The 101,088-nt window shown below is 55.7% G+C and overlaps 2 protein-coding genes and 1 pseudogene across 16 annotated transcripts; 2 read left to right on the top strand and 1 right to left on the bottom strand.

The window, feature by feature from the left end:
* The first annotated feature begins 720 nt into the window (after positions 1-720).
* LOC135891528 (potassium channel subfamily T member 2-like) lies at positions 721-50,410 on the top strand. Its single transcript, XM_065419078.1, has 30 exons — positions 721-809; positions 13,135-13,214; positions 13,736-13,838; positions 14,255-14,308; positions 14,392-14,440; positions 15,424-15,483; positions 16,514-16,588; positions 17,068-17,151; positions 17,493-17,590; positions 18,839-19,019; positions 22,138-22,302; positions 24,144-24,280; positions 24,615-24,678; positions 26,197-26,305; positions 26,887-26,995; positions 27,389-27,445; positions 27,836-27,985; positions 28,678-28,913; positions 29,737-29,959; positions 31,492-31,630; positions 32,366-32,538; positions 33,027-33,098; positions 33,602-33,736; positions 34,009-34,120; positions 34,392-34,493; positions 34,970-35,053; positions 47,421-47,549; positions 48,083-48,386; positions 48,805-48,889; positions 50,311-50,410. The coding sequence occupies exons 1-30, from the start codon at positions 721-723 to the stop codon at positions 50,408-50,410; spliced, it is 3,558 nt and encodes a 1,185-aa protein (XP_065275150.1).
* A 7,150-nt stretch (positions 50,411-57,560) lies between these two features.
* LOC135891537 (beta-1,3-galactosyltransferase 2-like) lies at positions 57,561-62,855 on the top strand (annotated as a pseudogene).
* A 10,846-nt stretch (positions 62,856-73,701) lies between these two features.
* ILF3 (interleukin enhancer binding factor 3) lies at positions 73,702-94,337 on the bottom strand. Of its 15 annotated transcripts, none has more exons than XM_065419079.1 (20): positions 94,249-94,337; positions 88,888-88,979; positions 88,578-88,804; positions 88,066-88,246; positions 87,543-87,690; positions 86,131-86,222; positions 85,658-85,753; positions 85,169-85,280; positions 84,349-84,446; positions 83,826-83,937; positions 83,596-83,724; positions 83,114-83,313; positions 82,442-82,612; positions 81,810-81,947; positions 81,404-81,580; positions 80,986-81,142; positions 80,685-80,738; positions 76,592-76,960; positions 74,564-74,701; positions 73,702-74,355 (listed from the first exon to the last, which is right to left on the bottom strand). In XM_065419079.1, exons 2-20 carry the CDS (start codon positions 88,888-88,890, stop codon positions 74,222-74,224), a joined length of 2,736 nt encoding a protein of 911 aa, XP_065275151.1. In that variant the 5' UTR covers positions 88,891-88,979; positions 94,249-94,337; the 3' UTR covers positions 73,702-74,221. The 15 variants fall into 15 exon arrangements, with proteins under 15 accessions (XP_065275151.1, XP_065275155.1, XP_065275154.1 ...); XM_065419083.1 differs by having other exon boundaries at positions 74,573-74,701; XM_065419082.1 differs by having other exon boundaries at positions 80,986-81,139.
* Between the last annotated feature and the right edge of the window lie 6,751 nt (positions 94,338-101,088).

Below are 101,088 nucleotides of genomic sequence, written 5' to 3'. Positions count from 1 at the left end.
GAGCAGGGCACTTGGGAGCCAGGATCCCTGGGTTCTCTCTAGTTCTGGGAGGGGAGTGGGGGCTGGGGGGTCAGAGCAGGGGGGGCTGGGAGCCAGGACGCCTGGGTTCTCTCCCGGCTCTAGGAGGGGAGTGCGGGCTGGTGGATCAGAGCAGAGGGGCTGGGAGCCAGCTGGCGGGGGGAGCCGGGGGCATCTTGTCCCCCCCTCCCGGAGCCCTAGGGGTCAAGGAAGCGCCGCGGCCGCAGGTGGCCCAGGGAGGGGACAGGACAGCAGCCCCCAGGCGAGGGGCGGATCGGGGCGGCCCCTCCTGCTGGAAACCGCCCCCCACATCCCTGCCGGAGACCGAGGCGCGCTCAGCGGCTGCCTCCCCTCGCTCCGCCGCCTCCGGAGCCCCGAGCCCGCCTGGCAGGGGCCGCTCGCCCCCCGGCCTGCCAGCCCCCCGGGGGCCGGGCCATGGGCTAGCGGGGGAGCCAAGGCGGGGGCCCCTCCCGGGCTGCTGCAAGCGCCGGGCACCAGTCCCTGGCAAGGCGAGGCTGATGGCACCAGCCGCTCGCTTCCTTCCACAGCCCTGGCAGCGGGGGGCAGAGAGCTGCTCCCGGATGCCCGCGCCGCCCCGCCATGCCCGTGGGCTCCGGCCGTAGCGGGCCGCCCTGGCTAGCGGCTCCCAGCACCCGCAAGCCGCCGGGGCGCAGCTGAGCGACGGCGGCGTCGAGAGCCAACATGGTGGAGCTGGAGAAGGAGGTGCTGCCCCTGCCCCCTCGCTACCGCTTCCGGGACCTGCTGCTGGGGGACTGGCAGGCCGACGAGAGGTGAGGGGAGCCCGGCGCTGGGGCCTGGGCATGGGGGGCACTGGCGCCCTGGGGGGGCTGGCGCGGCCCCGGAGCGCCGGAGATGCTGGTCCCCGCTCCAGCTTTGCCAGCCCAGCTCTGGGGCGAGCTGTGCCCGGGCGGCGCTGGGGGTGTCGGGCTCTCTGGGGCGTGGCCCCCGGTCGTGGTCCCTGGGCTGCCCGCTGCAGCTCTCGGCCTGGGCGGTGGGCGGTGGGTCTGCGCCCGCCTGCCCGAAGCACTTTGCCCTGGGAGCCGGGCGCGTGCGTCTTCCCCTCCGCCCCATCCCCCCTTTGAGGCGGGGCGGGGGGGGGCAGGCTTCAGCTTTGGACTTGCAGGGGGCTCAGTCCCCCTCCCTGATCAGTGCCACCACCCCAGAGCCTCCCCAAAGTCCCTGCTGCTGTCTGTGTCCTGCCACGTCTGGGCCCCCGCGTGAGGGATGGGGGCAAATGGGGAGGCGCTGCCTCGGGGCGTGGAGAGGGAAGGGAGCGGCAGCGTGGTCTGGTGTTTGGTACCAGGACTCCTGGGTTCTCCCCAGCTCTGGGAGGGGAGTGGGGTCGAGTGGTCAGAGCAGGAGGCGCTGGGAGCCAGGACTCCTGGGTTCTCTCCCCGGCTCCGGGTCAGAACGGCTGGCGCCGTCCCTGAGGACCCCCGGGAAGCCAGGGCTGTTTCCCAGACCATGTTGGGTGGTTCGGGGCGGCGACAGGGGACACCGGCTGGCTTTCGGTGGCTCTCCGTAGCGCCCTGGGGTGTCGCCTGGCGCCCCGGGGTCCTTTGTGGCTCTGACGGCTGCTGCCTGGGCTCTCCATGGGGGGTCTCCGGGGGCCTGCCCCCCCCCCCGGCGCGGCTGGGCGCAGCAGGAGCCCCCCTGGCTGAGCATGGGGGCAGGCCGCGCGCTGTGTGGAGCTGGGCGGTTTCCCCGTGGCATGGCGGGGGGCGGGGGGGGTTCCATGGCACTGCGTGGGGCACTGTGCGTGGGGCTCTGTCTGGTGTCCCCGGGGGTCTCCCTGGCTCTGACTGGCATGCACAGCGCACGGCCCGGTGCTGCAATGTCCCCCGCCCCCGCTGCAACACGTGGGGGCAGGGGTTCAGGCAATGGCAATGTGCCCCTGCCCTGCCCTGAGGGATCCCCCAATGGGACACTCCGTCTCCATGGCTCATGCAGTCCCCAGCCTCTCTGCTGAGCCGGCCCGTCCCCCTGGAGATCCCGCCCCTGGGGTCAGATTGGAGCCGGAATCCCATTCCCCACCCCCCTGGGCCAGCCAGTCCCTGCTGCTCTGGGACTGGATGGTGAGAGGCAGATGGGGGGGGGGGGGCGCTCAGGTCAGGAGTGAGGGGCACCGCAGAGCTGGGGGGCAGGGCTGGGATAGAGGGGGCTCCATGTCGGGCTTGAGGGGCACCAGCGAAGCTGGGGGGCTGGGGGAGCCCAGGGCTGGGGGAGCCCAGGGCTGGGTTAGCGGCAGGGCTCTGCAGGTCAGGAGTGAGGGGCACTAGCAGAGCTTGGGTGGGGGGAGCCCAGTGTGGGGCTGGTCTGGGTCTGTTCTTCCAGTGACCCGAGTCTCGGTGGCCTGGGGCTGCTGGGATCTAGCAGCTCCCAAGGGGTTAATGAAGCTGTGAGCCCAGATTGGTGAAGGGGGGGTGTTTTCAGAGCTTCCCTGGAGCCCATTTCCCCCCCCCCCATCCACCCACACCCCTCCTGTTCCTAGCCTGCTTCCTGCGACAGTCACCGGCTGCTGCCTGCTCATTGGAGCGGGGGATATGGGGGTAGCTTCGGTGTGCCCTGGTTCATGCAGGGAGATGTGTGGGTGGGGGGTGGATACGGGGCAGAGACGGGAAGGAGCAGGAGCCGGGCTGGGATACCCTCTTCAACCTCAGCTCATTTCCCCCTGTTGCCCCAGCTCCTCCCCCTTGGGCGGAGGCCTCCTGGAGCCAGCTCCCTGCAGCCTGAGCGGGTACCCGGGGCTGTCGGCTGGTGCCAGCGAGGGGAACCTTCTGGGGCTTTAAGTGCCAGCCTGGATCTGGCCCAGCGGGCAGAGGCTGGGTGGAGGAGATCTGTTGTGGTTAACTAGGTGTATCCCACTATGGTGTGCACAGACCACAACCCAGCTCCGGGGGCGCCCCCGTCGTCCCGCGCGCTGCAGAGACCGCGTGAGAGCCCGTCCCTCCCCCAGAGAGCTCCTCAAGGATCATTCTCACCCGCTTACAAAGGGAGAACTGAGGCCCAAGACAGACAAAGATTTGGAGGGGAAACCGAGGCACGGAGCAGGCAAGTGACTCGCCCTGCTCACTGGGTGGCAGAGCTGGGCATAGAACCCAGGAGTCCTGCATGCCAGGGCCGTGCCCGCCTCGCAAGCCCACGCCCCCCATGGGATTTTGCCTCCCCCTGAATGTTGCATACAGAGCGTCTCAGCAGAAGGTGCCATCTCGGTGTCTGTTCCCTGACGGACGGGCAGCCCCCCCAGCGCAGCCTGTGTCCCTCCCCCCCCCCGACTGCTGAGCCATCCCTGCCTGGCTTAGGAGCAACCGGAGTGATTAACACTCGCTTGACTCGCTGAGGAAGGGAGATTGATAGACCCGCACCCACGCTGGTGTCTCAATGTGGTGGTTGCTGGTCGCAAGGCCCGTTCCCCCTCCCTGTCTTTGTGTCCCCCCCACATCCCCGGCTTCACCCCAGCTCGGCATCCCCTGGCCTGCCTCTCCCCACCCCAACCCGCTCCCCAGGGGGCAAGGCCTGGACCAACGCGCTCCCCACCCAGGTCCCAATTTCTAACACCAAGGTGCAGCCTGCTGAGACTACAGCTCCCAGCATGCATTGCTCCCCCCCACTGTTTATGCTTGGCTAGCGACAGAGCGGTGCATGCTGGGCATTGTAGTTTCCCAGGGCCGCAGCACCAAGAGTAGAGAACAGGGCAGCTGCAGCAGCGGGATCCTGGCCTTTTGCCAATGAGGCATCGCTCAGCTGGGCTGGAACCCTAGCGGGGGGGGGGGGCTGGAGTGGGGACTCCTGGGTTCTAAGCCTGGATCTGTGACCTTTCCCTGCTCTGTGACTCAGTTTCCCCCTCTGCACAATGCTGGTAGCTCCCCATCCTCTCCCACGGTGAGGGCTGTGTGGCTGCACCTCGTTGTGGGCATGGAGGGGGTCGGGTGCCCATCTGGAGCTGGCTGGGGCCCTGGGCAGAAGGAGCGGACCAAGCTTGGCCCGGGCTGGCGTAGGGCCTCTCGGGATTCGCCGCTGGCCTCCAGCTCCCCAGGGAGCTGAAGTCTTGATGGCTCCAGGCAAATGGGTTCCCGCCAGTGGCTTATGGCCCTTCCTGGGCCTCCACTGGCCGAGGCATCAGCGGGCTGGAAGAGAGCGGGGGGGGGGCACTGCCTTTCCATCCCTTGGCTCTCCCTGCGGGAGCTTGGGCACATCCATGCATCTCTGCAGGCCTCAGTTTCCCCATCTGTAAAAGAGGGACAATAATCCCTCCTGTGGATAGTAGACTGGGAGTTTTTCAGGGTAGGGGCTGTCTCTCGCCATGTGTGTGCAGCCGATCTCCCCCAGTGGTGCCCGGTGCAACGGGGCCCGTGTTCTCAGTGTGCACGACCCTCATCCGATTAACGATAATCACAAGATCCGGGGCTTGAAAGCTGAATATTTTATTCCTCTGGTCTGGCCGTCTCCTCCCTTTCTCCGAGTAAGAACCAGAGCCCTGTAATGGGAGCCGGAAATAAAACACCGGCCCATTTATCCTTCCCCGCGACAAGTGGGGAGATTGGAAGTAAGGGGGTGAAGGGGGGGAAATTGGCCCCCGGCGTTATAATTAGCTGTGACGTGGGGGTGGGAGCATTTAGCCAGGGTCTGCTCTAGGAATGATCTGCGGGGGCCATGCAGCAGGTCAGACGAGCTGATCACAACGTCCCTTCCGGCCTTGGAATCTCCCACTGCATCTGCTCCCGGGGCCGGCGCGTCTCAGCCGGTTCGACATTTCGCACCTGGCGGAGCCCTGCAGGGCAGGAGGCCTTGCTCCGGCAGCAGCCGCAGGGCGTTTTGGGGGGGGCAGGGATCTGCCGGCGGCTGAGTGCCCCGGGGGCCGGGCGGGGCTCTGGAGTAGCAAAGGGAGGCAGGGTGCGGGGGCTGTGCCCAGCGGCATGCTGGGAGCAGCGGAAGGTGGGAATGAGCAGCTTCGTTCCTCGTGCGTCTCCTGCAATTGATACAGGGCACCCCAAGAGGGGCTGAGCCGGCCCCTTGCCCCCTGGGTCCTGCTATGCTGGGTGGCTCAGCCCCCAAAGCACCTAGAGACCCTACAATAACAAACCAGCACATGGAGCCCCTGCGTGACCCTCTATTAACATACGGGTGAATGCAGCTGCCGTGTTCATAATCGATCCTATGCTAACGAAACATTATAGGGGTCCGCGCACCCTACAATAAACCAGAGCCCAGCTCCATGCACCCTACAATAACCAACCAGCTCCGCGCACCCTACAATAACCAACCAGCGCCCGGCTCCGCGCACCCTACAATAACCAACCAGCTCCGCGCACCCTACAATAACCAACCAGCGCCTGGCTCCGCGCACCCTACAATAACAAACCAGCTCCGCGCACCCTACAATAAACCAGAGCCCAGCTCCATGCACCCTACAATAACCAACCAGCTCCGCGCACCCTACAATAACAAACCAGCGCTCAGCTCCGCGCACCCTACAATAACCAACCAGCGCCCGGCTCCGCGCACCCTACAATCACAAACCATGCTCCCCGTGGACCTCTGCCTGGCCCCAGCGGTTCTCAGCCTCGGCCGGAGCAGAGGGAAAATCTGGGAGCTGCTCTTGGCTCGTTATTGGTTCCTTTCATTGCCAGTCTCGGCTGCCCAGGAAGGCTCTGGCCCAGCAACTGCAGCCTAAATTCGGCCTTAGCCTGCCAACCAGGCCCTTCCTCTCCTCCCCCTCCCAGCCTGCAGGGAAAGGGGCTTTGGATTCTTCCCTGTTACTGGGGGCGGGGGGACAAGAAAAGGAAAAGGTTCCGTCAGCTGCACAGAGCTGGAGTGTCAGAGACAGACGGGAGCGTGGGCAAGAAACAGGAGAGAGTTTCTCTAGCTCTGCTGGTGCCCCTCTGTCCTGACCTGCAGCCCAGCTCTCTACGCCGGGGGTACGCAGCCTCCTGCCCCTTGCCTAGATGTGTCAGCAAATTGCTCTCACCTGACGGGAGGTGGAAGCTGGAACCCGTGTCAATTTCCCTCCCACGTCCGCTTGTTTGTCAGCGGAGCGAGTCCCCCGGGGGGGTCCCAGCCTGTCTGCTCAGCCCCAGCCCCCCGAGCCCAGCTCCGGCCCCGCTCCCAGAGACTCCCAGTGCTGATCTGTTAGCTCTCGTTGAAAGGGCCTCGTGCCTGCCGCCTTCAAAGGGCAGTAGCTTCCCCGCTCAGCCCCTTGGGGAAGGCTCAGCTTGTCCCTCTTTGCACCATCCGCCTCGCTTGTCGAGTGGCTTTCTTGACGCCTCCGTTGTGTGGGAGCCGAGCGGCTGCACCCCATCGTCCCCGGGAGAGACGCTGCGTCTGGCCGGGCTGCGAGTCCCCTTTCTGCCTAGGTAGCCAGCGCTGGGGGGTGGAGAGAGGCCGCAGCCTCGAGCAAACCTCGTCTCCCTGCAGAGCACAGTGCCTGCCTGGGAGATCCGTGTCCCGCAGGTGGGTCCCTGCTCTGGCCATGCCTTGCTGGCAACCAGCCCACAGCCCCCTGGATTGCCCAGCTCTCCCCAGCTGTGGCACTCATGCACCACAGGTCCTCGTGCAGCCACTGGCACTGGTGCAAGGTGGGCGTGAAACGCTCCCAGCCAGCCTCTCCCTGTCCTGGGGGTGGCGGTGGGGGCGTGTCACAGGTGCACGGCTGCGCTGGGTGTTGGACAGGGGAAGGCTGGGCCACGTGAGAGTTGCAGCTTTTAGAGGGCACCACACCGGACATCTCTGTCAGCCAATCCGTGCCTGGGCGTAGCCCTGCCAAAAACCAACCAGAATGTGGGTGTGGCAGGCTCTCTGACAGCCAATCAGAGCAGGGGTGTGGCACTGTTGACAGCCAATCAGAAGTGGGGTGACCCAGACACCAAGTGTGAAAAATTGGGACGGGGGTGGGGGGTAATAGGAGCCAATATAAGAAAAAGACCCAAAAACGGGACTGTCCCTATAAAATCGGAACATCTGGTCGCTCTCATCAGAAGATGGGTGTGGTATTCTCCCTGACCGCCAATCAGAGTACGGGTGTGACATGAGCATCAGCCAATGAGAAAGTGCCTGTGGGTTATCCCGCAACATAAGAGCCCGGGGGCTGGTGCTCTGTGCTGAGAGAGCCCCCAGAGCTGGGGTGCTGCTCCCCCTCCCCCCAGACCCTGATGCTGTGCACCTCTCTCGTCCAGCACCCCCTGACATTTGGTGCAGGGGGCGGCCAGGGTCTAGCAGGATCAGCTGGTTCGGCTCCCGGCTGGGCGAGTGACCTCTGACCTTCCGAGAACATTTCCCTGTGGGTTGTTAAAAAGCGGTTGGGGGGGGGGGCAGGGATGCCCCAGCCCTAGCCCTATTTTGAAGGTCTTCCAACAAGCTAAGAGGGGAACAGCGTCAGCGCTTGGGGGTCCCCTAAGCCCAGGGGGGGCCTGGCTGGAATCCACCACCCCAGGCCTGCAGCGGCCGGGCACAGGCGGGAGCTGCCATCACCCCCCGAAAGGCTCCCACCCCGCAGCCCGGGGGAGCCGTTCGCCAGCGAGCTGCAGACGTAGCTCCCACCTGGCTCTGGTCCGGCTGACCCCTCTGCAGCCAGAGCCCTAGGGTGGGCGTTCCCCTCCCAGTGCCCGGGGGGAAGGGCATGGCATGCACCCAGGGGAGCAGCGAGGGGAGAATGAAGCCAAGGGGGCAGGGTCTCGTTAGTACCCCATGCAGGCCAGCTGTGGGGCCGGCCTGGGACGCTCCCCCCCCACATCCCAGCGCACTCCTGGGGGGATCCTCAGCAGGGCCAAAGGGGCAGAACCCCACTGGTATCACTAGGGCTTGTGCAATGTGCGTCACAGGCACAGCTCCCCCCCCCCCCCCCCGTGCCATCCCCCCATTGCCTGGCCACTCAGATCATTTCCCCGCCCGCCCTGGGCACGCCGGGCGGGCAGATTCCCCGTCCAGCCTCCCATTGCCTGGGGGCAGTTGCCTGTGTCGATCCTACCTCCGCTGCGCCCGGCGTGGCTGCCTGACAGACCTCACCCCTGCCACTGCAGACACCCTGCCCAGCCCCACTGGGACAAAAAGAAGGGGTGACCGGGACCCCCCCACAAAGAAACCCTACAGGCCTAATGCAGCCCCCATCAGCCGGCACCTGTTACCCATGTCCTAAATAGCACCATGCAAGCTGGGGTGGGGGCGGGTATCCCCAGCAATGGCCCCTTTGCTCCCAAGGGGTCTGCTGAGGACAAAGCCCTGTTGCTCTAATGATTGAACCCCCCCAGGATGGGTGGGGGAGCTGAGAGCAGCCCCCACGCGTCTGGGCGGCGGCAGCGCCTGGCACCAGCTGCTTCCCAGACTCAGCTCCAACGAGGTTTTGTTATTTCTCCTCGCGCCGGATCCGCGGGGCTGCCTCACCGTCCCCTGGCCCCGCACTGGGATTCGATATCGCCCCGTGTGTGTGTGTGTGTGGGGGGGAATTGTGGAACGGAGCCGCACCAGGCTGCCCCACACTCTCACGTCAACCGTGGACCCCTTCTGAGCCGCCCAAAGATGGGATAGGGCAGGGAATGGGGCACGGGGTCTTTCCCCTCTAGGAATGTCAGCTCCAATCTGACCCCAGAGCAGGGGGCTGGCTGGCTGGCTTGGGGGGGCACAGGGCCTTTCCCCTCTTGGGAACTCCAGCTCCGGCTCCAGGGTGGGGGACTGGCTGGCTCGGGGGAGCAGGGAATAGGCCCCAGGGCCTCTCCCCAGTAGGAGACCAGCTTGATGACTACTCCCACCAGCTCAGTGGCTTCTTGGTGAAATAGTCCCGGGGAACCGGTGCCCCGGGGTCTGCAATTGCCCTGGGGCCCGGTGCCCCGGGATCTGCGATCGCCCTGGGGCCCGGTGCCCCGGGGTCTGCGATCACCCTGGGGACCGGTGCCCCGGGGTCTACGATCGCCCTGGGGACCGGTGCCCCGGGGTCTGCGATCGCCCTGGGGACCGGTGCCCCGGGATCTGCGATCACCCTGGGAACCGGTGCCCCGGGGTCTACGATCGCCCTGGGGACCGGTGCCCCGGGGTCTGCGATCGCCCTGGGGACCGGTGTCCCGGGGTCTGCGATCACCCTGGGAACCGGTGCCCCGGGGTCTACGATCGCCCTGGGGACCGGTGCCCCGGGGTCTGCGATCGCCCTGGGAACCGGTGCCCCGGGGTCTGCGATCGCCCTGGGGACCGGTGCCCCGGGGTCTGCGATCGCCCTGGGAACCGGTGACCCGGGGTCTACGATCGCCCTGGGGACCGGTGCCCCGGGATCTGCGATCGCCCTGGGGACCGGTGCCCCGGGGTCTGCGATCGCCCTGGGGACCGGTGCCCCGGGGTCTGCGATCGCCCTGGGGCCCGGTGCCCCGGGGTCTGCGATCACCCTGGGAACCGGTGCCCCGGGGTCTACGATCGCCCTGGGGACCGGTGCCCCGGGGTCTGCGATCGCCCTGGGGACCGGTGTCCCGGGGTGTGCGATCGCCCTGGGAACCGGTGCCCCGGGGTCTACGATCGCCCTGGGGACCGATGCCCCGGGGTCTGCGATCGCCCTGGGAACCGGTGCCCCGGGGTCTGCGATCGCCCTGGGGACCGGTGACCCGGGGTCTACGATCGCCCTGGGGACCGGTGCCCCGGGGTCTGCGATCGCCCTGGGGACCGGTGCCCCGGGGTCTGCGATCGCCCTGGGGCCCGGTGCCCCGGGGTCTGCGATCGCCCTGGGGACCGGTGCCCCGGGGTCTGCGATCGCCCTGGGGACCGGTGACCCGGGGTCTGCGATCGCCCTGGGGACCGGTGCCCCGGGGTCTGCGATCGCCCTGGGAACCAGTGACCCGGGGTCTGCGATCGCCCTGGGGACCGGTGCCCCGGGGTCTGCGATCGCCCTGGGGACCGGTGCCCCGGGGTCTGCGATCGCCCTGGGGACCGGTGCCCCGGGGTCTGCGATCGCCCTGGGGACCGGTGCCCCGGGGTCTGCGATCGCCCTGGGAACCGGTGCCCCGGGGTCTGCGATCGCCCTGGGGACCGGTGCCCCGGGGTCTGCGATCGCCCTGGGGACCGGTGCCCCGGGGTCTGCGATCGCCCTGGGAACCGGTGCCCCGGGGTCTGCGATCACCCTGGGGCCCGGTGCCCCGGGGTCTGCGATCACCCTGGGAACCGGTGCCCCGGGGTCTGCGATCACCCTGGGAACCGGTGCCCCGGGGTCTACGATCGCCCTGGGGACCGGTGCCCCGGGGTCTGCGATCGCCCTGGGAACCAGTGACCCGGGGTCTGCGATCGCCCTGGGAACCGGTGTCCCGGGGTCTGCGATCGCCCTGGGAACCAGTGACCCGGGGTCTGCGATCGCCCTGGGGACTGGTGCCCCGGGGTCTGCGATCGCCCTGGGGACCGGTGCCCCGGGGTCTCTGATGGCCCCGGCAACTGGCACCCCAAGCTGCAGAGTTTTCTTCCTCCATCCCAGAGGCCGCCTGTCCTCCCGGCGTGGGTGTCACTCCAGCCGTGGCTACTGTGAGAGGGGTGGTCTGGCCCCGCCCTGACTCTGGTCTGGCCCTGCCCTGGCTTTTAGCGCCTGGTGCCAAGGCTCTGTACGGTCGGCTGGATTGTCTGGGGGGCAGGGGAGAGCCGGCCCCTGGATTAACTCCCACAGGGCTGTGGCTCTGGCACGGCACCTTCCTTCCTAGGTGAGTCCCGAACGGTGTGTGTGGGGGGGTCAGGGACATGTCCCTCCTGTCCCTGCCCCGGCATCACTGCGACAGTCACACTCAGGGCAGCTCCCCATCTCGCAGCGATGGGCTCAGGTTCCCTGCAGACCCAGGCAGATACATGCCCACACATCCTCTGGGCAACCAAATGGCAGATGAAATTCAATGTTGATAAATGCAAAGTAATGCACATTGGAAACCATCATCCCAACTCTACCTATGAAATGATGGGGTCTAAATTAGCGGTTACCACTCAAGAAAGAGATCTTGGAGTCACTGTGGAGAGTTCTCTGAAAACATCCACTCCATGTGCAGCGGCAGTAAAAAAAAAAAGCGAACAGGATGTTGGGACTCATTAAGAAAGGGATAGAAAATAAGACAGAAAATATCATTTTGCCTCTATATAAATCCATGGTATAAATCCAGTATTCATCCTTGACTACTGCGTGCAGACGCGGTTGCTCCATCTTAAAAAACATATATTGGATTTGGAAGAGGTTCAGAAAAGGGCAACAGAAATGATTTGGGGGATGGAACGGCTGCCGTATGAGGAGAGATTAATAAGACTGGGACTTTTCAGCTTGGAAAAGTGACGACTAAGGGGGGATATGCTAGAAGCCTATAAAGTCATGGCTGGTGTGGAGACAGTGACTAAGGAAGTGTTATTTACTCCGTCTCATAACACAAGAACTAGGGGTCACCCAATGGAATTAATAGGCAGCAGGTTTAAAATAAACACAAGGAAGTATTTCTTCACACAACGCACAGTCAACCCATGGAACTCCTTGCCAGAGGATGTTGTGAAGGCCAAGACTATCACAGGGTTCAAAAAAGAACTAGATAAGTTCATGGAGGATAGGTCCATCAATGGCTATTAGCCTGGACGGGCAGGGCTGGTGTCCCTAGTCTCTGTTTGCCAGAAGCTGGGAATGGGCGACAGGGGATGTATCACCTGATGATTCCCTGTTCTGTTCATTCCCTCTGGGGCACCTGGCACTGGCCACTGTCAGGAGACAGGACACTGGGCTAGATGGGTCTTTGGTCTGACCCAGGCTGGCCGTTCTGATGTTCTTTAAAGTTTTCCTTTGCAAACCACAAGGGCTAGAAACGTAATTCTGTACGTTTGGTGGATGAACGTCACGAGGCTGCTCTCACCCGCTGATGCCAGGCGCTGGGCCCAGGTCCCAGTGCAGGGCCGTAACCCAGCCCTGCCCCCCATGCCCACTGGTTCCCGGGGCGAATGACATGGGCAAAGCCAAGTCCTGGGTTTCAAGCAGGCGGAGGCGCCTGAAATTACTGCGGCTGCCTCCCTCCTCCCGGCGCATTGTCCGATGATCGGGGTGATGGATGCAGGATCCCTGACGAATGCAAACGAGGCAGGTGCTATGGGGAGGGGTGGGGAGAAACCAGCAGCTGAGTATCCCTGCAGCAGGCCTCACACAGCCGCTCACTGGCGGTGGGGAGGCGGCCGCGTGCCATGGCTGGTGCAGCAGGTCAGGACGCCTGGGTTCTCTTCCCAGCTCTGGCATGGGGGACGGTCCTTGCCCTGAGGATGTTCCAGTTGAACGTGAAGCCACACGGGGAGCCCGCATGCGATAGCGTCTGCTCCTGCCTAGGGCCGAGGTTGCCGGAGCTGGTGGCTCATCAGGAGCGAGAACATGCCAGTGGGGGGAGCTGGGAGCCGCTCAGCCAGGCTTGTGGCTGGACACACAGCTGGGGGTGAACCAGCAATTCTGCCAATGGGCCTGGAGCGGAGCCGGGGGGTAGGGTCCGATCGCCACTGCTCTTCTGGGGGCAGACGGTGGCACAACCACAAGGGGCTTTGGAATCCAAATGTCTGGCTGCTCCCTGCATCCTGGCACATCACTGATGCCAGCGTCCCTCCCCGCACCCTCCCAGGCCTGGTACCACCCCGGGCTCCCTCTCCGGCTCAGTGATCACAGCTAACGAGATGCCGATCGGTGTAGGCCAAGCGAAGCGAGTCCAGCTTAGGGTCCTGCCAGCCAATTAGCGCCCAGCAGTAAGTGATGCGCTAGAGTGAGGGCCTGGAGCAGCCGGGCTCTGCCAGCCCCAGACACAAGGCAAAGGGGGACCCCAGCCCGATAGGACCTAGGGGGGAGAGGCTGGGCGTGGGATGCAGGCGTTGGGCCAGGACTCAGAGATCTGGGGTGGCCACCCAGCTCTGCCACCGACTCCCTGGGGTGACTGTGGGCAAGTCACTGATCCTGCCCTGCCTCCCTGGGGCCCTGTGGGGTTAAAAGCCCCTGGACTGTGTCCGGGAAGGTGGCACCCTGGGGAGCTGTCTCTGGTGCTGACCCAGGCCTGGCAGAGGCTGCCTGGATATGCCCGGAGCCCCGTTCCAAGCACGCAGGTCCCTGCAGCCTCAGCTCATCCCCCACTGACCCCGTCTCTCTCGCAGGGTCCAAGTGGAGTTTTACGTCAACGAAAACACCTTCAAGGAGCGGCTGAAACTCTTCTTCATCAAGAACCAGCGCTCCAGTGAGTCGCTCCGGCCGCCCCCAGTCCTGGGGGGGGGGCCGGCGCAGAGTCTGGGACGGCTAGAGCAGGGCGCGGCCTCCCCACGGCCCAGGCACCACAGCCCGCGGCGATGGATGGTTCTGTGGGTCTGCAGCTGCCGGGGCCCCGAACTGGGTCTGCCTGGGCCACAGGGGATGGGACCGAATCACAGCTCGGAGCGCCCGGGAACCTCCCGTTTCTCCCCTCCAGCCCCATCTCCCTCGCCTCGTGGGCGTTACTCTGTCTGTCTTGGGGCCCCGCTAGCTCTAGCTCGACCATCAGATGTGGGCTTGAGGCAGGAATCCTGTGTCCCACGACTCCTGGGTTTCTCCCCAACTCTGGGAGGGGCAGTAGAGTCTAGCGGTTAGAGCAGGGAGGCCTGGGCGTCAGGAGTCCTGGGTTCCCTTGTAGGCAGTGGGGTGGGGGCTTTGCCCTCGCAGTCTGTGCTCGCCCCAGCGCGGCGCACGGGGCACTGCCCGTCTCACCCGCCGTGTGTGTTTCAGGTTTGCGGGTGCGTCTGTTTAACTTCTCCCTCAAGCTGCTCAGCTGCCTCCTGTACATCATCCGGGTGCTGCTGGACGACCCCCAGGAGGGCCGAGGGGGCTGGTGAGTGAGGCCCCCCCTGCCCCGGCCGTGACTAGCTCAGAGCCCCCCAGCTGCGGGCGGCCAGGAGACACAGCCCTACGGTGACCGGCAGCGCCGTGCTGGGAGCCGCACAGAAAGGGCGGGGTGGGCATGGGCGCCCCATGGGCAGCCCCCACGTTACCCAGAATGCTCTCTGCCGCGGGCACCGCTGGGTTTGCTGGCTCGGCCCGGGGCTCCAATCACCCCACCCTGCCCAGGGACGTGCCAGCTGCATGTGCCGGGCAGGAGAGGCTGTCTGAGCACCCTTGGCACGGAGATCACAGCGGGCACCCCAGGGTGGGGATGTGGGGGCAGAAACCAGGGCCGGCCCGGTGAATGGAGACGATGGCCAGGGGCTCAGAAGTCTGTCTGTCTCCTGTCTCCTTCTGCTTTTCCAGCTGGGGCTGCCCCAGGCAGAACCACTCCGCTCACCACCTGAATAAATTTGACTGGTAAGTGTCCGGAGGCGCCGAGCCGGCGGGGCCAGGGCTGGGGAGCACTGGAGCCTGCCCTCAATGTGGCTTTTCTCTTCCAGGACCCCGATTATCTGGGTGAATAGGCCTCTGCCCCTCTGGGGGCTGCAGGTGAGTGTGGGGGGGTCCTGCAGGGGGAGCAGGGGGGGACTGGAGCGCATGGGGGTTAGTGACTTGTGGGGGCCTAGGAGTCTGTGTCCTAGTATTGGGGGGGTTGCCTTGGGGGTGTGATGGACACATGGAGGGACCCCCCCACTGGGAGGGGACTGAGCTGGTCACACGGGTTATCGAGGGAGGTGGCGTGTCGGCAGTTTCACCAGCCTCTTTCCTCCCAAAGGATCCCAGAGGTTGCTTCTCTGGGCGCTGACATGCAGCCACCTCTGGGGTGGGGCGTGGTCACCCGGCAATGTTTAACAGCGGCTGGGCAATGCTGCACACACAAGGGGCAAGGGAACAGAGCTGATCCCAGGCAGCGAAGAGCAGAAGCCAGGAAGGCCCAGGACTCGGAAGCCCCAGCCAGCCTGGGGTTGGGGTCGGGGTTGGGGTCAGGGTGGAGAATGACTCACTTTAAATATCTACCCTCTGGCCAAGGGCCCCGGGGATCATTCCGGCTGCGGATGGAATCCGTGACTTCCAAAGACCTCCGTGACTTCAGCACCAGAGGCTGGGAGCCGCAGGGTCTTGCCTGAGGCAGCGGGGCCCCCAAACTCCCAGCCGCCATGTGCATCAGGGGGATCCCCGCAGCTCCCCACCGCCCTGGGTGGTAGGGGGACCCTGGAGCTCTGAGCCCCCACAGGTGCTGCCGAAGATTTGGCCATGGGTATTTTTAGTAAAAGTCAGGGACAGGTCGCGGGCAATAAAGAAAAATTCACTGAGCCCGCGACCTGTCCCTGACTTTTACTAAAATACCCCTGGCCAAATCTTCGCCGTCATCCCCGGGCTGCTGGGCCGCCGGCTGCTCGGCAGGAGCTGGGGTCCTCTCCCAGTCCCCTGGGACGCCCAAGGCCGTGCACTGGTGGGGAAAGCTCCGGGCTCCATGTGGGGCTGGCAGCGTCATTCCCCTACTGACCCCTCCCTCTGTTCCCCACCCCCAGGTGCTGGTGGCTTTGATCAGTTTCCTGGAGACGATGCTGCTGGTGTATCTTGGCTACAAGGTACAACTGGGGGGGGGGGCTGCTCTGTGCAGGAGAAAGCGGGTTCCCCCTCTGCCCCCCCATGCCCTCCTCCCGGGATCTCTGCCTTTCCGCTGCTATCTCCTGCTACAGTGGGGGGGTCCCTCTGAGCGAGCCAGGGGAGGGGGCCAGACTCGGCACGGGTGTAAATCGATGGAACCACCCTGGTTTACCCCAGCTCAGGATCTGGCCCTCGGGGTTCCAGCCCCGTCCCCAATCCCCCAATACATGGCAACCCGGCCCCCTCCTGAGGCAGCTAGCGGATGCCCCTGGAGTGATGAGCAATTTTGGGGGGATGGGCAGAGAGGGGGCAGGGAGGGACCCCCCTGTCCTGGGATCATCCCATTCCCCGATGATGGGGGGAGCGGGTCTGGGACTGGAGGGGAGAGAGGCTGTAGCCGGGGGGGGCAGGGTAGATGGATTTAATGCCCCCCCCCAACTCTTGATATTGACAAGGCCAGTTCTCCCCAATCAGCCGTCTGGCACCCAAGTGGCTGGGGGTTCCCAGATCTTTCCCCTTCGTTTCTTTTAATGACCCCCCCCTTGAGCAGAATCATTAAAGCTGTGGGACCAGGGGGGAGACAAGCACCCGCAGAGCCTCCCCCTCCCCCCCGGCTTTACAACAGGCTGCGGTAGTTTGGTGAAAGACGGATAGAGCCGCGTGGACAGGACCAATGGAAACTGCTCCCCCCACACACCCCCAGCTCGGCTGGTTCCCCTCAGTCCGGACCCCCAGCCCCGCATTAGCCCAGCCCTGGGCTGCCCCCCAGCTCGGCCGGTGCCCCTCGCTCCCGACCCGCAGCCCCTGCCAGCCCAGCCCTGGGCTCCCTTGCCAGGTCAGCTGATGCCCCTCAATCCTGAGTGAACTGGGGAAGGGGGGGCCAGGGCTGGGGGGCCGGGGCCGGGGCTGGGACTGGGGACGAGGGGGCAGGGGCTGGGGGGCAGGGGGATCCGTTATTGTTTATTCCTGGCGGGAGGCCTTGGGCTCTGATTTCCTCTCTCCCGTCGCCAGGGGAACTTGTGGGAGCAGGTTCTGCGGGTTCCCTTCATGCTGGAGATGATGAACACAGCACCTTTCCTCATCACCGTGAGTCGGAGCCAGGGACCGCCTCCCCATCCCCCCTTCCCCCACTACATCCCCTGCCCCACTAACCCCCTTCCACCACCAGCCCCCCATCCCCTGCCCCACTAGATCCCATCACTCCCGCTAACCTCTCCATCCCACTTCCCCCACCAACCGCCCCAGCCCAGCCCCAACTAAATCCCTCCCTGATCTCACTGCTTCCCTCAATAACCCTCCCCCCCAGATCCATCACCCCCACACCCTTAAGCTGACTGGCCCTTGTCATGTTCCTGTCCTAGGCCAGGGGCCCATGGTGGCAGAAGTGGGATCCGTACAAGACACCATCCCCACCCCCGCCCTGACTGGGCCTCAGCCTCCCACATCCAGCAAATCACAGTGCAGGGCAGATTCCTGCTGCTGGGAGGTCTGTCCTGTGCCGGGGGCGGGGCTCTGTGGGGCTCTGTGCCCCCCCCCACTGCTAATCTCCCCCCCCCCATGCTCAGGTGTTCTGGCCCCCGCTGCGCAATCTCTTCATCCCGGTGTTCCTGAACTGCTGGCTGGCCAAGCACGCCCTGGAGAACATGATTGTGAGTCTCAAGGCTGGGGAAGGGGGGGCTCGCCCAGGGGTGGGGGCCACGGCTCTGCCTCCCCCCTCTCTCGCCTCTGCTGGCCCTTCTCAGCAGCAGCAAATGGCTCCCTGGCCCCGTCTGGCAGGGGGTGGGGATGGGGCACACACCGTGCCAACGAGCAGCACCCACAGTCCCAGCTGGGTCTGGGGTTTCTGCTGAATGTCCCAGATGTGCCGGGCTCGGTGTGTGTGTCGTGTGTCCCAGCTGTGCAGGGCCGTCCGTGTTGCCTGCCCGGTGGGGGAGGGGACGGCAGCACCCGGCCCCTCAACGCCCCCCCCCCCCCCCGCCTCTCGTCCCAGCAGAATGATCTCCACCGCGCCATCCAGCGGACGCACTCCGCCATGTTCAACCAGGTCCTGATTCTGGTCTGCACCCTGGTCTGCCTGATGTTCACCTGGTGAGTGGGGCCCGGTGCCAGGCTCCTGCCCCTCCCCAGCTGCAGGGACAAGGCTCAGACTGGCCCCGGGCCCTGGCCTTCGAAGGAGCAGAGGGGCTGGGCTCAGCGGCGCCTCCCTGGGGCTGGAGCTGTGCTGCCGGGGGCAGCGGAGTGGCAGCACCATGGACAGCAGCCTGGCTGGGCCTTGGCCGCCTGCCACTTGGGCCCGGAGCCTTGAACCCCCAGAGCCGGCCAGGCGGAGCGCGTGGCATGCTGTACCCCCGCCCGCCTGCAGGGGTCAGCGTGGGGTTGCCCCCCCCCCCCCATGCTGCATTGCTGCAGCCAGCTCTGGGGCGAGGCACGTCACTCACCAGGCAGCGCGTCGCCAGGGTATTTACCGTTGTCACAGATGCACAGATTGTGCCCACTCCTGGCCCCGTGCGGTCCGTGGGGGGTGCCCCTTTCAGTGAGACAGCCCTTCTCGGGGGTCCACTCTCTCTCGGGGTCAGGCCCCTCCACCTCCTGGAGCCGCACCTCTCGGAGCCTTAGCACGTCTCTCTCTCGCCGTGGGCCCCCTCAGGGAGTCCCCTCGCTCTGGACCCCCCAGGGCCTCCACCCCCCGAAAGGAATAATGCCCCCCCCCCGCCCTGTTCTCTAGACCAGAGTGACTCTCAGCCAGCGTAACACAGGAGGGTTTATTGAGCATTGAACCCAGCACAGGAAACTCTCCGGCCTCAGGCCTGGCCTCCCTCAGCACAGCACCCAGTCTCTCTGCTCCCCCTCTCCAGCCCCGAGCCCCCCTGCTTCCCAGCTGGGCATCTGATACCCCCGGCCCCAAGCCCCGCCTCTGTCCATTGTCTTCTCTTCAGGGAAACTGGGTCGTAAACCAGGGCCTCCTCTCCTCGCTTCTGTCCTCTGGCTGGTTAGGTCACTGGGTCCTCACTCTGCAGCCCATTGTCCTCCCACTAGCCAGAACCGGCTGCAACTCCTGAGCTGGGTCTCAGGTCACCGGTCGCTGGGGTGTCCATTCTCCAGGCCATCGGCTGGGGTCCCAAGTTCCCTCTCCGGTCCTCTGTAACAACAAACTCCCTCTCCCCTCACCTCGTTAAACCAGTAACACCCAGGGAAACTGAGTCCCACCCCCTCTGCATGCAAACCATTGGAAAAACATGAAAAAAAACCCCAGAAAATCCCCCACTTTGTCACAACCATCCCAATGATCCTGGCTGTGACGCTGACCGGTGGCTGGCCCTTCCCCCGCCCCCCCAGCATCTGCGGGATCCAGCACCTCGAGCGCGCGGGCAACAACCTGACCCTCTTCGACTCGCTCTACTTCTGCATCGTCACCTTCTCCACCGTGGGCTTCGGGGATGTCACCCCCAAGATCTGGCCCTCCCAGCTGCTGGTCGTCATCATGATCTGCGTGGCGCTCATTGTCCTGCCCATCCAGGTGAGCTGGGGGTGGCTGCCCAGACCGGGGGGGCGGTGGGACCTGGGGGGCGGGTCACTGACTCCAAGTGAGCCAGGTGCACTCCGGGGCTTGGTCCTGTTAGCGTAACCCGGGAGGACCTGGCCTCCCTGGGGAGCAGCCGTTTGCTGACGGGCTCCTCAGTCCAGCAGCCAAGCTCGAACCAGCTCCAGCGGCTGGAAGGTGAAGCTGGCCGAGGTCCAGCTGGCCACACGGCGCCGATGTTTGCCAGGGAGGGGAATGAACCCGGGGGTGCGGTGGGTTCTCTGTCCCTGGCTGCTCTGAGCTCCGGGCCGGCCCACGGCCTGCACTGGGCAGGGGGTCGTACCAGGCATCTCGGGAAGAAACAATCACTCTGGCTGGGGGGGGGGGGGGCTGGATTCCCCAGGAGCAGGGTCCAGCCACTTGGGGTGACCGTGGGGCAGGTCCGTGCTGGGGGGGGGGGAGTCCAGAGGGGGAAAGCTGGAGCCAGGGAGGAGCTGAGCTCTCTCTGCAGGCCAGGAGGGGGCGTCCTGCCTCTCCGCTGCCTTTTCGCAGCTCCAGCCCAGCAGCCCAGCCAGGGCCAGTCCACGGGGCGCTGCTGCCTAGGCCCCACTGCATATGAGGCTCACTGAACTCCCTTGCCCTGGTGTAGACAGCACGCCGCTCCAGCGGGGTCACCCCAGATCAACCCCGCAGGGGAACCGCTCCCAGCACCATTGCATTTGGGCCCAGAGACAGGAGGCAAATTCCTGGATCCACCGAGCCAGATCCCCAGCTGGCATCAGTGGCCTTTGCTCCATTGGCTGCGTGTGCATTGCATGTGGCTGTATGTGCACTGCGTGTGGCTGCGTGTGCGCTGCGTGTGGCTGTATGTGTGTGGTGTGTCCACCATCCTGGCCAGGTCTGGAGGGTGCCGGGTACTTGCCACTCAGATCTGGCATGTGGGAAGCCCTGCCTGGTGGCTTGGCAGCAGCAGGCCCCACATGGTGACGGGGGCGGGCGAGGACACGAAGTGCTGGCTCCTGCCGTCTGTCGGCTCTGGGGGTGGTGGATTAGAGCCTCCAGGGCCGGGAACAGCCGGTTTTTGGGGAGCCCCGGAGCCTGGGGAGAGCCGCAGAGCCCCCTGCCCCTCCCCACAGGCTAGGGACCTGGGGAGGCCCAAGTGCAAGGCAGGAGACAGGGCCCCCCAGACAGGCTGTTGGCTTTTCCTGGTGCTGAAGGTCTGGGTGGGATAAAGATGGAGTTGGGGGATTGCGCCTCTAGCAGGAGGGCGGGAACACCCCCCCCCCCGCCCCAGGGAACAGCCCCCACCCCCAGGGAACAGCCCCCCAACCCGAGAAGTGGCCCGCCAGCTCCTCTGCCTCCCCATTACCCCCCATGCTCGCTCCCAGCCCCGGAGGCACCGCCCCAGCCCCTCGCTGCCAGGCCTGGGGACTCTCCGGCAGGTGCTCCCCACCAGGAAGGAGTGGGATCCCAGCCCGAGGGAGCTAACCCAGCTGGCAGCGCCCACGGGCCCAGCCCTCCCCCTGGTTGTCAGGACAGCGGCTTGTGAGCTGGCGCCAGCGGAGGCCTTCGGAGCGCAGGCACCTCACTGCCTGGCGCTGGCACGACCGGGCCCAGAGCAGAATGGGGGGGCGGGGGGGGCCCGAACAAATTCATGCCACGGGGCCTGCTTCCAGCCCGTCCACCATGCATGAGGACCCCTCGCCCGGCACCGAGATGCAGCCACCTCTGGGGTGGGGTGTGGGGGCTGTTTATACAGAGATCCCTCGCCCGGTGCTGAGGTACCCCCACATTGCTCCTAGCTGCATACCACCTGCTGAGCCCCGCTCCCCGCAGCCCGGCGCCCCCCACTGAGCCCCCGACCCCTCCCCGCAGCCCGGCGCCCCCCGCCGAGCCCCCCCCTCTCCCCGCAGCCCGGCGCCCCCCGCCGAGCCCCCCCCTCTCCCCGCAGCCCGGCGCCCCCCGCCGAGCCCCCCCCACCGAGCCCCCGACCCCTCCCCGCGGCCCAGCGCCCCCCGCCAAGCCCCCCCGCTCCCAGCGGCCCAGCGCCCCCCGCCAAGCCCCCGCCCCGCTCCCCGCAGCCCGGCGCCCCCCGCCGAGCCCCCAACCCCTCCCCGCAGCCCGGCGCCCCCCACTGAGCCCCCGACCCCTCCCCACGGCCCAGCGCCCCCCGCCGAGCCCCCCCGCTCCCCGCAGCCCAGCGTCCCCCGCCTAGCCCCCGCCCCGCTCCCCGCAGCCCGGCGCCCCCCGCCGAGCCCCTGACCCCTCCCCGCAGCCCGGCGCCCCCCGCCGAGCCCCCCCCCTCCCCGCAGCCCGGCGCCCCCCGCCGAGCCCCCCCCACCGAGCCCCCGACCCCTCCCCGCGGCCCAGCGGCCCCCGCCAAGCCCCCCCGCTCCCAGCGGCCCAGCGCCCCCCGCCAAGCCCCCGCCCCGCTCCCCGCAGCCCGGCGCCCCCCGCCGAGCCCCCGACCCCTCCCCGCAGCCCAGCGCCCACCACCGAGCCCCCGCTCCGCTCCCCGCAGCCCGGCACCCCCCCGCCGAGGTCCCGCCCTGCTCCCCGCAGCCCAGCGCCCCCCGCCTAGCCCCTGCCCCGCTCCCCGTAGCCCGGTGCCCCCTGCCGAGCCCCCCCTTCCCGCAGCCCAGCGCCCCCCGCCAAGCCCCCCCCGCTCCCAGCGGCCCAGCGCCCCCCGCCAAGCCCCCGCCCCGCTTTCTGCAGCCCGGCACCCCCCGCCGAGCCCCCCCCGCTCCCCACGGCCCAGTGCTCCCCGACGAGCCCCCGCCCTGCTCCCTGCAGCCCAGCGCCCCCCGCTGAACTCCCCCGCTCCCCGCAGCCCGGCGCCCCCCGACGAGCCCCCTGCCCCGCTCCCCAGTGCCCCCCGACGAGCCCCCGCCCCTCTCCCCGCAGCCCCGTGCCCCCCGCCGAGCCCGCCACAGCCCGGCGCCCCCCGCCATGCCCCCACCCAGCTCCCCGTGGCCCAGCGCCCCCCGCCAAGCCCCCCCCCCGTTCCCCGCAGCCAGGCGCCCCCTGCTGAGCCCCCGCCCCATTCTGGGTGGCACTGCGCCCCCTAGCGCTGCGCTGGGGCCCCCTAAGGCCGGCTCCCCGCCCTCTCCCGCAGTTCGAGCAGCTGGTCTTCCTGTGGATGGAGCGCCAGAAGTCGGGGGGCAACTACAGCCGGTACCGGGCTCAGACGGAGAAGCACGTGGTGCTGTGCGTGAGCTCCCTCAAGATCGACCTGCTCATGGACTTCCTCAACGAGTTCTACGCCCACCCCCGCCTGCAGGTGAGGGGGGGCCGGGGGCGAAGGAGCTCACCCCAAACACCCACAGAGCCAGCTGCTCCCAGCTCTGCACAGGCATTGTCTCCGGCCAGGGTTCGGGGGGTCAGCGTGGGGTTTGGGGGGCAGGACAGGGTTCGGGGGGATCAGTGTGGAGCTTGGGGGGCAGGACAGGGTTCGGGGGTCAGCATGGGACTTGGGGGGCAGGATAGGGTTGGGGGGATCAGCGTGGGGCTTGGGGGTCAGTGTGGGGTTTGGGGGGTCAGTGTGGGGGTTGGGGGGTCAGGACAGGGTTTGGGGGGTCAGTGTGGGGTTTGGGGGCAGAACATGGTTGGGGGGGTCAATGTGGAGGTGGGGGCAGGGCCGGGTTTTGAGGGGTCAGCATGGGGCTTGGGGTAAGATTTGGACAGGAAAGTCTGGGGGTCCAGTTCAGGTTTTGGGGGGTTAATGCACCGTTCGCTCCCACACTCGCTGCACACCATGGTCTGCCCCTTCCCGACCCCCCACCGCCTGCCAGCACATTCCCTCCTTGTCAAATCAGGAGCAACGCCCTCAACTAGCAGAAGGGGTGATTTGCATATTTATATATGCAAATGAGACACCCCCACAGACTGCTGCACCGTGTCTTGCATGGCCTTCATGCCTGGCACAGCCCAGGTGGGAGGAGGGTGCAGGGAACAGAGCGACCCATTTTATCTCCCTTGCCCAGGAATCGAACCAGCAGCTGGGCTGTGGGGGGACATAGATGGGGCAGCTGACTCAATGCCCCCCTCCCCACTCCGGGAAAAACATGCTTTGAAAGCTCTCAGGGCCCAATCCTGGGTTCTCAGGATAAATTGAGGGTAACCACTGTAAGTAGACAAAGGGGAAACCGAGGCACGGAGAGGGTGGAGCCAGGACTAGAACCCAGGATGGCAGCATCCCTTGGGGGGAGGGATAGCTCAGTGGTTTGAGCATTGGCCTGCTAAACCCAGGGTTGTGAGTTCAATCCTTGAGGGGGCCACATAGGGATCTGGGGCAAAATCAGTACTTGGTCCTGCTAGTGAAGGCAGGGGGCTGGACTCTATGACCTTTCAAGGTCCCTTCCAGTTCTAGGAGATAGGATATCTCCAATAATTTTAGCATCATGCCCTGGATGGAGCGCTGTTGGCTCTGTGCTGCATTATGGCCAGGTAAGGGGGCAGACCCCGGGTACCCCCGGCAGAGGGGCCGGTGCCCTACCGGATAAGAGGTTACTATTGCTGCCTGCTAGGGGGGTGCTCCTCCACTGCAGGGCTGGAGGTTGGGAGCACAGACCCAGCCCGGGGCGGGTGTGGGGCAGGGGGCATTGACCCCTGTAGAGCGAAGCTCTGGACCCCCACCCTGTACCGCAGCAGGCAGAGCTGGGCACCGTGGGCACGAGGGGGCGCTGAGCCCTGATTCCAGCTGGGGAGGTGCAGGGGAACAGCACTGGGGGGGGGGCTGCTCCAGGGGGCCCCAATGGGCTGGTGTCTTGGCACCGCTCTGCGGCCGTGGGGGGGGGGTCTGGGCTAGCAATGCGCATTGCCCCCGCCCTGGATGCAGGGGGCTGCCCATTGCGGTGCAGGGCGCAGAGCGTCTCAGCGGGCAGGCGAAGGGCTGGCATCGCCCGAGGCTGGAGCTCTGTGCTTCCTGAACCCTCAGAACCCCATGGAAGGGTGGGGGGAGGGTGGGGGATGGAAAGGGGGTGGCTGGCCTGGGGGACTGGCATGGGGGGGGCTGGCCCAGGGGGCTGGCTGTGCTGGGATATGGGGCTGGCCTGGGGGGCTGGCCTGGGGAGGCGTAGAGGGCTGGCCGTGCCCTGACCATGCCCCGCGTCTCCCCGGCAGGACTACTATGTGGTGATCCTGTGCCCCACGGAGATGGACGTGGCGGTGAGGCGGGTGCTGCAGATCCCGCTCTGGTCCCAGCGTGTCATCTTCCTGCAGGGCTCGGCCCTCAAGGACCAGGACCTCATGCGGGCCAAGTGAGTGCCAGCCGAGCGGGGCTGCCCCAGGCCTGGGGGGCCCTTCCTCCCATCCCCCTCAGCCAATGGACAGAAGAAATCGATGGAACTGGCCAATAGGGTCGGAACACCTTGGCTGCCCCCCAGCCAGCTGGCAGACCCACATGGGGGGCCCTGCCCCACACTGTCTGTGAGGGGAGGGGTGCCAGGGCAGGGGGCTGGACCTGTCTGTGAGGGGGGACAAGGGGTCCAGTCCCATCCTATCTCCAGCCACTTTGCTCCCCCCAGCTGGTCCAAGCTGCCCCGCTGGGGTCTGGTTTCCTGCTAACCCCCGTCTCTTCTCCCCCCGCCGAAGGATGGATGACGCAGAGGCCTGCTTTATCCTCAGCAACCGCTTCGAGGGAGACCGGATTGCTGCGGTAGGTGCCACGCACTGATATCCCACCCTGCGGGCAACCCAGCCGGCCCCAGCACAGGGTTAAAGATGGTACCGGGGGGGAGGGTATTTATTACAGGGTAGCACCCAGATACCCCGTGACAGGTTCAGTCACAGAGACCCCCTTGGGACTGCCACCTGATGTGCTGACTCTACCTCTGAGCCCGTTTTCCCTGGCAGCTTGGGACTTCAGTACCCTGCCGTGTTGAGCCAGACACGCCAGCCTGCTGCAAACACAGACCCGGGTCTGAACCACGTCCCCCACAAGCTGCAGACTTAACTGAAAACAGCTTAGAAAGTGCTCCTGTCTCCAGCACCCAGACACCCAGCTCCCAATGGGATCCAAACCCCAAATAAATCCGTTGTACTCGGTATAAAGCTTATACAGGGTAAACTCATGAACTGTTCGCCCTCTATAACACTGATAGAGAGAGATGCACAGCTGTTTGCTCCCTCAGGTATTAATCACTTACTCTGGGTTAATTAATAAGCAAAAAGTGATTTTATTAAGTATAAAAAGTAGGATTTAAGTGGTTTCAAGTAATAACAGACAGAACAAAGTAAGTCACCAAGCAAAATAAAACAAAACACGCAAGTCTAAGCCTAATACAGTAGGAAACTGAATACAGATGAAATCTCACTCTCAGAGATGTTCCAATAAGCTTCTTTCACAGACTAGACGCCTTCCTAGTCAGGGCCCAAACCTTTCCCCTGGTACAGACCTTGTTAGTTCCAGCTCAGGTGGTAACTAGGGGATTTCTCATGACTGCAGCCCCCTTTGTTCTGTTCCACCCCCTTTTATAGCTTTGGCACAAGTCAGGATTCTTTTGTGTCTCTGGGTCCCCACCCCTCCTTCTAAATGGAAAAGCACCAGGTTTAAGATGGATTCCAGTACCAGGTGACATGGTCACATGTCCTGGGAGACCCCAAGCCTTCATTCTTCCCGGCCTGACTCACAGGAAGGCTTGCAAGTAAACAGAGCCATCTACAGTCAATTGTCCTGGTTAACGGGAGCCATCAAGATTCCAGACCACCATTAATGGCCCACACTTCGCATAATCACAATAGGACTTCAGAGTTATATTTCATATTTCTAGTTTCAGATACAAGAACGGTACATTTATGCAAATAGGATGACCACCCTCAGTAGATTATAAGCTTTGTATGATACCTTACAAGAGACCTTTTGCATGAAGCATATTCCAGTTACATTATAGTCACACTCATCAGGATACTGTCATAAAATCACAGAGTGCAACATCACAACCCTGACCAAGATCAGGGCCCCGTTGTGCTGTGTGCTGGGCCGCACAGCTCTCCTGCACTGGCTTCTTTTGATATGCGCTGGCAGGGGCCGTGTTGTCCGGTTCTCCGTCCTCCGCGGGGCGCTGGGGGCTGCGGGAGGGCAGTGGGGGGAAGCGTGATCCCTCCTGGTGCCTGGGGGAAATGTGGGGGGCCTGGCCTGGCTGTGATGCTCTGCCCCATCTCGCCCGCCCCCCAGGATCATCAGACCATCCTCAGGGCCTGGGCGGTCAAGGACTTTGCCCCCAACTGCCCCCTGTATGTGCAGATCCTCAAACCCGAGAACAAATTCCACATCAAATTCGCAGGTGAGCTGTCCGCCCTGCCCGCTGCACCTCCCCACCCTGGCCCCCGGTGGGCCCTCTCTGCCCCCTGCCCTGCCTCTGCCATGCACCTGCCTCCACTGTGCCCCTGGCACCCTCTCCTGCCCCCGCTCCTGCAGTGGTCGGCAGTGGGGGAGAGGGGAGAGAGAGGGGGGTGTCTATGGGGCTGGAGGGATGGATGATGGGTTTGTAGGAGGATGGAGGGTTGGCTGGATAGAGGGTTATGAATGAGGGTGGATAAATAGGAAGATGGGGATGTACATGGGGATGGAGGGATGGATAAGACAGAGAGTAGATGAATAGAGCAGACAGAGGAGAGGACGGGGATTGAAGGATGGATCAGATAGAGGAGTGGACGGGGATGGACGGATAGCTATAGAAGGAGGGAAGGTGGTCGGGTGGCTGGTGGACGGATAGCTGACAGAGCTAGCAGAGGCAGGATGATAGGCGGAGGGAGGGAAGAAGGAAGGGACGGATGAAGGAAGCAAGCGGCTGGGGGAGCGGGCCCAGCTCCTCCTGGATAGCCCCGGCCCTGGCTCCCAGCCCATGTGCATCTCTCTCTCCAGATCACGTGGTCTGCGAAGAAGAATTCAAGTACGCCATGTTGGCTCTGAACTGTGTGTGTCCAGCCACTTCCACCCTCATCACACTGCTGATCCACACCTCGCGGGGACAGTGAGTAGCTGTGCCCGTCGCCGGCTGACTGCCCCCAGCTGGGGCCAGACTAGACCCAGCCGCACTGCCTGAGTCTGCACAGAGCCTGAGCCAATCACTTTCGGGGCTGGGGATCCCACTCAGCGCATCCCAGTGGGGTGTTGACTCTCAGCCCCACTGCTCTGGGGGTCCTGCCAATCACGCCCCAGCAGCACTGAGAAAGAAGGGGGGCAGGAGCCAGTGCCAGGGCGGGGGAGGAAACAGCATCGGGGGCACTGGGGGAGGCAGGAGTCAGCAGCAGGGTGGGGGAGCCTAGCCCGAGCAGCAACTGCCTGAGTGTGCAGAGAGCCTGAGCCGATTGCCAGGGTGGGGGATGGGGTTGGTTCTCATTTGCCCCTTGGTGCCTTTGGACAGAACTGCCCCCATGGAGCCCTTCAAGCCGCGGCCGAGCGCCTGGCAGCCCCTGTCCAGGTGAGTCCGGGCTGGGCCTGGGGGGTGACGGGCTGCAGGGGGAGGGTACGCGCTTGCCCCTGGGTCACGGGCCAGGAGGAGACGCTGGGGCCCCTTGTCCTGGGGCCGACCCTGCGGTCGGAGCCCCCGCATCCAGAGCTGGGCGAGCAGCAGAGGGAGGGGCCCCAACCCTACCCAGCTCTGGGAGATCCCCCCCTGCGTTCTGTGCATGGCTGGAGCCCCGTGGACTTTCCCTGCCGTGACCCAGGCGCCAGCGACACTGGCCTGGAGTCCTCTCGCCGGGGTGAGTCCACAGGCCAGGGCTCCCCTCCCTCCTGGGCGGGGGTCAGGAGACCCCCCCCCCCGACCCCAGGGCTGTGATGCACGTGGGGGGCATCTCTCCCCCCTCAGAGACAGCCCCGCCTCGCCGGAGCAATGGCAGAGGATGTACAGCCGCTGCTCGGCCAACGAGGTCTACCACGTCCGGCTGGGGGACAGCAAGTTCCTGGGTCAATACCAGGGCAAAAGCTTCACCTACGCCTCCTTCCACGCCCACAAGAGGTAAGCGGGGCCAGGGGAGGGCGGCTCCACACGCCATGTGTGCACCTCCGTGTGCTGGCACACTGGCATACCCTTGCACATGGACGCACACGTGTATGCTCGTGCCCACGCTCACACACGTGCTCATACACTTATGCACACGCTTACACACATTGATGCACACCCTTCCATCTGCTTGCACGCGCATGGGCATGCTTATATCCTGGTGTGCATGCTTACACACATTGATGCACACCCTTGCACATGCACGCACATGTGCATGGTTGTGCACATGCTCACACACGTATGCACACGTTTACACACATCGGTGCACACCCTTGCACATGCACGCACACGTGCACAGTTGTGCACATGGTCACACACTTGTGCACACACTTACACACATTGGCACACTCTTCTATCTCCTTGCACACACTTACACACATGCACACTCATGCCACGCATGCAGACACACACTTACATGCCCTTGCACATGCACAGACATCCTCACCCACATGCACCCCTGTGCATGCGCATGATCCAGTTTGCACATGCTTCTCTGCTCAGGAGCACACGTACCCCCAGCCAGGCCTACACGCATATTGCACCCCCACGCACTCCGAGCTGGCTTGCACACATGCCTCCCTCCCCCAGCTCCCCAGGGCTGAGCCCCCTCCCGGGGGTCCCAGGCGCTGACCCCGGCTGCCCGGCAGGTACGGGGTGTGCCTGATCGGCGTGTGCCGGGAGGACAAGAACAACATCCTGCTGAACCCAGGGCCCTGCCACATCCTGGCCTCCTCCGACACCTGCTTCTACATCAACATCTCCAAGGAGGAGAACTCGGCCTTCATCTTCCGCCAGCAGGAGCATCTGCACCAGAGCCGCCTGGCCACCCCAGCTTACCACGGCCTGACGCGTCTGCCCGTGCACAGCATCATCGCCAGCATGGGTGAGCCCCCAGCCTCCCCGCCCATCACCCCGCCCCAGCCAATCCGCACGGGGCTCCTGGTCCCCAGTCGGCCCTTCACACTTCTCCAGCCAATCGCCATCCGGCACGGAGCCCGCCAATTCTCCACCAATCCCCTGCTGGCTCTTCACCCTGCCTCAGCCAATCAGAACTCAGCACCAAGCCCCAGCCTTCTCCACCACCCCCCCACTGGCCCGTCAGGTCTCAGCCAATCACTGCCCAGCATGGGACCCCCCACCCCACCCCGGAGTCCCCCACCAATCCCCAGCCAGCCCTTCACTCCTCCTCAGCCAATCATCATTGAGCATGGGGCCTGCCAAACTCCCACCAAACTCCATCTGGCTTGTCATACTACCCCAGCCAATCATCATCCAGCACTGGGCCCCACCCTCCCTTATTAATTCCCACCCGCCCCTTCACACTTCCCCAGCCAATCATCACTCAGCATGGGGCCCACCAATCCCCAGCCAGCCCTTCGCCCCTCCCCAGCCAATCCCCACCCAGCACAGGCCCAGCTGCCCCCTCTCCGAACCAGGGGGGCAGGGCACCAGGTGGCTGATGGGGCAGGGCCCAGCTGGGGGCCGGGGTCAAGTCCAGTCCAGCCCAGCTGGGTGGCACCATGTGGTACGAGTTTGCTGGAGCTCAGCCTGCCCCCCCTCGGGGGGCGTGTCACTGAATCGGCCCCTGGCTGCCCCAGATGCTCCCCTGCGGGCCGGGGGAGGCGTGTGGGGGCAGCCGGGACGGCTGGGCTCAGGGTCCTGCCCCCCCAAGAGTGCCCTGACCCGCCTGCCCCCCGGCCATGCAGGGACGGTGGCCATGGACCTGCCGGACTCTGGCAGCAGCCCGGACAGCGCGGACGGGACCACGCTGGGCCTGCCGGCCGACCCGGTGGGCACCGAGAAACGCCACAGCATCGCCCCCGTGCTGGAGGTGGTGGACGCCATCCCCAGCCCCACCTTCGACCTCCTGAGCGACCAGTCGGAGGACGAGGCCACCCACTCTGACGACGACGCGGCCGCCTCCGGCACGTAAGGACCCGCCCGCCCCGGGGTCCTGTGTGATGCGGCTCGAGCTGGGGGGGTCTCAGCATCCTGACTGGCCCCGTCCACAGAGGGGCCATGGGGACGGAGGGGATCGGGGCACGTAGGGACCTGCCTCTGGGGTACGCCCATGCTGCCCCCCCAAATTCAGGCCTGGATCTGCAGCGCCCCCTGCAGGGTCCCAACGGGAAATGTTTATAGCAGTGGGGCAGGGGGTGGCTTTCCGTGGGTCGGGAGCCGCGATCCCCCAATGCCCACATGCTCCCCCCTGGCATGGGAGACCCCATGGGGGCTTTGCCAACGACAGCATGTGCGTGTGTCTCCATGCACGTGGGCGTGCGGCGTTGGGGGGCACACGGGGGACCCCCGAGAGTTGAGGGCTGCCCAGGGCACAGACAGACGCCCATGCCCCGTGGCACTAACCCAGATGGAAGGAGCTGCTCGGCTTGGCGGGATGCCCGCGTCTTCTGCCCAGCTCCAATGCGCTCGGCCTGGCGCTTTGGGGCTATGCGCCTGGGGCCGGTTTTGTTCAATATCTTCATTAATGATCTGGAGGATGGCGTGGGCTGCACCCTCAGCAAGTTTGCAGATGACATTAAGCTGGGAGGAGTGGTAGATACGCTGGAGGGTAGGGATCGGATACAGAGTGACCCAGACAAATTAGAGGATTGGGCCAAAAGAAACCTGATGAGGTTCAACAAGGACAAGTGCAGAGTCCTGCACTTAGGACGGAAGAATCCCATGCACTGCTACAGACTAGGGACCGAATGGCTAGAAAGCAGTTCTGCAGAAAAGGACCTAGGGGTCACAGTAGACGAGAAGCTGGATATGAGTCAACAGTGTGCCCTTGTTGCCAAGAAGGCTAACGGCATTTTGGGCTGTATAAGTAGGGGCATTGCCAGCAGATCGAGGGACGTGATCATTCCCCTCTATTCGGCATTGGTGAGGCCTCATCTGGAGTACTGTGTCCAGTTTTGGGCCCCACACTACAAGAAGGATGTGGAAAAATTGGAAAGAATCCAGCGGAGGGCAACAAATGATTAGGGGGCTGGAGCACATGACTTATGAGGAGAGGCTAAGGGAACTTGGATTGTTTAGTCTCCAGAAGAGAAGAGTGAGGGGGGATTTGATAGCTGCTTTCAACTACCTGAGGGGGGGTTCCAGGGAGGATGGAGCTCGGCTGTTCTCAGTGGTGGCAGATGACAGAACAAGGAGCAATGGTCTCAAGTTGCAGTGGGGGAGGTCTAGGTTGGATATTAGGACAAACTTTTTCACTAGGAGGGTGGTGAAGCACTGGACTGGGTTCCCTAGGGAGGTGGTGGAATCTCCTTTCTTAGATGTTTTTAAGGTCAGGCTTGACAAAGCCCTGGCTGGGATGATTTAGTTGGGTTTGGTCCTGTTTTGAGCAGGGGGTTGGACTAGATACCTCCCGAGGTCCCTGCCAACCCTGATATTCTATGATTCTATGAGGCATGAGGCCCCCCAAAGGGTGCCAGCCTCCCCCTCTCCCTGCCCCCCAGCTCCTCCTTCCCCCCTCTCTCTTGGTCTTCCAGCTGGGTGAAGGGTTACCCCACCAACTCCCCCTACATCGGCAGCTCCCCCACTCTCTGCCACCTGGTCCAGGAGAAGATCCCCTTCTGCTGCCTGCGGCTGGACAAGGTACTGCCAGGGCTGGGCAAGACGCCCGTGGGGGGGGGGATGCCAAGGGGCCCTGAGCTGGGCCCCCAGCACCATCCCAGGGGCCCCTGCCCTGCCCCTGGGGCCACCCCAGGGACACATGGCCGGTCCCCCTGGGAGGCTGCAGGTGAGGGGCTGGGGGGCAGGCACGGCAGAGGGTGGGAGAGGATGGGGGGTAGTGCACCTACCCATGGCCTGTCTGGGGCACAAGTGAGCAAAGGATGATACAACCACCCCCCCCAACGTATAGGTCCAGGAAGGAATGGGGAGGGGGTCACCCCCCCACCCCAGTCCCAGGTCTCCAGCTGGGGATCAGAGGGAAATGGGGGATGGATCACGCCCCCTCCCAGCGGGGGATCGGTGGGGTTTAACCCCGCTTTGCTGGTGGGAAATGGGGATGGGTCATGCCCCCTCCCAGCGGGGGATCGGTGGGGTTTAACCCCGCTTTGCTGGTGGGAAATGGGGGATGGGTCACGCCCCCTCCCAGCCAGGGGATTGGTGGGGTTTAACCCCCACTTTACTGGTGGGAAATGGGGGATGGGTCATGCCCCCTCCCAGCTGGGGGATCGGTGGGGTTTAACCCCCGCAGTGCTGCCACCCCAGAAGCCAGCTGTACCCCCAGCCCACTCAGATCCCTGGGCGGCCACAGGCGCCAGTCTCAGCACTGGCAGGGAATGGGGGGGTTGTGCCCCCGGTGAACCCCGCTTGCCCCCGCAGAGCTGCCACCACTACCCATACGAGGACGCCCGCGCCTACCACTTCCAGAACAAGCTCATCATCGTCTCGGCTGAGAGAGCCGCCAACGGGCTGTACAACTTCATCGTGCCGCTGCGGGCCTACTACCGGCCCCGCAAGGAGCTCAACCCCATTGTGCTGCTGCTGGAGAACACGTACGGGGCCTGCCTCGGGCAAAGGGGATGGGGGCGGCCACCAGGGCACAGGCATGGGCTGGGGGCGGGGGCAGAGGCCGGGGGGTGTGGGGTTGGGGGGCAGGAGGCAGCGGGGCATGGCCAGGAGCATTGGGGTGGGGTCGGAGGCAGTGGGGTGTGGGCAGAGGCTGTGGGGTTGGGGGCAGGAGCAGTGGGGCGAGGGGCAGAAGCTGGGGGGCGTGGGGTTGGGGGGCAGAGGCAGTGGGGTGTGGGCAGGAGCAGTGGGACAGGGGCAGAGGCCAGGGGGTGTGGGGTTGGGGGCAGGAGGCAGTGGGGCGGGGGCAGAAGCTGAGGGGCGCGGGGTTGGGGGGCAGAGGCTGGGGGGCAGAGTTGTGGGGCAGGGGCAGAGTAATGCAGACTGGGTGGGGGCAGGGATACGCCCCTCCCACGGTCTGCGAGTCCGTGCTGCCCGGGGCTGCCCCCCCACTGCCACCCCCCTTCCCTTGCAGGCCGGAGACCCATTTCCTGGAGGCTATCTGTTGGTTCCCGCTGGTCTATTACATGGTGGGCTCCATCGATAAGTGAGTAGGTGCCGCATGGGGCGGACCGGGGGGAGGGTTGGGGGGGGCTCCTGGGCTCGTCCAGCACCGAACAGCGTGAGCCGGGGTTGGGGGGTGGAGACCGTAGCCGGGGTCCCGGGAGGGGCTGGGGGGGGGCAGCCTCGTGGTTCCGCCTGCGGGCCCGGGAGGGAGGGAGGTTGAATCGCTCGTCTCCTCTGGATCTCCTGCCACCCCCGCTTTGGCCCTGGGCTCTCGGGCACCGTCCCGGGCTGAACTGGGAGGCCGGTGGCACGGGCCAGCTCTGGCCGCCCCCCCTGGCCGCCCCCCGCCTGCCCCCATCCCGTCGGCGTCACCATTTGGGTGGTTTTGGAGGCCCTCGGGGTGGAAGCCAGTGGGGGCCGGGCACGGGAAGGGCCCGCGGTATTGCCGGGGGGGGGGGGGGGGAGGCTGGGCACACGTGGGGCGGGAGGGGTGTGCAGCAGGGTGGCGCTGCCTGGCACGACCGCTGACCCCCCGGCCCCCAGCCTGGACGACCTGCTGCGCTGCGGCGTGACCTTTGCTGCCAACATGGTGGTCGTGGACAAGGAGAGCTCCATGATCGCGGACGAGGACTACATGGCCGACGCCAAAACCATTGTCAACGTCCAGACGCTGTTCAGGTACAGGGGAGGGGGGGGAGCCAGGACTCCTGGGTTCCCTGCCTGGCTGTGGGATCCAGTGGGTTAGAGCCGGGGGGCTGGGAGCCCGGACTCCTGGGTTCTCTCCCCAGCTCTGGGAGGGGAGTGGGGGCTGGTGGGTTAGAGCCGGGGGGCTGGGAGCCCGGACTCCTGGGTTCTCTCCCCAGCTCTGGGAGGGGAGTGGGGTCTAGTGGTTAGAGCAGGGGGGGCTGGGCCCAGGAGCCCATCTGACCCCATCTCTGTGCCCGGCGCAGGCTGTTCCCAGGCCTGAACATCATCACGGAGCTGACGCACCCGGCCAACATGCGCTTCATGCAGTTCAAGGCCAAGGATCGCTACGCGCTGGCCCTGTCCAAGCTGGAGAAGGTACGGCCTGGCCGGCCCCCCTCCCCCCTTGTGCTGACCCAGTCCCCTGCTCCCGTCCGCCCGCTGCGCCCCGGTCTCCTGCCCCCTCCCCCCGCTGCGCCCGGCCCCCGCCCCCTCGCGCTGCCCTGTACCCCGCCCCTCCCCCTGCTGCGCCCCGGCCCCCTGTCCCGTGCTGCACCCCCAGCACCCCTCCGTCCCCTGCTGCGCCCCGGCCCGTTGCACCCCGCACCCTGCAACACGCTGTGCCCCAGTCACTCGCTCTGTCCCGCAGAAGGAACGGGAGAACGGCTCCAACCTGGTGTTCATGTTCCGCCTGCCTTTCGCTGCGGGGAAGGTCTTCAGCGTCAGCATGCTGGACACGCTGCTCTACCAGGTACCCCGGGGACCCTCCTCCCTGGGGACCCCCCTTCCTGCCCTTGGGGACCCTCCCTGGGGACCCACCCCACCCTCAGGGACCTCCCCTCCCTGTCCCTGGGGACCCGCCCTGGGGATACCCTCTATTCCCTGCTCCTGGGAACCCCCTCCCCCACTCCCAGCCCTGCATCCCCTTGCCTCCTTCTCTACCAGGTAACCCCCCTGCTCCGGAAAAGTCCCACTCCTGGGTAACCAGCCATCCAGGTAACCCCCCACTCCTGCCCCCCCCCCCCCGTGGGACGTTCCAGCCCCCATCACCCCCGCATAGGACGTGCCAGCCCAGAGCCGGCTGTGCTTGGTCCAGGGGCCAGGCTGCCCACACCGAGCTGCACTGTGCGATCCGCCCCCACCCCCTCCTTGCCAGCAGGGGGAGATGGGGAGTCGGGTGGGGGGTGGCCCAGAAAGCTCCCCATTGACCCTCCCCCCGTCCTGCAGTCGTTCGTGAAGGATTACATGATCTCCATCACCCGCCTGCTCCTGGGACTTGACTCCATGCCAGGCTCCGGCTTCCTGTGTGCGGTGAGTACCCGGCCGGGCGCTGCCTGGCACCTGCCCCTCACCCCGGCCTCTGGGCATGTGTGTCTGCGTCCCTCTGCCTGCCTCTCACCTGTCCTATCCATCCCTCTGCTTTACACATCTATCTGGCCGGTGATGCGTCCCCACACACAGCCTTCTGTCTGTCCGGCCCTACACATAGCCCTCTGTCCATCCGTCCATCCATCCCCTCACACGGCCCTCTGGCCAGCTGTCTGTCCGTCCCCTCACACAGCCCTCCGTCCATCCGTCTATCCGTCCCCTCACACAACCCTCCGTCCATCCGTCTGTCCGTCCCCACACACGGCCCTCTGTCTGTCCGTCCCCTCACACGGCCCTCCGTCCATCCGTCCCCTCACACGGCCCTCCGTCCATCCGTCTATCCGTCCCCTCACACGGCCTTCTGTCTGTCCGTCTCCTCATACGGCCCTCCGTCCATCCGTCTGTCCGTCCCCTCACATGGCCTTCTGTCTGTCCGTCCCCTCACACGGCCCTCTGGCCAGCTGTCTGTCTGGCCCCACACACGGCCCTCTGTCTGTCCATCCCCTCACATGGCTCTCCGGCCAGCTGTCTGTCCATCCCCTCACACAGCCCTCTGTCCATCCGTCTATCCGTCCCCTCACACAGCCCTCAGTCCATCCGTCTATCCGTCCCCACACACGGCCGTCTGTCTGTCCATCCCCACACACGGCCCTCCGTCCATCCGTCTATCCGTCCCCTCACACGGCCTTCTGTCTGTCCGTCTCCTCATACGGCCCTCCGTCCATCCGTCTATCCGTCCCCTCACACGGCCTTCTGTCTGTCCGTCTCCTCACACGGCCCTCCGTCCATCCGTCTGTCCGTCCCCACACACGGCCCTCTGTCTGTCCGTCCCTACACACGGCCCTCCGTCCATCCGTCTGTCCGTCCCCTCACATGGCCTTCTGTCTGTCCATCCCCTCACATGGCCCTCTGGCCAGCTGTCTGTCCATCCCCTCACACAGCCCTCCGTCCATCCGTCTATCCGTCCCCTCACACAGCCCTCAGTCCATCCGTCTATCCGTCCCCACACACGGTCGTCTGTCTGTCCGTCCCTACACACAGCCCTCCGTCCATCCGTCCCCTCACACGGGCCCTCTGTCCATCCGTCTATCCGTCCCCTCACACGGCCTTCTGTCTGTCCGTCTCCTCACACGGCCCTCTGTCTGTCCGTCCCTACACACGGCCCTCCGTCCATCCGTCTGTCCGTCCCCTCACATGGCCCTCTGGCCAGCTGTCTGTCCATCCCCTCACACAGCCCTCCGTCCATCCGTCTATCCGTCCCCTCACACAGCCCTCAGTCCATCCGTCTATCCATCCCCACACACGGCCCTCTGTCTGTCCATCCCCACACACAGCCCTCCGTCCATCTGTCCATCCATCCCCACACACGGCCCTCCGTCTGTCCGTCCCTACACACAGCCCTCCGTCCATCCATCCCCTCACACGGGCCCTCCGTCCAGCTGTCTGTCCGTCCCCTCACACAGCACTCCGTCCATCCGTCTGTCCATCCCCTCACACGGCCCTCTGGCCAGCTGTCTGTCTGGCCCCACACACGGCCCTCTGTCTGTCCATCCCTACACACAGCCCTCCGTCCATCCGTCTATCCGTCCCCTCACACGGCCCTCTGGCCAGCTGTCTGTCCGGCCCCACACACGGCCTTCTGTCTGTCCATCCCCTCACACGGCCCTCTGGCTAGCTGGCTGGCTGGCCCCACACACGGCCCTCTGTCTGTCCATCCCCACATGCAGCCCTCTGTCTGTCCAAGGGGCGCCATTTAGAAGGGGCAGGGGGTCGACTTTTGTACTCTGCTCACAGCACATGCCCTAACTCCAGACAGAGCTCTTAACTGTACATAGTTAACTGCACACAAAGTAGGGAAATACAACCTAGATGGAGCTACTATAAGGGGGTTGGAAAATCGTTCCCAGAGAGTAGTTATCAGTGGTTCAGTCATGCTGGAAGGGCATAACAAGTGGTGTCCTGCAGGGATCGGTTCTGGGTCCAGTTCTGGTCAATATCTTCATCGATGATTTAGCTAATGGCATAGAGAGCACACTTATAAAGTTTGCAGACGATACCAAGCTGGGAGGGGTTGCAAGTGGTTTGGAGGATAGGATTAAAATTCAAACTGGAGAAATGGTCTGAAGTAAATAGGATGAAATTCAATAAGGACAAATGTAAAGTACTCCACGTAGGAAGGAACAATCGGTTGCACATACACAATGGGAAATGACGGCCTAGGGAGGAGTACTGTGGAAAGGGATCTGGGGCTCATAGAGGATCACAAGCTAAATATGAGTCAACAGTGTGACGCTGTTGCAAAAAAAGCAAACATCATTCTGGGATGTATTGGCAGGGGTGTTGTAAGCAAGACACGAGAAGTGATTCTTCCACTGATTAGGCCTCAACCGGAGTATTGTGTCCAGTTCTGAGCGCCACATTTCAGGAAAGATGTGGACAAATTGGAGAGAGTCCAGAGAAGAGCAACAAAAATGATGAAAGGTCTAGAAAACATGAGCTATGAGGGAAGATTGAAAAATTGGCTTTGTTAGTCTGGAGAGGAGAAGACTGAGAGGGGACATGAGAACAGTTTTCGAGTACATAAAAGGTTGTTACCAGGAGGAGGGAGGTAAATTGTTCTTGTTAACCTCTGAGGACAGGACAAGAAGCAATGGGCTTAAATTGCAGCAAGGGCGGTTCAGGTTGGACATTAGGAAAAACTTCCTACCTGTCAGTGGTTAAGCACTGGGATAAATTGCCTGGGGAGGCTGTGGAATCTCCATCGTTGGGGATTTATAAGAGCAGGTTGGACAAACCCCTGTCAGGGATGGTCTAGACAATACTTAGTCCTGCCAGGAGTGCCGGGGACTGGACTAGATGCCTCTCGAGGTCCCTTCTAGTTCTGTGATTCTATGTGAGGAGTTCTGTGCTGCTCTCAGCGGGAGTGTGTTTATAACCAGGGGCAGGTGATTAAGATAACAAAAGACTTGTCATTAAAGTAGATTAAGGCTGATTAGATGATCCTGAAAGCCGTGCCAGGCACTCCAGTGAAAAGACAGGAAACAAAGGGTAGGAATAAATGGTCAGTTTTCAGACTGGAGAGAGGTAAATAGTGGTGTCCCCCAGGGGTCTGTATTGGGCCCAGTCCTATTCAACATATTCATAAATGATCTGGAAAAAGGGGTAAACAGTGAGGTGGCAAAATTTTCAGCTGATACAAAACTACTCAAGCTAGTTAAGTCCCAGGCAGACTGCGAAGAGCTACAAAGGGATCTCTCAAAACTGGGTGATTGGGCAACACAATGGCAGATGAAATTCAATGTTGATAAATGCAAAGTAATGCACATTGAAAAACATAATCCCAACTATACATATGAAATGATAGAGTCTAAATTAGCTGTTACCACCCGAGAGAGAGATCTCGGAGTCATTGTGGAGAGTTCTCTGAAAACATCCACTCCATGTGCAGCGCAGTCAAAAAAAGCAAACAGGATGTTGGGAATCATTAAGGGATAGAAAATAAGACAGAAAATATCATGTTGCCTCTATATAAATCCATGGTATGTCCACAGCTTGAATACTGTGCGCAGATGTGACTGCCCCATCTCAAAACAGATCTATTAGAGCTGGAAAAGGTGCCAATAAGGGCAACAGAAATGATGAGGGGGATGGAGCAGCTTCTGTATGAGGAGCTGTCAAGGCTGTACCCCACTTTGAACTTTAGGGTACAAATGTAGGGGCCTGCATGAGGACTTCTAAGCTAACTACCAGCTTAGTTCTGGTCCGCTGCCACCATTCCCTACCCTGGGAAGCTTTTAGAAACCTCTCACCAATTCCCTGGTGAATACAGATCCAAACTCCTTGGATCTTAAACAAGGAGAAATTGACCCTTCCCCCCTCCTTCCTTTCACCAACTCCTGGTGAATACAGATCCAAACCCCCTTGGATCTTAAAACAAGGAGAAATCAATCAGGTTCTTAAAAAGAAGGCTTTTAATTAAAGAAAAAGGTAAAAATCATCTCTGTAAAATCAGGATGGAAAATAACTTTACAGGGTAATCAAACTTAAAGAGCTCAAAGGATCCCCCTCTGTCTTAGGTTCAAAGTATAGCAAACAAAGATAAACACTCTAGTAAAAGGTACATTTACAAGTTGAGAAAACAAAGTAAATCTAAGACGCCTTGCCTGGCTTTTACTTACAATTTTGAAATAAGAGAGACTTGTTTAGAAAGATGGGGAGAACCTGGATTGATGTCTGGTCCCTCTCAGTCCCAAGAGCGAACAACCCCTTAAAACAAAGAGCACACACCAAAGCCTTTCCCCCCCCTCAAGATTTGAAAGTATCTTGTCCCCTTATTGGTCCTTTGGGTCAGGTGTCAGCCAGGTTACCCGAGCTTCTTAACCCTTTACAGGTAAAAGGATTTTGGAGTCTCTGGCCAGGAGGGATTTTAGTACTGTACACAGGAGAGCTGTTACCCTTCCCTTTATAGTTATGACACGCCCCCCAAATCACAGATAGTGTTGGACGTTCGGTTCCACACTGGCTGTGATTTCTTCCTGGAGTTCTAGGAGAAAACAGAGTTAACAAGACACATGTACCTTTAGACATACTACTGATTATATAAAAACTAACAATATGTTTTATTCCAAGAACAATTGTTAACCAGTTAACTCTGGGAAACTTTCCCGGGAGAGTGCATCAGCCACTTTGTTAGAAGCTCCCGAAATGTGTTGTATTTCAAAATCAAAATCTTGGAGAGCTAAACTCCACCGAAGAAGTTTTTTGTTATTTCCCTTGGCGGTATGAAGCCACTGTAGCGCAGCATGGTCTGTTTGTAGTTGGAAACGCCGTCCCCAAACATATGGGCGTAGCTTTTCCAGCGCGTACACAATGGCGTAGCATTCCTTTTCGCTGATTGACCAGTGGCTTTCCCTCTCAGACAGTTTCTTGCTGAGAAACACGACAGGATGGAATTCTTGATCCGGTCCTTCCTGCATTAAAACTGCTCCCACGCCTCGCTCGGACGCATCTGTGGTTACTAGGAACGGTTTGTCAAAGTCTGGGGCCCTTAGCACAGGGTCAGACATGAGTGTTGCCTTAAGCTGGTTAAAGGCCTTTTGACACTCATCAGTCCACTGAACTGCATTTGGCTGTTTCTTTCTGGTTAGGTCTGTCAGCGGGGCGGCGATTTGGCTGTAGTGTGGTACAAATCGCCTATAATATCCGGCCAAGCCTAAGAAGGATTGGACCTGTTTCTTTGACTTTGGAACCGGCCACTTTTGGATAGCATCCACTTTGGCCTGTAGGGGATTTATAGTTCCTTGACCCACCTGGTGCCCCAGGTACGTCACTCTGTTTTGGCCTATTTGACACTTTTTAGCCTTAACAGTTAGTCCTGCCTGCCGGATGCGCTCGAAGACTTTTTCCAGGTGCTCCAGGTGTTCTGTCCATGAATCAGAAAAAATGGCCACATCATCGAGGTAGGCAACTGCAGATTCTCCCAATCCTGCTAGGAGACCATCTACAAGTCTTTGGAAGGTGGTGGGTGCATTTCGCAACCCGAAAGGGAGTACATTGAATTCATACACCCCTGCCTGGGTGACGAAGGCGGACCTTTCCTTAGCAGGTTCATCTAGTGGTACTTGCCAGTACCCTTTGGTTAAGTCTAAAGTAGAGATGAATTGGGCATGTCCCAATTTTTCCAATAGCTCATCTGTGCGTGGCATTGGATAGTTGTCAGGACGAGTTACAGCATTTAGCTTACGGTAGTCCACGCAAAAGCGTATTTCCCCATCTGGTTTGGGAACTAGAACCACTGGAGATGCCCATGCACTGGTAGAGGGGCGGATTATACCCATCTGTAGCATGTCCTGGATCTCCCTTTGTATAGCAGTTTGGGCATGAGGTGACTCCCGGTAGGGTGGGGTTCTAATTGGGTGAGCATTACCTGTGTTAATGGAGTGGTATGCCCGTTCGGTCCGTCCTGGAGTGGCTGAGAAAATCGGTGCAAAGCTTGTGCACAGCTCCTTGATCTGCTGTCGCTGCAGACGTCCCAGGGTCGTGGAGAGGTTTACCTCTTCCACGCCACCATTCCTTTTTCCTTCGTAGTAGACACCTGCAGGCCACTCCGCGTCATCTGTTTCCTGGGCTGTAAACTGGCAAACGTTTAGTTCTCTGGAATAAAAGGGCTTAAGAGAATTAACATGGTATACCTTAGGCTTTATGTTGGAGGTGGGGGAGGCGATGAGATAGTTAACAGCTCCTAGGCGCTCCTGGACCGTGAATGGTCCTTCCCACGACGCTTCCATTTTATGGGCCTGGAGCGCCTTTAAGACCATGACTTGGTCTCCTACTTTGAAGGACCGTTCTCTGGAATGTTTATCATACCAGGCCTTTTGGTCTTCCTGAGCATCCTTTAGGTTTTCTTTAGCAAGGGCTAAAGAGTGTCGGAGGGTGCTTTGTAGGTTGCTTACAAAGTCTAGAATGTTAGTTCCTGGAGAAGGCGTAAACCCCTCCCATTGCTGCTTCACCAACTGTAATGGCCCCTTGACCTCGCGGCCATACACAAGTTCAAATGGTGAAAACCCTAAACTGGGATGTGGTACAGCCCTGTAGGCAAAAAGCAACTGCTGCAACACTAGGTCCCAATTATTGGAGTGTTCATTTACAAATTTACGTATCATGGCCCCCAAAGTTCCATTAAACCTCTCCACCAGACCATTGGTTTGATGGTGATGAGGGGTGGCAACCAAGTGATTCACCCCATGAGCTTCCCACAGGTTTTTCATGTTCCCTGCCAGGAAATTAGTTCCCGAATCTGTAAGTATGGCGGAGGGCCACCCTACCCTGGCAAAAATGTCTGCTAATGCCTGGCACACACTGTTAGCCCTGGTGTTGCTTAAGGGTACAGCTTCCGGCCATCGGGTAGCAAAATCCATGAAAGTCAGTATGTACTGCTTTCCTCTGGGTGTTTTCTTTGGGAAAGGACCCAGAATATCCACAGCTACTCGCTGAAATGGGACCTCAATTATGGGTAGTGGCTGGAGAGGGGCTTTAACCTGGTCTTGGGGCTTTCCCACTCGTTGGCACACCTCACAAGACCGGACATAATTAGCAACGTCCTTGCCCATTCCCTCCCAGTGGAAGGACTTCCCCAACCGGTCTTTGGTTCTGTTCACCCCAGAATGGCCACTGGGATGATCATGGGCTAAGCTCAAGAGCTTTACCCGATACTTAGTGGGAACTACCAACTGTCTTTGAGGATGCCAGTCTTCCTGGTGCCCACCAGAAAGAGTCTCCTTGTATAAAAGTCCTTTTTCTACAACAAACCGGGATCGGTTAGAAGAGCTGAGAGGCGGTGGGGTGCTCCGTGCCGCCGCCCAAGCTTTCTGAAGGCTGTCATCTGCTTCCTGCTCAGCCTGGAACTGTTCCCTTGATGCTGGAGACATCAGTTCCTCCTTGGACTGTGGACTGGGGCTTGGTCCCTCTGGAAGCGATGCAGGTGCTGGGGCTGTTTCCATTGACTGTGAACCGCTGTCCGCATGTGCACTATGTGGTATTTCAGGCTCTGGCTGAGCCTCTTGGGTAGGGTTATCTGCTGCTTCCACCAGTTCAGGCTCGCTGGTGCCCTCTGGCATTGGAGCTGTAGACGGGTTTGCAAGCGCTGGACTCAGTGCTGACAATGGTTCTGGTGCTGGTTGCGTTGCCAGTTCCGGTTCTGGGACTGGCTTTGGCTGGGTCTCTGGGATTGGATCCACTACGGCTGTTGCAGTCGTTGGCAGGGGATCCGGTTCCACCACCTTTGTTTGGGTCTCTGGTAACACAGACGGGGCCCTGGTGGACGGCTCAGGAACAGGGATGGGGGTGGAAGCTTGCTTAGCCTGGCTGCGGGTGACTATTCCCACCCTCTTGGCTAGCTTCACATGGTTGGCCAAGTCTTCCCCCAGCAGCATGGGGATGGGATAATTGTCATAGACTGCAAAAGTCCACATTCCTGACCAGCCCTTGTACTGGACATGCAACTGGGCTGTAGGCAAGGTTACAGACTGTGACACGAAAGGTTGAATTGTTACTGTAGCCTCCGGGTTGATGAGTTTGGGGTCCACTAGGGATTGGTGGATAGTTGACACTTGTGCCCCAGTGTCCCTCCAAGCGATAACCTTCTTTCCGCCCACTCTCAAGGTTTCCCTTCGCTCCGAGGGTATGAGAGAGGCATCTGGGTCTGGGGATCTTTGGTGTGATTGTGGTGTAATGAACTGTAATCGGTTGGGGTTCTTGGGGCAGTGAGCCTTTATATGTCCCAGTTCATTACATTTAAAACATCGCCCTGCTAAGGTATCACCGGGGCGATGTTGGTTGATGGAGACTGGTGTGGTGGGGTGAGAAGGCGTCTGGGGTTTCCCTTGGGATGTGGGTGGGGTCTTGGGTTGTCCCCGGTGATAAGGTTTTGTTTCGGCTTGCCCCTTCTGATATTCGCTCCAACTGCTACTAGCTTTTTTCTTTTCTGTCACCTCCACCCACTTGGCTCCAATCTCCCCCGCCTCGGTTACAGTTTTGGGCTTCCCATCTAGGATGTACCTTTCTATTTCCTCAGGAACACCCTCTAAAAACTGCTCCATTTGCAATAGGAAGGGCAACTCTTCCGTAGATTTAACATTTGCTCCTGATATCCAGGCATCCCAATTTTTCCCAATGTGGTAGGCATGTCGGGTAAATGACACATCGGGTTTCCACCTTAGGGCTCTGAACCGCCGACGGGCATGCTCAGGTGTTAGCCCCATTCTGATTCTGGCCTTGTTTTTAAAAAGTTCATAACTGTTTATGTGTTCCTTAGGCATTTCAGCCGCCACCTCTGCTAAGGGTCCACTGAGCTGCGGCCTCAGCTCTACCATGTACTGGGTTGGAGGGATGTCGTATCCAAGGCAAGCCCTTTCAAAATTTTCTAAGAAGGCCTCAGTATCATCGCCTGCCTTGTAGGTGGGGAATTTCCTGGGATGGGAAGTGGTACCTGGAGAGGAGTTGCTAGGATGGTCTGATGCATCCTGCCTAGCACTTGCTGCTTCCAGTTCATGCTTCCTTTCTTTTTCTCTCGCCTCCTCTTTGGCTTTTTCCAGCTCCATCTCTCTCTTGTGGGCCTCCTCTTTGGCTTTCTCTTCTCTTTTATGGGCCTCCTCTTTGGCCTCCTCTTTGGCTTTTTCCAGCTCCATCTCTCTCTTGTGAGCCTCCTCTTTGGCTTTTTCTTCTCTTTCATGGGCCTCTGTTTCAAGTTTTTTAATTTGAAGCAGTCTCTGATGTTTTCTTTCATTTTCTTCTGCTTCTAGTTTGGCCAGTTCTATTTTGTTAGCTACTTCTTTGGTAGTCATTTTCCTGTTTTCTTGTGCTGGGTCACACCCCTCTGCAGTTGACTGAAACTGGGATGTACTTAGCTCTGGCTGCTGCTGAGTTAACAGAGACTTTCTAACAAGCTACTCCAGAGGATATAAAAAGAAAAAAAAAAAAACAATTCAGCTTGTAAATTGCCTTTACCAGTCAAAGTTTGTTTGCTTATTTGAACACTTCTCTTAACAAAGGACCTTGTTAAAAAAACTTAACACCTCTGCCTTCAGGCAAGGAGAGATAAGATATGCATCTACCTTCAGCTCTGCTTTCCAAGCAGCTAGAAGGAAAAAAAAAATCTCTTACTAGCTTTTGGGTTTAAAACGATCTCCACCGCTGTGCCACCATGTCAAGGCTGTATCCCCACTTTGAACTTTAGGGTACAAATGTAGGGGCCTGCATGAGGACTTCTAAGCTTAACTACCAGCTTAGTTCTGGTCCGCTGCCACCATTCCCTACCCTGGGAAACTTTTAGAAAACCTCTCACCAATTCCCTGGTGAATACAGATCCAAACTCCTTGGATCTTAAACAAGGAGAAATTGACCCTTCCCCCCTCCTTCCTTTCACCAACTCCTGGTGAATACAGATCCAAACCCCCTTGGATCTTAAAACAAGGAGAAATCAATCAGGTTCTTAAAAAGAAGGCTTTTAATTAAAGAAAAAGGTAAAAATCATCTCTGTAAAATCAGTATGGAAAATAACTTTACAGGGTAATCAAACTTAAAGAGCTCAAAGGACCCCCCTCTGTCTTAGGTTCAAAGTATAGCAAACAAAGATAAACACTCTAGTAAAAGGTACATTTACAAGTTGAGAAAACAAAGTAAATCTAAGATGCCTTGCCTGGCTTTTACTTACAATTTTGAAATAAGAGAGACTTGTTTAGAAAGATGGGGAGAACCTGGATTGATGTCTGGTCCCTCTCAGTCCCAAGAGCGAACAACCCCTTAAAACAAAGGACACACACCAAAGCCTTTCCCCCCCCCAAGATTTGAAAGTATCTTGTCCCCTTATTGGTCCTTTGGGTCAGGTGTCAGCCAGGTTACCCGAGCTTCTTAACCCTTTACAGGTAAAAGGATTTTGGAGTCTCTGGCCAGGAGGGATTTTAGTACTGTACACAGGAGAGCTGTTACCCTTCCCTTTATAGTTATGACAGGAGCGATTAATAAGACTGGGACTTTTCAGCTTGGAAAAGAGATGACTAAGGGGGGATAGGATAGAGGTCTACAAAATCATGACTGGTTTGGAAAAAATGAATAAGGAAGTTGTCACGGAGTTCCCGGGCGATGCTCTGGAACTGCTCCCCACAAAGCCAGGCAGGATTCTGGGGAAGTCTCCTCTCTGTGAGCAGACTGTCTTCAGGGCAAGAAGCTCACACGGCTTCACCTCCTGGGTCTGACCTTGGAGCATTCAGCATATGCCCCTCCGTGCGCTTCCCACAGCGAGTCCGCCCAGGCGGGGTCCTGGGGAAGCCAGAGGGTCCTGCACCCCCACTTCGCAGTCAGACGTGACTCTTAGCCAGCCAGTAAAACAGAGGTTTATTAGATGACAGGAACATGGTCTAAAACAGAGCTTGTAGGTACAGAGAACTGGACCCCTCAGCCGGGTCCATCCTGGGGGGCAGCGAGCCAGACACCCACATCTGCCCTCACTCCTAGTCTCCAGCCAGCTCCAAACTGAAACTCTCCAGCCCCTCCTTCTCTGGCCTTTGTCTCTCTTCCGGGCCAGGAGGTCACCTGATCTCTTTGTTCTCCAACACCTTCAGTTGGCACCTTTGCAGAGGAGGGACCCTGGCCATTAGTTGCCAGGAGACAGAGTGTCGGCCATTCTCTGTGCAGACACTATCACAGGGGCCTTCTTGGGCTCTGCAACAATTACACCCTGATCCCCCCACCTAGATACCTAAGAAATGCATAGGGGAAACCGAGGCACCCACACAGTATTCAGAGAAAACATTAAGAACATTCCCACTTCGTCACAGAAGTGTTACTTACTCCTTCACTTAAAACACAAGAACTAGGGGTCACCCAATGGAATTAATAGGCAACAGGTTTAAAACAAACAAAAGGAAGTTCTTCATCACACAGCGCACAGTCAACCTGTGGAACTCCTAGCCAAGGGATGTTGTGAAGGCCAAGAGTATAACAGGGTTCAAAAAAGAACTAGATAAGTTCACGGAGGATAGGTCCATCAGTAGCTATTAGCCAGGATGGGCAGGGATGGTGTCCCTAGCCTCTGTTTGCCAGAAGCTGGGAATGGGCGACAGGGGATGGATCACTTGGTGATTCCCTGTTCTGTTCATTCCCTCTGGGGCACCTGGCACTGGCCACTGTCAGAGGACAGGACACTGGGCTAGATGGACCTTTGGTCTGACCCAGGTCGTTCTGATGTTCTTATATAGAACCCAGATGTATCTGCCCCCAACTGTAACCCACTAGACCCCACTCCCCTCCCAGGGCTGAGATAGAACCCAGGAGTCCTGACGGGGTCTCCCTCTCTGCAGAATTAGTACCAAAGTAAGAATATACTTTACATTTTTAAACCTAACCAGGGTCCCTTAAGTGACTTGCCACAAGCTGTCAGAACATGTTAGTATTAGGGCTGAGTGGATCTAATATTAATTGAATTTTCTTTCTTTTCTATAGGAATTCGATCCAGGGCTCCTGTCAGCTAATTACTAAGTTCTCTGCCAAACCACTAGAGTTTTCAGGTCCCTAAGTAGCCCCTGGCCTGGCATCACGGTTAAAGTTGCCCCCACCAAATCTGAAATGGCACCCCTGGTCGGTCCCCACACACAGCCTTCTGTCCGTCGGTCCCCACACGCCCCCCCCCCGTCACCCCCCCTTTCCCTTCTGTTCTCAGTGTGGGTCTCGCTCCTCGTCCCCCTGCAGGGGCCGGTGGGGGGTGGGCAGGGGAACATCCCCTCCCCCGCAGGGTAACCCCGTCTCTCCCCTGCAGCTGAAGGTGACCGAGGACGACCTGTGGATCCGCTCGTACGGGCGCCTCTACCAGAAGCTCTGCTCCAGCACGGGGGACATCCCGATCGGCATCTACCGCACCGAGAGCCACCTGTTCTCCGCCGCCGAGGTGCGGACCGGGCAGCCGGGGCCTTCCCCAGGGAGCGGGGCTGGGCTGGGCCCCCATTCCCCCCCCCGGGAACTGGGCTCGGCCCATCCACCCCCCTCTGGGAGCAGAGCTGGGCCCCCATCCCCCCCTGGGAACAGGGCTCGGCCCATCCACCCCCTGCCACGGGATCAGGGCTGGGCCCCACCCCCCTCTGGGAACTGGGCTCGGCCCATCCACCCCCCTCTGGGATCAGAGCTGGGCCCCCATCCCCCCCTGGGAACAGGGCTGGGCCCATCACCATCCGCCCCCCACCCCCCCGGAGCAGGGCTGGGTCCCCATTCAGCCCCCCAGGGAGCAGGGCTCGCCCCCCTCTCCATCCCCCCCTGGAAGCAGGGCTGCCCCCCACATCCACCCCTAGTTCACGCTCACGCCCCCCCCCTTCAGGAGCGGGATCATCCCCTCCAGCGTGTTCAGGGGTCAGGGGCTGGTCTCCAGGGCGGGCTGTGGGGTGCAGGGAGCAGACGGCCCCCCCGCGCTAACCCCTGCCCCCCCAGCCGCAGGGCTCCGTCAGCGTGGAGGACTACGAGGACACGCGGGAGCCGCGCGACGCCCTGATCTGCCGCCTGGGGCCCCGCGACTCCATGGGCAGCGACCAGGCCGAGCAGCCGTTGCTGCGCCGCAAGAGCATGCAATGGGCCCGGCGGCTGAGCCGCAAGGGCGGGCGCCACCCCAGCAAGACGGCGGCCGAGCGCATCAGCCAGCAGCGCCTGACGCTCTACCGCCGCTCCGAGCGCCAGGAGCTCAGCGCCCTGGTCAAGACCCGCATGAAACACCTGGGGCTCTCGGCCACCGGATACAGTACGGGGGGGCCCGGGCAGGCAGGGCTGGGGGGGTCCAGGCGGGCTGGGCCCGGGGCTGAGCTGGGGTGGGCGTGGGGGTCCCAGGGGGGCTGGTCCCAGGGGCTGAGCTGGGGCGGGGTCTGGGCCCAAAGGGCTGAGCTGGGGGAGATCTGGGGGGGCTGGTCCCAGGGGCTGAGCTGGGGGGTGTCCTGGGCTGGCTGGTCCCGGGGGCTGAGCTGGGGGGGATCCGGGCGGGCTGGTCCCAGGGGCTGAGCTGGGGGGTGTCCCAGGCGGGCTGGGGCCGTGGGGGTCCCGTGAGGGCTGGGCCCGTGGGGCTGAGCGGCGGTTGGGGCTGGTACTGGGCCAGCTGATTCCGCCCAGGGATGGGTTGGGGGCCGGGCAGGGGTCTCACCCTCCCCCTCTCCCCCCCCCCACAGTGGACATGATGGACCACGGCAACACGCTGTCCTACATCCTGCTCAACCCCTCGCCCGACACGCGGCTGGAAATCAACGACGTGGTGTGAGTGCCGGGCGCCGGGGCACGGCCAGCAGGGGGCGGGGGGCTCTCTGGGGGGGCACGCACACCCTTTGCCCAGCTCCTGTACCCGTCCCCCTCGATCCCCATCCCCGGGCTTAGCCTCCCTCACAGCCCCCAGCCCCATCCGGCTCCCCCGGCCCTCCCCTGGTGAGGGAGCACCCCCCAGCCATGGGCCTGGGAGGGGGGAGGGCCGGGCTCAGCAGCCCCCCGGGAGGGGGGTGTGAGGTGCTGCCCGTGGGAGCCAGCTGAGGTCACTCAATCAGGGTGAACTGCAAACAGAACGGGGCAGACAAACCCCCAACGCTGGTGGATCTTCCAGTGCTGAGATTTACCAACCAGCCCAAAACAGCCTCTGTAGTACCTCCCTGGTTACTCAGAGTCCAACCAACGCAGTTCCCTTAAAGTGCCCAGCCTCAGGCCTCCATCCAGACACACCTGTCAGATACGATGATGATTACTGAAAATCTTATCTCATCATATAAAAGAAAAGGTTCTTCCAATCCCAAAGGATCAGCCACACACCCAGGTCCAATGATAACTTAGATCTTACCCAAAATACACACTTAGAGCCAATCCTTATTAACTAAGCTAAAATTTATTAAAAAAGAAAAGAGAGAGAGTGTTGGTTAAAAGATCAATATACAGACAGACTTGAATTCAATTCTTGAGGTTCAGATACATAGCAGAGATGAGCTTGTAGTTGCCAAAAGTCCCTTTAGAAATAGTCCATAGGTTATAGTCCAATGTCCATATTCAGGGTGGCTCCAGTCAGTGACTGGGGATCTCAATCCTTGTGGCTTAAGGTTTCCCCCTCTTGAAACCCAAAGCAGATCTGAGATGAAGCAGGATCATGTCCCAGGGTTTTTATACATTTCCAGCAGCCTTTCGGCCTGAGAAAACAATAGGCTTAATTCTCCGTCTCTCAAACATCCTGGTAATTAGCACAGGGTAATTTATCCATTAACAGTTCAGATCCAGGTTACCACAACCTTCAAAGAGACACAGAGACAATAATACTATTTCCCTCAAGTATCATCACAAATGTTAATATTCCTTTTTTGATCTTTGAATCAACACTATAGCACTAGACCAGACTTGTTTGCTGACATCACAAGCCCTGAGCAAACATCTACCCTTGAGATCTCTAACACTGAAGATTTGCATTTCACAGCCCTATTCATTTACAGCTCTTCCTAACCAGTCCTTAAGGTTCACCCATGGGTCAGGTCAGTCTGGGAGGTAATTAACTCTTTCTGGCCCTGTCACCTTTCAATGAGATATTATATCACACTCATAACGTCACAGGGGGAGGGCCGGGGCAGAGCCAGCCTGCTCATTTGGGGGGGAGGGGAATGAACTGCCTGGCCCCCGGCCCCCCCAACATCTCCTTTGTCTCCTCACAGGTATCTCATCCGGCCCGACCCCCTGACCCTGGTCTCCAGCCCCAGCCGGAAAGCCAGCGTCAGCCGCTCCGAGGACCTCAAGGACAGCACCCACCTGTGACCCCAGCCAGGAGACACGTGCCAACACTGTGACCCCCCATCCCCCCTTCTCGGCAATGGACTCTGCCAGCCCCCGAGCCCAGATCTGCCCCCAGGGCACCGGGCACCTGCCGGGATGGGCTTGGTCCTGCCGCCACCAGACCCGGTCCTGCCCCCAGTCTATACGGCTCCTGGAGCCATGGGGGTGCCGCCCAGAGAAGACTTGGGGCCATGCCCGTTGCGGGTCCAGTGCTTTTCCATCGGCTGTGGAAAGAGCAGCCCTGTCCCCAGTGCAGGCAGACAGGCCTGTCCCGCTGTGCCCGTGCCCACTGCCCCAGGCCTCCTGGAGCTCCGGCTGGCTGAGATGGGCCCCGCGCCCTGCCCTATGCTTTCCAGCCCCAGAGATGGGAATCCGGCCCCCGAGGCTGGGGGCGCCCCCTGGCATGCCAAGGCCCTTAGGGCATTTCTCCTTGGCATCAGCCCATGCCCAGTCTCTCTTCCAGCTTGGATTGGGTTGTGTGCCCCTCCGCTCCCCCCAGGCAGCTCCCCATCCCCACGCTGGGACCAGGTTGGGACCAGGGAGCCGAGCTGTCTGCGCCGGGCACCCCTCCTGTTTAAGGATCGAGGCCGGGCATGGTGGGAAATGCACTGCCCCCCCCCCCCCCGAGCCACTGGTGGAATGTAGAGCCCCCCCCCCCGGGCCCGGGATACGGGCCAAGGGACTTCTTAATGCCAGAGATTCCTCCGGCTCTGGTCTCACTGTGAACATGGGCTCTTAGATGTACAGATACAATAAAACTCAAGAGGATCTCTAGCTGCCTTGGAGAGGCTCCATCAATGTGTGTATGGGGGGGGTCTGCCTCTCCCCCCGTGAATCTCGCCATATTTCCTAGGATCCCCCATAAATCTCCAGCTCCCAGAGTGCTGTGATCACAGGAGACTTTTGGCTTTTGTTTACCCAACAATGAGCAAACCTGTGCAGCCGTCCGGTGCCAGAAGAGCCGGGCTGGGACAGAAGATGCAGCACTCGGAGAGCTGAGCCGCCGGGCTGGGGTTGTTTAAGCCCTTGTGATTTTTCACTCCGTTGGCTGCCGGCCAGCCTGGGGAGTTGGAAATCTGTGATTCAGTCTAAGCACCGCTCCCGACTTGTCACCTTCGCAGGATTTTAACCCTGGCTGCCTGGTTCTTTCAGCTTATGGCGCTGGTGTGTGGGGTGCAGCTCGGTTTGGGCTCCCCCCCGGGCCGGGCACCTCTGCTGCCCTCAGCATCACAGAGCACCAGTTCCCGGGGCACCTCAGGCCAGGCAGCTCTCTTCCGGGGCCCGTTTACCCCTCCCTGTGCCCCTGGGGTGCGGGTGCTGGCGGGATGGAGGGGGAGCTCGGAGCCGGACATGGGCTGGGCCCAGCAGGACAGCCGGCCTGGAGGCTGCTGCAGGCACAGCTCAGGGGGACAAGGGAGGTTCACGCACTCCCAGTCTGGGACAGGTCCCTCCACTCCCAGTGGGGTCCTGAGCACCGCCCCCCTCACACTGCTCTGCATTAGCCCCCCCCAGGTTTAGGGGGCTCAGGCCCCGGGGGGGGGGGGGGAGATTGTGAGCAGCACTAAAGCGCTCTCAGAGCAGCCGGCCCCGGAGTGTGGGCCCCGCAGTGGGGCATGGTGGGTGGGGAAGGCTGCTGTCCACCTGGCCAGGCTGGTGCTGCCCTGGACTCTGGGTGCAGGCGAGACGGGGCCACCCGGGGGTGGGAAAGGCAGCGGGTGGGGCCTGGGCCATTCACTGCTCTGGCTTGGAGCAGTGCTGGGGGGTTGGTTCCTGCCTGGCTTGTTCTCTGCCACGGGCCAGACTGGGCTCCTCACCCCGGAGCAGCCGCGGGGCCTGAACCCCGGCTGACAACCCTGCCCCCAGCAACACCCCGGGCGAGGGCCTCTTCACGCCGCTCCCTCGAACGAGGAGCCCCGGCGGGGAGAGGCCGCGGCACTGGGCTGGGCAGGGATGGCTGCGGGGCCGCAAGAACTGTGGGGCCTGGCTCGGCTGTCAGCAACTCGGCTCCAACCAGGCTGGAACCCAGGAGCTAGGGGGCGCCGGGGAGGGGGGTGGGGGCTCGGCGGGGGGTGCCGGGCTGTGGGGAGGGGGGAGGGGGCTCGGTGGGGGGTGCCGGGCTGCGGGGAGGGGGGCAGGGGCTTGGTGGGGGGTGCCGGGCTGCGGGGAGGGGAGCGGGGGCTCGGCGGGGGGTGCCGGGCTGCGGGGAGCGGGGCTGGGAGCGTGGCAGGTTCCCCGCTGGAGCAGAGATGGGTCGAAAGGGTGGAGACTCAGGACAAGGAGGTAGCGATGCCTGGTGGTTAGAGCGGGGGTAGGTGGGAGCCAGGACTCCTGGGTTCTCTCCCTGCTCTGGGAGGGGAGTGGGGTCTATGGCTTAGAGCAGAGGGAGGCTGGGAGCCAGGACTCCTGGGTTCTCTCCCTGCTCTGGGAGGGAGTGTCCGGGGACTGCTACCTCCAGGTCCGTATTGTAGCCCCTGGCCTGGGGTGGGGTTGGGGGAGTCAGATTCCAGACTGAAAGGAGCAAGGGGCAGCCTGCCAGGCTCACATACCCAGCGCTGAAATGCAGCTGCCTCTGGGATGGAGCCCAGCTCCCACGTCGCCGTCCCTGACCTAGCCAAGGCCATGCCCTCCACCTGAGGCCCAAATGCAAATCTCCCCGGGAAAGAGCCCCCCCGCTCCCTGAGCCCTGCACTGGCTCCGACCTCCGACACTGCGGCCCTTGTCGGAGCCGGTCACGACCCAGGGAGCGGAGAGCAGCCCCAATGCTGCCTGGAGACCCCACTGGGAAGCTGAAGGGATGCTGGGCAATCCAAGGGGTTACGACAAGAACAGACAGGGCAGTATGGGGGGAGGATCAGGCCCAGGGCTGGTGGGGGAAGGGGGAAGGATCAGGCTCAGTGGGGGGAGGATCAGGCCCCAGGGCTGCAAGGGGGGGTGGCCCAGAGACCGAAAGGTGCTTGATCCTCAGCCCTGATCACCAACCCCCAGCACCTGGCCATGACCGGGAGGGGGGGAGGGCCCCTGGGGCAGACAAGGCCCAGACCCCACATCCGGGAGGGTCCCAGATCCTGGTACCCGGGGCCAGGTGGCAGCAGGGCCTTGACGTCAGGGAAAGCGGCTGGCCCATCCCACCCTGTGGCAATATGTACTAAAGTACAAGTGCGGTGCCCAGCCCAGCCAGCCACCCCATCCCCTGTCCCCAAGCAGCAGGACAAGGGAGGGAAGCAGGAAGTTTGTGGGGAGGGTGCGTGCTGGGCACTGTCGTCAGCCACCTCGTGCACTCCTCCCCCCGCACCCAGAGCGCGTGGAATAAACTGGGCCGGGAGGGGGCCGGCGCAGGAGAGAGAGAAGCGAGCAGGGCTCAGACAGGTGGCACCGCACGGCTCACAGGTGAGCGGGAGATGCTGGGAGAACGGTGAAGGAAAGAGGTGGGGAGAGAGAGAAACGGCTAGACTGAACGGAAAGAGGCAAGGAAACGGGCCACGGATGAGTGTGAAAGCAAGAAGCGAGCTGTATGAAAGGAAGGAGGAACAATTCGAAAGAAAGCCGCGTAGAATGACAACTAAGAAGGGAGGCTGTAGAGAGAGCGAAAGGTAGATAAGGAAAGTGGCCGCGGGAACCAGCTAGAGAGTGATGAATAAGAAAGATGATAGTAACAGAAATTAGAAGCAAATCTCTCTCTCACTCTCACTCTCACGGGGTAGGAAGAAAAGCCGTCCCGTCCCCCCGTCCCCCCGGGGCTCTTGGGTTCGGTCCATGCTCTCTGTGCTGTGTTGTGCTGGCTGGTTTTAACCCTGTCCCGCCCACGCTGCTGGCGGCCCCACAAGCACCGGCGGGTCAGGGCCTTGTTGCTGCAGGGGAGGGAGGGAGCCCATGTGGATCCCCCCAAGGTGAGTCCCCCGGGCTCTGCAATTCTGAATGGGGAGGTGCTTAGAGGGAGAGTCCCGCTGTGGGGGGTCTGCAGAGACCAGGCAAGGGCTGGGGGGGTCTCAGGGAGGGGGAGGGGCTGGGGGCAGGACTCCCCAGTGGGGTTCCAGTGGCTCCTGGGGCGGGGCAGGCTGGGGTGAATTGCCGACTGGCTGGTTTTTGGTACTGCTTGTGATTCCTTCCCTGCAAACGGCTCACGGCCCCGGCCAGCTTCAAACAGGGGCTTAGTATTGCGTCTGTTACTGTAGTCACCAGCTGAAATCAGGGCCCCGTCGTGCCAGGCGCTGCCCAGATGCAGAGCGAGAGACCAGCCCGGCCCCAAAGATCTGGCAGTCTAACTGCACTGGGGTGTGGGGAAACCGAGGCACAGAGCATGGCAGTGACTCAACACAGGGAGCCTGGGGTAGGAACTGAACTCTGGTCTCCTGAGTCCCAGCCCAGCCCTTCCACCCCACAGCCCCAGCTGGTACATTGGTGAAATGACTCCGCGTTCAGGGGACTTGCACGGAAAACTGGAAAATCCTGTTGCCGAGGCTGAAGCCTGGCTGGGAGCTTTAGCTGCCGGCCACATTCCTGCTCCCCCGATGGCCCGAGCTGGGGCTGACTCATGGGCGTAACACTCGGGGTGACCCGATAACCAGGGTGCACAATCAGGACACTTTTTCTGGGGGGAGGGAGGGAGGGAATAGTTGCGTATAGAAGCCAAAGCCCCTAATACTGGCTGGTCCCAATCATAGCGGGACAGCCGGTCACCCTACTAACGCTGCACTCGCCTGTCAGGGCGTCCAGGATCGGGCCCGGTCTCTATCCCGCTCCCTGCGGCTGGGTGTGATGGGGCTGAATGTAACTGACACGACCCCCCCGTCCTGTCCTAGCAGGACTTTAACTAGCCCCAGAGATGGGGCTCCTGACCCTTCCGGGGGACGGTTCCCCAGCCAGCAGGGAGAAGCGGGGTCCCCGGCCCTTCCGGGGGACGGTTCCCCAGCCAGCAGGGAGAAGCGGGGTCCCCGGCCCTTCCGGGGGACGGTTCCCCAGCCAGCAGGGAGAAGCGGGGTCCCTGGCCCTTCCCGGGGGTGTTGGGGAAATCACATTTTCAGGTGATTCGTCAGCCGAAATGTGCTCTAACCAGATTCCCCCATCCCTGCATTCTTTGTCCCACGCCCTTTCACTCACCTCAGAGCACCTGGCTTCCGCTGTCACCTTTGTTCCCATCATCCCGGAGTAGGTGAGGGGGCAGAGAGGCACAGTGTTTAGAGCGCTGGGCTGGCCCTGGGTTCAAGTCCCTGTCGGACTGTGGGCGAGCCATGGAGCCACTTTGGGGCCCCAGTGTGCAATGGGGATGCCCAGATACCAGAGTGGGGGCCTGGTAAGTATCTGCCATTAGCGACTGTATAGTATAGAGCCCACCACTGGTGATACGAGCCACTGGTGCTTTCCATCCATGGAGTTCAAAGCACTTCACGGAGGCAGGACAATCCCCCCATCCCTTTTACAGAGAGGGGAAACTGAGGCATGGAGCGGGGGAGGAATTGGCACAAGGTAATAGAAACCCTGACTGTGCTCTGACCACTAGGTCCCATTCACCTCCCAGAGCTAGGGATAGAACCCAGGAGTCCTGGCTCCCAACCCCCCCCCTGCTCTAACCACTAGACCCGACTCCCCTCCCAGAACTGGGGGTAGCCCGCTGCTCTCAGCAGTCTGCCATAGCTGCCTTCCTGTAGGGTGATCAGCTGTCCTGATTTTATAGGGACAGTCCCGATTTTGGGTCTTTTTCTTATATAGGCTCCTATTCCCCCCCACCCCATCCCAATTTGTCACACTTGCTGTCTGGTCACCCTACCTTCCAGGCAGTAACACAACTGTCGACTCCTGTCTATTACCCCTAAACTCTGACCCCTCTGCTGCTAATGGCCCCCCTGGTGAACAGATCTCACCCCCCTGCAATCCTGCTGTCCCGCCCCTGCTTCCCAGCCGGAAAGGGAAACAGCTGCCCGGGGAAGCTGGCGTGTGGGACTGGGCACTCCCGAGCGCTAGAAAGGTTTTTACTGCTCTGGTTCCTGGGTGTGGAACAGCTGCTGAGCAACCAACACCCCGGGCAATCAGAGCAGCCTGTTACCAGGCAAGTCCCTTTATCGCAAGTGTAACACCTGTGAGCGCAGCACCGTTATCCCGGGTTTATCGCTGCGGAAGTGACACACCAAGGACAAGCTTGGCCCGTGTAGCTGGCCCAGGACTAGAACCAGCATCTTGCTGGGGCTCTGTGACAGGGAGTGACGGGGGCCGTGCATCTGTGCGATGCAAGCGGGGCCTTGAGCACAGCCTGGGCCTCACGCTGCCCTCAGGGGCCGTCTCCCCTCACTGTCTTTTAGCACCATCTCCCCATCCGAGCACCAGGGCCACTTCCTCCCAGCAGTTCTCCCCCCCACCCCCCTGCTCCTGCATAGCCCAGGCCTGACAATCTCACCCCGAGATCCCTGTGTCCAGCCTGTAGCTTGTGGTGGAGCTACAGCAAAGATCTGAAGTCGAAGTACAGCGCCTGAGTGAGGGAGCAAACGCCCCGGTCCTGGCCCTGGCTAATCACCGTTCCTGATCAAAACCTGCCCCTTAGTCCAGTCCCAATGGGTGGGGTCCAGGGCTGGGGGATTAACTGGGCTGGAATAAATGGACCCTAAGAGCCAGAGGTGTTCCCAGCGCTGGGGGGTGCAGCTCCCATACGTCTCGTGGCCCCTTTCCCCCATTGTTTGGTTCTGCGACTGCTTTTCTTGCAAATTATCCTGGGTTATTTTATTAGTGGTATTTATTAGGTGTATTACGGTAGCACCTGGGAGCCCAGCCATGGGCCGGGACCCACACCAAGAACAGAGCAAGGGTCCCTGCCCCACAGAGCCTCCAATCGAAGTCAATGTTACCTAGCTGAGCTCTCCCCCCCCCCTCCCCCCAGTGTCTCGGCGTCAGGCCAGGGCGTCAGTGGTGGGGGATGAGCAGTTTGCAAAAAAGCAGAAGCGGATGCTGGGTTGTGGCGAGGTCTCATGGGAAGGGTGATGTCAGGGAAGCAGACGTGGGCTCAGCGCACAGATCAGTGGAGGGGGCCGCGCAGGGATGGGGACGGTTCTGGTTCCACCTGACCGTTAAGAGCAGGTTTTGACAGGGAGCTGGCGGCCAGGACCCACCTCACCTGGGACAACTGGCCTTAAAAACTTCCAGGGAAATGCTGCACTGAGAAATACCATGGGGTAAGCGGGGGGAGAGGAAATTGGGGGTGGGGCAGAGCTAAAGGGGCGAAAGTGTTTCCCCTCCTCCCCAGCTCGGCCAGGGAATCAGGCTTTGGTTCCGCTCAGGTCGTGATGCGGGGCAGGCAGGGCTGGGCAGAGACTTTTGACACAGGTTCCGAAGGCCTGGCTCTCGGGCGACTGGTCTAGAGAGGCTGTGGGATCTAGTGGTTACAGGACACCTGCACCCTGGGCTTAGCTCCGGGAGGGAGTCGGCTTAGAACAGGATGGGGCCTGAGAGCCAGGACTCCTGGGTTCTATGCCCAGCCCTGAAAGGAGATGGGGCAGGGTGTGGGGTGGTTGTGGAGGAGGGTGGGAGCCAGGACTCCTGGGTTCTATGCCCAGCCCTGAGAGGAGATGGGGCAGGGTGTGAGGTGGTTGTGGAGGAGGGGTGGGAGCCAGGACTCCTGGGTTCTGTGCCCAGAACAGAGAGGAGATGAGGCGGGGTGTGGGGTGGTTGTGGAGGAGGGGTGGGAGCCAGGACTCCTGGGTTCTGTGCCCAGAACAGAGAGCTCTCAGCGCTGTCACTAGAACTAGGGTGACCAGACAGCAAGTGTTAAAAATCGGGACGGGGGTGGGGGGTAATAGGAGCCTATATAAGAAAAAGACCCAAAAATCGGGACTGTCCCTATAAAATCAGGACATCTGGTCACCCTAACTAGAACCCATGTGTGCTTGGTTCCCGCTCTCGCCAGCAGCGCCCCCCAGGCAGTGGCACAGGCCCCGCTATTCCCCAGAGGATCGGGGCCCTCGGACACACCTGCCCCTCCCCTGCAGAGCAGCTCTTCCTGTCCCCTTTGCGGCGCCTGCTCGGGAGTGCCAGGGTCTCCTGGTCCCTCCGGGGCCTGGGCTGAGCCACGGGGAGGGCAGGCGCTGGGCCTGATCCTGCAGGCGCGTTCCCCCCTGCCTGTGCCCAGGTACTGCCCCCGCTGGGCTCAGCCAGAAGGAAGAAAAGCTTGTGAGCGTCACTAGACCCGGAAACCCACAGACCCACCTACGACGCCTCCCCCTCCCCACAGGAGGTGCCAGGCACCTGGGCATGAGCCCGCTCAGCCATCCCCTCCAGTGGCTGGCGGCCCCGGCTCACTAGAGGCCCAGCAGCCAACGCCAGCTATGGGGAGAGCGGGGAATGAGCCAACCAACAGCCAGCGGGGACCCAGCCCCCAACCTGGCCAGGCCTGGCCCTTTCCTGTCACCCCCTTTTCCCAGCTCCTGACCCCCAAATTCCTTGTTCCCTGGCAAGTCTGACCGGAGGCCCCCTCTTTGCTGGGAGGGAAATCGATTTCCTCCTATGCACCTGCTTGGTAGGAAGGGGGCCTAGTTGGTGGGGCACTGGAGGGGGAGCCAGGACTCCTGGGTTCTCTCCCTGGCTCTGGGAGGGGAGTGGGGTCCAATCAGGGCCAGCTCTGGCTTTTTGGCTGCCCCAAGCAAAACAAAAAACAAAACAAAAAACAGGGCGGCCAGAACGGCAAAGCAAAAAAAAACCTGCGGCGCGGCCGGAGCGCGGGTGCAGGGGGACCGGCTGGGGGGGGGGGGGAGGGGGAGGGAGCAGGCGGGAGAGAGAGAGAAGGGGGCGGCCAGGGCTACAGCGGGGGCGCTGCCACGCAGCCCCTCCCGCTGCGCCGCCTCCTGCCGCCTGCCGCGAGGGCTCCGCTCCGGTCAGTGGGGAGGGAAGGAAGAGGACTGCCCTGCAGGGCGCTCTGGTTCTCCGCGCCGCCGCCCCCTACAGGCGGGGCCTTGATCTCGACTGGGGTCTGGGTGGTGCCCGGCGCGACGGGGCCCTGATCTCGGCTGGGGTCTGGGCGGCGCCCGGCGTGACGGGGCCCTGATCTTGGCCGGGGTCTGGGCGGCGCCCGGTGCGAGGGGGCCCTGATCTCGGCTGGGGTCTGGGCGGCATCCGGCGCGAGGGGGCCCTGATCTCGGTTGCGGCCTTTCAGTGCTACCATCCTAGTGACATGATAACCCTAATAATTTCCAGGGAGGGTTGAGCGCTGTAACCTCACGTCCACAGCACAAGCCTCTCCGGATTGCGCTAAAGCAGCAGCTCCGTTAGCGAGCGGCAGTAGTGGGCTGTTATCCTGTATGCAGAGCAGCCACTAGAGAGGAAATCTCTCTGTCCACCCCCCATCAGCTTAGTAGCGGAGTCAAATCTGCAGTGCCTTGATCCTCACACGCACCCCCCCGTGGGGGGAAGGGCATCACACACAGGTGGAAACTGAGTCATGGCATCACTCAGGAACGCCACGGCAGAGCAGGGCCTTGCCGCCGGTCTCCCAAGTGCTAAGCTAGAGCCCCAGCCACAGGCCCATCCTTCCTCTGTCCACACAGCACTTGACACCCAACGCACACTGGGGCCTTGCAGGGGACAGGTTCGGGGGCTGCGAACTGCTGGGCAGGGGCTCCCGGATCTGGCAGTTCCCCTTGGCACCAGCTCTTACAGCCAGTTTTCTCTGGAACCGCACTGCTGCCAAAGGCATCGATTGCCCAATACCGCAAGGCCCCAGGAATGCTGCCCAGCAGCCGGCGGGAGGCCCCAGTGGGAGAGGCAGAGACTCTTCCTTGTTTGCCTGTCCCTGCCCTGTGAAGATCTCTACTTCCAGGCTGTCTTGGGCAGGCTAGCCAGCTGCCACTCCGCATACCAGAGCCATCCCCACTGGGCTGCTAGCCAAACAGACACAGCCAAGGGAAGGGCCTTCACCCTGCTCACCTAGGGAGTGAACCCAGGAGTCCTGGCTCCCAGCCCCTCCTGCTCTAACCGCTAGACCCCACTCCCCTCCTGGAGCTGGGGAGAGAACCAGGCGTCCTGGCTCCCAGCCCCTCCTGCTCTAACCGCTAGACCCCACTCCCCTCCCGGAGCTGGGGAGAGAACCCAGGAGTCCTGGCTCCCAGCCCCTCCTGCTCTAACCACCAGACCCCACTGCCCTCCCGGAGCTCGGGAGAGAACCCAGGCAGCCTGGATCCCAGCTCCCCACTTCTCCTCCCCACTGCCTTGATCCTGTTGCATTCCCAAGCAACTCTGGGGAGGCAGAAGATTAAATACATCAGCCAACGGGCTTCAGCCGCAAAGCGGCAGGCAAGCACTCCCCACTCCCCACCGCACCAAGCTGTTTACACTTGGCCGAGGTGTCCTGGTGCTAATCTCTGCTCCAGACTTCCCCCCACCCCCCTGTTTGCTCTGGACACAGGCCCAAACGCTGCTGGACTCGGTTTCCTTCTCACCAGGCCAAGGGGTGCCCCTGCCACTCCCGGACCTCTTGCAATCTGAGAATCAAAGTTCCAGGATGCTGGGGCCGGCTGGAGGAGCGGGTTCCGTGGTGTGACTCATGGAGCTGCCGTAGGAGGGGGCTGGCTGGTTTGGTCTCACAAGATCCCGGCTTGGTCTCTCCTAGCGCCTGCGTCCCAGAGACCAGGAGCCTCCCCACCCTACTGGGTGTTTTCCAACCCCTGGTGTGTGTGGAGTACGGGGTGGTGGGGGTCACTGTGAGAGAGACAGGAAACGCTGCTCACCGGCCACTGAGATGCAGCTGCCTCTGCGGTGGAGCAGCCCGTGTGCGCAACAGCCAGACGGCAACACGGCACAATGTTTATGGGGGGTGCTGGGGGACATAACGGATGGACGGTGTCTCCTGCTGCAGTTGCGAGGGGGCTTTAGGGAAGGGAAATGGAATGAGGCAGGTGTATCCAGGGCAGCAGCGTTAGCAGCGTAAGCCAGGTAGACGGGCCAGAGGACCTTGTTTTTAATGTCTCACCCACTTAGAATTAAGCTGCCAATTCAGAGGGGAGAGCGCCCCCTACTGAACCCCCACCCCACTCCCTGCAGCACAGCGCCCCCTAGTGCCAGGCTGGGGCATTGGGGTCAGTACTGACTGCCAGGGGACAGCGCCCCCTACTGAGCCCCCTGGTCCCTGCAGCACAGCGCCCCCTAGTGGCATGCACCCCTTCCCCTGCAGCACACAGTGCTCTCCCATCTAAGAGCAGACCCAGCCCCCCCGGGAGATGGGGGTCACAGCCCCAGGAGGCCGGGCTTGCTCCCCATGGCTCCTGGCCGCTCTCGTGCTAATGCAGACGGGGCCTCCCTCTCTCTAGGTCTGTGCTGGAACGACACAGGAGAGGCCCGTGACTCTAAGAACTCTGCCAGCATGAGGGCCGGCTTCCCACGCAAGCTGCTCTTCCTCTGCTTCTCCTCCTTCCTCTTCCTGCTGCTTGTCATCGTCCACCAGGACGCCCCCAGGACCCTGCAGCTGGGGCTCTTGGCCGCACCCCGGCGTGAGCCTGTCTCTGCGGAGCCACTCCAGGGCAGCCCCGTCTTCCAGTGGCGAGGCACTGAGGAGGAGAAAGCCAGGCACTCCATGCCTGTGCCCGTGCCCAGCCGCCCGCCAGCGTCCACCAGGCACCCGCTGCAGGTCGTCTACCCCTACAGCTACCGCTTCCTCCTGAACGAGCCGGACAAGTGCCGGGAGCGGGCGCCCTTCCTGGTGCTGCTGGTGGTGACGGAGCCCAAGGACATCGAGGCGAGGAACGCCATCCGCCAGACCTGGGGCAACGAGAGTGCCGTGCCCGGCGTCTCCATGGCGCGGCTCTTCCTGACCGGGGTCCACCCACACTACAGCGCCCCGCTGCAGCGGCTGCTGGAGGAGGAGAGCGCCCTGCATCGCGACATCATCCAGCAGGACTTCCTGGACACCTACAACAACCTGACCCTGAAGACGCTGATGGGCATGGAGTGGGTGAGCAGGCACTGCCCCAATGCCAGCTACGTGGTGAAGGCCGACAGCGACGTCTTCCTCAATGTGGGCTTCCTCGTCCGGGAGCTGCTGCAACCTCAGCTGCCCCCCAAGAAGGACTTCATGACGGGGTACATCTACAGGAACACTGGGCCGCTGCGGAGCAAGGCGTACAAGTGGTACGTGCCCCGGGAGGTGTACCCCAACGACACCTACCCCCCGTACTGCGGCGGCCCCGGCTATGTGCTCTCTGGAGACCTCGCCAAGAAGGTGTATGGGGTGGCCCAGACCCTCCGGGTCATCAACATGGAGGACGTGTTCATGGGGATCTGTTTGTACGAGCTGGGCGTCAGCGTGACCGACAGCCCCTGGGGCCTCTTCAACATCGTCTGGCTGGAGTATGAGAAGTGCCGGTTCTCCAAGCTGGTGTTGGTGCATCACTTCGGGCCCACGGACCTGCTGAGGGTCTGGCCGGACTTCCTGGGCGGGAACAAGACGTGCCCCAGCTAGAGGGGTGGGGAAGGAGCTGGGACGTGTGCAGGACGCACGGGCAGGGACGCAGGCTGGGCATGGAGCCTTGCCCAGACTGACACCCCAGTGTGTACACACACCTGCTGCTGTGTACACCCCCAATGTACACACACACACACGCCTGCCGCTGTGTACACCCCCATGTACACACACACACACGCGCCTGCCACTGTGTACACACACACCTGCCACTGTGTACACCCCCATGTACACACACACACACACAGACTCATAGACTTTAAGGTCAGAAGGGACCAATATGGTCATCTAGTCTGACCTCCCGCATGATGCAGGCCACAAAAGCTGACCCACCCACAACAGAATATTCCAGCCTGCGACCCCTGCCCTATGCTGCGGAGGAAGGCGAAAAACCTCCAGGGCCTCTGCCAATCTACCCTGGAGGAAAATTCCTTCCCAACCCCAAATATGGCGATCAGTAGAACCCCGAGCATACAGGCAAGATTCTACAGCCGGACCCTCATTTTACCCGCGATGGCACGTTAATGCCTAATTGACTAAAATCACGTTATCCCATCAAACCATTCCCTCCATAAACTTATCAAGCCTAATCTTGAAGCCAGAGAGGTCTTTTGCCCCCACCGTTTCCCTCGGAAGGCTGTTCCAAAATTTCACCCCTCTGACGGTCAGAAACCTTCGTCTAATTTCAAGCCTAAACTTCCCCACGGCCAGTTTATATCCATTCGTTCTCGTGTCCACATTACTACTTAGCTGAAATAATTCCTCTCCCTCCTTAGTATTAATCCCTTTGATATATTTAAAGAGAGCAATCATATCCCCCCTCAGCCTTCTTTTGGTTAGGCTAAACAAACCGAGCTCCTCGAGTCTCCTTTCATAGGAAAGGTTTTCCATTCCTCGGATCATCCTAGTGGCCCTTCTCTGTACCCGTTCCAGTTTGAGTTCATCCTGTTTAAACATAGGAGACCAGAACTGCACACAGTACTCCAAATGAGGTCTCACCAGCGCCTTGTATAACGGAAGCAGCACCTCCCTGTCCCTACTAGAAATACCTCGCCTAACGCATCCCAAGATCGCATTAGCTTTTTTCACAGCCACGTCACATTGCCGACTCATAGTCATCCTGCGATCAACCAGGACTCCGAGGTCCTTCTCCTCCTCCGTCACTTCCAACCTATGCGTCCCTAATTTATAACTAAAATTCTTGTTAGTCATCCCTAAATGCATCACCTTACACTTCTCACTATTAAATCTCATCCTATTATTGTTACTCCAATTTACAAGGTCATCCAAGTCTCCCTGCAGAATATCCCGATCCTTCTCCGAATTGGCAATACCTCCCAACTTTGTGTCATCCGCAAACTTTATCAGCCCACTCCTACATTCGGTTCCGAGGTCAGTAATGAATAGATTAAATAAAATAGGACCCAAAACCGAACCTTGAGGAACCCCACTGGTGACCTCCCTCCAACCCGACAGTTCACCTTTCAGTACTACCCGCTGCAGTCTCCCCTTTAACCAGTTCTTTATCCACCTCTGGATTTTCATATCGATCCCCATCTTTTCTAATTTAACCAATAATTCCTCGTGCGGCACAGTATCAAACGCTTTACTAAAATCGAGGTAAATTAGATCCACCGCATTTCCTTTATCTAGAAGGTCTGTTACTTTCTCAAAGAAGGAGATCAAGTTGGTTTGGCACGATCTTCCTTTCGTAAACCCATGTTGTAATTTGTCCCAATTGCCATTCACCTCAAGGTCCTCAACTACTTTCTCCTTCAAAATTTTTTCCAAGACCTTGCATACTACAGAAGTTAAACTAACAGGCCTGTAGTTACCCGGGTCACTTTTTTTCCCCTTCTTGAAAATAGGAACCACATTAGCTATTTTCCAGTCCAACGGTACCACCCCCGAGTTTACAGATTTATTAAAAATTATCGCCAAGGGGCTTGCAATTTCTCGCGCCAGTTCCTTCAATATTCTAGGATGAAGATCATCCGGTCCGCCCGATTTAGTCCCATTTAGCTGGTCAAGTTTGGCTTCCACCTCTGATACTGTAATGTCAATCGCCCCTCCTTTATTCCCCTCTGTCCCGCTCCCTCTATTCCTAAGCCCTTCATTAGCCTTATTAAAGACCGACGCAAAATATTCATTTAGATATTGTGCCATGCCTAGATTATCCTTAATCTCCACTCCATCTACATGCTTCAGCGGTCCCACTTCCTCTTTCTTTGTTTTCTTCCTATTTATATGGCTATAAAACCTCTTACTATTGGATTTAATTCCCCTCGCGAGGTCCAACTCTACACGGCTTTTGGCCTTTCTCACCGCATCCCTGCATGCTCTGACCTCGATAAGGTAGGTTTCCTTGCCGATCTCTCCTCTCTTCCATTCTTTGTACGCTTTCTGTTTTTTCTTAATCGCCCCTTTGAGACGCCCGCTCATCCAGCTAGGTCTAATTCTGCTGCCTACTAACCGTTTCCCCTTTCTCGGGATACAGGCCTCGGACAGCTCGTGCAACTTCAGCTTGAAATAATCCCAGGCCTCATCTGCCTTTAGCTCTCTAAGTATGTTAGCCCAATCCACTTCCCTAAGTAGTTGCCTTAATTTATTAAAAGTTGGCCTTTTTGAAATTGTAAACCTTAGTCACAGTTTTATTTCTGTTAATCCTTCCATTTAGTTTAAACCGAATTAGCTCATGGTCACTCGAGCCAAGGTTGTCCCCTACAACCATTTCCTCAACGAGGTCCTCACTACTCACCAGCACCAAATCTAAAATGGCATCCCCCCTCGTCGGTTCAGCTACTACTTGATGAAGGAATTCATCTGCTAGCACGTCTAGGAACGTCTGAGCCCTATTATTGTTACTAGCATTTGTTCCCCAATCTATGTCTGGGAAGTTAAAGTCCCCCATGATTACACAGCTCTTATTAGTTTTTACTTCCTTAAAAACATTGAATAGTTCTCTGTCCACATCCAGGCTAGATCCCGGCGGACTATAGCACACCCCAAGCAGTATCTCAGGGGAGGCTCTAGTAGTTCTTTTACCCAGTGTAATAATTGCCCATACAGACTCCGTCTTATCCATTCCATCACTTATTATTTCTTTACATTTTAGCTCATTATTGACATACAATGCCACACCCCCACCTTTACCTTTTTTCCGGTCATTCCTAAACAGCACATACCCTTCCATACCTGTACTCCAGTCATGACTACCGTTCCACCACGTTTCGGTTATTCCTACGATATCAGGTTTCATTTCTTGGACCAGGAGCTCCAATTCCTCCATTTTGTTACCTAGGCTTCTCGCATTGGTGTATAAACATCTTACCGTATGCTGTCTATCCTTTCTCCCATTAGTTATGCACTTTGGTACGGACCCCGTAGTGTCCATCCGCCCCCTCCTTCTTATGTCCAATTCCCTACCCCTACCTATATCTGTGCTTATCTCTTCGCCCTCTTTTTCAGTGTTGGAATCTGGCGTGGAGATTAACTGGACATCTCCCAACCGTCTCCCCCAAGTTCCTAGTTTAAAGCCCTTTTGATGAGATGAGCCAGCCTCCCTCCCAGAAGTCTATTTCCTTCCCTACTCAGGTGAAGTCCATCCCGTGAGAACAGCTGTCTGTCCCCGAAAGCCTCCCAGTGGCCATACATCCCAAAGCCCTCCTTATAGCACCACTCCCTTAGCCAGCTATTTATCCTTACAATTCTGTCAGCCCTTTGCTGTCCTTCTCTAGGAACAGGCAGAATCCCACTGAAGATAATCTGAGCCTCGACTTCCTTAAGCGTCTTCCCCAGCCTGGCATAATCTCCCTTGATTCTCTCTAGCGAGAACCTAGCCGTATCATTCGTTCCTACGTGAAGGAACACGCCTGCCGCTGTGTACACCCCCAATGTACACACACACACACACACACACACACACGCCTGCCGCTGTGTACACCCCCAATGTACACACACACACACACACACACACGCCTGCCGCTGTGTACACCCCCCAATGTACACACACACACACACACCTGCTGCTGTGTACACCCCCAATGTACACACACACACACACACCTGCCGCTGTGTACACCCCCATGTACACACACACACATGCGCCTGCCGCTGTGTACACCCCCAATGTACACACACACACACACACACACACGAGTGCGCCTGCCGCTGTGTACACCCCCCAATGTACACACACACACACACACACACCTGCCACTGTGTACACCCCCAATGTACACACACACACACAACTGTGTACACCCCCCACTAAACACACACACACACATGCCAGTGTATACACCCCAACTGTACACACACACACACACACACACACACACACACACACATGCCAGGGTATACACCCTCATGTACACACACATGCCCAACGTATCTACACACCCCACAGCTCTGCCCCTCACTCACCAGCCGTACACCTGACACACAGACACCACCCCAACATCCACCTGTCTCACACTCCCTGACTGCCACCCCCCCACCCCCACCCGGCCAGGCTAACCTCAGACACTGGCCAGAAACTCAGGCTCCTGGGCAATTGCTCAGGCCTCGTTGGCGGCCTAATCTCAGGGCTCTCGGCTGGACCTCAGCGAATACCCCCCCCCCCATGCTGGCCCCCCCAGCACAGCGCACAGCAGGGTTCCTGATCCTGAAATGTCTCTTTGCCTTTGCCCAGACAGCAAACAGCCCCCACGCTGCGGCTGCCCGGTGACACAGGGCTCCCATGCCCAGGGCCTGGCTTTATTGCCGGGCTGGGTCGGGTTTTGTATTAAATTATAGATCTCTATATTTGTAATAAATGAGCTGGCTACGGGCCAGCTGGACTGAGTCCTCCAGGGCTTCATTTCTCTTCCTTGTCAATTTCCCCTGCTCCTGGCTGGTGCCTTCTGAAATCAGGGTTAAAGCGATCCCCCCCCCTCCCCCCCCCCCCCGCTGCTGCTAGGGCTTCGAAAGCGTTGGGTGGAGGGGCCTGAACACCCCTGGGTGGGGGCGGGGAATCCGGCCCTTCCCGTGCTGGGCAGGGCAGAACCCAGAAGGGGACCAGGGCTGACCCAGCCGCTCGCGCCAGGGAGGAGCAGCTGCGCCCAACCCCAGGCGTTGTGGAGGTGTAAGGGGCCAACTGCAGCGGGTGGGGCCTGGAGGGAATCGGGGGGCCGGGTGGGTTCTTTGCTACAAAGCCAGAGGCTGCCACAGTCCCGGCAATAGAAAAATAAGGCCTGGCATGCTGCCACCTGCTGGTGACCTTCCACAAGTGCAGGCCTGGGCGTTACGCGCACGCACACCGGTTGGCTGGTCCGGGCTGGGCCGAGTCCAGCCACTGACCAGCGTATGGGGCCCGAATGGAGCCCGCAGGCAGGGGAATTGCAGCGGCCGGCTGGGTGGATTCTGCTGCCAGCCGGCTGAGGGTGGGCACGCTGAGCCCCAAGGGAGGGAGACCCAATGACAGAGCCAGGAGCAGCCCGGTCTGGGCTACTAGGGACTTGGGCGCAGAGCCAAGGAAGTGCTTAGCCCTGAGAGCTGTTAGTGACCCCTTCGGCGCCGTGCGGCCGAGCTGCTACGTACACGGGTGAATTCCCCGAGCCCCCAGCGCTCTGCCATCGTCCCATTGGCTAGACGGGCCTGGCAGAGACAAATACTGAGATGTTGCACCTCATGTTGAAAGCGGCACCTGCATCCGTTTAACTGGGCTGGAGCCAGCGCTGGGCCCAAGGTACCCGGAGAACCCTGCAGTAATCCCCTGTGCCTAGGTAAGAGTCGGGAGTTTATAAGGGGGCGTCTGGTGACAATTCAGTACCCGCCAGGCGCCAGCGAGCGGCATCTGTCCCGTCCTGGTCCCTGCCCCCGGCCGGGGGACACAGACACGTCCTGCTGAGCTAGCAAACTGCCGACCCCCTCTCCCCGTATGGGACGGGAGCTTCGCTGGGCGTGTGCGGGTAGGACGGAGCCCGGAGCCATTCCAGGACACGGGGTTCCAACCCGCGGGAAACCTGGGCCAAAGGAGGGGAGCTGCCCTCCTAAAAGAAAAACAAGCCCCCAATCCCCCCTGGGATGAATCCAGCCCAAGCACCTGAGACTCGCTGACCTGCAGCCAACATCTCGGCCCTGGGAGCCCCTCCCTAGCTGGGCACCGCAGCCTGGCTGCTGCTCCAGCGGGGTGGGTAACCCCTCTGCCCAAAGGCACTGCTCTCAGCGCCCCCCCCCCCCTTCTCCCTGCTGGCCAAAACTGTTTGCAGACATTCGAGAATTCATCCTCACCGCCCACACCCCCGGGACAGCATGGACACCTTCGCTTCTCCTCCCCATCCCACTCCCCCCAAACATCAAGGCTGGTTAGATCAGAACATCCTGGCACTTCCTCTGTTGCTAGGCAACTCCTCTTCCCTTCTCCCCTGTGCCAGCTGGTTGCCATAGCATCCTCCCCACCCCATCCCCCTTCCCCATGGAGACCAGTGGCGTCACCTCGACAATGCTGGGCCGGTAGGGGAAGGCACGACCTGCTACCCTCGAGTGCACAGGGACAAAGACTGTGTGGTGCATGCTGGGTCCTGGGTCCCCCCCCCCCCACGACTCCCCGCTGCTCGGAACTGGGAGATGGGGCAGAGATAAAGGAAGCGGCTAATGGGAAAATATTTTGCATCTGCAAAATCACCCTGACCCAGGCCAGCTCCGGGAACTCCCTCGAGTGGAGCAGATCCTTGCAAGGTAGCTCCTCTGCCACTTCCAGTACCATGTGCGACAGCATCAGGCAGACAAGGTCCAGGCTCCCCCTAGCGTGGGGTAAGGGCAGGGGCCATGGAGGCAGGTGCAAATCGGGCTGGAGGGTGGGTTGCAGTAAGAACTCAAGTTTCACAAGGGTCATGCTCAGCTCTCAAGCCCATCCCCTGCTTTTCATTCCGGCCTCAATTCAGAGCCTTTGATTTTCAGGTAGATCCTAGATTCAGAGATTTGAAGGCCAGGAGGGACCATGCTAGTTGTAGCCTGACGTGCTGCCGAGAGCCGCGCCCCGTGATTCCAGCAGCCACCTTCACGTGGCTGAGAAAGCAGCCTCCATTCCCCATTTCAAGTCCCCAAAGAATGGAGACCCCCACCCCCTCCCTTGCTAAGCTGACTGAGGTCAATAGCAACCTCTCCCAATCTGGCCCCGCGTGCACCATGCCAACGAGGAAGAGGAAAAACCCTAACGAGATGCAGGTCTGGGGCTGAGGTCTTGCACACTTCAGCAGCTGTCTTAACCACCTCCCCAGCCAACCATGCCACTGACTCATTACAAACACAGCTCAAATCCGTGGTGGAGACGCTGCATGAGATCAAAACAAAGCAAACTGCCAAGGCCAAAAATCAACGTCTGGTTACTGCCGTGTGCCAGCCAAGAGCCGATTCCATTCAATGGAAGCAAGCGAATGCAGCGCTGCCCCTACTCCGCACCTTCCGACGGTCACTGAAAGAACACTTGCGCCCTGTCCACGTACCAACTGTGTGATTTATTCTTCACACAAGGGGGAATTGGCGCAATGACCGATACCTAACCTTGAGGGGCCTTTTGGGGGATGAGTGGATTTACAAATATGCAAAACCACACGGCAGGAGACTGCTATGCTGAATGAATATCTAACGAGGGCAGCTGGACCACCACGCAGCCCCCCCCAGGGCACAGCCGAGCGCTCTGATTTTAGTGGAGTAAGCGTAAAAGCAGTGGTTTCAAAAAAGTACTTTGTGTCACTGCTAAAACCAGGCTTCAGTCCCAGGTTTGTTAATAATTCTTTGCATTTCTATGCCGGCATTTCTGCCGAAGGACGCCCAGAAACAGCGTCCGGGGTGGGACGCAACAACTCTCTGAGAACTGCCCGGCCGTTTAGAAGAGAAAGAGAATCCTGTGACTACCGTGGATTGGAGACTGAGGACTCCGAACCCGGACTCAGGTCCCAGCTCAGCCCCTGGCCTGCTGGGTGACCTCAGATGAACCATGTCCCCTCTCTGTGCCTCAGTTTCCCCATCCGTACAATGGGGATGCTGATACTGACCTCCTTTGCAAAGTGCTTTGAGATCTACTGGTAAGAGCTAGATGGTGCTAACTGGAACTGCCAGGAGGTGTTTGAGTAGGTAGAGTGCCATCTGCCATGCCAGAATTGAGCAGGAACACCAGGGTTATCACCCCAAACTTGGGAAAAGGGCCCTGCGACCTGGAACGACTACACACAAGTGCAGCCTGTGATGCAAATCTCAGGCAAAAGCCAGCCCTGTTCGATGCAGTGAATAGCTTACTGCAGCCACCCTCCCTTCATCCACTTTAGCACCGGGCACTTTGAAGTGAGCCACCTGGTTTCAACAAGGGAAACATTTCCATGAACATGCAGCTAGCAAAGCCTGTGCAGATTTATGGAAGGTGCCCAATACATCCCCCAGTCCCACCAGCCAGCTACAGCCTAGCGTGGCTGGGTCCATCCCTCCCTCCCCCAAGACATGGGGCTATTTCTCCACTTTCTGCCTCCCTCTCTAGTTGGTTTTCCAGAATTCCCCACTAATATCCAGTCATAAGAACAGCCACATGGCGTCAGACCAACCGGTCCATCCAGCCCAGTATCCTGTCTTCCCCCGGCGGCCAATGCCAGATGAACAGAACAGGGCCACTACCGAGTGATCCGGCCCGTTGGCCACTCCCAGCTTCTGGTGGTCAGAGACCGCTTTCACTTTTATTCCAGATCCTGCTTTTGTCTCCTGTGAAAGTCAGCCCCCGCCCCTCCCCTCCCAGCTCTCCTACCCAACAGCTCCCCCCACCATCTTACCCCTAGGCTTAACCTGCATGGCTTGGAAAAAAGGTGCTCCCATGAGGACCTTTTCACTTCCTCCCCCACAGAGCTCCCCAGGCCTACTTAAGCATTAAACCCTTCCCTGGTGCATCTTCCCCCACAGCCTGGCTGGAAACCCAGGAGGACCTGCAGCTGGGCCAGACGTCAATCCAATGACAAAAAGGACAGACAAGGCCCCAGACAGGGGCCCCCAGGCTGTGCCCAACTGGGGCTGAACCAAACATCCAAGCAGATGGGGAAATCACTTCCACGAAAGCACACACCAGCTTCCCTGCCAGACGGGCAAAGCCCCTTTGATTTCTAGCCTGGGCTGAGTGTGCCACTATCAGCAAGGTGGGTGCTGCATTCCCATCCCCCCCGCACTCAGATGCAGCACCCTCGGGTTCCTTTTCCTGCTGCACCTGGCAAGAGAGCAGGGTGCCCACCGGGTTGGCATGAGTGCCCATGAAGCCTTGCCCTGCCTTGTCGGGTGGAGTACGATGTGAGGGGGCCGGTGCTGATTGGCTCTTCTAAGCAGGTTCTGGCTCAGACTATCTAAACCAGCAGCAAGCAGCTCTCCTGTGTCTTCCCCACAGCAATTCAGGTAGCAACCCCTTGCAGAGACGCGGCACTCGGCCGCACCAGGAAGGGGGTATTAGCCGTGCACTGGCGTGGGTAACGAAGCCGGGACAGTGGGGCTCGTAGAGGCGAAAGGGGGCAGCTGTGCAGGTACGCTGGAGCAGAACCAAGATGGAAAGCCTCAGGGCAGTTTTCTTTCCACAGAGCACGGAGCGCACTTCCCCGCGTGTTAACCTGCCCACCCATCTGGCACTGAACTGCTGATGCTAGACTCCGGCCCATTGCCCACCACTGCACCGCAGCCCGGCTCCCTCGCTGCCTTCACCTGTGACAGACGCCTTGGCCTCCCTAGGCAGGTTGGTGCCTGACAGGCCAGAGGGACACCAGTCACTGTGTCTGGCGGAGCCGTGACATGGTTTGCTGCCTGCCTCAGCGCCGCTTGTACAAAGGAGGATTAAAGGCAGCTGCCTGACCTACTGGCTCGTTTGTTACATCCTGCTGCTGTCTAACGGGGTTAATACATGGCTTGTCTGCAGCTGGGCAAGCTTGCCAGCCATTTAAGCTGCACGACTGAGGACTGAAATTGATGTGCATGTCAGGGAAAGGGCAGGCAGCACAGACTGCCATCCTTTCCAGCACCTTAGCTTAGTGACTGATGCCCTTTTGGAGGTGAGGAATTTCTCAGAGAAACTGATTACTGTGTAATCCCAACCAAGCCATTGCAAGTGTCTTGCTAACAGTACAGACCAAGCCTGACTGCCAGAAGAGGTCAAAGCTTGCTGAGTCTGCATGGCCCTGCTGCTTCTGGACAGGGAGCGTGAATAAAGGTGGCCGGGGCTGGAGGGGAGAGTTAACAGACAGGTGGGAGTTGGCTCAAACGCGATTTCTGCACAACACAGGCAAAGCCTTTGGCTTTAATGCAGCTCTTCCCATTCCCCGGCAGACATGAGCGGCACCTAGTGCTCAACTAAGGCATTTCAGACATGCCTGCTTGGGACAGGACTCTCAGCTTCCACTCTATCTTTCATGGGCCAAGAGCGACGTAGGCCAGTTTTTTAATTCTGGCAAGAGTCAGTGTTTGCGACAGCCTGGTGCTCTTAGGTATCCACGTTCTCCAGAACCAGGTGGAGAAGAACTGCTGTTCTTTTATGTAAAAGTACTTCAGGATCTGATTTCCTTTTGATCTCTCACCTCTTCCAGTCCCTGGGTACCTAGGGCAGCACGTCCAGCAGAACGAACTGAGTTTTGCTTTCTATATTGATAGAACAGCTATTTAATTCAGGTTTCTCATCTGCAAACGTCTGGGGCTGCTGGATATATTTCTGCAAAATGGTTTTCTGGCCATTTTTCACTATTTGTGTCACTGTGTCTATTAAAGGAGGAGGAAAAAGTTACTTTGCTGCAGACAAACATTCTAGCTGACATTTGTATGCAAGGCAAAACTACACGTTTGGAGACAAAGACATCAAGAGTTTGTGTTTATTTGTCTACATTCAGCTTAATCCAGATGTACTGCCTGAATGATCCAGACATACAAAACCCACTCTTTCCCACTGGTTTTTAAAATAAAATCTTCACTTATAAAACTGAAACACTAAAGCATTAAAATACAGAAAGCTTGTTTAACTCACTTCACAAAAGCATTAACAGATGGCATATCCCTTATCTATTTAAAGCCATACTGGGTTAACACTTGAATGACCATTTTAAATAGAAAAAGGATACTGAAATTTTATTAACTCAAAAATTCTATTTAGACAAAGTTGTAATGGCAACTAACAAACCATTAAATACATAGATGTCCAAAATACAGCTAAGTATGGAATTACAGGTACTCAACCATTAGTGACGGATATCACAAAGAGCACTGCAACATGGAAACAGGGGTTTACATGTTTACTGTGATGCAATAAAACTGAATATTCAAAGGGTGCGCAAGTGCAGAAGGTAACAAAACTTCACACCCATGGAGAAAGGGTCTGTTTATCTGTACTGATAATTCATGCTGTGATCGTTTCTGCCGTAGCCGCCTTGGGAAGCTTGGTAGGAACTTGGGGGTCCGCTGTAATTCTGGCCTGAACCGGGAGAGCTGTAGTTAGTCTGAGAAGAATATCCACCTGAAATGGAGAGAGGAGTTCATCTAAACCACGTTGTGAGACAAGAGCTATTTTAACACAACCGTACGCAACAAGAATTGTTGTTACTTATCCAGTCCGGGCTGCCATCCAGCAGAGTGCACACAGAAAACAGAAGAGTGGTGACTGCATCTTCGCACCACACAAAAACATTTAACAAAAGGAGAGCCGAAGAGGGTTGTGTACTGACCTTGCTTACCTTGGTAAGACGACCCTCCTCCCCCAGATCCTCCCCCATAGCCGCTGTGTGAACCAGTATTGTATGAGGCACCTCCTGACCCATAGTTATTTCCTCCACCTCCACCACGGCCACTGCCGCCACCGTAATCTGCAATGGAGAACACACGCTGAGCAAGCCTGACAATGAGGTCTGCAACTTTGCTCTTAGACCAGGACACCTTAAAAATACCCAGACTATCAATATAGAACTGAGCTAGTAACAGAAACTGCCAAGGAGTTTATGACTCATCAAGGTAAGGGTTACGGCCAAGTGTTCAATTAGAGAAAATCTTTCCCCTGCAGCCTTTGGCTGGTAAAAGCGCCACGGGCCCAGCTGCCCGAGCAGCAGAAGCTTGATCAGTCAGAGCTGTACCAAGGAGAGACTATAGTCTGTGACAGGGTAACTTCTCCACAGCCTGTACATTGTGTACGGCTGCGGGGTCTGGAAGAACAGCTCATGCAAGTAAAAAGATACCTTTTGTGGAGAGTGGGGACTTGGGTAATTTTTTGGCGGAGTCACATGGGTAGCCTCAGTTAGCCTTGCCTAGCCAAAAACTACATGAGTGTTGGATGTAAACAGGCAGGCAGGCTTTTGGCATAAGTGCCCTGAAGCAGTTTGATTTGTGATGGAAAGAGCAGAACTCTCAAATGTTTATTCTTCTAAAGCTATTAAAGACTAAATGCCAACTGATCACATTAGTGGTAATGTAGCAGACAATATCCATAAAGAGACAGCACAATTTTACAGGCTGTGGAGGAGTTACCCTATAACAGACTATAGTCTCTCCTTGGTACAGCTCTGACTGACCATGGGAAGTAGCATCAGAATGGAAGAGAGATCAGTCTAACAGGTCAAAAGGCCAATCTGGCATCTGCTACATTTGGCAGCAAACAACTAAGGCTATGTCGCCACTGAAAACACTACAGCGGCACAGCTGCAGCTGCGCTACTGAATCTCTTCAGTGTAGACACTCGCTACAGCGATGGGAGGGGTTCTCCCATTGCTGTAGTTAACCCACCTCCGAGAGGCAGTAGCTAGGTCCATGGAAGAATTCTTCCATAGTCCTAGCACTGACTATACGAGGGGTTAGGTCAGCTTAGCTTTCTCTCTGGGGTGTAGCTTGTCACACAGATGAGAGATGTAACTATGCTGACGTAAGTTTCCAGTGTAGACCAGCCTTAAGTATAACAGGGTCTCACTCTGGAATGAAGTGTACAGGGTGTCCATTTTATAATAGATTTACATTCACTGGGAGTCCTGCTTCTTTCCAGTTGAACACTAAACACCAGATCTAAACTATACGAAATAGGAGGATATATTTATGTCAAACCCACAGATTTTCTGCCCAGAATCACCAGGGAATAGACAGGTCAGTACTCAGAATGGGCCTGCATTTAGAGTTTGTAATTCCCTACATCTCAGACCAGCCACGTGATCGAGGGCTAGTCAGTCTCACTAGCTATCTTTCATTTGGGCTGTATACCATAAACAAACAGTATTTCTGGACAGAAGTGTTTGCGGGCCTTGAAGATTCGTTCTAATCCCGTTCATGTCCCTGATTCCATGGCACTGCTCCTTAACCAATAAAGGAAGTTTCAGCAGAGCAACACGCCCATGATGGACTCTCATGCCAATATGGCATTGACGTACCATCATCACAATTCCTGAAGCTAACTAAAACGCAAATGTTTAAGGCGGTACCACTTGCTCACCCCAAAAAAGACTCTTCATACTCCCTGTGGAAGTCTCTGCCTCGCCCCCCAAATGTAGCATTTAAACCTTAAGTATCTACTGAGGTCCTTATAAAAAATTTCATTCCATTTTTAAATTTCAGCCCCTTGGAGTACTGAGCTGCAGACTACTAAGTCCAAAGTTCAGTCAACCTGGCTGCTTCGGAGTGCCAGAGACTTCATGGAACCCCCCGTTGCAGTGACAAGAACACACTCAGGGGGAAGAGGGCCACACCACACTTCCAACCAGATAAACCCCCCCACTCACTGAATTTGCTCTCGTAGTTGTAGTCTGATCCTCCGCCAGAGGAGTTGTAGGAATTAGAGTAAGAAGAGTAGTTGCCTTGTCCGTGATTATATCCTTTTTGTTTGCCTTGTGGAGGGCCGTAATTGCTGTACTGATTCTGGTTGTATGACTGCTGTTGCTGGCCTTGGTGGGACTGATACCCTGACCCATAGGAAGGTTTTTGCTGTCCTCCATGCTGCTGCTTCTTTCCAGCATGTTTGGGTGGAACTGGTGAGCTGTAGTTGTCACCACCTTGGTAGTAGGATCCATAGCCAGAGGAGCCCCCGCCGCCACCACCACCTCCACCACTTCCTGTGTTGCCGGAGTGACCACCATTGCTATAAAACTGGCCTGAACAAAGGAAGAGGAAGTCAAACGGTGTTTCCGATAGGCTTGAGGAAACAGTCACTCCACCACTGTGTTTTAAAATACCTTAATTAAATGTAAATGGTTGTGTGCCTTATATCACACTACGATGCTTTGCTATTATATAAGCAGCAGTTTAGAATCTAGGACTATTTTGACCAACACATGAATAAAGATTTAAGTAATTCCAGACAAGGCCAACAGGTGTAACACTTCGTTCATTTAAGTAGATAAGGAATCACTATACACTGACATAGGATCTTCCAGTTACTCTCACTGCTCATTTAACAACTCTCCAAGTCATAGGAATTAAATGGGTGTAGAACTTTAAGTATCTATACCAAATTCTAGAACTAAGTTCAAGGTGACTAGTGGTTTTTCCAATGCATGTTACAGTATCTAACAGTTACTACTTCATGTTCTACAAAGTTGGAGACAAGCTAGCCACCAATGATAATTGAAGCTCATTCTCCACAGAAAAGGAATAACAATCAGGAAGAATCTTACTCCAGTGACAAGGACTTGGAGCCAACACCCATGCAAATCACTCTAAAATAAAGAGCACTTTCCACATGAAGTGCTGTTTGAATAGCAATAATTGGACTAAAAGTAAAGATGCCTTATACAAAGCTTATTCAATTGTACCAAAGTGCTCATTCCATCAAATTCTGGCACCAGCATGAACTCAGAAGGTTACCAGAACCCTGTGTTGGGGCCGAGGAACCCCAAAAGGAATAACTGGAATAACGTTGTACTTAGTCTTTTGGCAGCTTGAAACTTATTTTCTGATCAGCCTGTGGCACTAACAGACTGAATCTTGCACTGTTAAGTAACTACTTTCCTGCCCAATTTAAACATGTTCAAGTTTAACAGGATTGTTCAGTTCGGGCCCTAGAGAATTGGCCTACTTTAATAACTTAAGACGAGAGGAGGCATGTTGCATTTGATTTTTTAATAAAGGTCATGATTCTTATTTATCAAGAAACAACAGCCACTAGAATCTAGACAAAAACCTGCATCACCGCCCAGAGTAGAGTACGCACAGCTCCAGGAGCTTAAGTGATGCTTCACAGACAGGTGGAGCTTTACTGATTTAAACTACATTAGAAACAAAGGAGGGGTGTATTAAGAACTTAGTACTTCTCAAACAGAGAAGAGTGTAAAGTTAGAAAGTCAAGGAGTAAACTTGTGATTTTTGTTTTAACAGCTCCACATTTGTGAAACTTTAAAGAGCCCATCTGAATGATAGAATGTGACTCAGAGCTCATCTCCAACATACAAACTGCAGTTTGTACAGAAGAGCTGGCTCTAGAAACCATCTAGCTTTTTTCTTTATTTTGCATACTAGTTTAAAACATCTAATACTCCTGGAGTAACCATTTAAACAGACTTCACCCCACTTCTAAATTAGGGTAAGGTCCTTTTCACACTATGCAAATAAACGTGTTATAACATGTTTCTTCTTCTGTGGCAGAAGGCCACGTTCCAATGGGGCAGAAAAAAGGTTCTTTAATATTTCTTTCCACCCAAGAGAAGTTATAACATGGTTACGGCACAACCATACCACAATAACAATATCCCTGTAGTGCGTAGCTTGGTACTAAACTCCAGGCTTTGCTACAAACAGAGATCCAGAGTTATAGCAAAAGAATATATGAAAGAATGCAGAAGTGAGCTTCTTCCGAATGGGAGGTGAGGGAGAAACTTGCATCACCTGAGCTGAAAACGTAAATGGTGGAAGTTGACTCCTTTCCCAAGTGAGTTAAGACAGCTTTTGGGACAGTCATTTCTAGATGAACCCTTCATATTTAACTAAGCACCTGAATTCCACCCCCGTTCAGTTAAAACTACTGAATAAAAATATCCAACACACAAGTTACTTTAACATGTATTCATTTAAAAAAAATGGCATTTTCACCTCATTCAGAACAATATCTATTCCCTTGTATAAAAAGACATTATCTCAAACAATAACTTTCTAAAAAAAATAGGACATGCATTATTTTTTTAAAAAAAGTGTTCACACTGAATATTTAAAATTTTGCCCAAGGAGGTTTCAACAACCTGATGTTTCACAGGTTACTGTTTTCACCAGTTTAAATTACTGAGTTAACTCAATGTTATTGAGCCTCACAAATTAAATTAATGCAATGCTGCAGGATTTGCAGCTAAAAAGAACAGTGACAAAGAAAATACAATTTTGAAACATAAGTATCATAGCAAGAATAAAGGACCAAACACATGTTTTATTAAACATTCGAGAGTCTCAAAGGGCAATTGATTCCCTGAGACTTCAAACTCTTATGAAGTTTCATTGTCCGGGCTATTAAATACTTCTGCTTTTAGAGCAATGTGTATTTTTACAAGAGGCATAAACTATAGAGAATATCAGATGGCCTGAGCAACCAGTCAGCCTGCTGGGGTTTGCAACTCTTGGACATTTTAGTTTTTGAAGTGCTTTAGGCCCTTTATGCTTGGATCAAAAAAGCCCGTTTTTATGTAACTAATGAACCCATGCATTTTTAGAACTCATCAAAACTGACATTTTTTACAACTCCTTAATGCCTGGATATTTATTGTACCAGTATTGGAAGCACAATACAATACCTTTGACAGTATACTAGCTATCAGCCACAATAAGTCACACCCCTCCAGCATTTATCCACCAATGTATTACAAAGGATGTAAAGATTAATTTAGCACATAGGATTCCACATACAAGTCACCATTTTGCATGCTTAAAAAGCTGGGCTGTACTAGATTCAGAAACGTAAGTATCTTCCCTACTGTCAGAGGCATCAACCCAAGTTCTGGTGTTTATTAAAAGGCTTAAATTTTGTACAAAACCTGCTGTAAATTAAGACAAACGTAGATTAAAACTTCAGTATTTGTTTCTTAAAAATAAAGTAATGCTTTCCATAAAAAGCAAAGGTGGGCGTTTTGCCTTTATGCTGAACAGAGCTGATTTTAAAATTTGTGCAAATTGCACAAAAACGTTCTTGGATAATTAGTTCCCCCTGTTGTGTACATCAAATTACAACCAAGTTCAAAGGCAAATCACAATAAAAACTGCCACTGTCTTAAGTTCTGCAGGCTAATAGTTTCAGACAAGCTGCGGTGAAAAGCCACTGTTGAGAAACCCAGTGAAGCACAGGGACACAGCACGAACACTTTGGGTTTTGGAGTTCGAGAAAATTGGAGTAAAAAGCTGTTTTTTTGCAATACTTTTAGATGATCTAGGAAGACCCAAAATCATGATAGCCGTAGCAGTCTGTGAAAAAGTCACCTACAAAAGGGGGAGACAGAGCAGAGAAAAAAATTAGAATTCTTTTGAAGATGGCAAAATGCGCCACATTTGAAAGTCATGTTTTAGATTTCTCTGCTCCTGTCACCCCCCAATGAAGGTTTCTTCTCAAGACAAATAGCTGTGTATTTTCGGGAAAATCTTATTCACAAGAGTGGTGGATTGCTTCACATGGCTTAAAGCAGAGAAATTTAAAATATTCACATTTGAAGAGGAAACCTAAAGTCACCTGGATTTGAGTTTAAGTTTTAAACATCTGATTCAGCTCCCTTTCATTATTTCGCATTTTAAAAATGAACATGCTATGATGGTTCAGGTACAGGTATATCACTGTATGTTGTAATCCAGAATTTGAGTAACCCCAATAGGGTGCTGTGTTTCAAAGATTAAAACATTAACACTTACTATAGCCTGCTGTTGCAGAATTTCCTCCATAACCATAGCTTCCGTATCCGGCTCCTAGAATGGAGTAAAGCAATTACTCTAAGATATTCATTTTCTATTGTTAATGAAAAGCTATTAAAACAAACTTCACTTCCAATAAACTACAGTGTAAGTTATCTAACTTGTGTAATGTAGGAACTTGCAAGAAAGCTCATCAACTCCATTGGAGATAATTTGTGAACAGCTACTTCATTTTACGTGTATTAAGTTTAACATGAGACAGCAGACATCGAGTTAGAGTGAAACATTCATGGTAACTCACCAGCATTCATATAGCCACCATGATTGCCACCACCAAATCCACCTCTGCCTCTTCCACGGCCTCTGATGTTGCCTCCTCTACCACGTCCACGCAGATTTGGGGGAGGTGGCACTTCATTGTGCATGGGGCCTCCCATTCCAAAACCTGGATTATGCTGCTGTGGAAAAGATGACTTGTTACACAATCCTGTTTTTAAATCAGTATTTAAATGTCCACGATGAAACTGATTTGTGTTTCTAAAGTTCAACGCGGGTAGAACTGAGCCACGAACCTGCGTGTTTGGTCCTAATTCTAAAACTAAGGGTAAATCAATCTCCATTTCTCCGAAGGTAAACTGGGATAACCACCACCCCTCCCCAGTCTCTCCGGGGGGTTGAGTAGTATTGCTTACCACACACACACCAGCAAGTCTACCTACCTTTACTGCAAACTTGGGTCCTCCCCTTGCAGGTACAGGGGCTCTTTTCTTCTTATTGGGCTCAATAGCAACGGGAGCATCGGGAAACAGCTTCTCTAGGGCAGCTAAAGCAGCGTAGGCTTTTGCCACTTTTTTGTTTGAGCCAGCTCCTTGAAATTTCTGCCCATCAACCTCAACCTTAGAAATAGATTAAATAAACATGCTATGAATCAGTAATAGCCACACAAGAGGAGTCACTTTTGTCACTGCCATGTTGGTAAATTATGGCATAGCTTGCTACTTCCATGCGCAGTGTCAGACAGAAATTAGTATGAACTAGTGAAATTTTACTAGGCCTGGAAGTTAAAACTGCACAGAATGTCTATAAATGTAACCTTGTGTACAGAGGACTACAAAGTCAACTCACCTCCATGACAAAGCGCTTGTCATGGCTGCCACCTGTTTCTGAAATCAGTTCGTATTTTAGACCACGCCTCTTCTCATTGAGTTCCATCACTGGATTCTTGCCATGCTTCGTCAGGATTGGTCCCTGTTGTTTCACATTCTAAAATAAATTAGAAGTGCCGATAAAGGTCCAACGAGCTGTTGGACTTGGAGTTATCCAATGTATGTTTGTGGTTTTTATAATTAAGGAAAATGTTAATCTTAAAGGGAAAATTACATTGAAAGTTAAGTTTGAGGTATAAAAATGTCAGTTATAACCCCTATAATTACTATAACTGAAAAGTTAATGATTTTTATCAGTTTTATTTTGCATTTGTCAGCATTATGTATAGTCAGTGTCCTCCTTACTTAGAATACCCCTTCAAAACAGGAGAGAGAAAAAAATCCTCAAATATTTTACAGGACTCTAAGGAGTTTCAGGACACACTATTGAACCAAAACTCCACTGAAACTCAAGTGGACAGTATTCCTTTTAAAAAGTGCTTGAGAGTTTCAGACTCGTGAAAGAATCATTTGAGCAGCTTGTCACAACATCGCTCTCCTGAAGGATGGAGGAAAGATTTGGTTCACAAGATGTAAAAAGTTTGTGCTCACCTCTGAAGTTTGCTCTGAGGGAGGAGAAGCAGCACTGGGTGTAGAGATAGTTTCCACTACAGGAGGAGGAGCAACAACTACTGGTTTCTGTTCTGTTTCCTCTGCCGATTCATCTCCTTTTCCAGACTCTTTGCCTTCCACTCCTGTGGGTAAACCCATATCCTGCAACACCTGGGGGTGCGGGAAGAGAGAAAGGCCATTGAGAAGTGCTGACATATCCTCCATGGTTCTCTACTGTGAGATAAGCAGTTGAGAAGGCTGTGTAGAAGTGGGTCCCATTGGCCCTGTCCCAGAAATTACTACCTCCATTCATTCCAAATGTAGTATTAGCCCAAGCTTCATCCATCCCCACTGATGGTGCTGGAACTTCCAGGAGGCTATAACCATTCCCCCAGGCCCTGCAGGCTCTTTAAAGATTCGCAACAAGAAGGGTAAAGTCTTCTGGCTAGCGATTTACTTAATCCATCAAGTGCTGCTACTATTTCAGTGTTTTAACTTTAACACAAAACTGTATCCAGTGTAGAAGGGCCTACACACTTCACACACGATTTTTAACATGATCTTCCAGAAGATCAAGTTTAAGGGAATAACTGTTTGGATACTAATGTTTTTTAGAGAAAGGAATTTGGAAGGGGAAAAAAAAAAGTGTTTACATGCAGACAAACTTCTTACCTTTACTGCCACATGCAATTTGGCTGTCTTTTTGGAAGGTCCTGATGCCTCAAACGTGCTGCCATCGACTTCCACAGACATAGTAAAGATAGGAGCATGAACTGGACCAGTCTGAGACACAAGTTTGTACTGGAGACCAGGTTTTAGCTGATTTAATTTCATCAGTGCATTCATAGCCTGGGGAGGTTCAGTTTTTTCCTCTAAACAGAAAAAACAGTTTGTTCTTTGTCAGACATGCACATTTGTTTTAAGACAAACTTGACAACTGAGTTCAGACAATAAGAGGTTACAATCTGCCACTGTGGACTTCTTGTTTAGAAGTACAGATTTGAAAGGATCATTTACACTTGATAAAGCCTTAAAAAGCAGGAGAAAAATCCAGTCACTCAGATTTACAAGCCATTCCACAAGAAACACTTTCTTCTGCAGTTTGCCCCTCCTTTAGTCTGAAAACAGCTCTTAGGCAGCAACTTGTTACCTACCTCTGGTTAACTCAATACCTTTTTTCTGAATCTTCTTTTTCTTTTTGCTGGGAGACTTCTCCTCTCCATCCTCCTCCATAGGGCGCTTCATTGGAGTGATGGCATATGTGGTACTGGGGGGAATCTGGACTGTAAAAACCATAAGAGGCAGCTAAATATATCAATTACTGAGTGACAGAGTAGCAAGAGCACTGGGCACTGAGAATGTATTCGTTTATTACAATACCTACCAGTGTAGTCAACTGGATTTTCGTTCTTTGGTTTCTTGGGCATCTTGGAAGGCAGGGGATCCATCCCCAAGACTTTGTGAAGCTGGCCAAAAGCAGCAAGTCTCAGAGCATGCTAGAAAGATGGAACACATGTTAATGGGATGCCCAAGTTGCTAACGTAATATTTGCTCACTGCAGAGGTTCAAAGAGGAATCTTCTACCCACCCCTGCACAAAAAAAACAAAAACAAAAAACACACCAAAAAAAGACACCTCAGTTTAAATGGGATGCTCCTTAGAATTCTAAATTCAATCCAAAACCTGGGTCATAGTGGTAAGTCACTACTTAAAACCTGATACTTTGCTTCTGGTAGATGAAACTATAAATTTCTTTTTTAGTGTGAGACCCATTTTTTTACATGACTAGGTATTAAAAAAATTAAAACCAACCTCAGTGAGGTTACTAAACTACCATTAACCAATATGGAAGTTCAACATAAATTGAACTCATTCAGTTTTTGCAACATCTGTAGGCAAAACTATACCTGAGCACTCTGTGTGATATCTTCCCTTTGTTGTCTGTCTAGATGCCCAATAGCATCAGTGGCTTCTTTTTCACAAGGATCATAAATACCAGAACCATCTGAAGGCAGGAAACAAGGAAGATATGCAGAGAATTATCCTAGTGTTTCTAAAAAAACTAAACTAAGTATTCCCTTGGCATCATTCAACACTCATCTGTGTAACACCGATCAATGTCCAACATTTTGAAATTTATCTGGATTATTTTACAAGTACAGTTATAAGTGAAGTTGGTCAAAACCACTTAGAAAGTAAGACAACCAATTTAACACTTGTAGAACCTGGTACTTCACACTACAGGGCTTATCATCATGGGTCCATGTGCCCTATTACAGTCCATGGTACTGTAATACCAATATACACTACACATTTTTATGAACTTTTAAATCTCAACTGTGCAAACACAGAATCATAGAAATGTAGGGCTGGGGGGCCGAGAGGTCATCTTGTCCTTCACCTCGCACTGAGGCAGGATCAAGTATACCTAGACCAGAGGTTCTCAACCTGCAGCCCACGGGCCGGCTTGCAGCCCAATCAGCACCGACCTACGGCCCATGTGACATCCTCAGGGCCATACAGGTAGTATTGGATGCGACCCACATAACACATTGTGGGCCACATATGCAACCCACAATGGTAAATAGGTTGAGAACCACTGACCTAGATCATCCCTGACAACGAGGGGGGCCTTGTAACTACTACACAATATTACAATGTACCAAACTTTAATCGCATCCCATGTGATTTCTTGCTTTGAAATGTATATGCAGAGAACCATCTAACCTGGCATAACAATTCCTGATGCAAGACATTCAAGTACTCTCCTCAGGGCCTCACCAGCTCCCATTGGTCTATTAGCTGTTCCAATTGATTTTTCACACAGCAGCTCCAGAGGCTGTAAGACATTTGAGATTTTAAAAAGTGAGAGATGCGCACACATGACTGTTTTAGGGAAACTTTACAACAGATGCCTAAGCAACAGCAAAAGAATCGCCAAATTGGATATAAGAAGCAGAGGACTGTAACTGCCATAAGTTTAGAAGTTACTTTAATTTCAGCCCACAGATCCAAAGCATGTGATTATATCATATAGAAAGTCTTCAAGAGTGTATTTCAAAAACAGAATACTTCAATTTCTTCAAATTAAAGGAAGTTGTCATTTGTGAAAATGGAATTTCAGACTGAAGAACAGTTCTCGCCAGTGACTTAAAGAATAAAACCAAACAATTCAGAAAACAGTAAAAAAAAAAAAAAAAAAAAAGTAAGAATTACCCATCCTCTAAGTGGTCCCCAAGTAGGAACCCGAGTACACAGATCTCTCAGCACCCTGATGACTATGACGCACGATTTCAGACCATTAGCCCTGGCCTAGAATAAGTAATCAAGCAAAGGCATATTCAATAAAAATACCAAAACCAATTAATGTGCAGACAAATATTAATTTTTGCAGTGCTACTTTGTCAAGGGTAAACTATATTTACATTACAATTTTATAATGTAATAGTAATTACAGTATACAAAAGCGACATTACTCTTAACACAAAGCAGCAACTATGCATCTACTCATTAAAAAAGTCATCTTCGAACATTAAATTCGCTTAAGTGCTTCTTTAGCAACTGTATGGTTGACAGACGCTAAGTTCAGCACAACTATCGTCCAATGTTAAAGTACTTTAATATAAAGTTAGATAATTTGTAAACTTTAACTGGCTACTTAAAGACAAATATAAGAACAAAATGCAAACCTGGAACCACTTGGCGTGTCGGAGTGACGCCAAGGCAGCAAGGCATTTCTGCCTGTCCAGAACGTCCGGGGTGTCGTTGACTGATAGCGTTTCTATTCGTGGATGGAATAAGAAGACAGGCACAGTTTGACCAAGGGGGTTCTGTCAGGTGGAGAGGGGATGAGGCAGCTTCCTAAAGGGCAGCGGAGGCTCCCAAAAGATCTTGAGCTATACCCTTTACCTGAAAGGATAGCCTGCAGTACACTTCACTTTATTACCCTTAACTGGAACTTCACACTGCAGAGAGGGGGAGATTAAAGTAACAGGGAATAGGCTAACTCCTATACTATGAGGGGAAAGAGGAATTCTATGTAGGAGGGGACAGAAAGCCTATACTGCTTTAACAAAGCTTCAGAAAGTAGAATGCTACAGTACCTAACAGAAAGGGAAGTTTGAAGTTAACCCTCACTCTACATCCAGAGCAGAGGTAAAGGCTTTTCTAAAGCCAAGGGAACCCCCTCCGCCCACAAGGCTTGACTGCCCTGGCCCCGGCCCGTGACAGAGTGCGTCCTGTTGGTCAAAGGTCCAGCGTCCCTAAAATTGACAAACTAGAAGGCTTGGTAGACGAAGTCAGATATCAGAACCACAGACAATCAATAGAGCACAAAAATATTCTCCAGTCTGTGCTGCAGCAAAACTGAAGATATGTGTTAATAATTTTGAAGTGTCTGAAGACCAGGGTTTTAGATAAGGCTAGTTCGAACACTTGCTATGCATACAAGTTCATGAGTCAAATAGTGTGATGCTTGTGATACAGAACTGATCATAGTAAGAGATTTTTCAAGTGAAGGTATTTTTGAAGTCTTAGTCCAAAGAGTAAGTTTGAATAAGATCATGGATGGCGTCTAACTTTATCCAAAACTCTGCATCACGTCCTGGAATTCTGAACTTTAGCTGATAAAAAGCCAAAGAGACCCAACAGTGCACCTATCATTTTTGCTGCAACACAAACCATTTTATATAACATATCCAATTTCATGTACATGCAAAAGTCATTTACAAGAAGCCTTCAATATTTTTTTAAAGTACAAGCTTACATTTGATGTCATTTGTGTGGGCCTTTAACATGGCTAGGTATAAAAAAAGATTTAAACAACATTACATATTAGTGAACTAAAGGCCCAAGTAAGTAAAGTGAAATACCACTTGAAAGGTGCTACTCAATTTTAGGAGTCTGTTTCTAATTATCCACATCCATGGTCTCTTGTATTACTACAAGCTGTAAATTGAATTGGTCTTGTCTGCATGAAATATTTTTGTGTCAAACAGCTTGGACTACCTAATCTGAAATTGAATAGCACATTTTAACAGTGATTAGCAACAGACAACGTAAGTTTCCAGACTGACTGTTAGCCGTTTTCAGTCTTCCATACCTCCAGCTAACAGTTTTTCCATTTCTTCTCTCACAACAGGGGATGTCAAGTGAATGGTCAGCGTCAATGGAGGCTCCTGTGTGTTCTTAATGATAATTGCAGCTTCGCTCACAGACTGGATTATTTCATATTTATCTTCAGTAATCGTCTACAATAGAATCATTTTACCATTTAGAAATTTCCTCTTGGATCTATGCGTTTCTTCCAAGTGCACAGCACTGCCCTTTCCCTTAAGTAGTCTCCACAAGCCTTGTACGGATGCTATAACTCACTTTCCAGTTTAGTTCGTTTATGAAGTGAGATTATATAATCATCGTTTGTGGCAAATGACATCTACCCACTTTACAAGGTGGTTCTGTAAAGACTGCACAAAGATATTAACCACATTTTCCCATTCTGTCTTAGTAAGAAGCCTAATAAATATCCCAGTTACTTTCTAGTCCCTTTAATCCATTCACTTGTGTGTGAGTGTGTTTGTGTTCACGGTGACAAGCATGCACAATCATCAAAGGATTTTACTCACAGCAAGCTGTACTCCAAGATTCTCAGCTACTTTGTCCAAGAGACCAGTTGTGGGTTTCTCTTTGCACAGGAGAACTAGCTCAAGATCCAAGTCTCCCTTCAGTAGCAGGCCTTTTGCTACAAGCCCAACACGCATCACTCCACGAAGGGTCCTAGTCAGATGCTCGGCAGCCTTCTGATCCCTGTGAAAGATATGTAAATGCAGTTATGGCAGCACAAAAGTCAAAGCCTGAAGTGCATTTAAAGGGACACTTAAATAATTAACCAAGTTCACAGGACAAAGCAGTAATGGTTTAGATCCAAAATATGGTTATATTACTACACATATACAGGAAAAATTACTTGAATTCCATGTTTATTTCCTCTGGCTATGGAATGTTAGAATTAGGGGAAAGTGAGAACTAATGTCTTTTCAAGCACTTAAGAGCACATTACTATCAGTCTAGAGAAAAAAACACCACTGAAGCACTTGACAGAGTCCCTGTAAAACAGCTGACTAGTACCATTACTTACCCTCCTTCTTTGTTTTCTTCTTCAGCTGCTGTTTCCATGGCCTCCGGTTCTGGCTGCTCCCCACTGACTTTTTCCTGTTCATCAATCCAGTCAGATACAGCTTTGAGAGCACGTTCTGTATGGGAGACCATGTTCTGAACTGCCTCCAACTCTTCCTGAGTTGGGTAAACAGCAGAATGTTTTGCCATCACGTGGCGGTCATCATTCACAAAAATACGCATCGGTCGCTGAAAAGACAACATTTGATGCAATTTAATAATAGACTAAGGATAATATTTATTTCTGAAAGCTGGAGATTTCAGAGTCTTACCATTTTTGCTTCCGAATCTTTGCTGAAGCTTTCAAAAAGTACTTATCTAGCTTCTTCCTCCAAGGAACTACACCAATACAGCTTCCTATAATCTAAAAACAGAAAAATAATTACCAATTATTTGTAGGTGGACTGATAAATCATCTGTCTACTTGGTAAGTGCATATCTGTAACTCAAATTTGTTATCAAAGTAATTGGGTGTATAAACTGTGTAGATTAGGACCATATGAACAGTTTATAGCTGACCAAGTATTCTACCCCTGGAGACCAATACTCACAGGCATTGATATAGTAGCTGAACAATAACAAAATTGCAGAATAATGATCAAAATCAAGTTTGCCATATAGATACCATTCTAACATGTATGACTTGCTTACAAAGTTCTTACTTTGAGAGGAAGGATGAAAACATTCCAGAGTTCATCAAGTGCTACATCAAATATATCCATTTAATAAAGGTTTGACAACTATTACCATACATCCTTTGCATGTTAAAGATGTGCAACATGGGAAATAACTACACAGACCTAAATGTATAATGCCAACCCTATGCTATATTTCATTCAAGAGCACAAAAGGAGTGAGGTTTCATGTTGTCTAAAGACTTAATTATAAGAGTCCAATAGTCTGAGCAAAAAAGACTGCCTGATTTCTAATCCTAGCTCTTACACTGTACCCACTGTGGCCTTGGACAAGTGATTTAGCCTCCCTCTGCCTAAAATGCTCACTCATTTTCTTTACCAAAAAAATCCACTACACAAGCCCCTCTCTACTTTGTAAACACATGAATTTGTAAGTGCAACTAAGCTAAATCCCCAGTTAATTCAAAACTAGTCTCCACTAGTGAAGTGGAGCATGAAAAACAGAATCACTGCAAACTTTTAACTAACCACTGCAGTTTTATGGCGAAAGGAACAACCTGGGGTCCTAGCAGAAAGGATCCTCCAATGCCTATTCATCCCAGATAGGCCTAAGTGATCACTTGCGATAAACTATTTCCCATACCGCCTCCTCATCCTACTGCCTACAAGTAAATGGGCAGCCTTTCACTATGGTGGTATATGAGCAAGTACGGTTATGTTGGTGGCCTTAATTTTTGTTTTTCTTGTTTCACTATTTGTGTTATGAGTAGGGTTGGCAGAATTCAGGTTTTTTATACTTTTGACGGATAATACTGATGTTTATTTTTAAGCACCCTTTTTGATTTTTATCAAATTAAATTTTCACTAGTTGCACAAATTATGGGGAGGGTCAAACAATTATTTCATGACAGACATTGAGATTCAAAAAATTAAAGCTTTATAACCGTTAAAACAAATTGTCAAGATCACATGTCAAAATATACAAAGTAAATATCCTTATAACCAACCTAATAATTCAAACATTTTTCTTACTTTGATTATGTGTAAATTTTAATGTTAACATTTTTCCATCAGTTTGTGTGTGTTCAATGAAATCCATGTTTACTGATAAAAATCTAATCCTTCCAGGCCTACCTATGAGGAAATACACTTGTGCAAACTAAACTCTAAGATAGCTAATTTTTGTGTAGGATACAAGTGTTTTGATAATGCCCATAATTGTTGTGCTACAGTTATACAAGAATCTCCATGGGATTACTCATCACCATTCTGAGGTCATCTTCAGAAATGAACAAAAATGCTTTAAAACAGTTTATGCCAGAACTGGTTTTAAACAATGTATCAACTCAAACTTCTACCCCTTTGTTTCTTCATTGGATCGCTCTTTAATAGCAGATAGATGGCAGTAAGATTCATCTCCTAAGGATTCATATCTACTCTTTGTGAAAGGTGACAAGAATGTTTTCAGATGTGCAGGTGACTTTTGGCATGAAGCCCAAAATACAATCCAGCACCAAGCTGGCTTTACCCTTCTAGTTTTAAACAGCAGTCAGAATGCAGGAAGCTATGAAATAAGAATATGACAAGAACCAACGGTTTCTTGGAATAGAGACAGTAATTCAAAATCAGTTTGAAAATATTTATCTTTAGTAAGTCTCCTTGTAAGGTTTTGCAGAAGGAAAGCATGATCAATTTACCACCCCCAAACTCCTAGCTTTCTAGTAACTTCAAGAAACTAGATTACCTGTTAGGTGCTGGCTAAAAACTTCTAAGCATATGGCATCTCCAACATGAAATTCTTAATGAGCTCAAAAAGATGATGCCAAGTTATCAAGCCTCAAAGCTAATGAATAAATTTGTAAAGGTTTACAACAGAAATTATAGTTGTATACAAGTGCTGGTAGACCCTTAACTTCAAAACCACTACTGGGCTCTGCTTAATTTCAATTCAGATTTTGTCAAACTGTTTAATTTAGTTAGTTTTACTAGATTAAATGCATCCATATTAACCTTCTCTGGCATTTTCTACCTATCTCAGATTTACACGGCAATCTTACAAATCAGAATCAAATACATGTACTCAAATTTCAGCTGTATGCAAATGAACATACATCTTCACAAAAAGGGGACTAAATTTTAACTTTTATTACATTAAATTACACTGGGATCCATGCAGACAGGTATCTTAGGAGACAGTAAAAACAAAAACACCCTGATGAGTAAGTACTATAAAAATACTTAGCATTGACAATATACTCAGGATGCCATATCACTTTTTCAATAATACTAATTTGCAATTAATCCTGACACATCTTAAATAAATATAAACTATTTTGAGGGGTTAGGAAGAAAAAAAATGCTAGCAATGAAGTGGCAAAACACCCCATATTTTACTAAAGCAGTGCTGCTATAATGTTCTATTAGCTGCATAATCATAGTGCCTAGGAGCCACGTCATGGACCAGGACCCCACTGTGCTAGGTGCTGCACCAATACAGAAGGAAAAGGCAGTCCCCCAACCCCACAAAGTAATACGCTATAATGAAGACAAGCCACTATCATTAATCCTTTGTGACAGCAAGTGGGGAATTTTCACCATGCAGCCTCTTATGATAGCATATTCAAACAAACAGCTAGGGCTGCAATTCTGCAAATATTTACAAACATGATTAACTTTCCTACTGTGAGCAGTCCCATTAACTTCAATGAGACTACCTGCAATAATAAGGATAAGCATGTGTGTACGTGTTTGCAGGACTGAAGCCTAGATGTCTCAGACAATTCCAGGATTCATTCTTATCCTGCAATACAGAGGTGTGCTGGTATTCTGACATAGGCACACATCTCGTCCTATGTTAGGAACACATGCAAGTCCTAACCTCTCTAACCCCTGTCCGAAGGCCTGAGTTTGGATTCTGAATACTTCTGAAAGTATTTGTACCATTACTCAAAAATGTCCTCAACTGTTAGCTAAATATCTACTTAATTTACTAAAAATCACTTTTAAATTCATTTGTACCCTGAATATTCATTTTGTAAATAAGCGTTGACAGCCAAGCATTAATATCTGTTATTGACATATCTATTGTTCCCTATCCAAGTGAGATGAGAAATTCTGAATCATGTCAATAAAAAAAAAAGTAACAGTCACGTTCAGAAAATGCTACAGCAGATTAAACTGAAATTTCCTGTTTTCTAAGACTAATATTATTTATGCACTTAAGATCACAGAAACTCCTTCTTAATGTGAGAATAAGAGCTACTTATGGCTTCTGCAGCATCACAGGATTCAGACCTTGAAGGAAAGGTAACCACAGAACAGACAAAAACATTAATTCTACTTATGGTGTGTGAACTATCACAATGCTTCACAAAGTTAACATTCAATAAAACGTGGGAAAAGGACTAAAATAAGGTAACACACACACACTTCGAAATCACATAATGCTCTCTTTACTATGCTAAAATTTTCTCCTATCATTTCCACTTCAACCATGATTTAACTAATTATTCCAATGCTATAAAAACATTGGGTTCTTACATTTACAAAGTAATGGCCCAAACTGGCTCACGTGGGTGAAAAGCAAGAGAGTAATTAGAATGCTGAAGGTTTAAAATTTTTTGTTTTTTATAAAAATACCCTATCTATTCTGTGATATCTTAGATTGATGAGGATAAAAATAGTGTCTATTTCTCCATTTATACAGTCCATTTGTTTTAACTTCCTCAATTTGAATAAGACTGGGTAGTCCATTTCATTTTTGTTTACAACCAGTTACACTTTCAAGTTCTCATTCAGTAACAGTTCAGGACACTCATTTTTGAGTTGTTCAAATCTTGGTCCCAGAACAGACTGTTGGTGGGAAGATTTACAAAACCTGGCTCAAATGTAAAGAGAGGCAGGATGTTCGTGGAAAGCAGAGTTCCAGGTTTTGCAGATTGGTAATGGCATACCTACTGCGAGTGGTATTTTAAATTGAATTCTGAGTTAGACAGAAATCCAGCAGCTCTGAAAACTGATCTGCAGTAGAACAAAGGAGAAATTTCAGCTATCAGGGAAGTTGTGGGTGTCCATTTAGAACAGATTGGACAAACCCATGGAGAATAAATCGTGGCTCCCGGGGGGGATGAACTCAATGGGACCCAGCCGCATGTTTCCCCCTCTCTGCTGCGTGCCCCTCCGGGCCTGTGCCCTGCCTGATTCACCCTCCCACAGAGCTATGTTGCATTGCACTGAGAAAGGCAGAGCGCTGCAGCTCACTGCCAGGATGCAGGCCTCGGGGAGTCGCTGTCCCTTACCGCGCCAGGCCCCCGCTACCGGCCTGTGTCCCCCCCCCCCGCAGTACGGGTGCACTGAGCGCGGCTCTCTGCCAGGCTCCCACTGGTGCCCGGGATGCGGCGCTCCGCCCTATGCAGGCAGGAGGAGCGGGCGGCCCCGGGAACCCCTGCCTCGCGCCGCGCACGGGGAGGAAGGATCGGGCCCCCCACGCGCGCAGCCGCCGCCATTTGCAAAGGCGGCAGCGAGAACAAAGCGGCCCCGAGCAGCGCGTGGAGGAGCCGGGGCCGCCGCGAGACCCCGCACGCGCCTTCCATCCCCCAACCCCCCCCCCCCCCCAGCCGGGCAGCGCGGGGGGGGGGGGTGAGTGAGGTGCGCGCGCAGCACCCCCTCTGCGCCCGCGCGGTACCACTCTCTCCCCCCCCTCCCCGCTTTTACTCCCGGCCCAACCGCCATCCGCCGCCATTTTGTCTCCACAGCACAATGGGGCGAGCGGAGCGGGGGGCCGGGCCGAGCCCGGGGGGGACCAGGCACCCGCTCACCTTCAGGCCGGGCGGGAAGGGGCCGCCAGGCCCCGGAGTAGGCCCAGCACCGCCCCCCCCCGCCCAGCACCGCCCCCCCTTCCTCCGCCTCAGCGCGGGGAGTCCCTCAGGCCGTGGGCGGCCCCTACTTCGCCCGGCCCCGCTCCCAGCCTGCTGGCCGGCTGCCCGAGCCCGCACTCACCGGCCGGGCCGTGCCCACCGCCGCCGGCTCCCCACACGGTGCGGTGCGCAGCGCTGTTCGGCTCCGACTGCAGCGAGGGGGGAGGAGCCGGCGGGAGAAAGGGGGAGGGGGCCGTCGGGGGGGAAGGGAGGGATCACGTGGGGAGGCCGCCGGGTCCGCTCCCCGCCAATCGGTGCGGGACGGCGCGGTGACGTCACCTGCGCGCCCGGCTAGGCTCCGCCTTTCTCTGGTTTGCGTCTCCTCGCGGGGCGCCTCGGGCTCAGAACGAGGGGGAGGCGGCTCGGCGCGCGGGAACTGGGGCAGAGACGAGGGGGCGGGGCTAGTCCTCCCACCGGAGGGGATCGATGGGGAGGCGGGGCAGTGTGGGGCGGCCGCCCTCATGGCAAGGGAATGTGAGGGGGGCTGCTCTGAGGGGGAGGGGGCGTCCTGAGGAGAAGGGGGGCAGGACACAGCTGCTCTGAAGGGAATGGGTGTGTGTGGGGGGGTGTCCTGAGGAGAAGGGGGGCAGGACACAGCTGCCCTGAAGGGAATGGGTGTGGGGGGTTGTCCTGAGGAGAAGGGGGGCAGGACACAGCTACCTGAGGGGAAAGGAGTGTGGGGGGCAGCTGCCCTGAAGGGAATGGGTGTGGAGGGGTTGTTCTGAGGAGAAGGGGGGGCAGGACACAGCTGCTCTGAAGGGAATGGGCGTGGGGGGGTGTCCTGAGGAGAAGGGGGGCAGGACACAGCTGCTCTGAAGGGAATGGGCGTGGGGGGGTGTCCTGAGGAGAAGGGGGGCAGGACACAGCTGCTCTGAAGGGAATGGGCGTGGGGGGGTGTCCTGAGGAGAAGGGGGGGCAGGACACAGCTGCTCTGAGGGGAAAGGAGTGGGGGGGGGGCAGCTGCCCTGAAGGGAATGGGTGTGTGTGGGGGTTGTCCTGAGGAGAAGGGGGGGCAGGACACAGCTGCTCTGAGGGGAAAGGGGTGTGTGGTTGCAGCTGCCCTGAGGGGAAGGGGGTGGGAGGGGCAGCTACCCTGAGGGTATTACAGCCCTCAGGAGACTAACCTGTGATGTGCCACAGGAAGAGAATAGGAGGGAGTGAGGTGCCCCAGTGCCTAAGGCCCTTGCTGTGGTAGGAAACTGATTAATTGAGATATACCCAGATGATCCTGGCAAGCAGTCCACACCCCAAGCCACAGAGGAAGGCAAAAAAAAAAAACAAAGGTCACTGCCGATCTGACCTGGGGGAAAATTCTTCCCAAATCTGCATATAGCACTCAGATTCTGAGCATGATGTGAACAAGAACCAGGCAGCTGTAGCCATCGCTGATGTTTCTGAGGAAGGAAACAAACAAAATACAAATACAGAATAGATGAGGGGGGGTTGGGGAATCTCTTCCTGACCCCGCAGGTGACTGCCTGAAGCATGAGCTGTGAGCAGAAAGGATTGTGGGGAGCCTGGCGGCACTTGTCCATCCTATCATGAAGGGAGCATGGGAAGAATCACTGTCTGGCTGCTCACCTCACACCTGTTATGAGGTGGGGTATGGAAGGGCTCAGATCTTCTCATTCCCTGCATTTGTGTGCATGCATGTGTGAGGCTCTTACCCTCAGCACAATGCGGAAGACTCACCTGACAGGACTCAGGCCCCCCTGCCCTTTGAGCCTGGATGACTGTATTTCCAAGCTGGAAATATGGGAACACTTGCCAATTTCTCCAATGCTCTCTCCTCTCCCTGTCTTGTTACCATTCTCCATCCTTCAGGGTCAGACTTGGGCAGGAGGGGAGAAGTGGTAGCATCCTTCTCCAGCGCTGCCCACAGATGGGGGTCCACCCGTGAACAAATGCAGTCTGTGAGTGCTCTTTGCCTCAGACTTGAAGGTGGACAGGTGACCAGTTCTGCACTGCTTACTCAGTCCATCAAAGTCATGTGAGGATTGCAGGATCAAGTCCCTGCTTTGCTAGTCTTGTGAACTCGCCAAACAAGCCATTTCAAGTCAGCTTCCAAGCAAGAGCCAATATTATGCTTGGGTGCATTGTGGCTTTTAAAATTCTGTACATTTCACTTGGAGAAGGTTTCAGACTGTTGGCAAGTTGACAATGCAATAACTTTGGATGTGCTGTTCCATTGATATTACTCTCTGAAGAATTCAGTTGATTTGTAGGGTGACCAGACAGCACATGTGAAAAATCGGGATGGGGTGGGGGGTAATAGGAGCCTGTATAAGAAAAAGACCCAAAAATCGGGACTGTCCTTATAAAATCAGGACATCTGGTCACCCTAGTTTATTTGAGACCCCATGACACTGAAGTAGCCGCATAGCTATTTCTAATAACTTACATTTGTGTTACTTGCTAATTTTAGAGTGCAGACAGACACAGCACCTGCACACTATTATCCTGGTTGGTCTAAGTGCACTTATGATTTTCTTCATCCGTTGTCTTGTTTAGATGCAGTCAACAAAACAGGATCCTGCTATCTACTGTTGCTGAGAACTCTTCAGTGTAAGGAAGAGGCAGAAAATGTTTGATTTTGGATGGATGGGTGACCCACTGAACAGCCTTTGTTTGGGGAACACAACTGAGAGAAGAGGTTTTACCAGAGTAGCGCATATGGAGAAGGTGGTAGTAAGTGCCTTTTGGTTACAGTGGTGCTACGGTAGGAGAATTTTTGATTTGGTTTCTTTGCATTTGCTAAGTCAAAGTATCAAAGTGAAAGGGAGGCTGTAACTGTAGGGGAGAAGAAAATGTTGCACCATTTGTGGAAAATATTGTGGAAGTGTCTAGAAATTTGCCGAGATTTATTTGTAACTCTTTAGGATGATTTTGATAAGTAGCTGAGTGACCCAAGTTCCTGGAGATGAGTGCTAATGTCTCCTTAAAATGTCAAGAAACAACAGCCAGTGATGGCTATTAGCAACCTTGGAGTCCCAGTCTTTGATCCAGACTCAGGGTATGTCTACAGTGCAGAGGTGTGATTGTAGCTCAGGTAGGCATACCTGTACTAGCTTTAACCTAGCTAGCACAACTCAAAATAATAGCAAAGCCTCAATGCAGGCTAGCAACATAATGTAATCAAGATCCCAGGTGGGCTTGTACATCCCATGCCACTGCATCTTTACTATTTTTAGCCATGCCAGCTAGATAAAGGGTGTAATATGTAGACTGCTAGATGGCATTTTTATCACTGTCATCTACCTCAGCAGTCTGGACTACTCATTGGTAAAGACACAAAGAAGCTCATCCACACAAATGCTCCCTGTGTTGCTAGCATCAGTGTTGGACCAATGGTGGAGGGACTCCCTAAAATGACCTGTTTAGTTAGGGCCAGGGAGTCTGATTCTCTCTCTACTGAATTTTCTTTGGTCCAGGCTTTGGGCTTGCTGTGTCCTCCCTTTCCCACAGTGAAAATTTGGACATTTGGCAGAATTCAGTCAAACACCCTTCTGCATATGGTAGAATGTTACTCTGTTATGACAGCAATGCTGATTTGTTCACCTACCTTATCAGAAAGAGGAGAAATGAAAGTAGTGAAGAGATTTCAGTTGACTATTCGTCATGACAGTGTAATCTGGCTAAGGATTAGCCACACAAATCAGAATGATCCACTCGAAGGAAAGCCAAGCTCGAGTCCAAGTAGGCACTTTATTTGCGGTTGGAATGCTGACATCGATATAATGGAATATCACATATATATTGGAAATATACACATACATCCCCACTCAAGGTTGTTGGTTTTTATTTTATTTTGCATAAAAGGCCCCCGTGCATAGAGTGAGCATCTTTGGGAAATCAAAGGAAGGGACAGTTATCACAACAACAGAGAGGCCAATCCTGCAGTCTTTGTACAGACAAAATACCATTGCAGGATCAGCCCTGAAGGATCCAGGGAAGAAAGTGGAACATGAGTGGTTTACAGAGATATAAAGGGGTATTTTAAAGGCAGTCAGGGACAGTTGTTCTTAAAGATACGATGAGCAGTTATGGCTTTATGATGCAGTTTAGGTACGTCAGGAAAAAAAGCTTCTAATCACACAGTCAATTGAGTAACAGAAACAGGCTTCCATAAGGAGATAGTGAGAATCACCAAGTCACAGCATAACGATCAATCACTGGAGTTTATTTTGGGGCATTAGCATCCTGCCACACAGTGTGCATGTGTAAATGAACTAGACTGTCTTTCCAGTCGGAGTGATTCAATGACAACATTAATATTCTGAACAGTTCCTTAATAAAAGATATGTCCCTTTGCTGCAGAAGGCAGGACCCCTCCAATGTTTATCTACTTCAGCAGGATGAATAAAGAAGCATGTTCATTATAGTATAGTGTAGGTGGAGTTGTCATCTTTAAAAAGGGGGAAGAGGCTACGTTACAATTATATCAAGACTATGAAGGCAGAGAGAGGGCTGCTTTGTGGTATTAAATTCCCTAATGGAAATCAGATTGAACTGGGATTTCCTTCCCATCCTGTTCCTTAAATTTCATAGTTTCTTAGACCACAACTGAGTCTGCAGAATACATCCTAAGCCAAAGCAATGGTTTCTGCTGGAACTATGCTTCCTCATCAACTCTTGTATGCCTGAAATTACAAATCTTTTCATAATGACTTAAAATGAGCCATCTTATGAGAAAAATATCCTAAGAACAGAAAGACCCTGAAATTGCCTTTGCTGTTGGTCCTCCTGGGCACCTGCTATTTTAGAACTTTATTTCTACAGTAACCAAAATGATTCTATTAGAAAAATAATTAGCAGTTGAGCTGGAGAAACAAGCAGCAGAAATAGACCACCCACAGAGCCTGTCCTCATGCAAATATCCCTAGCAGTAAAAACAAAACAAAAGACCGTGGAAGAGATGAAAAAGAGCAATAGACGAGCAGAATAATCTTGCACAAAACATTTTGTGAACATTTTCCATTAGATGCCAGTAATTCAAATCTGTAGTTTAGTTTCTATAACCACTCCTGTCCCCTTACCTAGGTGACCATCCATCCTGGCCTTTTGAACATCCTGTATCTGGTGCTTACTGTCCCACAGCCCATCTCCGGTAAGCAACATTTGATCAGATAGTCTGTTTTCAGGTAAAAATCATGCAAAGGATCATGCGCTATAAGTCTAGGATTTTGTGCCATGAATAAAACATTGGGGATGAAGTAGGGGAAAAGCTGGTTTTTAAGGAGCAATTGCCTTTTATTTCCTAGAAATGCAGTTTGTCACCCTACCTTTATGATTAGTTTAAAAAAAGTGGCATTGTAAATATATGATGTGTAACAGGACATATGAAGTTCACACAGGGTTATATTTTAAAATGGGAAGGGGATTCTAAAGAAGTCACCAGGAGTTTATGTAAGGGTAGAGTGAGAAATCCTTTAATGTAGCTTCTGTGGACATTTTGGGTATATATAGCCCTATTGAAGGGATTACTAGCTGTCAGGCAAGGCCAAGCAGTAGGAGACAGGTAGATGATGCCAGGTTTGGAGACTTGACTCCACAGCACACAAATTATCTATGTAACAGGCTGTAGTTGTTTCAAAGAGGTTAAGTTTAGCCAGTAAGTCACTGACGGGGGCAACTCCTGCTTACCATGCTCAGGTGTTTTTTTGGTTTTTTTCCCCTCAGTTCTGTATAGGTTCTTATACTGCACCTATGGCATCTGAGCAACTTCCAGTAGTGAGTTAAGTGACAGAACAAATCACATGTGACAGATATTACTTATTTCTCTCATCCTTTCTGCAAAGGGAGCACAGCGTATGCAGTACAGTGTTTTGGTAAGGTTTGTTTTGGGGCTGTTTTTTTTTTTTGGTCAGTGATCTGGCAAGTCTCAGTCATATTTTCTTATAACACTGTTGAAGAGTAATTGGTCCTATCTACACTAGCAGAGCTTTTCCCACACCAGTTCAAGGGGACTGGTTACCCCCTGCTATTGTCAGCAACAGATCAGCTTCCTAATGTAGACCCTAATGCCTCTGAGACCCAGTGGTCCAAAGGACAGTTCTAGGAATAAGAAACTCCTAAGTTCCAATCCAAAGTTCTGATACCAACTCCCAGTGGAAGCTTTGGGCAAGGTCAGAGCACATCTCTGCCACAGTTTCCCCAATGGTAAAGTGGGGATAATACCTGCCTAACAGGACTTTGGGAGGATTAATGCGTTTGACAAGTGCTTTGAACTTGTAAAGTTCTAAGTATTAAATAAATAGCAACTTGGCAACAGCATGTGAGTCTTTTCCATTGCAGAGTGGTTTAGAAGAGTAGCTAGAGCTGCCTCTGCAAACTCAACAACTTGGTCATTTTTATTTGCTTATTTAAAACTAAAGCAAAATATCCAAGGTAACTGGTTTTCATTATAAACTACCAACCTTTCAAACGTGCAAAACTGATCATCCATTGGAGAGAAAGAAAACTAATAAAAGTTTATATATATATATATATATCCATCACAAATTTACTGCTGTAATGAGATCAACTATGCCAGGGGTTGGCAACGTTCGGCACGCGGCTCGCCAGGGTAAGCACCCTGGCGGGCCGGGCCAGTTTTATTTACCTGCTGACGCGGCAGGTTCGGCCGATAGCGGCGCCCACTGGCCGCGGTTCGCCGTCCTGGGCCAATGGGGGCGGCGAGAAGCGGCGTGGGCGAGCGATGTGCTGGCCGCGGCTTCTCGCCGCCCCCATTGGCCCGGGACGGCGAACCGCGGCCAGTGGGCGCCGCGATCGGCCGAACCTGCCGCGTCAGCAGGTAAATAAAACTGGCCCGGCCCGCCAGGGTGCTTACCCTGGCAAGCTGCGTGCCGAACGTTGCCGACCCCTGATCTATGCTATGCTTCAGGCTGGTGTGATTTTATGGCTAAGGGGCTATACCAGTATC

Source organism: Emys orbicularis, chromosome 19 (genome assembly GCF_028017835.1).
Source record: "Emys orbicularis isolate rEmyOrb1 chromosome 19, rEmyOrb1.hap1, whole genome shotgun sequence".
In the NCBI taxonomy this organism is placed as follows: domain Eukaryota; kingdom Metazoa; phylum Chordata; order Testudines; family Emydidae; genus Emys; species Emys orbicularis.
Note: the sequence above shows the minus strand (reverse complement) of the source record. Positions and strands in the feature narration are given on the sequence as shown.

Excerpts from the sequence above, each read along its gene's own strand:
- LOC135891528 (XM_065419078.1), top strand. The coding sequence starts at position 721 with ATGGTGGAGCTGGAGAAGGAGGTGCTGCCCCTGCCCCCTCGCTACCGC. Across the intron at positions 34,494-34,969 it reads TGGACACGCTGCTCTACCAG|TCGTTCGTGAAGGATTACAT; the intron begins GTACCCCGGGGA and ends CCCGTCCTGCAG. Across the intron at positions 48,387-48,804 it reads GCTCTCGGCCACCGGATACA|TGGACATGATGGACCACGGC; the intron begins GTACGGGGGGGC and ends CCCCCCCCACAG.
- ILF3 (XM_065419079.1), bottom strand. Across the intron at positions 86,223-87,542 it reads GGAAAAACTGTTAGCTGGAG|AAACGCTATCAGTCAACGAC; the intron begins GTATGGAAGACT and ends ATCCACGAATAG. Across the intron at positions 84,447-85,168 it reads ATCAGGAATTGTTATGCCAG|ATGGTTCTGGTATTTATGAT; the intron begins GTTAGATGGTTC and ends TCCTGCCTTCAG.